The 144179-nt window shown below is 42.0% G+C and overlaps 3 protein-coding genes across 4 annotated transcripts; 1 reads left to right on the top strand and 2 right to left on the bottom strand.

Moving 5' to 3' along the window:
• Window positions 1-85293: 85293 nt before the first annotated feature.
• LOC132403317 (myc target protein 1 homolog) lies at window positions 85294-94832 on the bottom strand. The gene is made up of 2 exons (XM_059986769.1): window positions 94755-94832; window positions 85294-85686 (listed from the first exon to the last, which is right to left on the bottom strand). The coding sequence occupies exons 1-2, from the start codon at window positions 94830-94832 to the stop codon at window positions 85294-85296; spliced, it is 471 nt and encodes a 156-aa protein (XP_059842752.1).
• A 3398-nt stretch (window positions 94833-98230) lies between these two features.
• Window positions 98231-122524, top strand: mrpl4 (mitochondrial ribosomal protein L4). The gene is made up of 9 exons (XM_059985644.1): window positions 98231-98428; window positions 109594-109675; window positions 111779-111944; window positions 112876-112927; window positions 113352-113469; window positions 114477-114583; window positions 118412-118521; window positions 120414-120487; window positions 122311-122524. The coding sequence occupies exons 1-9, from the start codon at window positions 98366-98368 to the stop codon at window positions 122454-122456; spliced, it is 918 nt and encodes a 305-aa protein (XP_059841627.1). The 5' UTR covers window positions 98231-98365; the 3' UTR covers window positions 122457-122524.
• hyls1 (HYLS1 centriolar and ciliogenesis associated) lies at window positions 122473-142899 on the bottom strand. 2 transcript variants are annotated; one of them, XM_059985642.1, is made up of 12 exons: window positions 142775-142899; window positions 141293-141394; window positions 135222-135293; window positions 132100-132191; window positions 131411-131649; window positions 130460-130518; window positions 127071-127207; window positions 126674-126734; window positions 124609-124672; window positions 123515-123596; window positions 123399-123431; window positions 122473-122671 (listed from the first exon to the last, which is right to left on the bottom strand). In XM_059985642.1, the coding sequence occupies exons 1-12, from the start codon at window positions 142890-142892 to the stop codon at window positions 122540-122542; spliced, it is 1191 nt and encodes a 396-aa protein (XP_059841625.1). In that variant the 5' UTR covers window positions 142893-142899; the 3' UTR covers window positions 122473-122539. The 2 variants fall into 2 exon arrangements, with proteins under 2 accessions (XP_059841625.1, XP_059841626.1); XM_059985643.1 differs by having other exon boundaries at window positions 142683-142815.
• Between the last annotated feature and the right edge of the window lie 1280 nt (window positions 142900-144179).

Below are 144179 nucleotides of genomic sequence, written 5' to 3'. Positions count from 1 at the left end.
GGATGTTCAGCGTCTCTCAACTTAACCTCTTGGTGAACTCCTGGAACAGTGTGCTGTGTCACCAAGCTGCCTGCCAACCTCACTTGCTTCCAGCACGGTCTTTTTTCCTCCATTGGAACTAGAGTCTCTTTCTTAGTCACTCATGGTATTCATTTACGCTCTGTGTTCAGACTGCATGCTGACTTAGAAACATAGAACATAGAAACATAGAAAACCTACAGCACAATACAGGCCCTTCAGCCCACAAAGCTGTGCTGAACATATCCTTACCTGAGAAATTACCTCGGCTTACCCATAGCCCTCTATTTTTTTGAGCCCTATGTACTTGTCCAGGAGTCTCCTAAAAGACCCTATCGTATCTGTTGCTGGCAGACTTGTGACATCATGTTATTTTTCTTCTTGATAAAGGCAGACAGCATGGGTACAAATGCTAACACATATTTATTTACAAGACATGCTGGTAATGCTCCCCACTCCACATGAGCGCGTGTGACCTGCTCCTGGCTTCAGCTCGACATGAACATGCGCACCCAGTTCCCCAACATCACTTCTAGTTCTCGTTGGACTGCCTGCATTGCGCACTGGCAAATTAAGTTCACAATAACTACAACAGTAAACACAACATTGAGTGCAGGAACAACAGAATGATGCAAAGTATATTACTGCACACTTTGCACCATTCAGTTGTTTATGTACTTGTTATAAAGAAGTGATGAAATCATAGAATTCAGTAGGTACTTGGAACTTAGAAAGTACATGTTCGGCACAGCTTTGTGGGCTGAAGAGCCTGTATTGTACTGTAGATCTTCTATGTTTTTACATTGAGGGCTATGGAGATATGATATGGAAGAGAGATGAGATCATACTGAATGGCGGGCAAACCTGTGAGGGCAAGGGGCCTATCCCTACTCCCACCTCCTCGTGTACTTATGTTCTGACAAATAATACCCAGACGACAAAATGAAGTCTGACTTGGATAAAAGAACATGATTGACGAATGACTTTATCTTGTTATTTGTTTTACCCACAAATTCCTCTTTGTCTCAGTCACCTGATACAAACTCTCACTGCATCAATTAAATGCTTTCTTGAATTCTTACAGTCTAAAATGCCAGGCCATTTTTTTTTCCAATGAATACTTTCATGGACCTTGTTTAATCTTAATAATTAGCTCAATTCGGCTCCCAATGTGTAAACTTAATGTGCAGGAATATGTTAAGTGAAACCTTTTCTCTTCTAAGCATGGATGCTATGTTATCTCCCACAAGTCTGCTGTCAGTGACTAACCTGATGGAAGGTGAACCTTTTTTAAGAAAAATCAAGGAAGATATTGCATCTACTGTACTGTGAATACTGGTTGAGCTGTTATCCTGAAAGCACTTAGTTGCATACAAAAAGAAGTTAACCGATCATTCTTTTCTGGAGTTACAAGCTCAGTCGTCAATTCCATCATAGCTGTTAACATCCATTTGTATCTCCAGAGAACAAGTTAGGCAAACTTAGTCTAAAGTAGTGATTAAATGTGGTAAAAGATTTATGATTTATTTTTAATTTTTTACTTTTATAAATGAAATGAAGTCAGCTTAAATTAACACGAGGCAAGGGAAAAGATTGCTGAGCCTCTGGCTAGGATCTTTATGTCCTTGTCCGCAGGAATGGTACTGGAGGATTGGAGGGAGGCGAATGTTGCCCCTTGTTCAAAAAAGGTAGTAGGGATAGTCCAGGTAATGACAGACCAGTGAGCCTTACATCTGTGGTGGGAAAGCTGTTGGAAAAGATTCTTAGAGATAGGATCTATGGGCATTTAGAGAATCATGGTCTGATCAGGGACAGTCAGCATGGCTTTGTGAAGGGCAGATCATGCCTAACAAACCTGATAGAGTTCTTTGAGGAGGTGACCAGGCATATAGATGAGGGTAGTGCAGTGGATGTGATCTACATGGATTTTAGTAAGGCATTTGACAAGGTTCAGATTATTATCTGAACCGTGGCCGATTAGGAAAAGGGGAGGTGCAACCAGACCTGGGTGTCATTGTACACCAGTCATTGAAGGTGGGCATGCAGGTACAGCAGGCAGTGAAAAAGGCAAATGGTATGTTGATATTCATAGCAAGAGGATTTGAGTACAGGAGCAGGGATGTTCTACTGCAGTTGTACAAGGCCTTGGTGAGACCGCACCTAGAATATTGTGTGCAGTTTTGGTCCCCTAATCTGAGGAAAGACATTCTTGCCCTAGAGGGAGTACAAAGAAGGTTCACCAGATTGATTCCTGGGATGGCAGGACTTTCATATGAAGAAAGACTGGATTGACTAGGCTTATACTCACTGGAATTTAGAAGATTGAGGGGGGATCTTATTGAAACGTATAAAATTCTAAAGGGATTGAACAGGCTAGATGCAGGAAGATTGTTTCCGATGTTGGGGAAGTCCAGAACGAGGGGTCACAGTTTAAGGATAAAGCAGAAGCCTTTTAGGACCGAGATGGGGAAAAACTTCTTCACACAGAGAGTGGTGAATCTGTGGAATTCTCTGCCACAGGAAACAGTTCAGGCCGGTTCATTGGCTATATTTAAGAGGAAGTTAGATATTACCCTTGTGGCTAAAGGGATCAGGGGGTATGGAGAGAAAGCAGGTACAGGGTTCTGAGTTGGATGATCAGCCATGATCATACTGAATGGCGGTGCAGGCTTGAAGGGCCGAAAGGCCTACTCCTGCACTTATTTTCTATGTTTCTATGTTCCACATGGTAGGCTTATTCAGAAAGTCAGAAGGCATGGGATCCAGGGAAGTTTGGCCAGGTGGATTCAGAATTGGCTTACCTGCAGAAGGCAGAGGGTTGTGGTGGAGGGAGTACATTCAGATTGGAGGGTTGTGACTAGTGGTGTCCCACAAGGATCTATTTTGGGACCTCTACTTTTTGTGATTTTTATTAATGACCTGGATGTGGGGGTAGAAGGGTGGGTTGGCAAGTTTGCAGACGACACAAAGGTTGATGGTGTTTTAGATTATGTAGAGGATTGTCAAAGATTGCAGACAGACATTGATAGGATGCAGAAGTGGGCTGAGAAGTGGCAGATGGAGTTCAGCCCAGAGAAGTGTGAGGTGGTACACTTTGGAAGGACAAACTCCAAGGCAGAGTACAAAGTAAATGGCAGGAGACTTGGTAGTGTGGAGGAGCAGAGGGATCTGCGGGTACATGTCCACAGATCCCTGAAAGTTGCCTCACAGGTAGATAGGGTAGTTAAGAAAGCTTATGGGGTGTTAGCTTTCATAAGTCGAGGGATAGAGTTTAAGAGTCGCAATGTAATGATGCAGCTCTATAAAACTCTAGTTAGGCCACACTTGAAGTATAGTGTCCAGTTCTGGTTGCCTCACTATAGGAAGGATGTGGAAGCATTGGAAAGGGTACAGAGGATTATGATCAGAGATTAAGGGAGCTAGGTCTTTACTCTTTGGAGAGAAGGAGGATGAGAGGAGACATGATAGAGGTGTACAAGATGTTAAGAGGAATAGACAGAGTGGACAGCCAGCACCTCTTCCCCAGGGCTCCACTGCTCAGTACAAGAGGACATGGCTTGAAGGTAAGGGGAGGGAAGTTCAAGGGGGATATTAGAGGAAGGTTTTTCACTCAGAGAGTGGTTGGTGCGTGGAATGTACTGCCTGAGTCAGTGGTGGAGGCAGATACACTAGTGAAGTTTAAGAGACCACTAGACATGTATATGGAGGAATTTAAGGTGGGGGGTTATATGGGAGGCAGGGTTTGAGGGTCAGCACAACATTGTGGGCCGAAGGGCCTGTAATGTGCTGTACTATTCTATATTTTATGTTCTATGTTAAATTCCAATGCATTTCTCCATAATTATTGATTTCAAAGAGCTGTTTGCACTCTGAAGCACTGAGATATGTGTAATTTGTGTGAATAATGTAAATGTTGTGGGCACAATTGATAAGTTTGCAGAAGACACAAATTCAGGTGGAGTTGTTGATAGTATGATAGATAATCTTAGGCTGCAGAGAGATATTAATGTCTTATTGAGATGGGCTGAAAAATGGCAGGTGAAGATTAATCTGTAAGATAATACATTTTGAAGCACGAATAAGGCTAGAAGATGCACCATGGCTGGTGGGGTCTTAGGGAATATTGAGGAACAGTGGGGAACTTGGATTATAAAACCTTGAGTCCGGTGATTTAACTGAATTTTTCTCTAACTTATTGTGGGAAATTTTCGGTGATGAAGGTTTGCATGCTAAACCTGTTATCGACCGTGCTCACAGAGTTGCGAGATTTTCAGTTGCGAGAGGCAAACCACGAGCTGTGATTGTTCACCTTCATTATCCTCGGGAGAAAGAGCTTTTAATTCGATTAGCTCGTCAAAAAGGTATGATTTCTCACAAAAGCAACACATTTCGAATTGTTGAAGATTATTCATTTGAAGTAATGAGAGTGAGAATCGCTCTTAAACCAGTGATGGCAGAGATTCATTCGATTGGACTTAAACAAGCTTGAAGATACCCAGCGAATCTTAGAATTACATTGAACGACAGCAGTCAGCAATTTTTTAACACTCCGGAAGAAGCGAAGAAATTCGTTGAAGAATATCGATCTTCTAGTGCAAGTTGAACTATGTGTTATGCTGAAGATTTCTTGGAGAGAAGATGCCATTTCATTTTGAGTTTTAACCTATGAAGCTGGGTTATAACTTCTTACCCTGATCTACGGATCTGGTCTCTTTTTTTTATTATCATCATCGTTTATAGATGCTCTTTTAATTTTTTATAATGTCTTTTTTTTTAATTCTTTTTTCTGTTTTGGATATACACGTTTATATTTTGTAATAAGGATTTACTTTTTTTAAGATGTCGTTTCTTCTTCCCATAAGACTTTGCTTTTTGTAAGCATTTATTTGTTTGCCTGTACTTGGAAATGGGACAAATGTTTTGGATTTTTTGGACTTTTTTTTATATATTGTAGTGTCTATTAAATCTTTTTTTAAATCCTATTTTGATAACTTTTTTATTAAATTTTTTAATAGATTGCTGAACTTACATTTATATTTTGTAATATGGCTTTTTCAAAATGTCGTTTCTTCTTCCCATAAGTCTTTGCTTTTGAAACGTCATTTTTCTTGTATTTGAACATGGAATTTTTTTTAAAGGTATATTACACTTTCAAATTTTAATGTTTATACTTTTTTTATTAATGATCGTTTGTTTTATTATATATTTTTTTCTCATTCTGACTGATGTATATTCTCTTTTTGCAACCCTATATTTAAATCTGGGTGTTATATAGTTTTTTAAAATCTTTTTATGGAGCTGCCATCTTGAAATGGGGGTAATATTAGTATTAGTTTATGCGCCTGCCGCTTGGCTTTCTTTTGAGGGGTTGGGGGAGGGGGTAGGGATCTTTTTTCACGCTTTTGCTTTTTATTTTTTTGCTTTTAGTTCATGGGCCGACTTCAAATTATTAATATTGGTGAGGTGTCATGTTCTCCGGTTGCTCCTGTATCATTTTTCCTTCTTCCTGAATTATGGGTTATGTGTTTTTTAACCTTTTATGATATATACAATTAATATTGGCATGATGGATAAGTCTATTAATTTTATTTCTTGGAATACTAATGGTTTAAATCATCCGATTAAACGTAAAAAAATATTTAAAGTATTCCATAGACTAAATGCTAATATTATCTTTGTACAGGAGACCCATATTAGGAGGGAGGATAATCAACGCTTTTTTAGGTTCTGGCAGGGTCAACAATTTCATTCGAATTGTACTGCTAAAATTAGGGGTGTGTCTATTTTTATAGACCCCTCAATTTCGTTTATACATCATGAAATTATATCTGATCCACAGGGCAGATTTTTGTTGATTACCGGTTCACTTTTTAACCGAAAAGTGGCTCTAGTTAATATTTATGCTCCAAATTTTGACTGCCCTGAATTTTTTAAACGTTTATTTACTGCCCTTCCTAATCTAAATGAATATATGTTGATAATGGGTGGAGATTTCAATTGTTGTTTGAATCCTTTGATGGATAGATCTAAACCTATTCAAACTCTTCCGAATAGATCAGCTTTACTTATTAACTCTTTTATGGTTGATTCGGGAATTACTGAAATATGGCGGTTTTTGAACCCTAAAGATAAAGAATTTTTGTTTTTTTTCACATGTATATCATAGTTATTCTAGAATTGATTATTTCCTTATTGATCATCATTTATTAGCAGATGTTACTGATTGTAAATATGATTCTATTGCTTTTTCGGATCATGCACCTTTGAAGTTATCTATCAAGATTTCAGACTCTTTCACTAATACTAGGTCTTGGAGACTCAACGCTACTTTGCTTCAAGATCCAGAATTTATTACCTTCATAAAACAGCAAATTGACTTATTTTTTTCAACAAACTATACCGAAGAGATTGACAGAGGAATACTTTGGGACTCTTTTAAGGCTTTTATTTGTGGACAAATTATCTCATATTCTGCTGGTAAAAGAAAACAAAGATATTTAGGTATAGCTTTATTGGTGGATAAAATTAAAGAAATTGATAAGATTTATTCCGTTACTCCTACCAAGGAACTTTATAAGAAGAGAGTTGAGCTGCAAATGGAACATAGCTTACTGTTATCTTCTTCAATTGAGAATCAATTAATTAAGACCAGGGCTCAATTTTATATTCATAGTGATCGAACTGGTAAATTGTTAGCTAATCAATTAAAGGCTATTTCGACTAAGCGACAAATTATTAAAATTCGTAAACAAGACGGTAATCTGTCTACTGATCATAAAGAAATTAATAATACTTTCCAAGATTTTTATAAATCTTTATATCAATCAGAATTTGATGGTGATCTGTCTATGATGGATAATTTTTTTAACAATTTGAATATTCCCAAACTGACAGATGAAGATCGAAGTTTATTTGATGCTCCTATTTCTATGGCTGAAATAGGAGAGGCTATTTCATCGATGAATTCAGGGAAAGCTCCTGGCCCCGATGGTTATATTATAGAATTTTTAAAAACTTTTTCTTCTTTGCTTTCCCCTTGGCTATGTGAAATCTTTAATGATGCATTTATTAAGAAGAGACTACCCCAGTCTTTTTATGAAGCTACTATTTCTTTAATTCTTAAAAAAGATAAAGATCCTACTTTATGTGCATCTTATCGCCTTATATCGTTACTAAATGTAGACTCTAAGATTCTTACAAAAATTTTAGCTATTAGGTTAGAAAAGGTACTATCACAGATTATTTCAGGAGATCAAACTGGTTTCATTAGGAACCGATACTCCTTTTTTAATGTTAGAAAATTGATTAATATAATTTACACTTCCTCACCCACAACCCCAGAATCTGTTATTTCATTAGATGCTGAAAAAGCTTTTGATAGAGTCGAATGGACATACTTATTTAATGCCTTGAAAAATTTTAATTTTAGTTCTAATTTTATATCATGGATTAAATTAATATATTATAAACCTGTTGCTTCTGTTCTTACGAATAATTATAGATCCTCTTTTTTCAAATTATCTCGTGGTATGAGACAAGGTTGTCCCTTAAGTCCTTTATTATTTAATATTGCATTAGAACCTTTAGCCATTGCTATTCGTGAATCTCCTAATATTTTTGGTATTACCCGTAATGAGAAATTATACAAGTTATCGCTCTATGCTGATGACTTGTTGTTATATATTTCTGATCCTGATAATTCTATTCCCGCTATTCTATCCTTGTTGGTTCAATTTGGTAGTTTTTCTGGTTACAAATTAAATTTGGATAAGAGTGAACTCTTCCCTTTAAATGCACAAACTTTACTGAATGACAGGATACCATTTAAAATTGTTACTGACAATTTTATTTATTTAGGTATAAAAATTACCAAGAAATATAAAGATTTATTCAGATTGAATTTTTTACCTATGCTTCATCAAATTCAACAACTTACTACTAGATGGTCTCCTTTATCCTTATCATTGGTTGGTCGGATCAATGCTGTTAAAATGATGATTTTACCAAAATTTTTATATTTATTTCAAGCCTTACCAATTTTTATTCCTAAGTCTTTGTTTGATAGCATTGATTCAAAAATTTCCTCATTTGTGTGGCAAAATAAAAACCCCAGATTAAGTAAAAGACAGTTACAGAAATCTAAAAAAGATGGTGGTTTAGCTTTACCTAATTTTAGATTTTACTATTGGGCGAATAATATTCGAAATTTAATATACTGGAAACTAGATTTAGATTTACCATTGTGCCCACAGTGGGTAAATTTAGACTGTAATGATGCACAAGGATATTCTTTATTTTCTGTTCTTGGTTCCTCTCTCCCTGTTGATTTAGTTAAACTTAATAAACAGATATCTAACCCTATTGTCAAACATACATTACGAATTTGGTTTCAATTTCGTAAATTTTTTACTCTAAAAAACTTCGTTCTTGATAGCCCTATCTTACTTAATTTTTTCTTTAAACCTTCTTTAACAGATCAAGCCTTTAGCATATGGAAAAGGAAAGGTATAATATGTTTTCGTGATCTTTTTTCTGAAGGTAGTTTGATGTCTTTTGATCAACTTTCTAACAAATTTAAGTTACCTAAATCTAATTTTTTTAGATATTTACAAATTAGAAGTTTTTTGTATAAAGTTTTACCATCCTTTCCTAATTCAACTTTGATAGATTTTTCAGATATGATTTTTACTTTAAATCCCTGTCAGAAGAGATTAGTGGCTCTTATTTATAATATGATTATGAAGATACAACCAGAGATATCAGGTAGAATTAAACAGGAATGGGAAAAAGAACTTCAATACAATATTTCAACGGGAAAATGGGAAAAAATTTTACAAATGGTTAATTCTTCTTCTATATGTGCTAAACATGCTCTAATACAATTTAAGGTTGTACATAGAGCTCATATGTCTAAAGATAAGCTTGCTTGGTTTTATTCTCATGTTAATCCTCAATGTGACAGATGTCATTTAGATGTGGCTTCATTGACCCACATGTTTTGGTCATGTCCTACTTTACATAATTATTGGAAGGACATATTTGCTATTATTTCCTCAATTTGGAATATTGATTTACATCCTCATTTTATCATTGCAATTTTTGGTATACCAAATGAAGATGATAGTCGATTCTCCCCTTCAATTAGACGAATGATTGCCTTTGTAACATTAATGGCCAGGAGATCTATATTACAAAATTGGAAAGAAGTAAATCCTCCTACCACATTTCAGTGGTTCTCTCAAACTATTTCTTGTTTGAGTTTAGAAAAAATTAGAAGTACTATTTTTGATTCATCAATTAAATTTGAAGAAACTTTGGGACCGTTCATTCGACACTTTCATATGAATTAATTTGGCTTCTTCCAGACCTTTACTCTTTTTATTCTTGTTCTGGTACGGAGTTCTGGAGTTTTTGACACTATCATATACATATAAACTATTATTACTGCCCATGTTAGTTTAGGTTTATTTTTTATTTCTTTAAATATACATTTTTTCTTGTATTTTATACTTTTTTTTTCTTTTGATGATTATTTTTAATCTTTTTCATGTATAATCAATATAGATTAGATTGATCTTTTTCTTGCTTATAGTTTAATAAGATATTGTTATCTTGTTACTAATTTAATTCCAAATCTAATGTATTCATAACCTATTTAATGTAATATTATGTTGTTTTTTTTATAAAAATTAATAAAAAGATTGAAAAAAGAAAGGATTATAAAAACAGTTACAACCTATATACGTGGTTTACCACACTCTGCCTCTGCCTGGAGCCTCTGTCTCTGCCTCTGCCTGGAGCCACTGTCTCTGTCTCTGTCTCTGCCTGGAGCCTCTGTCTCTGCCTCTGCCTGGAGCCTCTGCCTCTGTCTCTGTCTCTGCCTGGAGCCTCTGTCTGTCTCTGCCTCTGCCTGGAGTCACTGTCTCTGTCTCTGTCTCTGCCTGGAGCCTCTGTCTCTGTCTCTGCCTGGAGCCTCTGTCTCTGCCTCTGCCTGGAGCCTCTGTCTCTGTCTGTCTCCGCCTGGAGCCTCTGCCTCTGCCTCTGCCTGGAGCCTCTGTCTCTGCCTGGAACCTCTGCCTCTGCCTCTGCCTGGAGCCTCTGTCTCTGTCTCTGTCTCTGCCTGGAGCCTCTGTCTCTGTCTCTGTCCCTGCATCTGCCTGGAGCCTCTGTCTCTGCCTCTGCCTGGAGCCTCTGTCTCTGTCTCTGTCTCTGCCTGGAGCCTCTGTCTCTGTCTCTGCCTGGAGCCTCTGTCTCTGTCTCTGTCTCTGCCTGGAGCCTCTGTCTCTGTCTCTGTCTCTGCCTGGAGCCTCTGTCTCTGTCTCTGCCTCTGCCTGGAGCCTCTGTCTCTGCCTCTGCCTGGAGCCTCTGTCTCTGTCTCTGTCTCTGCCTGGAGCCTCTGTCTCTGCCTCTGCCTGGAGCCTCTGTCTCTGTCTCTGTCTCTGCCTGGAGCCTCTGTCTCTGTCTCTGCCTGGAGCCTCTGTCTCTGTCTCTGCCTGGAGCCTCTGTCTCTGTCTCTGCCTCTGCCTGGAGCCTCTGTCTCTGTCTGTCTCCGCCTGGAGCCTCTGCCTCTGCCTCTGCCTGGAGCCTCTGTCTCTGCCTGGAACCTCTGCCTCTGCCTCTGCCTGGAGCCTCTGTCTCTGTCTCTGTCTCTGCCTGGAGCCTCTGTCTCTGTCTCTGTCCCTGCATCTGCCTGGAGCCTCTGTCTCTGCCTCTGCCTGGAGCCTCTGTCTCTGTCTCTGTCTCTGCCTGGAGCCTCTGTCTCTGTCTCTGCCTGGAGCCTCTGTCTCTGTCTCTGTCTCTGCCTGGAGCCTCTGTCTCTGTCTCTGCCTCTGCCTGGAGCCTCTGTCTCTGTCTCTGCCTGGAGCCTCTGTCTCTGCCTCTGCCTGGAGCCTCTGTCTCTGTCTCTGCCTCTGCCTGGAGCCTCTGTCTCTGCCTCTGTCTCTGCCTGGAGCCTCTGTCTCTGTCTCTGTCTCTGCCTGGAGCCTCTGTCTCTGCCTCTGTCTCTGCCTGGAGCCTCTGCCTCTGCCTCTGCCTGGAGCCTCTGTCTCTGTCTCAGTCTCTGCCTGGAGCCTCTGTCTGTCTCTGCCTCTGCCTGGAGCCTCTGTCTCTGTCTCTGCCTGGAGCCTCTGTCTCTGTCTCTGTCCCTGCCTCTGCCTGGAGCCTCTGTCTCTGCCTCTGCCTGGAGCCTCTGTCTCTGTCTCTGTCTCTGCCTGGAGCCTCTGTCTCTGTCTCTGCCTCTGCCTGAACCCTCTGTCTCTGTCTCTGTCTCTGCCTGGAGCCTCTGTCTCTGTCTCTGCCTCTGCCTGGAGCCTCTGTCTCTGTCTCTGCCTGGAGCCTCTGTCTCTGCCTCTGCCTGGAGCCTCTGTCTCTGTCTCTGCCTCTGCCTGGAGCCTCTGTCTCTGTCTGTCTCCGCCTGGAGCCTCTGCCTCTGCCTCTGCCTGGAGCCTCTGTCTCTGCCTGGAACCTCTGCCTCTGCCTCTGCCTGGAGCCTCTGTCTCTGTCTCTGTCTCTGCCTGGAGCCTCTGTCTCTGTCTCTGTCCCTGCATCTGCCTGGAGCCTCTGTCTCTGCCTCTGCCTGGAGCCTCTGTCTCTGTCTCTGTCTCTGCCTGGAGCCTCTGTCTCTGTCTCTGCCTGGAGCCTCTGTCTCTGTCTCTGTCTCTGCCTGGAGCCTCTGTCTCTGTCTCTGCCTCTGCCTGGAGCCTCTGTCTCTGTCTCTGCCTGGAGCCTCTGTCTCTGCCTCTGCCTGGAGCCTCTGTCTCTGTCTCTGCCTCTGCCTGGAGCCTCTGTCTCTGCCTCTGTCTCTGCCTGGAGCCTCTGTCTCTGTCTCTGTCTCTGCCTGGAGCCTCTGTCTCTGCCTCTGTCTCTGCCTGGAGCCTCTGCCTCTGCCTCTGCCTGGAGCCTCTGTCTCTGCCTCTGCCTGGAGCCTCTGTCTCTGTCTCTGTCTCTGCCTGGAGCCTCTGTCTCTGTCTCTGCCTCTGCCTGAACCCTCTGTCTCTGTCTCTGCCTGGAGCCTCTGTCTCTGTCTCTGTCTCTGCCTGGAGCCTCTGTCTCTGTCTCTGCCTGGAGCCTCTGTCTCTGTCTCTGTCTCTGCCTGGAGCCTCTGTCTCTGTCTCTGCCTCTGCCTGGAGCCTCTGTCTCTGTCTCTGCCTGGAGCCTCTGTCTCTGCCTCTGCCTGGAGCCTCTGTCTCTGTCTCTGCCTCTGCCTGGAGCCTCTGTCTCTGCCTCTGTCTCTGCCTGGAGCCTCTGTCTCTGTCTCTGTCTCTGCCTGGAGCCTCTGTCTCTGCCTCTGTCTCTGCCTGGAGCCTCTGCCTCTGCCTCTGCCTGGAGCCTCTGTCTCTGCCTCTGCCTGGAGCCTCTGTCTCTGTCTCTGTCTCTGCCTGGAGCCTCTGTCTCTGTCTCTGCCTCTGCCTGAACCCTCTGTCTCTGTCTCTGTCTCTGCCTGGAGCCTCTGTCTCTGTCTCTGCCTCTGCCTGGAGCCTCTGTCTCTGCCTCTGCCTCTGCCTGGAGCCTCTGTCTCTACCTCTGCCTGGAGTCTCTGTCTCTGCCTGGAGCCTCTGACTCTGCCTCTGCCTGGAGCCTCTGCCTCTGTCTCTGTCTCTGTCTCTGCCTGGAGCCTCTGTCTCTGCCTCTTCCTGGAGCCTCTGTCTCTGTCTCTGTCTCTGCCTGGAGCCTCGCCCTATTTGGAACTGTCTGCCTGTGTCCATGCCTTCGCTAGGTAGGTCTGGCCGTTTGCCGCTACCTAGCTTTGGGAACTGTTTCATTGTGTTCAGCGTTTGGAGTAATGAGTCCCGGCCATACGTCCTGTACCCAAGGAAGAGTCCCCGCTCGATGTTCCATGTTCCTGTTTCTCCCTCAACCAAAGCTCTGGGTTCTCATCATGTCCATGTGCCGCGCCCAGCGCAGGAGTACCTTGCCCAGCCCGGGGCTGGGATTCCCTTGTCCTGTGCTGGGGTTCCCTTGTCCAGGAGTCTCACATCCAGTCCTGTTTTCTCTCCCTTAACTAAAGCTCTGGGTTCTCATCATGTCCATGTGCCACGCCAGCACAGAAATACCTTGCCCAGCCTGGTGCTGGGATTCCCTTGTCCTGTGCTGAGGTTTCCCTTGTCCAGGAGTCTGACGTCCAGCCTTGTGCCTCTCCTCGTCCTGTAGCCATGTCTTGTCCTTGCTGGGTTCTGGAGTCCGTGCCCGAGTCAAGACCCAGGTTGCGGGTCCTTGTCCAGTCTCTGACTTGGATTCTAAGCCCAGCTCCCAGTTCCACGTCCTGGTTCCCTTTCCTAGTCAGGTCCTAGCCCAGGCTCGGAGTCCTTGTCTCATCCGGGGCCGGTGTCATGTCCAGCATCTTTCCTTCCTCTCTTCCCCGGCTTCTTTCTCATGCCTAGTCCTGTTCTTGGTAGTTCAGTGTCTGTGTCTTGCATTTGGGTCTACTCCCAATGCCCCCCATTATGACAGACATAGCTGCAAAATTGGGCTATTCAGCCAATCAAATCTGTTCCACTATCCCATTATGGCTGATTTACTAACCCTTTCAACCCGATTTCCCTGCTCTCTCTATAAACTTTCACGCCCTGTCTATTTAAGAACTTATCAACATCTGTTTAAGTATACCCAATAACTTGGCACCAAAGCTATTTCTGCCAATTAACTCCACAGATTCATCACCCCGTGACTAAAGATACTCTTCCTCATCTGTTCTCAAGGGACGTCCTTCTTTTCTGGTTCTAGGCTCCCCTGCTACAAGGAAAAATCCTCACCACATCCATTCTACTTATACCTTTCAATATTCAACAGGTTTCAGTGAGATTCCATCTCATTCTTCTGAACTCCAGTCTTAAAAAGCCATAGAAATGCTCCTCATATGTTAATCCTTTCCGACTAAGGATCATTCTCATGAACTTCCTCTGGACCATCTCCAATTGACAGCATAGTGGTAGCACAACACTTTACAGTACCAGCAGCCAAAGGCAGGAGCAGATAAACGTGCAGAAACGTCTGCCTTCACTGCCAAAAGCCAGCGCTTTCAGGCTTGAAGCGACTAAGGAGGTCTCTGCCATGGGTGGTCCAAAGCCCGGCTGTGAAAGGACGAGGGTTGGTCTGGGGCTAGCAACCCTATCCCATCAAAACCCAGAGCTACAGAAACACCAACAGAAGCTCCAAAGACCTCATTCCTGGGAGGGGAAGGATTTTCGACTGATAGACATAGGAAGTCATTTGGTGAAAGCAGAAGTCAGAGGGCCAAGCAACCTTTGGCCCAGGACAGAGGACTCTGGTGAGCTTCTGTCGGTGAACTATGCCCCATTAGAGGTGATGGGCTTAGGAAGAAGATGAAGAGACTAGGGACCTTTTTCCACTCATTTATTACACATTCCACCTTGTTTCTTTCGTAAACATCTTTATGTCTCATTGATGAAAAATATTTCATCTGAGCTGAACACTCTATTCCCGGAACACTACTGAAATTGCCATCAGAGAAAAGGATCTTGACACACAATGTTGACTATCAATTTCCCTCCAACCAACCTCCAGTAAGATGGCGATGTGCTTGGATGCAGCAGCCCCTTGGGGGCCTACCAAAGGTGTTATTTTTCTTTGTTAAATGTCCATATTACAATAGCAAGATAATTCTAGAATCCAGGAAATTCAGGGTACTGTAGATCGGCTCCATTAGTGAGCAGCTCGTTGGTGAAGGTGCTGGACTGGATGCCGAAGGTGTTGCTACCTTCTGCAGAAAGGCATCGAAGGCATTGGAGTTGATGTGCAAAAGTGGCGTTCAGAGTAGCTGTGGGTAATTTTCTTGGATGTTTCTCTAGCGATCGCAAGGCCCTGTTAAACATTGGTATTGTAAGATGTCACAGTCCTGTTTCCCTTATTTGGTGGTGCAACGGATAGTGGGGGCACTGCATGGCCTCGGTTGTAGCGAGTACTAGGCCTAAGCTGTGGACCTAACTACTGCTGCAGTCCAGGAGAGGAGACACCAGCGGTGGTGTAGCATGGTATCCTTGCTCTGTTAGGGACTGCCTCTCCCACCAGGTCCAAATGTGGCAGATATAGGAGACTGCAGATTCTGGAATATGGACGGAATGGAAAAATGCCCATGGAGCTCAACAGGTCAAGCAGCATCTGTGAGAAGTGTTAGGAATCATCCACATTTCAATCGCTTTAGCAGTTCAATTTTTTCTTGCGATGGCAGAAATTTCGGAAAGAACCACTTGAGGTTTCTGTATGGGAAAAAGTCACTTTTGTGTCTATGATCCAGTGGACTAATTTTGTGTCAGTCTTCATGGTGGGTTTATGTCTAAAATGCCAAAGAGAGATATTAAAGATGCAATGGGAGTGATCCAAATACTGTCACTATAGACGAAGTGATGAGGAATCTCGTGGGCCTACAAGTAGACAAGTGCCCTGGTCATGATGGGATGCATCTCAGAGTACTGAAAGAAATGGCAGAATTTACTTTAGATGTATTTGTGACAAATTATCAAAATTCTCTGGACTCCGGGCAGGCCACAGAGGATTGTCTGACGTTCAATCAAATCAGAATCAGGTTTTACAAGGGGTGATTGATAAGTTTGTGGCCTAAGGTAGAAGGAGTCAATTTTAGAAAACCAAGCACATTTATTTTTCAACATAGTCCCCTCCTGCATGTACACACTTAGTCCAGTGGTTGTGGAGCATATGGATCCCTTCTTTGTAGAAGTCGACTTCTTGGAACTCCAGAAGTGGTCCACAGCAGGGGTGATTGATAAGTTCATGGCCTACAGTGGACAGAGACGAGTTATTATTCTGCATAATCATAAGGAGTTGAACTGCACGTGCATGTAACAAGAGCTGTATAACTCATCTCCTTCTACCTTAGGCCACTCAGTGCATTTAGAGCTGAATGACAAAGGGTGTGTGTGTGTGTGTGTGTGTGTGTGTGTGTATGTACAGGAAACCTGTCAGGAGAGTTTTTCAAAGCCATTGCACTGGGACAGTTATCAAAGTCCAGGTCCAGTGATATGAGTAGTCATTAGAACTGGGGAATCCTTGGTTGCATTCAATGATCATAACTTCTTTTGTGCCATGTCATGCTCTTCACTCTCCATGGAGCATTATCGAATGAAACAACTTCCTGGCCATGGAATTTCACCGTAGATGTGATCCACCCAGTCCACCAAAGCTGACTTCACATGCTAGGTCAGGCATGCCCCTATCTCATCTGGGTATGAGGCTCTGCCTACCCTTGCCTGGTGTAGCCTGCATGTGGAAGCGGTGAACTGGGGTGTGGATGCTGTTGCATGCAATCAGTTACTTGGAAACACAGGTGAGAGCTGAGTGTCTAGTGGAGACCAAAGGTGAGTCAAGTGTCTGAATGGAAACCAGAAGCCCCTTTCACATTGTTGGTAGCCAGACCAGTAGCCAAAGACGCTCCAGTCAGTGTCATGCATCAAAGGTAGAGAAGCAGCACACATAAAATGCTGAAGGAACTCAACAGGCCAGACAGCATCTGTGGAAAAGAGACCATCTTGAATTGAAATGTTGACTGTTTACTCTTTTCCATAGATGCTGTCAGGCCTGGTGAGTTCCTTCAGCATTTTGTGTGTGTTGCTTGGATTTCCAGCATCTGCAGTTTCTCTTGTGTTAAAGATAAAGAAATATTTTGCGACCTCTGACCATTGCAGGTTGGTGTCGCATTGAAAGTGAGGGTATTTGTTGAATGCCTACGAGATGGCTTTTTAGAGCAACTTGTGCTTGAGCCTACTTGGGAAAGACTATCTTAGGTTGGGTGTTGTGTAATAACCCAGAGCTTGTTAGGGAGCTTAATGTAAAGGAACCCTTAGGAGACAGTGATCATGATATGATTGAATTTTACTGAAATCTGAGGGAGAGAAGGATACGTGATATGTATCAGTATCATAATGGAATAAAGAGAATTACAGGGGCATGGGAGAGGAGCTTATCCAGGTGGATTGAAGGGGGATTCTGGCAGGAATGAGGGCAGAACAGAGGTGGCTCTGGTTTCTGGGAAGAGTTTACAAGGCGCAGGATAGATAAGTCCCACAGAAGATGATGTTCTCAAATGGCAGGGCTAGGCAACAAGGGAAGTTAAGGACTGCATAAAAGCAAAGGAAAAGGCACATAAGGTAACAAAAGTGAGTGGGAAGTTGGCTGATTGGGAAAAATTTGAAATCCAACAAAGAGCAACTACAAAAGCTATAAGAAGGGAAAAGATGAAATATGAAGGCAAACTAGCCAATCATATAAAGTGAGAAACTAAGTTTTTTTTCCAATTATATAAAGAATAAAAGGGAGGTGAGAGTTGATATTGGACCACTAGAAAATGATGCTGGGGAGGTAGTAATGGGGGGGGGGGGCAAAGAAATGCCACAAAAACTTAATAAGTACTTTGCATCAGTCTTCACTGGATGACACTAGTAATATGCCAGAGGTCTGTGAGTGTCAGGAAGCAGGAGTGAGTGCCATTGCTATTACAGAGGTAAAAGTACAAGCCAAACTCAAAGGTCTTAGGGTGGATAAGTCACCTGGGCCAGATGGATTACATCCCAGAGTCCTGAGAGAGGTTGCTGAAGAGACACCAGATACATTGCTCATAATCTTTCAAGCCAGTTAGCCTAAGTGTTTGGGGAAAGTGTTGGAGTCCATTATTAAGGACAAGGTCTTGAGGTACTTGAAGGCTAATACTAAAGTAAGTCAAAGTCAGCACGGTTTCTGTAAAGGGAAATCTTGCCCGACAAATCTGTTAAGAGTTCTTTGAGGTAGTAACAAGCAGGGTGGACAAAGGAGAGGCAGTGGATGTCATTTACTTGGATTTTCAGAAGGCATTTGATAAGGTGCCCCACACGAGGCTACTTAACAAGATAAAATCCTATGGCATTACAGGAAAGATACTGACATGGATAGAGAAATGGCTGACAGGTGGGGGCAGCAAGTGGGAATAAAAGGGGCCTTTTCTGGTTGGCTGCCAGTGACTTGTGATGTTCGTCAGGGGTCAGCATTGGGACTGCTGCTTTTCACATTGTTTGTTAATGATTTAAGTTGTGGAATTGATGGCTTTCTGGCAAAGTTTGTGGATGAAATGAAGATAGGTGGAGGGGTAGATAGTGCTGAGGAAGCAATGTGATTGCAGCGGGATTTAGACAAATTGGAAGAATGAACAAAAAAATGGTAGGTGGAAGACATTGTTGGGAAATGTATAATAATGCATTTTGGTAAAAGGAAAAATAATGTGGACTATTATCTAAATGGGGAGAAGGTTCAAATATTAGAGGTGCAGAGGGACTTAGGAGTCCTCGTGGAAGACTCCCAGATTTACAGGTTGAGTCTGTGGTGAAAAAGGCAAATGCAATATTGGCACTTATTTCAATGGGAATAGAATATAAAAGCAAGGGGATAATGCTGAAGCTTTATAAGACACTAGTCAAGCTGCACCTGGAGGATTGTCAACAGTTTTGGGCCCCATATCTCAGTAAGAATGTGTTGTCATTGGAGAGAGTCCAGAGAAGGTTCACAGAAATGATTCTGGGAGGAAAGGGGTTAACATATGAGGAGCAATTGGTAGTTTTGGGCCTGTACTCACTGTAGTTTAGAAGAATCAGAATCAGAATCAGGTTTATTATCACCGGCAAGTGTCATGAAATCTGCCTTTAGGCTCCTCTATCTCCTTCCTGATAGTAACAGTGAGAAAAGGACACGCCCTGGGTGCTGGGGGTCCTTAATAATAGACACTGCCTTTCTGAGACACTGCTCCTTGAAGATGTCCTGGGTACTTTTTAGGATAGTACCCAAGATGGAGCTGACTAAATTTGTGACCCCTTGCAGCTTCTTTCGGTCCTGTGCAGTAGCTCCCCCTCCCCCACCATACCAGCAGTGATGCTCTCCATGGTACATCTATAGAAATTTTAAAGTATTTTTGTTGACATACCAAATCTCTTTAAACTCCAAATAAAGTATAGCCACTGTCTTGCCTTCTTTATAACTACATTGATATATTGAGACCAGGTTAGATCCTCAGAGATCTTGACACCCAGGAACTTGAAGCTGCTCATTCTCTCCACTTCTGATCTCTCTATGAGGATTGGTATGTGTTCCTTTGTCTTACCCTTCTTGAAATCAATGATCATCTCTTTCATCTTACTGACATTCAGTGCAAGGTTGTTGCTGTGACTTCACTAGTTAGCAAATCTCATTCCTGTACGCCCTCTCGTCACCACCTGAGATTCTACAAATAGTTGTATCATCAGCAAATTTATAGATGGTATTTGAGCTAGGCCTAGCCACACAGTTATGTGCATAGAGAGAGTAGAGCAGTGGGCTAAGCACACACCCCTGAGATGCACCAGCATTGATCATCAGCGAGGAGGAGATGTTATCACCAATCCGCAAAGACTTTGGTCTTCTTGGTTAGGAAGTCAAGGACCCAATCGCAGAGGGAGGTACAGAGGCCTAGGTTCTGTAACTTCTCAATCAGGATTGTGGGAATGATGGTATTAAATGCTGAGCTATAGTTGATGAACAGCATCCTGACATAAGTGTTTGTGTTGTCTAGGTGGTCTAAGGACAAGTCAAGAGCCATTGAGATTGAATCTGCCGTAGACCCATTGTTGCGATAGGTAAATTGCAATGGGTCCAGGTCCTTGCTGAGGTGGAGTTCAGTCTAGTCATGACCAACCTCTCAAAGCATTTCATCACTGTCTCAGTGAAACCTACCGAATGTTGAAAGGGCTGGATAAGGTGGATGTGGAAAGGATGTTTTCTCTGGTGAAAATATCCAGAACTGGAGGGCACAGCTTCAAAATTGAGGTGTGACCTTTCAGAACAGAAGTAAGGGAGAGTTTTTTTTAGCTAAGAGTGGTGAATCTGTAGAATGCTCTGCATCAGACAGTGGCGGAGGCTAAGTTCAAAGCGGAAGTTGATAGATACCTGATTGGCATCATATCAGGGCATATAGTGAAATGGCAGGTGCATGAGGTTGAATGGGATGCAGGATCAGTCATGATGGAGTGGACCTGATGGGCTGAATGGCCTAATTCTGCTCCTGTGTCATATAGTTTTATAGAGATGCTCACTTCTTATTGCTGCCATCAGGAAGGAGGTATAGAAGTCTCAAGGTACACACACAGTACCTACATATCTTCTTCCCCTCTGCCATCCGATTTCTGAACGGACATTGAACTCGTGAACACTGCCTCACTACTTTTTGTTTTTTTCACTATTTGATTAATTTAACTATTTAATAAACATATATGTGCATATAATTACTGTAATTCACAGTTTTGTTTTCTATATTATCATGTATTGCATTGCACTATTGCTGCTAAGTTAACAAATTTCAAGGTACATGCCCAGTGATGTGAAACCTGATTCTGATTCTGTACTTAGATTTTCAGAAAGGTTTTGACAAGGTGCCCCAGATGAGGCTGCTCTACAAGCTAGGGGCCCATGGTATGATCAGAAAGGTAGTAGCAGTTGCTAATTGGTAGGAGACAAAGAGTGGGAATCTGCCACTTCTTTACCCATTCTCTTAATCGAAGTCCTTCTGCAGTCTCTCTACTCCCTCAAAGCTACCTGCCCCTCCACTTATCTTCATGTTGTCCACAAACTAGGCAACAAAGCCATCAATTCCATCATCCAAGTCATTGACATATCACATAAAAAGAAGCAGTTCCAACACAGATCCCTGTGGAACACAACTAGTCACCAGCAACCAACCAGAAAAGGCTCCTTTTTGTTGGGAAGTGTATGGTCATGCACATCGGTAGAAGAAATAAAAGGGTACACTCTTTTCTAAATGGAGAAAAAAAATCAAAAATCTGAGGCACAGAAGGATTTGGGAGTCCTTGTGCAGGGTTCCCTGAAAGATTAATTTTCAGGTTGAGCCAGTGGTGAGGAAGGCAAATTTAATGTTAGTATTTTTTTCAAGAGGACTAGAATGTAACACTTACCCAACAGGCTGGCATATGTCTAGGGGAAAAAAGAGATCCAGCCACTCACCAACCCACCTCCCGTACACGCAGGTGCTGTGAGAATCGAGTTTATGCCTCGCGCCCGCCAACAGTATCAAATCCACAACAAATACCGTTACGAAATACACTTTAAAGAGTTTACTAAAATTAAAAGAGTAGTAGGCAATACAATATATATATATATACACAAGGAAAAAAAACAAAAGGCGCCAACTTATCAAAGTTCAGTCTGTTTAGTGCACTCGTTGGAGCTCAATCAACGAACCAATCGACCCATCCGGCCGTCACACCTGGGACCACCCCGGTGGTCTTACAAGCAGTCCAGCACACGTCCACCTTCCTCGGCGTCTTCCTCGGCCTCCTCCTCACACCCAAAAACCTGCGAAAACCCCTCCCCCGAGTTCCCAGCATCACAAGACACAATAACATTCCCCATTGATTAACAAATGAATACAATTACCATATCGGCCATTCTAAAGCGAAACAACGGCGAGAGAAACACTTTCCGACAAAGAAGCATTCCTACTTGTAACAAACCAAAGAGGCCATTTTGAGTAACATACACAGGACATTGTACATTCTCTCCCCACCAGCAAATGTCATGCCCTCATGGCATTACTAGAGTTCCCCAAAGCATCTTGCAACACACAAAACCCAACCCAGGTGCAGAAAGCAGTGACATAACTACCCAGAGCAGTAGAAATCACACTCGGTTCTCCCGGTACCACATATGTCAACCGCTCCGGGGGGGCGCCTAATCCTCTGAGATCTCCATACCCCTTCTGCCCCACTGGGCTCCCTCGTCACCTGCGAACCCACTGTCTCGGACACCCCAGGTCTACCTGACGGACCCGCACCCCCTTCCTCACAGGGGTCCTCCCTCACCTGAGGTCTCTCCGGCTCACGCTCGGGTTCCACCCTCTCTCCCACCAATGTAGGCTGCCTCTCCATCTGACCCTCAAGACCTTCCCTCCTCTCACCCAATTCAGTATGGGAAGGGCCAGAAGCCTCCTCTCCTGGTACTGGAGCACCAGCAAATGGGAACAGGGCTCACTCATCTGAGTCATCCTCTTCCGAATCAGTAGCCATTCCCGGGTGAGGGACCCGTCCCCGCTCTTCAGCGGCAGGCTCTTCCCGTTCCCCGCGCCCTCGCAGAGTCCTTGTACTAGGCATAACCTCCCACTCGGGCTCCTTATCCACCTGCACCGCTTGACCCAGTGGCAGCAGGTGATTCCTATGGAGTACCTTGATAGGCCCTTTTCCATCCTCAGGTTTCACCCGGTAAACTGGCAGGTTCAGCATCTGGCTCTCTATTACATAGGGGCTGGCCGCCCATCGATCTGCCAACTTGTGCTTACCAGGGAGTCCCAAATTCCGTAAAAGGACCTGGTCTCCCGGTAATAATTGTACAAACTTCACCTTTCGATCATACCACATCTTATTCCTCTGATTTTGTTTGGTAGCCGCCGCCTCGGCCAACTCGTATGCCTGCTGTAACTCCCTCTTCATGTCGGACACGTACTTTAGATGGGACTTCCACTCCACCTCCAAAACACACGTCAATGGGCAACCTCGCTTCCCGCCTGAACATCAGATAATAGGGCGAATACCCTGTAGCATCATTGCGAGTACAATTGTAACAGTGAACCAATTGTCCAATATGACGACTCCACCTGCTTTTCTGCCCAATCTCCAGCGTCCAGAGCATATCCAACAGGGTCCTGTTGAATCTCTCTGGCTGAGGATCTCCCTGTGGGTGGTAAGGGGTAGTCCTGGATTTCTCAACCCCTAGCATAGTTAGTAATTCCTGGATAAGGCGGCTCTCAAAGTCCCGCGCCTGATCACTATGGATTCGCCTGGGAAGGCCGTATTGCACAAAATACTTCTCCCATAACACCTTTGCCACTGTCGTCGCCTTCTGATCCTTGGTGGGAAATGCCTGAGCATAGCGAGTGTAATGATCGGTGATGACTAAGACATTCGCGGTGTTGCTGGTGTCAGGCTCAGTCGACAGGAAATCCATACATACCAGGTCCAGAGGTCCCGCACTCTGCAAGTGCGACAGTGGAGCCGCCAACACTGGCAGGGTCTTCCTCCGGATGCAACGACGGCATCCCCTACAGTATTCTTCGACGTCCCCCCTCATCCGGGGCCAGTAGAACCGGTCTTTGAGTAATCCGGTCTTTTCCACCCCCAAGTGTCCAGAATCATCATGTAAGGCCTGGAGTACAACCTGGCGATACTCCTCCGGCAGGACCAGTTGCCAACAGCGGGGTTGGTCCGGAGGCGTCGTTACCTGGTACAAGATTTTGTTCTTTAACTTCAACCGAGACCACTCCTACAATAACAGAGGCACGCATGGGTGTTTCGCCTTCTCAGCCAATGCCCCATCCCCCTTCTCGACCACTCTCCACACTGTGCCAATGCCCGGGTCATTTTGCTGAGCAGCTGCCACTTCCCCCGGACTCAGTTCCGGCAACTGTTTAGTCCCCAGAGCGGTCAGGTCACAGTAAACTAGGGGTATGGCGTCGTCAAAAACCCCCAAATGGTCCACGGCTCGTTCCAGCCTCCCTCTTCCCTTGGCCTTCACGGTGATAGCAAACTGACACATCGCCTTCACTCCAGGGGCAGGGACACTCTCCCACTCCTCGTCCCTCTCCTGTTGCCCCGGCTCCCGATGAAACAACGCATCCGCATCGACATTCTTGCTTCCGGGGCGGGACCTCAGGCTGAAATCATATACCGACAAGTCCACCAGCCACCGATGTCCTGTTGCATCCAGCTTCGCCGAAGTCAAAATATAAGTGAGAGGATTGTTATCCGTTCTCACCTCAAACTTGGCTCCGTACAGGTAATCACCCAGCTTGTCCACCACAGCCCACTTCAGCGCCAGGAACTCCAACTTGTGAGTGGGATAGTTTCTCTCCGATGGCGACAAGCTTCGGCTGACAAAGGCTACCGGCCTCAATGCTTTGCCATGCTCCTGGTACAGAACAGCCCCGAGACCCTCTCGGCTGGCATCCGTGTGCAGCACATATGGCTTCTGGGGATCGGCAAAAGCCAACACCAGGGCCTGGGTCAGTGCCCTTTTCAAAGATTGGAACGCCTCTTCACATTGATCATCCCATCTCAAGCCAAAAGGTTCCGCCAGGTTCCAGTATCCTCCAGCGTCCTGCCTCTGGTTCCCCATCCTCTTCCCCACCGGGGGATAGCCAACAACAGCTGAGTCAATGGGTGACACACTTTGGCGTATCCTTTCACAAATCGCCAGTAATACCCACAGAACCCCAAAAATGAGCGCAGAGCACCCACTTTCTGGTGTCTCAGCCAGGTGGTCACGGCCTCTATCTTGGTTGGATAAGTAGCCACTCCCTCTCGCGAAATGATATGGCCAATGTAGTTAACCGACGACTTGCAGAACTGGCATTTGTCCAGGGAAAGCTTCAACCCTTCTTCATTAAGCCGGCCCAACACCTTCAACAGCCTCTCCTCATGTTCCTCTAAAGTCAATCCAAACACTATCAAATCGTCCAGGTACACCAGCACCTCCAACAGATTCATATCCCCCACAGTTCTCTCCATGAGCCTCTGGAAGGTGGCTGGGGCTCCCGATATGCCTTGGGGCATTCGTCCGAACTGAAAGAACCCCAGAGGGCAGATAAAAGCGGTCTTCTCTTTATTGCCCGCACTCATCGGGATCTGGTAATACCCACTTCTTAAGTCCAGCGCACTGAACCACTTTGCACCGCTCAGGCAGGCCAACACATCCTCGACTCTTGGGACAGTATATTGATCAGGGACAGTTCGCCGATTCAACGTCCTGTAGTCAACACACATGCGCACTCGCCCATTCTTCTTCCGTGCCACCACTAATGGGGACGCATAAGGACTTCGGGACTCATTCCGGCCTCCTTCAACTTGCACAAGTGCTGCTGCACATCCTCAACATCTGCCGGAGCCAGCCGCCGGGATCTCTCTCGGAACGGGGTGTCCTCCGTCACCCGGATGGTGTGGCAAGTGCTTTTGGAGCAGCCAACATCAAACTCGCCCCGAGAAAAAACAGTTCCCATCTTCAGCATCTTCTCCACTAGCTGGTGTTTCCACTCTGGCGACACAGGGGAATCCCCGAAGTTAAAGGCTTCAGCGGTCATCTCCCTTCGATGCTCCGATCCCTCCCCGTTAGGGGTCCTCACTGGTGCGCTAGACATTACAGTCACCGGGAACAGATGTGCCAGCGGCATTCCCCTCTTAAAGGTGATTTCTCTTGCCGTGGTGTTCCTGACACTTATAGCTATACGCCTCGCATGTACCACCCCTGGTCTCTGCACTTCGGGCCTCACCAGCGCCCCCGCCGGAAATCGTGTCTCCCCTTCAAGATCGTCTGGGGCGTCTACTAACAGGGCTTCTCCCGTCGGCACTCCTGGGAATCTGGGGGTCCCCATCACTAGGGCTACCTCCCCAGGACGGATCACCTTGGGCCTCGCCTGCGTACACCACACCGTCCCTCGTTTACACTCCGGGTCCAGCCCTTGGGAGGCAGCCCCTTCTGCGAACACTGCTCGAAACACTGGATGCACCGAGAGGGTCTCCAGAAAGTCTTCCCCCCACCCCCCCCCCTTTCTCCTTACAAGCTCCCAGGAGCCGTTGCACAGCTGGGGAGTTAGTCCCCACCAGGAGGGCAGCACCACCAGTCTCCACCGGGTCAGGACACACCAACACCAACGTCTCAATAGCTTCCGACACTCCCACATCGCCCTCTGAGAACTCCAATCTCACCGATAGGTACACATCGTACGGGTAGTCACCCTTGCTCACACCCCAAATCTGCAGGGCGTCAAATGGAGTTATGGGCAAATGCTTTAGATATTGATTGTAGAAAGACCGTTACAATAAGGTCACCTGCGATCCCGTATCAAGAACGGCTTTTGTGTAAATTCCCTCTATCCGTAGACCCACACTGGCACGGGGTCCTACCAGCCCATCCGGAATAGAGGCGTGGGCACCCGGTGGTCTTCCGGCTGATCTCTGGGAACGTGTTCCTCCAGAGGCTCCAGTCCGTTCCCTCACTGAGCCTCTCCTAAGTTTCCCGACACCTCTCCCTTTTTAGTCATAGGGGGGCTTGTCCTCCGCGGGACTCCTTGTCTCTCACAATCCCACCTAAAGTGTCCCTCCTCTCCACAGCTATAGCACACCCTCGGCCTTCCACAGTCCTGCCTGAAATGCCCCTCTTTCCCACAGTTAAAACACACGCTGCCTGCCGCCCCTCCTCTCCCAGGAAGGCTCCTGCTCCCAATCCACTGCACTGATCGCCCCTGAGAGTAGGTACCTCCCCTGTCCCTCCCCTCCAAAGGGGGTTCCCTACTCCCCAGGGGATTGTCATTCTTCCACCCAGCCACCACTTTCTGTATCGCTGAGGATCGCTCCCGTAGGCCCGCGCCCCTTTTCCGCCCCAACGCTCTCTCTTCCTCTCGCACCTCTCTAATCAGTTGCCCGAAGGATGGAGGGGGACCTTTCCTATAAGCCTGCCGGATAGTCCACGCCACCTTGTCCTCCTCCAGAGAGCCACTGAATAGCTGACTCATCCTCACGCTAGCCATATCAGTCGCCTCCACTACCCCCCGGCGCCGCAGCTCCGAGAGCATCCCCTCCATCCTAAATATGTACTCGGAGAGCTTTTCCCCTCTCCATTGTTCCAGGCGTTGGAACTCTGCTAAAAGCAGCCAGGGTTCCCCTGACAACCCAAACGCTCCCTCCAAAACTTCTAGGCATTCCTCCACTGAGGCCCCAGGCTTCTCAGCTTTCAACTCCCGGACGGTTTTGGCTGCTAAACCCCTCAAACTTCCCACCAATTGCTGCCTCTTCTCCTCCTCCGAGCCTGGCCACTCCTCTAACATCAAGGACGTATGCTCGATCCAGGTCTCATAGTCCAGCTCCCCGTCCGGAGTAGGCTTGGCTCCGGAGAACACCCCCAGCTTCAGCCGTGGCCTCTCGGCCACTCCCACCAGGGAGTTAAGTCTGGCTGCCAGCTCCGAGGCTTCCACCCTACCTGGGGAGCGGGGCTTAGCCACGACCCTCCTCCCACCTCCCTTTACTAGTGCCGGGCACCTCTCTGGGGTCCACCTCTAGCTCTAGCTCCTCCTCCGATGTCTCCTCAGCCTCATCCTTGTAGAAGTGGAGCCCCCACAGCCCCTCCTCCCCCGGTACACTGACCGTCGCCGGCAGTTCCACCGTCCTGACTTCAGCACTCGTATGAACCAACACCCAGCTAGACTTTACCTCTTTACCACCGTCTAGCTACCAATTCTACCTGCCCAATACCCTTCACCGAACTTAACCCCCGCACTATCACGTCTCCCAAAACTCGAAAATCCACTCCGCTCACTACGCATGCGTACTGTACTGGTACCTCTTCAAACTGGCACCAACAAAAAATCTTATCTCTGTCCATCTCCGCTCTGCTGCCTGCGCGATTCCACAGCCCCCGGCAATCCAATCTGGGACGAGCACCCCACAAATGTAACACTTACCCAACAGGCTGGCATATGTCTAGGGGAAAAAAGAGTTCCAGCCACTCACCAACCCACCTCCCGTACACGCAGGTGCTGTGAGAATTGAGTTTTATGCCTCACGTCCGCCAACAGTATCAAATCCACAACAAATACCGTTACGAAATACACTTTAAAGAGTTTACTAAAATTAAAAGAGTAGTAGGCAATACACTATATATATATATATATATATATATACACACACAAGGAAAAAAAAACAAAAGGCGCCAACTTATCAAAGTTCAGTCTGTTTAGTGCACTCGTTGGAGCTCAATCAACGAACCAATCGACCCATCCGGCCGTCGCACCTGGGACCACCCCGGTGGTCTTACGAGCAGTCCAGCACACGTCCACCTTCCTCGGCGTCTTCCTTGGCCTCCCCCTCACACCAAAAACCCGCGAAAACCCCTCCCCCAAGTTCCCAGCATCACAAGACACAATAACATTCCCCATTGATTAACAAATGAATACAATTACCATATCAGCCATTCTAAAGTGAAACAACAGCGAGAGAAACACTTATCCGACAAAGAAGCATTCCTACTTGTAACAAACCAAAGAGGCCATTTTGAGTAACATACACAGGACATTGTACTAGAATATAAAAGCAAGGATGTGATGCTAAGGATTTATAAAGCACTAGTGAGGCCTCACTTAGAGTGTTGTGAGTAGTTTTTGGCCCCGTACCACCTGAGAAAGGACATTCTGAAAGTGAAGGTTTAAAGGAGATTTATAGAATGGTTCCAGAATTGAATGGCTTGTCATTTGAAGCGAGTCTGATGGCTCTGGGCTTTTATTCACTAGAGTTCAGAAGAATGAGGGTTGACCTAATTCAAATCTATCGAATGTTGAAAGGACTTAATAGAGCGGATGTGGAGAGGATCTTTCCTTTGGTGGTAAAATTTAAAACATGACCTGCAAATCGAGGGGTATCCTTTTAGAACAGAGATGAAGAGGAATTTAGTTAGCTAGAGAGCGGTGAATCTATGTCAGGGGTGGGCAAACTTTTTGTCTTGTGGGCCACAAAGGTTCTAAAATTGACAGGGGGGGCCGGACCAGGAGCAGATGGACGGAGTGTTTTGGTAATACACCTCATAAGAGAAAATAAAATATCATGGGATATGTAGAAAACATGTGCTTTAATTTCAATTGAAAATGAACAAATGCATTACAACAAAATATCTGTCTTTGAAGTCCCATGGTATTTAGCTATTTATTGAAATGACTTTAAAACACTGAAAATTAAATGAATAAAATACAGCTTTTTTTAATAGTAACAGTTATTATTTTAAAGCACTGAAAATTCTGCTATCCTTCAAGATATTATCATCATCACTCTCCTCCTGACTGTCTTTATTTCAAAAACGGTAGGAGATGCAGGTCTACTTGTCCTGCTCCTTCTTATTCAATTGTCCCCTGTGCCAAAACTCAACAACGACCAGCACAAAGGACAGAAACAATGACAGCGCGCCAGTATGCGGAGTGTGCTATTTGATCTGGAGCGCATTTTTTATTTTGAGAACGTACGTGCACCTGCACACTACTCATGTCCATCACTTAACAGAAATGACATGTAACATGTAAGGCTTATTGAAAAAACATATTTTCAAATGCATTTTTTACATTACACAACGAAGAACTTATTTTTAATTTCAGTGGGAACAGTGTTGTTGAGGTCTCCCTTTTTAGCCAGCGCATCAAAGTCTGGATTTAGTTTTGTTGTGGGCGATTCTCAGGATGATCTGAGGTTGTTGGTCAGTTAACTTGGATCTGTGGCTGGCTTTGTTGACGTTCATGACGCTGAACGCCTGTTCACACAAATAGGTCGAGCCCGAACAAAGAGTAAAGCGCAAATGTGGAGTAATACGCTGCACCTCAACAAAAGGTCAATGTATATAGAGTGCGTCATCTATTGGGAAAATGCCAGAATTGCGGGGAAAAAACGTTAACAAGGTTTATTAATATAATTTCATCAAGTTCTGCGGGCCGGATTAAAAAGGTTAACGGGCCGCATATGGCCCGTGGGCCATAGTTTGCCCATGCCTGATCTATGTAATGCAGTTTAAAAGAAAGAGGTTATTTCTTTAAGATTGTTAAACACAATAAGAACATTTTACAAGAATAAAATGCAGTCTTCACATGTTGCTTTCAATTCATTTATTAGCAGAAGGATAACAGGGATGCAACACACACAAAATGCTGGTGGAACACAGCAGGCCGGCAGCATCTACAGGGAGAAACACTGTCAACTTTTCGGGCAGAGACCCTTTGTCAGGGATGTGTAGCAGTACAGAGGATATCTCAGTCAAAAGCTTATATATATATATATAGAGAGAGAGAGAGAGAGAGAGAGAGAGCGAGAGAGAGAGAGAGAGAGAGTGAGAGAGAGAGAGAGAGAGAGAGAGAGAGAGAGAGAGAGAGAGAGAGAGAGAGAGAGAGAGAGTGAGAGAGAGAGAGAGTGAGAGAGAGAGAGAGAGAGAGAGAGAGAGAGAGAGAGAGAGAGAGAGAAGCAAAAGGATGTTATTTACATTGTGTAAACAGTGACTCTCATTTATGACAAACTACTATGTCAGGACGAAGGGTCTCAGCCTGAAACGTCGACAGCGCTTCTGCCTATAGATGCTGCCTGGCCTGCTGCGTTCCACCAGCATTTTGTGTGTGTCACTGTACAGCATGTTGGTTTGGAGTTTTAAACAGATTGGCTTAAACAGGAGATCAGTTGTTGAAAAGGCTGCGTATGGTTTTTCAGTTCAGGAGGTAACTAAGACAGTCTTCAGCGGTTCTGCTTAAGGCAAAAATATAAGGCAATAGTCCATATAGTTCTTTTATTAACTGAAGCTATTTACTGTCAGAAATGTTCCAGCCTCTTTTAACAGGAAGCGTGTAACAGAAAAATTGTTCCCCTCAAACCCTCATCACAAACCGTCTGTAGCTGTTTTCATCCAGGACAACTCAAACAGATATGGTGAAACTATTATAAGTACGGGATACATTGAAACCTCCCCAGCATTTCTCTTTTGGGGTATTATTCGGGATGGCAGACTTTAATTAGTGGAATGTGTAACTATAAGATACTTGGTCCTGGCTATTAGCAACTTTTCAGTAATTGGTTGAAGGTGATTGTAAAGTTAAGGAAGGGGATTCTAGGGTACGCACTTAGTAAGGTGTCAGTCCTGGGAAAGGTTCCTGGGTGTCAACAGCTCAGATCTATCCAGGGTCGAACAGACTGATGCAATGATGAAAAGGGCATGACAGCAGCTATATTTCATTATAAGTTTGAGGAGATTTGCTGCGTCAGTAAAGACTCGAGCACATTTTTACAAAGTATTGTGGAGAGCATTCTAACACACTGCATCACTGTCTGGTATGGAGGGGCCACTGCACAGGATTGGAAAAAGCTACAGGAAGTTGCAACCACAGCCTGCTCCACCATGGGCACTTCAGCCTCCCAGCATCAAGGACATCTTCAAAAGACTATGCCTCAAAAAGGCAGCATCCATCATTAAGGAGCCCCATCACCCAGGACATGCCCTTTTCTCATTGTTTCATCAAGGAGAAGGTACAGGAGTCTGAAGACACACACTCAACATTTTAGGAACAGCTTCTTCCCCTCCACATCATGTTTCCTCATGGGCAATGAGCTCATGAACATTTAATCCAAAGTATTTCTGTTCTCATTTGCACTATATATTTAATTTTATATGTATAAATATATCTTATGGTAATTTATGGCATATTTCACAAGTTGCATTGTCCTGCTGCTGAAAAACAAGAAATTTCACGACATATGTGGGTGATGATAAACCTGATTCAGAGTCAATAACTCGGGCAAACTCTAGTTTGAAAGTATCGCCACAACCATATTTCTGCCTTACATTATGAAGAAACTTGATCTCCACCATAGTCTGTGGCAGAGCAGTCCATAGATTTACTTCTCGTTATCTAAAGAAAATTCCTCCTTTGAGGCTATGCCCTCTAGTTCTGGATACATCCAGTCTTGGAAACATCCTTAGCACGTCCACCCTATCTAGTCCTTTCAACATTTGGAAGGCTTAAATGAGATCCCCTGCATTCTTCTAAATTTTGATGAGTACAGGCCCAAAGCTGCCAAATACTCCTCATATGTTAGCCCTTTCATTCCCAGAATTATCCTCTGGATTCCCTCCATTGACAACACATCCTTTCTAAGATATGGGGCCCAAAACCATTGACAATACTCTAAGCGTGGCCTGACTAGAGTCTTACAAAGGCTCAGCATTATCTGCTTCCTTTTATATTCTATTCCCTGTAAAGTGAATGCCAACATTGCGTTTGCCTTTTTTTTTATCATAGACTCAACCTGTAAATTAACCTTCTGGGAGCCTTGCATGAGAACTCCTAAGTCCCCCTGCACTTCTGATGTTTGAACTTCTCCCCAGTTAGATAATAGTCTGCACTGTTGTTCCTTTTACCAAAATGTATTATCATATACTTCCCAATACTGTGTTCCATCTGCCACTTTTTTGCTAATTCTTCCAACTTGTTGAAGTTCTGTTGTAATCACATTGCTTCCTCAGCACTACCTATCCCTTCGCAAAAAGCCCAAGAGAGGGTATACAATACAGCAAACATTTCTGGGAATTTATAGCACTGGGAGGCATTTAAAAACCAACAGAAGGGGCAACTATGCAGTCATTAAGAAGGTTAAGATAGAATATGAAGGTAAGCCAATCAATAACATTAGATGCTAAAAGGTTTCTTCAGATACATAGAGTGAAAAAGAAGATGAGTGAGGATATTGAACAATGCTGAAGAGACAGTAACAAGGGGCAATGAAATGGCTGATGATAATTACTTGGCATCAGTCTTCAATGTAGTATGGCAGAATTTTCAGGTGTGAGGGGTTATGAAGTGTGTGAATTTACTATAACTAGGGAGCAGGTTCCAGGGAAGTTGAAAGATCCGAAGGTAGATAACTAGATGGTGTACACCCCAGGGTTCTGAAAGGGGTAAATGAAGAGATTGTGGAGGCATTAGTAATGATCTTTCAAGAATCACTAGATTCCAACATATTTTCAGAAGAGTGAAAATTGCGAATGTGATTCCACAATTCAAGAAGGGAGAGAGGCAGAAGAAAGGAAATTATAGGCCAGCTAGTCTGACTTCAGTGGTTGGGAAGATGTTGGAGTGGATTGTTTAAGGATGTGGAACTTGGAGGCAGATGTTAAAATGGGCCATAATCAGCATGGTTTCCTCAAGGAAAACCTTGCCTGACAAATTGGTTGGAATTCTTTGAAGAAATTGCAAGCAGGATAGAGAAAGGAGAATTGGTTGATGTTGTGTACTTGGATTTTCAGAAGCCCTTTGACAAGCTGCCATATATGAGGCTGCTTAACAAGCTATGAGCCCATGGTATTACAGGAAAGATTCTAGTATGGATACAACAGTGTCTAATTGGCAGGAGTCAAGGTGTGGGAATGAAGGAAAGCTTTTCTGGTTGGCTGCTGGTGACTAGCTGTTTTCCACAGGGATCTGTGTTGGGACTTATTCTTTTTACATTATATGTCAATGATTTAGACAATGGGATTGCTGGCTTTGTTGCAAAGTTTTCAGATGATACAAAGATAGGTTGAGGGACAGGTAGTTTTGAAGAAGTAGACAGGCTACAGAAGGACTTAAACAGATTAGGTCAATAGGCAATGAAGTGGCAGATGGAATAGAGTGTCAGGAAGAATATGGTCATGCGTATACAGTTTGGTAGAAGTAATCAAAGGGTTAACAATTTTCTAAGTGGAGAGAAAATACAAAGATATGAGGTGCAAAGGGACTTGAGTGTCCTTGTTCAGGATTCCCTACAGGCAGGTTGAGTCTGTGGTGAGGAAAACAAATGTAATGTTTGCATTCATTTCAAGAGGACCAGTATATAAAAAGCAAGGATGTAATGTTGAGACTTTACAGAGCACTGATGTGGCCTCACTTGGAGTATTGTGAGCAATTTTGGGCCCCTTCTTTTCGAAAGGATGTGCTGACACAGGAGACTGTTCAAAACAGGTTCACAAATATGATCATAAACAGGAGAAAATCTGCAGATGCTGGAAATCCAAGCAACACACACAATATGCTGCAGGAACTCAGCAGGCCAGGCAGCATCTGTGGAAAAAAGGGCAGTTGACGTTTCAGGCTGAGACCCTTCGGCAGGACTGCAGAAAAAAAACTGAGGTGTAGGTTTGAAAGGTGGGGGGAAGGGAGAGAGAAACGCCAGGCAATAGGTGAAAATGGACGGGGAGGGTTGAAACAAAGAGCTAGGAAGTTGATTGATGAAAGAGACAGTAGGCCATGGAAGAAAGAAGAAGAAGGGGGAGGAGCTCCAGAGGCAGGCTATGTGTGGACAAGGAGATCGGAAATGGTGAAGGGGGGTGGAGGCATTATTGCCCCTCAACCTATCTTCGTGTCATCGGGCTGGAGGCCACCCAAATGGAATATAAGGTTTTGTTCCTCCAACCTAAGTGCTTCTATGTCTTATCGTGTTATTCTCTTCTGTGTTGAGTGGTAGAGTAACTCAGCCATGGTGGTATGGTCGAACAGACTCATGGGGCAATTAGCCTTTCTTCTCCTATGTCTTATAGTCTTTTGCTCTATTGTTTCCAAAGTGTTTCCATTAGAAACTCTTCAACTGAACACTGGGAACATTAATATATTGTGAAGGCCAGTGAAATCAAGATGAACTTAAGCACTGTATATTTAATAAGGTAAACTTTACTGCTAAAAGTCCTGAGAAGAAAGATGAGGAAAATTTTCTTTAGCTTGAGGGTGATGAATCTGTGGAATTAATTGCCAGAGATGGTTGTGGAGGTGAAGTCATTGGGCAAATTTAAAGTGGAGGTTGATAGGGTTTTCTTTATAAGGGCATCAAAGATTACAGGGAGAAGACAGGAGAATTGAGTTGAGAGGGATAATAATTCAGTCATGATAGAATGTCAAAATAAACTTGATGGGCTAAATCTCCCAGATGTGCTCCAATGTCTATGGTCTTATGGTCTTGTACACGACTCCACATACTAGAACATGGATCAGCAAGTAACTGTGGAAAGAAGTCGGTGGATCAACCAGCAACTGAGGTTAACCATTCCATTACATGATACCTGACAAAATAGTGAGTATGTCATGAAACTCAATAGGCATTGCATTAGAATCTCTTCAACTGCTCACTTCCCATGTTAATATATTGCGATGGCCACTGAAATCTAGATGAATTTAAGCACTGTATACTTAATAAGGTAACCTGTACTGCTACACTGGGCAGAGAACTCCATTGACTCACTTCTCTCTGGTAGAAGCCATTTCTCCTCAGCTTTGTCCTAAATCTATTATGCTGAAATATGAGGCAATGTTCCCTTATGGTGTTCTCATTCCCAGTCCTGCCTCCATCTTATCTACCCATTTCATCATTTTCAAAGTTTCATTAAGAACCCTCTCATTCTTCTACATTCTAGTGAGTATTGCCCTTGCCCAAAAAGTTCAACATACGAGGGATGTTTGATGACTCTGGGCCTGTGTTTGCTGGAGTTTAGGTGAATGAGGTGATGGATATATCTGAAGCGTGTTGAATATTATAAGGCTTGCGTTGAGTGGGTGTAGGGGAATCTAGGACCAGAAGGCACAAACTCAGAATGGAAAGATTTCTTTTCAGAAGATGGGTGAGGAGGAATTTCTTTAGCCACAAGCTGGTGAACTATTTGTTACAGAGGCTGTGGAAGTAAAGTCATTGGCTGTATTTAAAGTGGAGTTTGATAGATTGTGATTAGTAAGGGCTTGAAAGGTTACAGAGAGAATGGGGTAGGTTAACTTAGCCATGGTGGTATAGTGGAGCAGATTTGATGGGGTGAATAGCTTCATTCTTCTCCAATGTCTTAACGTCTTTTGCTCTGTTGTACATGTAACCAGCGATATCATCTCGCTCCCCAAGCCCTGCCCTGCCACCTCTTACTCGGTTCTTTTGTTCTCTAGATTTTTCAGATAATCCATTGCAGCTCCCACACTGAGCATGCTGCTGAGCTGACTGGCGAAGAGGGCACCAGAGGTTCGCTTTGCTATACTGCAACGAACAAAAAAGGAATTCAATGGCCTGGCTGCCGTTGGTAGAAGAAAGGACGTTCTGGCATTAGGGAGACTCCAGAGGAGTTTCAGGAGAGTGATTCTGTGACTGGGAGGTTGAATTATGAGAAGTGTTTGATGGCTCTGGGTCTGCACTAATTGGAATAATGAGAGAGTGGAAGGGAGTAATATATTCTTACTGAAGAAGATCTTATATTGTAGATGGAATGGACATGAACAGGACGTTTCCTACAGCAGGGGGTCTTGGGGCCAAAGGGCACAGCCGCAGAATACAGAGAGATGAGAAAGAACTTCTTTATCTCGAGGGTGATGAATCAAGTTAAATGGTTGTGAAGGCCAAGTCAATGGGTACATTTAAAGTGGAGGTGGATATAGGATTACTAGAAAATGAGGCAGGAGAAATAATGATGGGGGACAAAGACATGGCAGATGAACTAAATGAGCATTTTGCGTCATTTTTCACTGTGGAAGACACAAGCACTGCGCCAGATGTTGTAGTGTGTGAAGGAAGAGAAATGGGTGCACTTACAATTACAAGGGAGAAGGTGCTTAAAAAGTTGAAAGACCTAAAAGTACATAAATCATTGGACCAGATGAACTATAGCCTAGGGTTCTGAAAGAGGTAGCATTAGAGATTGTGGCAGCATCGGAAATGATCTTTCAAAAATCATTGGACTCTGGCATGGTGCCAGAGGACCAGAAAAATGCAAATATCTCCTTTCCTCTTTAAGAAAGGAGGAAGGCAGCAGAAAGGAAATTATAGACCAGTTAGCCTGACCTCCGTGGTTGGGAAGATGTTAGAATCAGTTGTTGAGGACAAGGTGATGACGTATTTGGTGACACAAACAAGATAGGACAAAGTCAACATGGTTTCCTTCAGCAAAAATCCTGCCTGCCAAACCTATTGCAATTTTTTGAGGAGATTACAACTAGAATAGATAAAGGGGATGCAGTGGATGTTGTATATTTGGACCTTCAGAAGTCCTTTGACAAGGTGTCACACATGAGGCTGCTTACTAAATTAAGAGCCCATGGTTTTCTAAGAAAGTTACCAACATGGTTAGAGCATTGGCTGATTGGAAGGAGGCAGCAAGTAGGAATAAAAGGATCCTTTCTGGTTGTCTTCAATTGACTAGTGATGTTCCGCAGGGGTCATTATTGGGACCACTACTTTTTATGCTATATATAAGTGACTTAGATGATGAAACAGATGGATTTGTTGCCAAGTTTGCAGATGATACGGTGATTGGTGGAGGAGCAAGTAGTATTGAGGAAAATGGGCAAGAATGTGGCAAATGAAATATAATGTTGGAAAATGCATGGTCATGCACTTTCGTAGTAGAAATAATTGTGCTGACTATTTTCTAAACGGGGAGAATATCCAAAGCTCTGAGATGCAAAGGAATTTGGGAGTCCTTGAGAAGAACACCCGGAAAGTTAACTTGCAGGTTGAGGTGGTGGTGAGGAAGGCAAATGCAATGTTAGCATTCATTTCAAGAGGTCGAGCATACAAGAGCAGGGATGTGATGCTGAGGTTTGGAAGGCATTGTTGAGGCCTCACCTTGAGTATTTTGTATAGTGTTGGGCTCCTCATCTTAGAAGAGATGTGCTGGCTTTGGAAATGGTCCAGAGGAGGTTCTCAAGGATGATTCCTGGTATGAAAGGGTTATCACATGAAGAATGTTTGATGACTGTGGGTCTGTTCTCACTGGAATTTAGGAGGATGAGGGAGGATCTCATTAAAAGCTTTCAGATGTTGAAAGGACTAGGCAGAGTAGATGTGGAAAGGATATTTCCCGTGGTGGGAGAATCTAGGACAGAAGGGCACAGTCTCAGGATAGAGGATAGTCCATTCAAAACAGAGATACAGAGAAACTGCCTTAGCCAGAGCGTGGTGAATTGGTGGAGTGTGTTGCCACATGCAGCTGCGGAGCTCAGGTCATTGGGTGTGTTTAAGGCAGAGATTGATATGCTCTTGATTGCACATGGCATCAAAGCTTACGGGGAGAAGGCTAGAAAACAGGTTTGAGTCGGTGAAAAAAAGGATCAGCCATGATTGAATGGCAGAGTAGACTCGATCGGCCAAATGACCTAATACTGCTGCTATATCTTATAGTGTTATCCTATATCTTATATATATATATATATATAAGAGATATATCTTATATTTTATAGCCTTCCCACTGGGAAGGCCTCAAATCTTTCCGTTTCTTTCTGGACACCAGACACAACCAGTTCTCCTCCACCACCACCCCTCTCCTCCAGCTAATAAAACTTGTCCTCACTCGAAATGATTTATCCTCTGGGTCCTCACACTTTCTTCAAAGAAAAGGGGTAGCCATGGGCACTCGCATGGGTCCTAGGTATGCCTGCCTATCTGTTGGCTAGGTGGAACAATCTATGTTACAAACCTACCCTGGTGACCGTCCCACACTTTTCCTACGCTACATCAATGACTGCATTGGAGCTGCTTCCTGCACCTGTGCTGAACTCGTTGATTTCATCCAGTTTCCCTCCAACTTCCACCTGGCCCTCAAATTCACCTGGTCTATTTCCAACACTTCCCTTCGCTTTCTCAATCTCACTGTCTCTATCTCTGGAGACAGCTTATCCACCAATGTCTATTATAAACCAATGGACTTTCACAGCTACCTAGACTACACCTCGTCCCATCCTGCTACTGGTAAGAATGCCATCCCCTTCTCTCAATTCCTCCATCTCCACCTTTTCTGCACTCAGGATGAGGCCTTTCATTCTAAAATGCGAATGTCCCCCTTTTTCCCTTCCTCTACCATCAATGCTGCCCTCAACTGCATCTCTTCCATTTTACTCACAACTGCTCTTGCCCGATCCTCCCGTCACGCTACCAGGGATAGGGTTCCTCTTGTCCTCACCTACAACCCCACCAGCCTCTGCATCCGGCACATAATTGTCCGAAAAGCCCACCACCTTCAACTGGATTCCACCACCAAAAACATCTTGCACTCCCCGCCCCTCCACTTTCTGCTTTCCACAGGGATCTCTCCCTACTCAACTCCCTTGTCCATTCGTCCCTCCCCATTGATTGCCCTCCTGTCACTTATCCTTGCAAATGGAACAATTACTACACCTGCCCCTACACCACCTCCCTCTCTACCAGCCAGAGCTCTGAACTGTCCTTCCAGGTGAGGTGACACTTCACCTGTGAGTCTGCTGGGGTCATTTACTGTGTTTGGTGCTCCCAGTGTGGCCTCCTGTACATCGGTGAGACCCAATGCAAATTGGGAGACCATTTCACTGACCATCTCAGCTCCATCTGCCAAAAGAAGTGGGACCTCCCAGTGTTCACCCATTCCCATTCCGATATGTCCATCCATGCCTTCCTCCACTGTCGGGTTAAGGCCACACTTAGGTTAGAGGAACAACACCTTATATTCCGTTGGGGTAGCCTCCAACCAGATGGCTTCAACATCGATTCTCCAAGCTTCCAGTAATGCCTCTACACCCCCCACCCTTCACCATTTCCCATCCCCTTGTCCCCCTCTCATGTTATCTCCTTGCCCACCCATCGCCTCCCTCTGGTGCTCCTCCCCACCTATCTTTTTTCTTCCATGGTCTTCTGTCTCTTTCCCAATCGGCTTCCTAGCTCTTTGATTCATCCCTTCCCCCTCCAAGTTTCATCTATCACCAAGTGGTTCTCTCTCCCCTCCTCCACCTTTCAAATCTACTCCTCAGCTTTTATTCTCCAGTCCCGCTGAAGGTTTTCGGCTTGAAACGTCGACTGTACTTTTTTCCATTCATGCTGCCTGGCCTGCTGAGTTCCTCCAGCATTTTATGTGTGTTTCTCAGAAATATGGTTCCAGGATTTTCATATGAAGAGCATTTGATGACTCTGGGTCTGTATTCAATAGGAGCAGACGATGGGCCAAATGGCCTTTTTCTGCTCCTTTATCTCTGGGCCTGTACTTGCTGAAGTTTAGGAGAATGAGGAGACAGATATCATTGAAACATTTTGAATATTGAAAGGCCTAGTTAGAGTGGAAGTGGGGGAGTCTAGGACCAGAGGCACAACCTCAGAATAGAAGGATTTCCTTTTAGAACAAAGGTGAGGTGGAATTTCTTTAGCCATGGGCTGCTGAATTAATTGCCACAGATGGCTATAGATGTCATGTCACTGGGTATATTTAAAGCGTAGGTTGATAGGTTCTTGATTAGGAAGAGATTCAAAAGTTACAGGAATAGGGAAGGAAAATGGGGTTGAGAGTTATAAAAAATCAGCCATGGTAATATGGCAGAGCAAACTCGATGAGGTGAATAGCCTAATTCTTCTCCGATACAGTATCTTATAGTCTTTTGCTCTACTGTATATATAACCAGCAATACCACCACACCCCCTGAACCCTGACCTGCAACCTCTTAGTTGATTGTTGCGCTCTTAGCCGGTTGAGGTATCTTCTGGCAGCTTCCCTGCTGAGAATTTTGCTGAACTCGCTGGTGAAAAGGCCATCAGACTGTCACGTTGCCCTGTTGGAAGGAACAAAGATATAAATTAATAGAACTTGGTGATTCTGGATTAGGTGTTATGTAATGAATCAAGTTTGATCAGGGGGTTTAAGGGAAAGGAACATTTAGGAGGTAATGATCATAACATGATAGAATTCACCCTGCAATTAGAGGGAGAAGATAAATTCATATGTATCAGTATTACAATAAAATAAAGGGAATTCCAGATGTACTAGAGAGGATCTGGCCAAAGTTGGTTGAAAGGGGATACTAGCAGGGATGATGGCAGAATAACAATGGCTGGAGTTTCTGGAGACAATTTGGAATGTGCAGGATAGAAAGTTCAAATGAGGTTCACAAATGTGATTGCAGAATTGAATGGCTTGTCATATGAAGAGTATTTGATGGCTCTGGGCCTGTGTTCAATAAGAGCAGACTCAATGGGACAAATGGGACACCTATTCTGCTCCTACACCTTATGGTCTTATCTTGCTGACTGCACTAGACTCGGCCGACACTTATTGGATGGGTTTCATAGACAAAACGTGAAATCGAACATCTGGCTGTACAGAGCATAATAGAGAACAAAGGGACGAGGAGAAGGAGTCGATCATCTGCCCATCACAGCTGCTTCAACATTTAATAAGATTATGGCTGAGCTGACCATGGTTTCAGTACACCTACCTGTCTTTTTCCAAAACCCTCAATTTCCCTGCTATAAGAAAATCTATCAAAGCATGTCTTAAGCACTGTATATTTAATAAGGTAACCTTTACTGCTACACTGGGCAGAAAACTCCATTGACTCACTTCTCTCTGATAGAAGCCATTTCTCCTCAGCTCTGTCCTAAATTTATTATTTTGAAATATGAGGAAATGTTCCCTTCTTGTGTTCTCATTACCAGTCCTTCCTCCATCTTATCTATCCCTTTCATAATTTTAAATGTTTCGATAAGATCCCTCTCATTCTTCAACGTTCCAGTGAGTATTGCCCCGTCAGAAAACGGTCATCATACGAGGGATGTTTGATGACTCTGGGCCTGTGCTTGCTGCAGTTTAGGTGAATGAGGAGGCAGATATATCTGAAGCCTAATGAATATTAAAAGGCCTGGATAGAGCGGGTGTAGGGGAATCTAAGACCAGAGGGCACAACATCGGAAGTGAAAATTTCTTTTTAGAAGAAAGGTGAGGAGGAATTTCTTTAGCCGCAAGCTGGTGAATTAATTGTCATAGATGGCTGTGGAGGTAAAGTCATTGGGTGTATTTAAAGTGGGGTTTGATAGATTGTGACTAGTAAAGGCAGGAAAGGCTACAGGGAGAAAGGTTACAACTTGAAATTTGATTGGGAGAAAGTCTTACGTGGCGGTACTTCAATGGAGTGAGGGAAATTACAGTGGTATGACAGAGGAGTTGGAGAAAGTAAATTGGAAGGAGCTGCTGGTAGGGATGTCAGCAGAGTAGCAATAGTGTGTGGGAAAAATGAGGAAGTTGCAGTACATGTGTGTTCCAACAATGAAGAAATACTCAAATGGCAAAATAGGACAACCGGGGCTGACAAGGGAAGTCAAAGATAGTGTTAAGACAAAAGAGAGGGCATGCAGAAAGCAAAAATTAGTGGGAAGACAGAGGATTGGAAAGTTTTTAAACACCTACAGAGAGCAACTAAAAGAATCATTAGAAGGGAAAAGATGAAATATGAAAGCAAGCTCGCAAACAATATCAAAGCATTTTCAAGTATGTAAAAAATAAAAGAAAGATTATTGGTGTTCCAATAATGGTGTGACTAGTGGTGTTCCGCGGCAGTCGTTGTTGGGACCGCTTCTTTTTATGTATATACAGTATTAATGATTTAGATGATGAAATCGATGGTTTCTGGCCAAGTTTGTAGATGACACAAAGATTGTTGGAGGGGCAGGTAGTTTTGAGGAAACAAGTAGGATGCAGAAGGTCTTAGATTGGGAGAATGGGTAAGAAAGTGGCAAATGAAATACAATGTTGGAAAATGCACGGTCATGCACTTTGGTAGTAGAAATAATTGTGCGGACTATTTTCTAAATGGGGAGAAAATCCAACAATCCGAGATGCAAACGGACTTGGGAGTCCTTGTGCAGAACCCCCTAAATGTTAACTTGCAGGTTGAGTCGGTGGTGAGGAAGGCAAATGCAATATAAGCATTCATGTCAAGAGGTCTAGCGTACAAGAGCAGGGATGTGATGCTGAGGTTTATAAGGCATTGGTGAGGCACAAGCAGTGTGGCAGATGTTGTATTGTATTGTGTACAGTTTTGGGCCCCTCATCTTAGAAGAGATGTGCTGGCTTTGGAAGGGGTCCAGAGGAGGTTCACACACGATTCCAGGAATGAAAGAGTTATCATACGAGGAATGTTTGATGGCTTTGGGTCTGTACCCATGGAAAAACATCTCCCAGTGTTCACCCATTCCCATTCCGATATGTCCATCCATGCCTTCCTCCACTGTCGGGTTAAGGCCACACTTAGGTTAGAGGAACAACACCTTATATTCCGTTGGGGTAGCCTCCAAACAGATGGCTTCAACATCGATTCTCCAAGCTTCCAGTAATGCCTCTACACCCCCCACCCTTCACCATTTCCCATCCCCTTGTCCCTCTCTCATGTTATCTCCTTGCCCACCCATCGCCTCCCTCTGGTGCTCCTCCCCACCTATCTTTTTTCTTCCATGGTCTTCTGTCTCTTTCCCAATCGGCTTCCCAGCTCTTTGATTCATCCCTTCCCCCTCCAAGTTTCATCTATCACCAAGTGGTTCTCTCTCCCCTTCTCCACCTTTCAAATCTACTCCTCAGCTTTTATTCTCCAGTCCTGCTGAAGGTTTTCGGCTTAAAACGTCGACTGTACTTTTTTCCATTCATGCTGCCTGGCCTGCTGAGTTCCTCCAGCATTTTATGTGTGTTTCTCAGAAATATGGTTCCAGGATTTTCATATGAAGAGCATTTGATGACTCTGGGTCTGTATTCAATAGGAGCAGACGATGGGCCAAATGGCCTTTTTCTGCTCCTTTATCTCTGGGCCTGTACTTGCTGAAGTTTAGGAGAATGAGGAGACAGATATCATTGAAACATTTTGAATATTGAAAGGCCTAGTTAGAGTGGAAGTGGGGGAGTCTAGGACCAGAGGCACAACCTCAGAATAGAAGGATTTCCTTTTAGAACAAAGGTGAGGTGGAATTTCTTTAGCCATGGGCTGCTGAATTAATTGCCACAGATGGCTATAGATGTCATGTCACTGGGTATATTTAAAGTGTAGGTTGATAGGTTCTTGATTAGGAAGAGATTCAAAAGTTACAGGAATAGGGAAGGAAAATGGGGTTGAGAGTTATAAAAAATCAGCCATGGTAATATGGCAGAGCAAACTCGATGAGGTGAATAGCCTAATTCTTCTCCGATTCAGTATCTTATAGTCTTTTGCTCTACTGTATATATAACCAGCAATACCACCACACCCCCTGAACCCTGACCTGCAACCTCTTACTTAATTTTTGCGCTCTTAGCCGGTTGAGGTATCTTCTGGCAGCTTCCCTGCTGAGAACTTTGCTGAACTCGCCGGTGTAAAAGCCATCAGTATGTGCCATTCCTCTATTGGAAGGAACAAAGATATAAATTAATAGAACTTGGTGATTCTGGATTAGGTGTTATGTAATGAATCAAGTTTGATCAGGGGGTTTAAGGGAAAGGAACACTTAGGAGGTAATGATCATAACATAATAGAATTCACCCTGCAATTAGAGGGAGAAGATAAATTCATATGTATCAGTATTACAATAAAATAAAGGGAATTCCAGATGTACAAGAGAGGATCTGGCCAAAGTTGGTTGAAAGGGGATACTAGCAGGGATGATGGCAGAATAACAATGGCTGGAGTTTCTGGAGACAATTTGGAATGTGCAGGATAGAAAGTTCAAATGAGGTTCACAAATGTGATTGCAGAATTGAATGGCTTGTCATATGAAGAGTATTTGATGGCTCTGGGCCTGTGTTCAATAAGAGCAGACTCAATGGGACAAATGGGACACCTATTCTGCTCCTACACCTTATGGTCTTATCTTGCTGACTGCACTAGACTCGGCCGACACTTATTGGATGGGTTTCATAGACAAAACGTGAAATCGAACATCTGGCTGTACAGAGCATAATAGAGAACAAAGGGACGAGGAGAAGGAGTCGATCATCTGCCCATCACAGCTGCTTCAACATTTAATAAGATTATGGCTGAGCTGACCATGGTTTCAGTACACCTACCTGTCTTTTTCCAAAACCCTCAATTTCCCTGCTATAAGAAAATCTATCAAAGCATGTCTTAAGCACTGTATATTTAATAAGGTAACCTTTACTGCTACACTGGGCAGAAAACTCCATTGACTCACTTCTCTCTGATAGAAGCCATTTCTCCTCAGCTCTGTCCTAAATTTATTATTTTGAAATATGAGGAAATGTTCCCTTCTTGTGTTCTCATTACCAGTCCTTCTTCCATCTTATCTATCCCTTTCATAATTTTAAATGTTTTGACAAGATCCCTCTCATTCTTCTACGTTCCAGTGCGTATTGCCCCGTCAGAAAAGGGTCATCATACGAGGGATGTTTGATGACTCTGGGCCTGTGCTTGCTGCAGTTTAGGTGAATGAGGAGGCAGATATATCTGAAGCCTAATGAATATTAAAAGGCCTGGATAGAGCGGGTGTAGGGGAATCTAAGACCAGAGGGCACAACATCGGAAGAGAAAATTTCTTTTTAGAAGAAAGGTGAGGAGGAATTTCTTTAGCCGCAAGCTGGTGAATTAATTGTCATAGATGGCTGTGGAGGTAAAGTCATTGGGTGTATTTAAAGTGGGGTTTGATAGATTGTGACTAGTAAAGGCAGGAAAGGCTACAGGGAGAAAGGTTACAACTTGAAATTTGATTGGGAGAAAGTCTTACGTGGCGGTACTTCAATGGAGTGAGGGAAATTACAGTGGTATGACAGAGGAGTTGGAGAAAGTAAATTGGAAGGAGCTGCTGGTAGGGATGTCAGCAGAGTAGCAATAGTGTGTGGGAAAAATGAGGAAGTTGCAGTACATGTGTGTTCCAACAATGAAGAAATACTCAAATGGCAAAATAGGACAACCGGGGCTGACAAGGGAAGTCAAAGATAGTGTTAAGACAAAAGAGAGGGCATGCAGAAAGCAAAAATTAGTGGGAAGACAGAGGATTGGAAAGTTTTTAAACACCTACAGAGAGCAAGTGAAAGAATCATTAGAAGGGAAAAGATGAAATATGAAAGCAAGCAAGCAAATAATATCAAAGCATTTTCAAGTATGTAAAAAATAAAAGAAAGATTATTGGTGTTCCAATAATGGTGTGACTAGTGGTGTTCCGCGGCAGTCGTTGTTGGGACCGCTTCTTTTTATGTATATACAGTATTAATGATTTAGATGATGAAATCGATGGTTTCTGGCCAAGTTTGTAGATGATACAAAGATTGTTGGAGGGGCAGGTAGTTTTGAGGAAACAAGTAGGATGCAGAAGGTCTTAGATTGGGAGAATGGGTAAGAAAGTGGCAAATGAAATACAATGTTGGAAAATGCACGGTCATGCACTTTGGTAGTAGAAATAATTGTGCGGACTATTTTCTAAATGGGGAGAAAATCCAACAATCTGAGATGCAAACGGACTTGGGAGTCCTTGTGCAGAACCCCCTAAATGTTAACTTGCAGGTTGAGTCGGTGGTGAGGAAGGCAAATGCAATATAAGCATTCATGTCAAGAGGTCTAGCGTACAAGAGCAGGGATGTGATGCTGAGGTTTATAAGGCATTGGTGAGGCACAAGCAGTGTGGCAGATGTTGTATTGTATTGTGTACAGTTTTGGGCCCCTCATCTTAGAAGAGATGTGCTGGCTTTGGAAGGGGTCCAGATATATCTGAAGCGTGTTGAATATTATAAGGCTTGCGTCGAGTTGGTGTAGGGGAATCTAGGACCAAAAGGCACAAACTCAGAATAGAAAGATTTCTTTTCAGAAGATGGGTGAGGAGGAATTTCTTTAGCCACAAGCTGGTGAATTATTTGTCACAGATGGCTGTGGAAGTAAATTTATTGGCTGTATTTAAAGTGGCCTTTGATAGATTGTGATTAGTAAGGGCTTCTATGTTCCATGAGTATTGCCCTTGCCTGAAAATTTCAACACACGAGGGATGTTTGGTGACTCTGGGCCTGTGCTTGCTGGAGTTTAGGTGAATGAGAAGATGGATATATCTGAAGCCTATTGCATATTAAAAAGCATGGACAGACTGAGTGTAGAGAAATCTTGGACAAAAGGGAACAAACTCAGAATAGAAAGATTTCTTTTCAGAAGAAAGTTGAGGAGGAACTTCTTCAGCCACAGGCTATTGAGTTAATGGCTATGGAGGTAAAGTAATCGGGTGTAATTAAAGTGGAGTTTGATCTGTTGTGATTAGTAAGGGCATGAAAGGTTACAGGGAGAATGGGGTTGAGAGGAAGATTAACTTAGCCATGGTGGTATGGTGGAGCATATTTGATGGGGCAAATTGCCTCATTCGTCTCCTATATCATAAAGTCTTTGCTCTATTGTACGTAATCCGCAATATCACCATGCTCCCCAAATCCTGCCCTGCAACCTCTTACCTGGATCTTAGGTCCTGTAGATTTTCCAGAGATTTTGTGACAGGATCCTGGAATACTTCCAAAAGGTGGGTGGCTTCTCGCTTTGCTGACCTGGAATACATGGGGTACATTTAAAATGGAGACATTGGGTTTAGATTAGTAAGTGCATCAACGATTACAGGGAGAAGGTAGGAGAGTTGAGTTGAGAATGATAATAATTCAGTCATTATAGAATGGCAGAGTGAACTTAATCGGCCCAATATCTCAGTTGTGCTCCAACGTGTTATGGTCTTGTACATGACTCCAAATGCTAGAACATGGATCAGCAAGCAACTGTAGAAAGAAGCTAGTGGGTCAACCAGCAGTGGTGGTTAACCATTCCATTACACAATACCTCACAAAATACTCAGTCTGTCATGAAACACATTAGGCATTCCATTAGAAACTCTTCCATATTTACAGCAAAACAGCATTCCTCTAAATGCTGTTCAAAGCAAAAAAGAGGTTTAAATTGTTTATAGTGGAGTGCAGTGACAAATAGAGTAGTGTGATAAGGGGAATGATTTGCCTTCTATCCAAAGGCAAACATCTGAAGGCAGGATAGTGGGATTGGGAAGGGTGATCAATCAGTCATGCTGGAATGCCAGAGCAGACTTAATTGGCTCATTGGCATAAATCCGTTCCTATGTCTTATGGTGTTATGGCCTTCTGGTCAATAGGTGTTCATTACCAGGCATCCTTAATGTGAGGAATTAACAAATTGCATTCAGCTACTGGAATCTATAGCATTCAGGCTACTTTAGAAAGGCATAAACACTTGGGTAACAGATCAAAATGTTCAAGGAACTCAGCAGTTTAGACAACATCAGTTGAAATGAATGAAGAGTCAATGTTTCAGGCAAGACCCTCCTTCAGGACTCAGCAGGATTTCTTCATTGCTTTGCACAGGTACTGCCTGATGTGCTGAGTTCCTCTGCATTTTGTCTGTGATACTTTGGATTTCAAGCACCTGCAGATTCCATTGTGTTTTGGACCAAGTCATATTTTGAAATACAGTCAGAATAATGTTACCACGGCCAAACTCACCGGGCGCATTGCCTACCTTCGGTCTAAGCTGTTATCCTGTGCCGGAAAGGCCGATCCCTGGAAGCAGAAGAAGTTGAGGAGTGCAAGAAGCGTCAGCAAGCAGGAGCTGAATTTGATCCCCATTTCAAAGAGTTCTGTGATACAAAACAACACTTAACTCAATATTCCCCGTTCGCCCTTGCCTTCTCCTCCTCTTCCCTCTCTCCTTCAGATCCCACTCCAATGACCTTTTGGGCTCTGGACGTTTTACTGAGCACAGTTAAATCATAAGAGTCACAGAGCGCATCTAGTCCGTGCCTGTCTACTAAGCCGCTTCGTCCCACCGACATGAGCCCGAACCGTAGCCCTTCATAGCTCTCCCGTCAATGTATCTATCCCGGGGGTCGGCAACCCACGGCTCCAGAGCCACATGTGGCTCTTTTACGTCTGTGCTGCGGCTCCCTGTTGCTTTGAGAAATAATTGGTTGTGGCGACCCTTTTCCTGGCACATCCGAACCGACTCACAATTAGATAGCCTACGGGGGTTTGCGAGCACAGAGCTTTGGAGCCTCTGCGCCATGGGGGCAGGTTGAGGGAGGCTTAAAAGTGAGGCTGAAGATTTCGAATAAAGTTTTTTCCTTCGACTGCAGTTACCGACTCCGTGTCGTAATTTTAGCGCTGCGTGTAGCACACCGCTACATGGTCAGTATTTAATTAAAATGTATTTTATGTTGGTTTGTTAGTTTTTGAAATGTAAATCTAAATTTGAAGATTATGGTGATCTTGTACAATCTAAATAAGACGTTGTGGCGACCCATTTCCTGACACATCCGAACCGGCTCACAATTAGCCAGCGTTCAGGCTAAGGGAGATAGCCTACGGGGGTTTGTGAGTACGTGTCTTTTGCAGCATCCGCGCCCATGGGGGGCGGGTTGAGGGAGGCTTAAAAGCAAGGCTGTTTAGTTCGAATAAAGCTATCTTTGACTGCAGTTTACTGACTGCCTGTAGCACACCGCTACAACGTGTTTTTATCGCTGGCTGTCCAGAGGGGAGGTGCTGAAACGCTTTGTCGCGTGTCTGGAAGAAGTGAAAACTTCCCTGGGCAGCAAAGGGCTCACCTTTCCTGAGCTGGAACAGCTAGAGTGGCTGGAAAAGCTACACTTCATGGTAGACATGACAGCGCACCTGAACACGCTGAACACAGCTCTTCAGGGGTAAGGACGTACAGCCCTGCACATGTTGGAGGATGTTTTGGCATTCGAGCGCAAGTTGACGTTGCTTGCCAGAGATTTACAGAAAGGCACATTGTCTCACTTCCCCAATTTGAGAGAGTTCAAACAAGGTCACGACTTGATAAATTCGGAGTATTTACATTCTGCAATCATCGCAATGCAAACATCGTTTGGGAAACGCTTCTGTGAGTTCAGAGAGGAAAAAAACACATTATCCTTCCTGGTCACTCCCCTAAGCATCGATCCATCCCTACTGAATACGACTGCATTGTCAGGTGTGAGTCAACCTGAACAAGGATGATAAATATTTTAATTGCCTATTATTTTGCGTATATTCATATGTTTTCATTGTTCAGTGAAATAGTCCTTTTATTTTTCAGGTTGACAGCTGGCTGACGTTATTTTTGGTTTGCTGCTGGCAGCAAATTTAAGTTTGGCGTTTTTCATAAATACAAGAAGGACTCAAATAGACATTGAGTATTTTACTTAAAAGTAACCTTCAACCCAACGTCTTTTTTTCGGAGGTCAAAATGTTTTTGTTGCATGCAGAAATGTAATTTCGTTTTCTCTGCTGGAGTTCATCAATTTCATAAATGCAACACATTATAGTTTGTTTATACATAGCATAAAGGCAAAACAAAACGTTGTATGCAGTGTTATTTCATTTTAAATGTCAAATGGGTTTTGCGGCTCCCAGTGTTTTCTTTTCTGTGGGAAACGGGTCCAAGTGGCTCTTTCAGTGGTAAAGGTTGCTGACCCCTGATCTATCCGAACTTCTCTTAAATGTTGAAAACAAACCACTCTTTGGCAGCTATTTCTACAGTCGCACAACCCTCTGGTGAAGAAATTCCCCCTCATGTTCACCTTCAGCATTTCACCTTTAATCATTAACCATGACCTCTAGTTTTAGTCTCATCGAACCTCAGTGAAAAGAGACCCGTTTCCATTTACCCTATCTACGCCCTTCATACATTTCTATGTCTTTGTCAAATCTCCGTCATTCTCTTACACGTCAATCCATTTTTCCCAGGCACGGGCGTGGGGGACGGCGGTGGTCGGGACGGACAAGCTGAGTTCAAGTTAATGGAGTTCAAGCAGAAAGAAGAAAGGGGTGGCGACAGGCTCGCCTCGTGCTTAATAACGGCCGTTTTGCATTCGAGATCCATAATGGAAAAAGTTCGTTCGCAAAACTTACGGAAAGGAAGGCGTGTTGCTGTCCTTTCTGCCGAAAGAGTCGAGAAAGATTTCAGTATTCTCCGATGCGAAACTCCTGACCAAGCCTCTTTGTCTAGAAGTCTGACTAACAACAGCCCGATAAACGCTGGTTTTAAACCGAAGACTCGCCTCCGCCCACAAAGGGCGGTCACATTTTCGTTCCAAGGAGAGGTAACTGATGCCCGGCCGGAGAGATCACCCGCATTCCACCTGGAGCGGCAGCATCAAAGCAGAACGGACTGACACTTGACATCAAAACCAGAACGGACTGACACTTGACATCAAAACCAGACACAGTCGCCGTGAAGTCTAATCGTTTCTCTCGCCGAATTACAACCGCCGCCAGTTAGATCTTCCATTCGCATGACCGTTCCAAGTTCTAAGTTTATTGTCACCTGTCTGTACATATATGAAACCAAATGAAACAATGTTCCACCGGACCTCGCAGACGTACAGCTCAGAAAGAAGCAGTTTCGCCCACTATGTATTCGTTAACTCAGTTAGCCTGTTGTAAAATAACTCTCCCTCCTTCCACACCACCTTCACTGCACCACTTCTGATTTCTACCTACGCCCCCAAGCAGTTTATCCAACTTTTTTGTAACTTTTAATCTACATCCGCTTCCCTCCCCGTGCCCTAACATCAGAATTGGAACTACATCATGGGCCAAACTGCCTGTCTTGAACTCGACTGTTCTATCTTAGACAATAGACAATAGGTGCAGAAGTAGACCATTCGTCCCTTTGAGTCTGCACCGCCATTTTGAAATCATGGCTGATCATCTACTATCAATACCCGGTTCCTGCCTTGTCCCCATATCCCTTGATTTCCCCTATCCATAAGCTATCTATCTAGCTCCTTCTTGAAGGCATCCAGAGAATTGGCCTCCACTGTCTTCCGAGGCAGTGCATTCCAGACCCCCACAACTCTCTGGGAGAAGGTTTTTCCTTAACTCTGTCCTAAATGACCTACCCCTTATTCTCAAACCATGCCCTCTGGTACTGGACTCTCCCAGCATCTGGAACATATTTCCTGCCTCTATCTTGTCCAATCCCTTCATAATCTTATATGTTTCAATCAGATCCCCTCTCAATCTCCTTAATTCCAACGTGTACAAGCCCAGTCTCTCTAACCTCTCTGCGTAAGACAGTCCTGACATCCCAGGAATTAACCTTGTGAATCTACGCTGCACTTCCCCTACAGCCAGGACGTCCTTTCTTAACCCTGGAGACCAAAACTGTACACAGTACTCCAGGTGTGGTCTCACCAGGGCCCTGTACAAATGCAAGAGGATTTCCTTGCTCTTGTACTCAATTCCCTTTGTAATAAAGGCCAACATTCCATTAACCTTCTTCACTGCCTGCTGCACTTGCTCATTCACCTTCAGTGACTGATGAACAAGTACTCCTAGATCTCTTTGTATTTCTCCCTTACCTAACTCTACACTGTTCAGATTCTGTTCTACACTGTTCTGCCTTCCTGGTCTTACTCCCAAAGTGGATAACCTCACACTTATTCACATTAAACTTCATCTGCCAAGTATCTGCCCACTCACCCAGCCTATCCAAGTCACCCTGAATTCTCCTAACATCTTCATCACATGTCACACTGCCACCCAGCTTAGTATTATCAGTAAATTTGCTGATGTTATTTTCAAAGCCTTCATCCAAATCGTTGACGTAAGTTGTAAACAGCTGTGGTCCCAATACCGAGCCCTGTGGCACCCCACTAGTCACCACCTGCCATTCCGAGAAACACCCATTCACTGCTACCCTTTGCTTTCTATCTGCCAACCAGTTTTCTATCCATGTCAATGTCTTCCCCCCCCCCCATGCCATGAGCTTTGATTTTACCCACCAATCTCCTATGTGGGACCTTATCAAATGCCATCTGAAAATCGAGGTACACTACATCCACTGGATCTCCCTTGTCTAACTTCCTGGTTACATCCTCGAAAAACTCCAATAGATTAGTCAAGCATGATTTACCCTTGGTAAATCCATGCTGGCTTGGCCCCATCCTATCACTGCTATCCAGATATGCCACTATTTCATCTTTAATAATGTCAGAAGTAATTTCTCTCTGAGAAACTAGCTGCTTGGGGAAAAAAGTAACATTCTGCCCTGGGATTAGTACCCGTCATTTTGAAAGCAAGTGTAACGCTTCAAAGTCGAAGTATAGAAAGTAGAAAAATACAATATAATACAAAATAATTCATGAAACATATATAACATGAGAAACATCATGAAGGATCCCACGCACCCTGTTGATTGACTGTCCCACTCCCATCAGGGAAGAAGCTACGCAGACTCCAAGCCGGGCTCACTCGACTCAAAACCAGTTTCTTCCCCGATGCCGACATGTCCACCCACTAACTGGCACCACAACCTCCCACCACTATTTCCATTTTATCATTTTTTGTTAGTCATCTTATGTTCAGATAATAATGCAACTACTGTCATTTTATGTACATACAACCAGTCTATGTCGGTAAACTGAAGTTATGCATTTACAGCTATACTCAACAGTCACTTGTAGGTTGTGTTAGATAGAATCAATATTATTATGTTTTTAAAAACATCCAATCCAGAGTAGCAATCACGTTGTTCTCCTTTATACTTGTGTACTAAGAATAACAATAAACAATCCCAAACCCTGTATCTCAAATAAACAACTCAGACACATTTCCAAATTTCCACATGTATTCTATTCTCTAGTGTTTGAATGCCACAATTTGCTTTTCAAGTAAACCTTATTATTATACACACCATATGATTTAGAGTAGTCTGCAACCAATTTTATGAGTGTGCTAACTAAGCAGCAAAATTTACTTTCAGTAACATAACGTTTTCTACTCACTGGAACATTAGCGTTTGCAGAACAAAACCAATTCAATGGCTGTTCCACTGTAAATGGTACAAGGTAGGTTCCTGAATTCAGGTTGCATTGGTGAATTCCATGGCATTGAGCACTCTACATGCAATATCTATACAGTTCCAGATCACCTTCAGTAGTTATATACACTAGCTTATCACAAAATGTATTGAATAGAAAGTAAAGCATTCAACTCAATGGAGTGTATAGTTGAAATTTGCAGAAAACCAGTATGTGCTAACATGATATAAACCTTATTATTATGCACAGCATATGATTTAGAGTAGTCTGCAACCAATTTTATGAGTGTGCTAACTAAGCACAAGAATTTACTTTCCGTAACATAACGTTTTCTACTCACTGGAACATTAGCGTTTCCTAGGTGAAAGGTCCCTGTTATTGAACCAAACTAAAATTGCTGGGGCTGGGAACCGAACTGAAGAGACTGGGGAAGAGATGGTTGGCTCACAAATAGAGAAAGCTTGGAGACAGTGTGTGAGGGAGGATAGGCAGGTGATAGAGAAGGGACACACTCGGACTGATAGTTTGAGGTGTGTCTATTTTAACGCAAGGATAATCTTAAGAGCTTCTGTAGGTATATTAAGAGCAAAAGAATAGTAAGGGATAAAACTGGTCCTCTTGGAGATCAGAGTGGTCGGCTATGTATTTATTCGGCTATGCATGTATAAAGTGGTTGGCCATTTCTCCCCCAAAAAAATGGGGGAGATCTTAAATGGGTTTTTTGCATCTGTATTTACTAAGAAAATTGGCAAGGAGCCTATGGAAATAAAGCAAACAAGTAGTGAGGTCATGGAACCTCTATAGATTAAAATGGAGGAGGTGCTTGCTGGCTTGAGGCAAATCAGAGTAGATAAATCCCCAGGACCTGACGGATTGTCTACGGAGTCTCTGTGGGTGGAGATTAGGAACAGGGAGGGGTCAATAACTTTATGGGGTGTTTTTTATAGGCCGCCCAATAGTAACAGGGATATCGAGGAGCAGATAGGGAAACAGATCCTGGAAGGTTGTAATAATAACAGAGTTGTCGTGATGAGAGATTTTAATTTCCTAAATATCGACAGGCATCTCCCTGGAGCAAGGGGTTTAGATGGGGTGGAATTTGTTAGGTGTGTTCAGGAAGGTTGCTTGACACAATATGTAGATAAGCCTACAAGAGGAGAGACTATACTTGATCTGGTATTGGGAAATGAACCTGGTCAAGTGTCAGATTTCTCAGTGGGAGAGCATTTTGGAGATAGTGATCATAATTCTATCTCTTTTACAATAGCTTTGGAGAGAGATAGGAACAGACGTGTTAGAAAAGCATTTAATTGGAGCAAGGGGAATTATGAGGCCATCGGGCAGGAAATTGGAAGCTTAAATTGGGAACAGATGCTCTTAGGTAAAAGCACAGAAGAAATGTGGCAAATGTTCAGGGGATATATGTGTGGTAATGAATAATTTACTTCAGTATTCACTATGGAAAAGGATCTTAGTGATTGCAGTGCAGACTTGCAGCAGACTGAAAAGCTTGAGCATGTAGATATTAAGAAAGAGGATGTGCTGGAGCCTTTGGAAAGCATCAAGTTGGATAAGTAGCTGGGACTAGATGTAATGTACCTCAGGCTACTGAGGGAGGCAAGGGAGGAGATTGCTGAGCCTCTGGCGATGATCTTTGCATCATCGATGGGGACGAGAGAGGTTCCAGAGGATTGGAGGGTTAATGGTGTTTAGGACTTTCAATTCTAAGTCTATCCTTGTTCCTGAATTATCTACCAAGTCTCTGGGTACAACCCCCTTTGGAACCCTTCCCACACTCGCTAAGACGGCAGTGTCTCCCTCCTTGGCCTCTGCGCCCGTGTTGAGCACCTGGGTTTGTTCCACCGCCACGTCCTTGCAACACCCTGGTCAGACCCCACTTGGAGAACTGTGCTCGGTTCTGGTCGCCTCACTACAGGAAGAATGTGGAAACCATAGAAAGGGTGCAGAGGAGATTTACAAGGATGTTGCCTGGATTGGAGAGCATGCCTTATGAGAATAGGTTGAGTAAACTTGGCCTTTTCTCCTTGGAGCGATGGAGGATGAGAGGTGGCCTGATAGACGTGCATAAGAGGGAGAGGCATTGATCGTGTGGATAGTCAGAGGCTTTTTCCCAGGGCTGAAATGGTTGACACAAGAGGACACAGGTTTAAGGCGCTGAGGAGTAGGTACAGAGGAGATTTCAGGGATAAGTTTTTTTTACTCAGAGTGCTGAGTGCATGGAATGGGCTGCCAGCAACGGTGGTGGAGGTGGAAACGATAGGGTCTTTTAAGAGACTTCTGGATAGGTACATGGAGCTTAAGAAAATAGAGGGTTATGGGTAAGCCTAGTAATTTCTAAGGTAGGGACATGTTCGGCACAACTTTGTGGGCTGAAGGGCCTGTATTGTGCTGTAGGTTTTCTGTTTCAAATAAACAGTCACTGCTCTCAGGCAAGAGTTTGGTGAGTAATGCAGCTGATTAATTCCAGAAACAACTTGGACAAACTTTAGGCAACTTAAACCCAGTCTGTGGTATTTGGGAAAATGCATTTTTGATTCTAAATGTTTTCCTTCTCCCCTTTACCCACACCATCAATGAAGGATCAACTTTATTCACATCAGCCTGGATTTAGTCTCTGGGCTGAGATTGCTAGCTGTAATCCAAGAGATTAAGAGGCAAAATAAAAGTGCTGGGTCTGCTTTTGTTTGACATCTATATCAACGATTTGGATGATAATGTGGTTAAATGGATCATCAAATTTGCAGATGACACCAAGACTGGGGGTGCAGTGGACAGTGAGGCTATCGTAGCATAAAGAGTAACTTGGATTAGCTGAAAAATGGTAGATGGAATTTGTTGCAGGCAAATGTGAGGTGTTGTTCTTTGGTAGGACCAACCAGGATAGGTCTCTTACAGTGACCAGTAGAGCACAGGGATTTGTGTAGTAGAACAAATGGATCTGGGAATACAGTCCCATAATTTATTGAAACTGGCATCATAGGTGAAAAGCTTTTGGCATTGTTGGCCAGAAAGAACACCAGTTTACAAATCAATGAATCTTGAATGAATTGGGGACAGTGGAGACAGTCAGACTATTTGCATTTGTTCTTGCTGTGCGTTTGGGGATGGAGGCTGCCTTTTTGTGAAGACACTCTGTTCTTCTTTTTGTGAATTTGAATTGCTTGGTTTAATCAGTGTTTTAAAGAAGATACAAAGTTGCTCTAGGTAATCTGCAGAACTAGGGATCATTTCCAAATAAGAAGTTATTTGTGAGGAGTTCTTTGCTTGGGATACAACATGCAGGTTTGTGAATGTTGGTGTCTGTGACTGGTCTGGAGTGACTCAAGCTGGTCGCTGATTGAAAACAAAAAGCCATAAATTGTCAATTGTCACTTGCTGAGAAGAGGGCAATAAATGAATACTGAGCTGGATCAGAGCCAATAACAAGGTGTTAAAGGTCAGACACATGACCTGTTGCCAATGACACTGGGAACACTATTTGAATTGATATGGAATGGATATAAAATTGGATGCTTCATGTGTGTTTGCCCTGGTAATTTGAAGAATAACCATCCCAGATACAAGTATGAGCAACCTTGTGTGGTCCACATGATGAGTGAATTGGGACTACAAGGAACACCTGGCCTGGGTAAAATACCTAGACTCCCTTGCCTGGGTAATACCTTTGCAATTCTTTGACTATTCAGGAGAGTCAGGGAAACTTAGCAGATGTACACCCAAGGTATTTAGTGTTGGAATTCACATGCATGTTAGTTTAAACAATAAAAGTACTTGTCATTAATACAGATTTCTCTCTGCTTCTCTGATCATTAAGGGGTGATTCTTATAACAGCATATTAGCCTTCATAATTCAAAGTATTGAGTTAGATGAGGATGTTATGTTGAAGTTGTATAAGATGTTGGTGAGGTCTAATTTGGAGTATTGTGTGCAGTTTTGTTCACCTACCTACAGGAAAAATGTAAATAAGGTTGAAAGACTATAGAGAAAATTTACAAGGTTATTGCTGGGTTTAGAGGACCTGAGGAAAGATTGAATAGGTTCGTACTTTATTCCTTAGAAAGTAGAAGATTGAGAGGATATTTAATAGAAGTACGTATACAAAATTATAAGGAGTAAAGATAGGGGAAATGCAAGCGGACTTTTTCAACTGAGGTTGGTTGGGATTACAGCCAGAGGTCATGGTTAAGGGTGACAGGTGAGAAGTTTAAGAGGAACATGAGTGGAAATGTCTTCACTCAGAGGGTGGTTAGAGTGTGGAATGAGCTGCCAGCATAAGTGGGTCATGTGGACTTGATTTCAGCATTTAAGTGGTTTGGAAAGGTATGGAGGACTTTGGTGGTCGTCGAGGTCAATGGGAGTAGGCAGACTTAATGGTTACAGCCAAAGGGTCGGTGGCTGTGCTGTACTTTTCTGTGACTATATGACTATTTTAAAAGCAAAGATGAAATAGTGAGGCATTATAAAGCATTCTTCAGACCACCCTTGGGATTCTGAGCAGTTTTGGGCCCTTTGGGAAGATTGCAGAGAGACATTGATAAGATGCAGAAGTGGGCTGAGAAGTGGCAGATGGAGTTCAACCCGGAGAAGTGAGGTGGTACACTTTGGAAGGACAAACTCCAAGGCAGAGTACAAATTAAATGGCAGGATATTTGGTAGTGTGGAGGAGCAGAGAGTTCTGGGGGTACATGTCCACAGATCCCTGAAAGTTGCCTCACAGGTAGATAGGGTAGTTAAGAAAGCTTATGGGTTGTTAGCTTTCATAAGTCGAGGGATAGAGTTTAAGAGTTGCAATGTAATGATGCAGCTCTATAAAACTCTAGTTAGGCCACACATGGAGTACTGTGTCCAGTTCTGGTCGGCTCACTATAGGAAGGATGTGGAAGCATTAGAAAGGGTACAGAGGAGATTTACTAGGATGCTGCCTGGTTTAGAGAGTATGGATTATGATCAGAGATTAAGGGAGCTAGGGCTTTACTCTTTGGAGAGAAGGAGGATGAGAAGAGACATGATAGAGGTGTACAAATATTAAGAGGAATAGACAGAGTGGACAGCCAGTGCCTCTTCCCCAGGGCACCACTGCTCAGTACAAGAGGACATGGCTTTAAGGTAAGGGGAGGGAAGTTCAAGGGGGATATTAGAGGAAAGTTTTTCACTCGGAGTGGTTGGTGCATGGATTGCACTGCCTGAGTCAGTGGTGGAGGCAGATACACTAGTGAAATTTAAGAGACTACTAGACAGATATATGGAGGAATTTAAGGTGGGGGGTTATATGGGAGGCAGGGTTTAAGGATCAGCACAACATTATGGTCCGAAGGGCCTGTAATGTACTGTTCTATGTTCTATGACATTGGAAATGGTCCAGAGGAGGTTCACAAGAATGATACTGGGATTGAAAGAGTTACCTTATAAATAACATTTGAAGACACTTGACCGGCACTCACTGTGGTTTGGAAGATTGAAGGAGGATCTCAACGAAAGTCCTTGATCAGTGAGGTTCTTGTTTATGAGGGGAAGACAGGAGAGTTGGGTTGAGAGGGATAATAAATCAGCCATGATGGAATGGAGGGGCTGAGTGGAAGGTCTGAATGATCTAATTCTGCTCCTATGTCTTATGGTCTCAAGGTAATATGTTGTTTTTGTTTGCAACCATCACAACCAGTGTTGTGCTGTGTGCAGCCCGTAAGTGTTGCCATGCATTTTGGCGGTCAGCATACCACGTTCACCGTGATCAGCAGAACACTTTCACCCGAAAAGCCTGATCCTGCAACAGTCGCACATAGAAACTGGTAAATGTAAAATTGAGTAAGTTGGTAAATATAGTCCACACTGTTGTGCCAAACCGATTAAATGCCCAACTGAACTAATCCATTCAGTCTCCACCACTGCATACCCATGAACCGAACTAAAAGCTTGCTAAACCCTTTATCACCTCCCCCTCAGGCAGCCCATTCCAGCCACCCACCACTCTCAGTGTAAAAAAAACGTGCCAGCACATCTTCTTTGAAGTTATTTCTCTCGCCATAAATGTATGTTCTCTTGTATTATACATTTTGTCTCTAGAAAAAAATATTTTGCATCTGTCTATATTAAAAATGTCTAACTTTCTGCCTATACCACATCCGTAGTCCTCCATTTTCTGCACATCCATGTGCCCAGATAAGAGACTCTTAAATGCCTCTATCATATTTACCTCCACTACCAACCCCAGCAGCTCATTCTAAGATTCGACTCATTCTCTGTGCAAAGAAAAAATCTCTTGGACATAGAGGTTGTAACAAAATCATATCTGACATTGAGAGAGGATTCTATGCGCAACTGTTGCAGGATCAGGCACTTCGGGTGACAGTGTTCTGCTGATCATGGCAAATGTCCTATGCTGGCTGCCAAAAAGTGTTAACGCCGATCCTGTTAAAAGTTACGATGGTCGATAAGGTTTATGTTTTCGTTAGTTAAAGAGTTGCGGATAGTTTGTGTTGAAGTGCATTTAAAGCAGTCAATGGCATAGGTAGATTCTGACTGTATGCTGCACTTTAATGTAATGTAGTAGTTGTAGTTTTACTTTTGCAAGTATTTACGATGTAAATGTAATATCAAGAAGGAAACAAATGCTGTACAAATCTTGTATTGTTTTGTCAACAGTTTTCACCATACGTTAATGTGGAAGAGTGAATAGTAAATGGTTAATCTTACTGCAACCTTGTTTTCATTGACTACGGTTTACATCGGTGTTTAGTTCGGTGTTCTGTTACACCCGAGCGCGAACACTACAGTGAAAAGGCGGCATTATCAGGTGTTTCAATTACTACAATGGCAACTCGATCCAACATCAAGTCGTTGCCATCCAGCGACAGGGGCAGTAGGGCATCATCAAGTAAGGCCGCCCACGCAAGAGCTAAAGCAGAATCCTCCAAGGTGCGACTGCACTACGCCAAACGAGAAGCAAAATTGAAAATGGAAGCGGCTGCCAGAGAAGCCAAAAACCAGAAGGAAGCGGCTGCCAGAGAAATGGAAAGGGCTGCCAGAGAAGCCCAAAACCAGTTGGAAAGGGCAAGGATAGCGGCAGAGTTAGAAGTCCTGACGCTGGAACGAGAAGAAGAAGCTGCCAGGGTGGAAGCAGAGTTCATAGAAGATGCTGAAGAAATGCACGATCTGGTTGACATAAAATCTACTTCAGAAAATACCAGATTGGAATGCACAAGCGACTAAGTCCAATCTCTTTTCTTTCTTTCTTTTTCAATCTTTTTATTATCATTAATAATATGAAAAAAATACAATTGATATATTAATAAAGGGATTACAAACATACAAATTCCCATTGCACATTAAAGAATACATAAGCAATGATTACAATATAAATGAGATTTCCCAAAACATGAACCATAAGGTATATGTATGAACAAGGTAAATCTAGTTATTTCATAATATATAATATAAAAATGTCCAATCTCAAATAGACCTGAAGATTCGTTCTTCCTCTCCATACTTATTCGATAACGCCCCACTTCATGAGGAGTCTCAGAGAGGCCCAACTGCATCACATCCTTCTGAGGAAGAAAATTTACCCTTGCAACTCCGCGATGAATTCAAGAACGAAAGGGCTGATGACAAATACTTCTCGACACCAAACTTACCAGATCTGGTGAGAAGAGAGGCAAAGACCTAATTCAGAACAGCAAATTCCATAACAGAGGTACGCCCTCGGTCATGTACCCGCCGACATATTTCCCCAGGCCGCATGCCACTTGCAATTGAACCCCTGGCACAGTATTTAGCACGACGAGATCTCGTCACTTCAGGACTATACCAGTTTGATGACAGACCTGAACATTACCGTGCATGGTACTCCACATTCACCAACGCTATCGACGGAGTCCAGCTCAGAGCAACCCAAGAGTTGGATCTTATGGCGAAATGGCTGGGGAAAGAATCATGCGAACAGGTGAGACGCATACGTTCCGTGTACATCAACAACCCCAAGCTAGCCTTAAGCAAAGCATGGGAGAGACTTCGGGAGAGCTATGTGGCCCCCGAAGTTATTGAAGCGGCGCTATACCGACGTCTGGAAAACTTTCCTAAGGTGTCAGCCAAGGACCACATTAAGTTAAAGGAGCTCGGAGATTTACTCATGGAGATTCAAGGCACCAAAGAAGATGGCTACTCAACTGGGCTAGTATACCTAGATACTCCATTCGGGATTAGACAAATCGTGGACAAACTTCCATTTGGGCTGCAGGACAGGTGGGTGTCTGTTGCCTCAGAGTACAAGGAAGACCACAATGGTCGATTTCCTCCCTTTGAGTATTTCACTGGGTTTGTGTGCAGGGAGGCGAAGAAGCGAAACGACCCTAACCTCGTGGGTCAAGGAAGCAGTACAGTTTACACCAAGTCAGATAAATCCTCTTCGAATAATTTCAACATTAATAAACCTGTCTCAGTGCTTAAGACTGAAGCCTTTACAACTAACAATGACCCTCGCAAGAATTGTCCATTGCATAACAAACCCCACCCCCTCAGAAAATGCAGAATGTTTAGGGAAAAACCCCTTGAAGAGAGGATGGCCCTTCTCAAGGAGAAAAGAATATGTTTTAAATGCTGTTCCTCGACCTCTCACTTTGCTAGAGAGTGTACGATCGCCGTGGAGTGTCTGGAATGTAATAGCACTAATCACGATGGGGCCATGCATCCCGGCCCGTTACCCCAAACCGACAATGATCCTTCACCCCCACAACAGGACGGTGGGGAGGGAGAGGCTCACTCCAGGACAACTGTTGTCAGCTCGAGCTGCACAGAAGTTTGTGGTCAAGCTCAGTCAAGCCGTTCTTGTTCAAAGATCTGCCTCACTAAGGTGTACCCTAAGGGAGCCAAAGACAAGGCCATCAAAGCCTATGTAATTCTGGACGATCAGAGCAATCGCTCACTAGTCAGTCCAGAGTTCTTTAAATTGTTCAACATTGAGAGTGAGCAGTTCCCATACTACCTTAGAACTTGCTCAGGCAACGTGGAAACTTATGGAAGGAAGGCAGAAGGCTTCCAGCTCGAGTCCCTGGATGGTAAAGTTATTATCTGTCTCCCTCCACTCTTAGAGTACAATGAGATTTTGAAGAACCGCACTGAGATCCCGACGCCAAGTGCGGTGCTACACCAGCCACATCTCCACCACATCGCCAAACACATCCCAGAACTGGATCCAAAAGCAGAAATACTCCTGCTATTAGGAAGAGATGTTCTTCGGGTGCACAAGGTTAGGCAGCAGGTCAATGGACCACACGACGCCCCCTTTGCGCAACGCCTGGATCTGGGCTGGGTGGTGATAGGAGAGGTGTGCCCTGGCAATGTATACAAACCGACAGTTAGCACGCTCAAGACAAATGTGCTAGAGAGTGGCCGCCATTCAATTTTTCAACCCCGCACAAGTGTCACGTGTATTGAGGAAGCACGACAAGGTTTTAACAAATGTAAAGTAACTGACGAGACGCTGGGTCAGTCAGTCTTCGCTCAAACTGAGCATGATAATAAACTTGCTCCATCAGATCAAGATGCCATTTTCTTAAAAACAAAGGACACCAAGGTCTTCAGAGATGAAGCAAATAATGGGGTCGCCCCACTGCCTTTCAGAGAACCACGCCAGTGCTTGCCAAACAACAAAGAGCAGGGTCAAGCGGTTCACGCCCTTGCAAAAAACCCTGAAAAGGAAACCTGAGATGCAGCAATGCACCCAATTGACCCACGAGGTACTGTGCACACTAATGGCAGAGATCACAGCCATTATAAACGCACGACCAATTCTACCCATGTCTTCCGACCCAGAAAACCCCTTCATACTCTCGCCATCAATGCTCCTTACGCAGAAGGCAGGAGCTCCCCCTCCACCAGGGGACTTCTCTGATAAGGATTTGTACTTAAAGCAGTGGAGACAGGTCCAGGCTCTGGCAAATCGGTTCTGGTCTCGTTGGAGACAGGAATATCTACCTTTGTTGCAACACAGACAAAAGTGGACAGAACCCTGCAGGAATCTTCAAGTTGGAGATTTAGTCCTGCTCAGGGACAAGCAAATCGCCCGCAACTGCTGGCCAATGGCCAGAATCACTGCTACATTCCCTAGTAGGGATGGACATGTCAGGAAGGTTGAGTTGAAAACTACCGACCAAAGTGATGTGAAAATATACCAAAGGCCAGTTACAGAAGTCATTCTACTTCTACCTAAGGACTGATTTAGAGACTGAAGTTTGTATTATGTTCATTGTGACCTTACGAAGTTCAAGCGGGGAGTGTGTTGCCTTTATGGCAGTTATTTAGTTTATAATATTTTCACTTTAGTAAGTCGTTTGTTAGCATTGTAGTTAAAGTTAGGATTGTTTAAAGTAAATTTGTTGTCTGTGATATATTGCAGCATGCGATGATGTCACATCCGGTTTCACCGCGTCTTGTGGGAAAATACCAGTTTGGAGAAATGGGAAGGTGGAGGCTGACATGTGCAAGTCAAGCGCAAGAAAAGTTGTCTTTCTACACACTAGAAACATAGTGGAAGCAACGTTGTAAGTCATGAGATAATCGATATGTTGAATTAAAATGTTAACGCCGATCCTGTTAAAAGTAACGATGGTCGATAAGGTTTATGTTTTCATTAGTTAAAGAGTTGCGGATAGTTTGTGTTGAAGTGTATTTAAAGCAGTCAATGGCGTAGGTAGATTCTGACTGTATGCTGCACTTTAATGTAATGTAGTTATAGTTTTACTTTTGCAAGTATTTACGATGTAAATGTAATATCAAGAAGGAAACAAATGCTGTACAAATCTTGTATTGTTTTATCAACAGTTTTCACCACACGTTAATGTGGAAGAGTGAACAGTAAATGGTTAATCTTACTGCAACCTTGTTTTCATTGACTACGGTTTACCTCGGTGTTTAGTTTGGCGTTCTGTTACACCCGAGCGAGAACACTACACTATCTAATACAAGAATTAGATGGTGTGGGTGTGGAATAATGAGTATATAAAAATTTGGAATTAATTCAAGAGGTGAATGGTATTTATATGGAGCAGCATGAATATTTAAGTGTCTTTGTCCTGAATATTGACTATTTATTCCTTATAGATGCTGCCTGGCCTCCTGAGTTCCTCCAATATTCTGTCTGTGTTGCTCTGTATTTCCAGCTTCTGCAGAAACCCCTGTGTTTAGAATATTTCATTATTCTATCGGTCGGTAGCTGAGAGCCAGTGACTGCCATCAGAATTCTTTGGAGTTGGTTCATTTGTTGAAGCAGGAAACATGAATGTGCAGGGAAAGAAGGGATATGGACCATGTGGAGATGGAAGAGAAAATGTTTAATTTGGCATCTTGTTTGGCACAGACATACTTGTCTGAAGGATCAGTTCCAGTACTATAGTAGAACATATTGTTCTTTTCATGTGCTATTACAGTACAGGAATAGGAACTGGCTCTACTCTGTATTGTCCTATTATTCTGAACCAAGATGAAAGTTGGAACATCTCTCCCTTGTGTGTAAGTCCAGTCTGTGCCTCCAGCTGGCCAGTTGGACAGTCAATGTCCACAACCAGAATCTTGGCTTAGACATTAGCTGCACATGGTGTGCTCATTAATTTCACAGTGCTGGGCATAGGTTGTCTCCTTGTCTTTCTACCTTACAATAATTAATCCCTAAGACCATAAGACAAAAGAACAGAATGAGGCCATTTGGCCCACTGAGTCTGTTCCACCATTCCATACTGGCTGATTTATTTTCCCTCTCAATCCCATTCTCCTGTTTTCTTCCGAGAACGTTTGTCACCCTGACAAATCAGGAAGCTACCAACCTCCACTTTGAATATCCTCAACAATTCGTCCTCCACAGCTCCCTGTGACAAAGAATTCCACAAGTTCATCATCCCCTGGCTAAGAAATTCCTCCTCATCTCTGTTCTAGAATATTTTGGATTCATTATTTATGGTTGAATTTCTAACCATGAACCTACATCTATGGTAAAACTTCAAATATGATTGTAACTTAAAGTTTCTTCCCAGCTGATATTAAGAATGATTGCATATGGGGGCATCCTTCATTGTATCCACTCATGAAAGTTAAGTCTAAACATAGATTTATACCGTCAGAATGATACTATTAGCATCTTTCCTTTATATTGGTTAACAGATTAATTTCAAACATCAAAAGACTATGCTAATAAATCATCAGCTTATGAGCATTGTCTTATGATTTAGGTGAACATGGCCCTCCATCTGTCTTTAACATCCCCTGAACACCATTGTTCTCATTCTTTTCTCTATGCATAACCGTAATTGTTCTTTTCTACAGAAGTGGCTTGCCATTTCCCTTTTCTGGGCAATGCCTTCACAATATGGGCGACTCCAGCCATTAACAAAACTCTTCAGAGATTGGTTGCCTGGTGTCAGTGGTCCCATAAGCAGAACTTGAGATATCCACTGGTTACTCATACAACCATACTACCTGCTCCCATAGCTTCATATGACCCTGATCAGTGATCGGGGGTGGGGGTGGGGAGGATTCTAAGCAGGTGCTCATTCAATAATGAGGAAATGGCCGAGGCTTTGAATGACTATTTTGTGTCAGTCTTCGTGGTGGAGGTCATATCTAAAATGCCAAAGAGTTATGATATAGATGGGATGGGAGGTGAGGACCTCGTTACAATAGTTATCATTAAAGAAGTAGTGCTGAGCAAATTTGTGGGTCTGAATTTAGATAGAAAAGCAAATTGTGCAGGAGATGTAGAGAGTCTGCAGAGTGATATAGATAAGTTAAGTGAGTGGACAAGGATCTGGCAGATGGAGAACAACTTTGGTAATTGCAAGGTAATTCACTATGGAAGGAAATATGGAAGATCAGATTATTTAAATGGTAAAAGATTGCAGCATGCTGCTGTGCAGAGAGACTTGGGAGTGCTTGTGCATGAATTGCAAAAGGTTGGTTTGCAAGTGCAGCAAGCTATCAAGGAGGCAAATGGGATGTTGGCTTTCATTGCCAGAGGGATTGAATTTAAGAGCATGGAGGTTATACTGCAATTGTACAGGGTACTGGTGAGGCTGCATCTGGAGTAATGCGGTCTCCTTAGTTGAGGAACTGGCTTTGGAGGTGGTGCAGAGGAGGTTAACTAAGTTGATTTTAGAGATGAGAATTAGACTACGAGGAGAGATTGAGTCACCTGAGACTGTACTAGCTGGAATTCAGAAGGATGAGAGGAAATTTTATAGTGTCACGTACCCCGTGACTGGATGGTACCCAGTGACCATCAAGCTGGCCGCTCCCTGCTGTCTCAGCAGGAATGTTAACGAGCAAAGAAGTGTCCTTGTAGCAAAAGGTAAATAATCAGTGAAGAAGCCATAATACTAAATCATATCTCTCTCTCTTATCTGTATCAGATGCCTCTCCCTCTGTTCTTCATCTCTCTCTCTCTCGTTAGCAGCATAGTTCATGGGGGTGGGGGTCAATTCTGGATCCCATCTCCATCTGGTTTTCTCATCACACATAACACCCCCATCCTTAAAAGAATTTTTACTGGAGGGGGAAAAATTCAATAATAAGGCACATTACAGAGTCTAATATAATATAGTAGTCATTAACTAACAGAGTAACACAGATATACTTTCAAATCTAACACCTAGGTAAACAATCAGCAATTACATTGTCAGTCCCCTTTACATGTTGTATTTTAATATCAAATTTCTGTAGCAACAGACTCCAACTTAATAACCGTCTATTTTCATTTTTCATGTTAGTCAAAAACACCAATGGGTTGTGATCAGTATAAACTATCAATGGCTTCTGTGCCTGACAAATGTAAACCTCAAAATGCTGTAATGCCGTAATAAGTGACAATAATTCTTTTTCTAGAGTGGAATAATTTCTCTGGTGCACATTGAACTTCCTAGAGAAATAAGCCACTGGGTGTTCAATTTCATCCTCAGCTCTCTGCAGTAGGACTGCCCCTGCAGCCTCGTTACTTGCGTTGGTTGCCAGGGAGAAGGGTTTTGAAAAGTCAGGTGCTTTTAACACAGGGTGGTAACATAGTATAGTTTTCAGCCTCTCAAAGGCTTCTTGGCAAAGATTGCTCCACACAAACTTTTCATTCTTTTGCAAGAGCTTTGTAAGAGGAAGGGCAATATCCGCAAAGTTCTTACAAATCTTCCAATAGTAACCTACCATTCCCAGAAACCTTCTCAGTGCCCTCTTATCAGTTGGGACGGGAACTTCAGAAATAGCCTGTACTTTCGCCTGCACAGGGGCCAGCTGCCCCTGTCCTACCACATACCCCAGGTACGTGACCGTGGCATGGCCGAACGCACTTTTGGTGAGGTTCACTGTGAGATTGGCTGCAGACATCTGTTTAAACAGTTTTTCTACCAGCTTGCTTTCCTCCAAGGTCACTCTGTAGGGATGATGCTTAATAGCCTGGCCTGAATTTACAATCACATCATGCATTGTACACGTGCACAGTCTTAGAATATCAGGGAATAAACCTTTATACTTGTCAATTAAGGTCTTCAGTTGTTTTTGCTGCTTTGTCTGCAGATGTTGAATTTTTCCATCGATAATTTCCAAAACATCAGACTTTCTGAGTCTTGTGAAAACTCCAGGGTGTTCAGTAAGATGAATTGGTACTCCAGTACTAGACACGACAATCTCCTCCGTTGTCATAACAGTACTCACTGGTGCAGGGTAGGATTCATAATAGCCCTTAATCACATTTTCATTCTGGTCTGACCATTGCTGTCTAAGTGAGGTCAAAGGTGGTACAATATGCTTAGCTCTCAACTCTTCAACTATCCCCTGGAATGTTCTCCATGTAAAGATACTACCCTGGACAGATTGGATTCCTTCAGGTAGACCTACCAGTGTAGAAAATTTTATAAGTTCTTTTACCACAGTCTTGGCCTTGATGTTCCAGCGGGGCACCATTCCATGGAACCTAGACACAGCACACATGATGGTTACCAAATACTCGTAGCCAGCTGCAGTCTTTGGCAATGGGCCCACACAATCCACTGTGACCCTGGAAGACAGTTCACCAAGAACAGGTATCGACCTAAATGGTACTGCTAGGATCACTGGATTAGGTTTTCCTGCACCTTGACAGGTATGACAAGCCCTGCGCATGCTCACAACATCCTTCCTTAAACTAGGCCAGTAGAATTCCTTCTCACTTCCATTTACTGTCTTTTCCACTTCAAAGTGTCCACCTAAAGACATATTATAAGCCACGATTAAAATTTTGGCCCTGTAAACTTTCGGGACCATCACTTGATGTTCAATCGCCCAATCCTCATTTCCAAACCCAGTAGGTGGTCTCCACCTCCTCATCAATACCCCATCTTTCAAGTAATATCCTGCTGACCCTCTCCGAACCTCCTCTTTTGTGAGAGCTGTCTCCTTTAACGCAATAATTTCAGAATCTCTACTTTGCTCTGCTATAAATTCATCCTTTGACAAAGACAAGCCTTTCTCATCCTCCTTACTCTCCAAATCCTGAAAGGTAGAAAAGTCTCTGACAAACTTCCATAAATTAAACTCCTGTCTCTGCTAACTGCGCCAGTATCTGTGCGCGGGTTGCCAGCCGCGAGCATGCTCGCTAGCCGTTCCGCTGACTTAATTTCACCCTGGATAGAAGCCCATTTAATGTTTACCAAGCTCAACACCATCTTATGAAAACCATGTTTACATTCTGGAAATTCCCAAATAAACCATCTAATCTGTTTCTTTGATTTTTACTTTGATTTGTCTCCATTGTAACGCAGTCAGGTGGTCTCTCAACCCCAAAACAATCCTTTTTCTCTACATTGTCATCTTGAACAACCATTCTCCGACCTTGGAGTGGTTTACTTTCAACTTTTAAAGCAGAGTTTAACAAGCTGACACATTCTTCAACAGACCATTGTTCTGCAAGTAGGGTCAAAGGTCATGAAACCAGTCTAGACTTCTCTAGTTTTTTATTGAAAAATCCAGACACAGCTCCTTCCTCACTATTGTCCATTAAATTCACTTCACCAGCTTTCATCTCATCACTAACTTTTAGAACACCATCTAACACAAGTGACTGAGAATCCTCACTTTCCACTGGTGCCAGGGTTAACCCCTTACTCACTGAACCAAGTCCACCTGACTCAAAAGCATTCCTTTTTAACCAAGTCAGACACCTCAGACCTTAACTGAGTTTCACCACAAGGTTCAGTACCCTGTGAATTCACAGGTACTTCAACAACCTGCACACAGGCAAATGGGACATCTGCCTCTTCTAGGCTTTCAATACCAGTCCCAGTTTCAAATCCCAGTCCCAGTCCCAGTTACTCTCTGGGAAACTCCTATCCAGAGTAAACTTAACCTTGCGGGTTAAAACAACCTCGTCTGCTAACCCAGCAGACTCCCTCAAGGTAGCAGCATCCTTTTCAACTTGGAATGCCTTTTCATCATCGGGAACACACTTCTTAAATTCATCAATTACAACCAACTCTTTCAAGCTATATACATCATCAATGTTAAACACTGGAGCTCCCAGCTGCAATATTCTTATCTTTTCTAGCTCAAACTGCCTTTTTTCTCTTTCCTTCTCTGCCTCCAGCTTCCTTATTCAGAGCTCATGCTCCCTCTTCCTTTCCTCCTCCTCCATCCTTAATCTTTCCATCTGAAGCTGGAGCTCAACCCCGTTAGGTTTACTTTCAGGAAACAGCTCCAACACCTCTACCTGGAACACCTCCTGGTATACATAATACGCGGCAATTGCTTTCTGTATCTCCGCCTTTCTCATTGCCGGTTTCACCGTCGAGAGTTTCAACTGTCTCGCAATATTCAACAATTCCAACTTTCTGGCATCCTCTAATGCCCCCGAAGTTGGTTCCCTTAGAAATTTGTCAATCTCCATCACTGCTGGTTTCCTTTCTGGTTTTCCACACAACCAGATCAGATAAGGGAATTCACCCCAATCAATTCACCGGCTCCCAATTGGGCAATCAAATCCCAGATGAGCCCCCAATCTGTTACATACCCTGTGACCGGGTTACCAAACCAGCAGAAATGGAATGATATGTTGGAGTCTGGTGGTACTGTAACTACAGGTGGTTATTAGTAAACTAAGTAATACGGAGTCAAAAATGCAAATACACATATAAAACAGGTTAGGATGATAAATACAGAAGTGTAGGAATAAGAATCAAAACCAAGCTCTATCAAAGTCTAGGGGTAGATGAAAAGTCTTAAGATAGTGCAGAGCTCAGTTCAGTTCAGTTTGGGTTGAGGTAGTTGCTGTTGTGACGTTGGAGAGAGAGAGAGAGAGAAAGAGATGTGAGCAGCTGCAGCAGGGAAACCTTCCGTTGTCTTCTTGTTCTGTTGTACTGATGTGGTCATTCAGTTATGACCCCTCCGTTCTCGGCTAGACTGTTCTTCCATGGTAGACTCGTCACTCTGGCATGAGTAGACACACACACACACAAGCCCCCACCGGCCCTGCCGTCACACTGTGAGTCTTGTGACCAATCTCCCGATTTGGTCCTCCAAGCTCCCACCTTCCTGTGGGTGCACAACACTCTTGCAGAGTCTTGTGGCATGTCTCTCAGTGTCTCAGCAGACCCATCTTTTATCTCCCCTGATGGGGTATCAGCCATCCATCAACTCTGTGTCCATCAAACTGGCCGCTCCCTGCTGTCTCAGCATGAATGTTAACGAGCAAAGAAGCGTCCTTGTAGCAAAAGGTAAATGATCAGTGAAGAAGCCATAATACTAAATCATATCTCTCTCTCTTATCTGTATCAGATGCCTCTCCCTCTGTTCTTCATCTCTCTCTCTCTCGTTAGCAGCATAGTTCATGGGGGTGGGGTCAGCTCTGGACCCCATCTCCATCTGGTTTTCTCATCACATAACAATAGAAACATATAAAATTATGAAGGAGGTAAATAAGATAGAGGCAGGAAAGTTGTTTCCACAAGTAGGTGAGACTAGAACTAGGGGACATAGCCTCAAGATTATAGGGAGTAAATTTAGGATGGAGATGAGGAGGAACTGCTTTTCCCAAGGAATGGTGGATCTGTGGAATTCTCTGACCAATGAAGCAATGGAGGCTGCCTCAGTAAATATACTCAGGACAAGGTTGGACAGATTTTTGGATTGAAGGGGAATTAGGAGTTCTGGAGAAAAGGCAGGTAGGTAGAAATGAGTCCATGGCCAGATCAGCCATGATCTTATTGAATGGCGAAGCAGGCTTGACAGGCCAGATGTTCTAATCCTGCTCCTATCTCTTATGCTCTTAAAACAGCCCATTATTTTGAATGGGGTGCATGGGATGTCCAGGGAGGTTTATCACTTTGACTCAAAGAAAGCTGTAGCACAAAAACAAGCCCTTTCTCCCATTGCTCTACATCCAGACCATAGCTCTCCATATCCCTCCCATCCATATATCCATCCAAAGTTAAGCATTGAAATCGATGCCACATTGACAGCTTGAGCTGGAAGCTCACTCCACAATCTCACCATGCTAAGAGAAGGAGCTTCCCCTCATGTTCCTCTTGAACATTTCACCTTTCACCCTTGACCCACGATTGCTAGTTGCAGTCTCACCCAACCTCAGTGGAGAAGGCCTGCTTGCATTTACCCTATCCATACCCTTCATAATTTAGTGTACTCTTATCAAATCTCCCCTCAGTATTCTACATTCTATGGAATAAAATTCAAAGCAGTTCAATCTTTCTTAATAATTCAGGTCCTCCGGTCCATGCAATAGCCCTGTAAATTTTCTCTGTATTCTTTCAATCTTATTTACATCATCCCTCTAGAAAGGTGATCAAGACTGCACACAATACTCCAAATTAGGCCTCACTAATGTCTTATACAATTTCCAATTATCATCCCATCTTCTGTACTCCATACTTTGACTTATGAAGGTCAATGTGCCAAAAGCTTTTTTATGACCCTCTCTACCCATGACACCACTTTCAAATATTTATGGACCGGTATTCACAGATCCCTTTGCTCTACTGCCCTCCTCCGTGCCCACCACTCATTATGTAATGGTCCTCCCATATTGCAACATTTTGCACTTGTCTGCATCAAATTCCATCTGACATTTTTCAGCCCTTTTTTCCAGATGGTCCAGAACCCACTGCAAGTTCTTTTAGTCTTTCATACTCTCCACTACACTCCCAACCTTGGTGTTATCTGTAAATTTGCTTTTCCAGTTAATTACATTATCATCCAGATCATTAATATAGGTGACAGGCAAAAATGGACCCAGCATCGATCCCTGTAGCACTCCACTAGTCACAGGCCTCCAGTCAAATGGGCAACCATCTACTACCACTTCTCCCACAAAGTAAATGTCACGTTCCATGGAAGAGAACCCAATGATACAAAACTCCGAAGCTCTCTCTCTTATACAAGCTCCTTAGCCACATGTTAAACTGTATAATCATCCTTCTGGCCTCACTGGCTCATGGCACTGTCCCCACAACCCTGGAAGTATTGTCCTTTAATTTAGCACCTAATCTCCTGACCTCTCTTTGCAGAACCTCAGTAGTCTTTCTCACTAGTCTTCCTGTACTTATATGGTCGAAATAATTACTTGTGCCATTAGTACTTACACAGACCACGACCTCTGGCTGCTCATCCTCCCACTTATGAAAGCTGGACACTCGATTTGAGATGTCCCAGACCTTGGCACCCAGGAAACAAGATCCCATCAGGGAATCCTATTCTCATCCTCCCTTCTGTTCTCCTAAGTGATGAATTCCCTATCTTCACTACTCAGCTGTTTCCTCCTTTCTCTTCTGAGCCTCTGAACAAGACTCAGTGCCGGACACCTGACCACTGTGACTTTCCGCTTATAGGTCATAACCTCAACAGTATCCAAAGCGGTATTCCTGATGTTGAGAGAGGTGACACACAGGGATACGCTGAACAGGTTGTTTATCCCCCTTCAACTTCTCGACTGTCACCCAGTTTCCTGTGACCTACACTTTGGGCATTAACTACCTCTCAATATATCCTGTCTTGTCTATCACCCCTCATCCTCCTGAATGTTCCAGAGCTCATCCAGTTCCTGTCTCCAGCTCCTTACCATAGTCTATTTGAAGCTGCAGCTAAACATGCTAGAGGTCTCCCTGCCACCACATCCTACAAGAGGAACATTTAACTAACCTGCCTGGCATCCCTACTGCTCTAACAGTGCAATTATAAAGAAGGAAACAATAAATAAACTGAAGAAAATCTACCTACAGCTTTTCACTTTCTCTTACTCAAGTTTTTCCAAAGATAAACGAACAAATGATACTCGAAGACAGAGATTATGTTGCATAACTAGTATATTGACATCTAACATTCCCAAGTGTTTGTCAGATGGCCTGGACCTCCAATCCCAGAGAATGTGGGTGGAGGATGTGATCTATCGATCTGATGGGTAGAGTATGTGATCTGGCTTGAGGGATCAAGTTACTTGTTTCCTGCTTCAACAAATGAACCAACTCCAAAGAATTCTGATGGCAGTCACTGGCTCTCAGCTACCGACCGATAGCCATTAATGAAATACTCTAAACACGGGGTTTCTGCAGAAGCTGGAAATATCAGCGTTTGTGTATGACTCCACCAGCACCGCCGGCAGCCCATTCCAGGAGCCCACCACCCAGTGTGTACAGAAAGCATTATCTGTACATCTTTTTTACACTGTAAACACAAGAGATTGTACAGACATTGGAAATCCACAGTTATGCAAGCATGGCTCATGTGAAGGGTCTCAGCCTTAAGCATCAACTGTTTATCCCTCTCTGTAGGTGCTGCCTGACTTGTTGAGTTTCTCTAGCAGTTTGTGTGTCCTTTAAACTTTCCCCTCTCATTGCACGACACACAGTCCTGCCTGCCCTAGCACGTGAAATCTGCTCAGGCAAACTGGGCGATGAGATGGACAGTGAAAGCCAACGGCCAGGAAGGTGGTTCTGCAACACTTCATGGAGAGTGAAAAGCATGACAAAGCGCAGGTGATCCACTGCAATTGATGAAGACCCCAGTTATGATGACTATTTCTAACACTGTATTCAAACTTCTGAGGTTGAGGGAATGGAACTTCCCCAGTGGAGCAACTTTTCCACTTTAAAAACTCTCCCATACAGGTGTCATCATCAGATACAATGGACAACCAATCGCTCAGAGTGCAAGGACAATAAATTACTATTAAATCAATAAACTGTGGAGAAAATAGTAAAAATGAGCTACCACCAAGGAGACATTCAGTCAACTGTCCAGTTACCGCCTTTCCTCTTCCACCATCTGGTTTCTGAATAGACAATGAACACACGCACACTACTTCACTAATTTTGTTCTAACTTTTTCACTACTTATTTAATTTTTTTTTATAGATGCAGTACATATTTCTTATTGTAACCTTTATTTTCTTTATTTTATGTACCGTACTGCTGCTGACGTGAATGAGTGATATTAAACCTGATTCTGGTCTTCAACTTTAATCATCAGGCCCAAAGCATTGACTGCATATTCCTTCCCATAAATGCATTGTGATATCCTGAGTTCCTCCGATGTTTTGTGTGTCTTGTTCTGGAACTCCTGTAACTGAAGAATCTCTTGTGTTTAAAGTAACTTGATTTAAAAGATGATATTCATTTTTATCTTGGCCTTAGTGGGCAAAAGGTTGGTGGTGAAATGTAGCTTTCTAATTAATGCATGGACCCTTGACGTTTGAGATACATGACTTGGATGTGAATGGGTGCTCCATGATTAATAAGACTGAAGATTACGCAAACATGGTGTTACAGGCAGTGAGGAAGGATGTCCAAAGATAGATTAGCTGGAAGAATCAGAAATTCTCGGCCCAAAAGATAGAGTTCAACCCAGATAAGTGTGAAGTGGTTCATTTTGGTAGGTCAAATATGATGGCATAATATAGTATTAATGGTAAGACTCAGCAGTGTGGAGGATCAGAGGGATCTTGGGGTTCGAGTCCATAGGATGCTCAAAGCAGCTGCACTGGTTGACTCTGTAGCTAAAAAGGCATACTGTGTATTAGCCTTCATTAATCATGGAATTCAATTTAGGAGCTGAGAGGTAATGTTGCAGCTATATAGGACCCTGGTCAGACCCCACTTGGAGTACTGTGCTCAGTTCTGGTCACCTCACTACAAGCAGAATATGGAAGCCAGAGAAAGGGTGCAGAGGAGATTTACAAGGATGTTCCCTGGATTGGGGCACAATCCTTATGAAAACAGGTTGAGTGAACTCGGCCTTTTCTCATGCAGGTATAGCAGGCAGTGAAGAAATCTAATGGCATGTTGGCCTTCATAACAAGGGGAGTTGAGTATAGGAGCAAAGAGGTCCTTCTGCAGTTGTACAGGGCCCTGGTGAGACTATACCTGGAGTATTGTGTTCAGTTTTGGTCTCCAAATTTGAAGAAGGACTTTCTTGCTATTGAGGGAGTGCAGCGTAGGTTCACAAGGTTGATTCCCAGGATGGCGGGACTGTCATATGTTGACAGATTGAAGCGACTGGGCTTGTATACACTGGAATTTAGAAGGATGAGAGGAGATCTGTTTGAAACATATAAGATAATTAGAGATTGGACACGCTAGAGTCAGGAAACATGTTCCTGATATTAGGGGAGTCCAGAACCAGAGGCCACAGTTTAAGAATAAGGGGTAGGCCATTTAGAATGGAGTTCAGGAAAAACATTTTCACCCAGAGAGTTGTGGATCTGTGGAGTGCTCTGCCTGAGAAGGCAGTGGAGGCCAATTCTCTGGATGATTTCAAGAAAGAGTTAGATAGAGCTCTTAAAAATAGCGGAGTCAAGGGATATGGGGAGAGGGCAGGAACGGGGTGCTGATTGTGGATGATCAGCCATGATCACATCAGATGGTGGTACTGACTCGAAGTGCCGAATGGCCTACTCCTGCACCTATTGTCTATTCTCTTTGGAGCAGCGGAGGATGAGAGGTGACCTAATAGAGGTGATTGAGATGATGAGAGGCATTGATGGTGTGGATAGTCAGAGGCTTTTTCCCAGGGCTGAAATGGTTGCCACAAAAGGATTAACGTGCTGGGGAGTAGGTACAGAGAAGATGCTGGGAAGCAGCTGAGGAGCTAAGGTGTGTGTGCTTTAAAAGGAGAATGGAGGGCAACTGAAGGGTTAAGCAGAGTGTTGATTAGTCGATTAGGAGGAGTGAGTACTTGAAATAATTGGCAGGGACAAATAAAAGGAAGGGGAGTGGCTAGTGTGTGAGTAGCTCAGGGTAGGAGTGGAGATTTGAGGCTTTGGCTTGAGAGGCTTCAGCAAGCAGATGCTGAGGATGAGCTTGCTTCCAGTGAGGTAAGGCCAGGCAAGTTCCTCTAATTAATTTAGGAGTAGGTAATGGAGGCAGCAGTTAGGGCAGTGGAGTGCTCATTTTGCAGTATGTGAGAAGTCAGGGACAGCACAATTGTCCCTGATGACTACTCCTGTAAAAGGTGCATCCAGCTGCAGCTCCTGACAAACTAAGTTAGGGAACTGGAGCTGGAGCTAGATGAAATTTGGATCATATTTGTGAGGCAGAGGCAGAAATAGGCAGGAGTTACAGGGAGATTAGGAGACAGGTAGCTGGGTGACTGTCAGGAGAGGGAAGGGGAATAGACAGAATGAGCAGAGCACCCCTGTGGCCGTTCCCATCAATAATAAGTATACCGTTTTGGATACTGTTGGTGGGGATGACCTACCAGGGACAAGTTGCAGTGGTCATGTTGGTGGCACCGAGACTGGACCCTCACCTCAGAAAGGAAGGAGGGAAAAGAGGAGAGCAGTAGTGATAGGGGATTCGATAGTTAGGGGGACAGATAAGAGGGTCTGTGGGAGAGATCAGACAGACATACTTTATTGATCGTGAGGGAAATTGGGTTTTGTTACAGTCGCACCAACCAAGAATAGTGTAGAGATACAGCAATATAAAACCATAAATAATTAAATAATAATAAGTAAATTATGACAAGTGGAAATAAGTCCAGGACCAGCCTATTGGCTCAGGGTGCCTGACCCTCTGAGGGAGGAGATTGAGAATCCCGAATGGTCTGTTGCCTCCCTGGTGCCGGGGTCTGCGATATGTCAGATCGAATTCTTGGCATTCTCAGGAGGGAATGTGAGAAGCTAGATGTCGTGGTCCATGTAGGGACCAATGACATGGATAGGAAGGAGGAGGAGGTCCTGCAAAGAGAGTTTAGAGAGTTAGGTGCAAAGTTGAAGGATGGGACCCCCAGGGTTGCAATCTCAGGATTGTTCCCCGTGCCAAGTGCTATTAAGGCTAGAAATAGGAAGATAATGCAGCTAAATACGTGTCTAAGGAGATGGTGTAGGAGGGAGGGCTTCATGTTTCTGGACAATTGGGCTTTGTTCCAGGGAAGGTGGGACCTGTTCCGATGGGACGGTTTGCACCTGAACTGGGGGGGGGGGGGGGGAACTAACATCCTTGCGGGTAGGTTTGCTCGTGCTGCTCCGGGGGGGGGGGGGGTTTAAACTAGATTTGCAGGGGGAGGGGAACCAGAGTGTTAGAGCAGATAGTGAGGTAGAGGAATAGAAAGGCCATGCAAGGATTGCATGTTTAGACAGAAATCAAAGGTTTGTACATGATAGAAATGTTCTCACGTTCATCTATTTCAATGCAATGAGTATTGTAGATAAGGCAGATGAACTTAGTGTGTGGATTGGCATGTGGGATCACAACATTATTGCTATTATGAGACTTGGTTGCAGGAGGGGCAGGACTGGCAGCTTACTGCTCCGGGGTTCCGTAATTTCAGACGTGATAGAGGGGGAGGGATGAAAGGGGAGGAATGACATTACTAGTCGGGAAAATATCACAGCTGTGCGTAGACACGACAGCCTGGAGGGCTTGTCTACAGAGGCCAAATGGGTGGAGATGAGGAATGGGAAAGGTGTGACCACACTAATAGGGCTGTATTATAGACCGCCCAATAGTCAGAGAGAATTGGAGGAGCAAATCTGTAGAGAGATAGCAGATAGATGTAAGAAACAGGAAGTTGTAATAGTAGGGGATTTTAACTTTCCACTTATTGACTGGGACTGTGAAAGGGCTGGATGGCTTGGAGTTTGTCAAAGTGTTCAGGAAAGTTTTCTAGATCAACATAGGAACATAAGAAGATAAAACATAAGAAGATAAAATACTTGATCTCCCATTAGGGAACCAGACAGGTCTGGTGACAGAAGTATGTGTAGGCAAACATTTTGGGTCCAGTGACCATAACGTCATTAGTTTTGAGCTAATTATAGATAAGGATAGGTCTGGTCCTCGAGTTGAGGGTCTAAATTGGAGAAAGGATCTAGGAAGAGTGGATTGGGGTAAGTTGTTTTCTGGCAAGGATGTGTTCAGTAAGTGGAAGGCTGTCAAAGTTGACACTTTGAGAGTGCAGTGTTTGCATGTTCCTGCCAGAGTTAAAGCCAATAGGGAACCTTGATTTTCAAGGGGCGTTGGCGATCTGGTTCAGAAGAGGTGTATAGCAGGTATAGGCAACAAGGAACAAATCGGGTACTTTAAGAGTATACAAAATGTAAGAAAGTACTAAATAACGAAATCAACAAGGCAAAGACAAGACATGAGGTTGCTTTGGCAGATAATGTGAAAGTAAACCCAAAGGGTTTCTACAAGTATATTAAGAGTAAAAGGACACTCTTAATATTGGTTCCCTAGAAGATCAGAGTGGTCGTCTATGTGTGGAGCCTCAGGAGATGGCGGAGATCCTAATCAGTTTTTTTGCATCAGTATTTACTCAGGAAATTGGCATAGTGTATATGGAATGAAGGGAGCAGTAGTGTCATGGAACATATAGAGATTAAAGAGGGGAGGTGCTTGCTACCTTACAGTGAATAAACGTACATAAATCCCCCAGGCCTGACATGATATTTCCTTGGACCTTGAGAGAGACTAGTGTGGAAATTGCAGGGGTTCTGGCAGAAGTATTTAAAATGTCCTTAGCCACGGGTGCGGTGCCGGAGGACTGGAGAGTAGCTCATATTGTTCCGTTGTTTAAAAAAGTCTCCAAAAGTAAACCAGGTAATTAACAGGCCAATGAGCCTGACATCAGTAGTAGGTAACTTAATGGAACGTGTTCTGAGAAATCAGATATACAAGTATCTGGACAGCCAAGGGCTGATTAAGGATAGTCAGTGTGGCTTTGTGCATGGTAGGTCGTGTTTAACAAATCTTGTAGAGTTTTTCGAGGAGGTTACTAAGAAAGTAGATGAAGGAAAGGCTGTGGATGTTGTCTACATGGACTTTTGTAAGGCCCTTTACAAGGTCCCACATGGTTCAGAACGTTCAGACCCTTGGTATCCTTGGAGAGGTTGTAAACTGGTTTCGAAATTGGCTGTGTGGGAGAAGACACAGAGTGGTAGTGCATGATTGCTTCTCAGACTGGAGGCCCGTGACTAGTGGTGTGCCTTAGGGATTTGTGCTGGGACCATTGTTGTTTGTTGTCTATATCAGTGATCTAGATGATAATATGGTAAATTGGATCAGCAATTTTGCTGATGACACTAAGATTGGAGGAATTGTGGACAGTGAGGACAGCTTTCAAAGCTTGCAGAGGGACTTGGACCAAATGGAAAAATGGGCCAGAAAATGGGAGATGGCATTTAATGCAGACAAGTGTGAAGTGTTGCATTTTGGAATGACAAATCAATGTAGGACATACACAGTAAATAGTAGGGCAGTGAGGAGTGCGGAGAAACAAAGGGATCTTGGAGTTTGGATACATAATTCCCTGAAAGTGGTGTCACAGGTAGACAGGGTTGTAAAGAAGGCTTTTGGCATCCAGGCATTCATAAATCAAAGTATTGAGTATAGGAGTTGAGATGTTACAGTGAGGTTGTATAAGACATTGGTGAGGCCAAATTTGGAGTACTGTGTACAGTTCTGGTCACCTAATTATAGGAAGGATGTCAGTAATATTGAAAGAGTGCCGAGAAGATTTACTAGAATGTTGCTGGGTCTTCATGAGTTGAGTTACAAGGAAAGATTGAACAGGTTAGGACTTTATTCCTTGTAGCATAGAAGAGTGAGAGGGGATGTGATAGAGGTTTACAAAATTATTAGGGGTATAGACAGAGTAAATGAGAGTAGGCTCTTTCCACTTAGATTAGGAGAGATAAATACGAGAGGACATGGCTTTAGGGTGAAAGGGAAAATTCTTCACCCAGAGAGGGGTGGGAGTGTAGAACGAGCTGCCATCTGATGTGGCAAATGTGGGCTCACTCTTCAGTTTTAAGAATAAATTGGATAGATACATGGATGGGAGAGGTCTGGAGGGTTATGGACTGGATGCAGGTCAATGGGACTAACAGAATAATGTTTTGGCACAGACTAGAAGGGCCAAATGGCTTGTTTTTTTTGCTGTAGTGTTCTATGGTTCTATGATAAGTTTTTTACTCAGAGAGTGGTGAGTGCGTGGAAGGGGCAACAATGGTGGAGGCAGATAAAATACGGTCTTTTAAGAGACTTTTGGATAGGTACATGGAGCTTAGAAAAATAGAGGGCTAAGGGTAAGCCTAGTAATTTCTAAGGTAGGGACATGTTCGGCACAACTTTGTGGGCCAAAGGGCCTGTGTTGTGCTGTAGGTTTTCTATGATTTAAAACTTCGACAGCTTATTCTGCTGCCTGCCCAGCTGAGTTTCTCCAGCATTTCTCCAGTATGTGATGCTTTGCGTTGCCAGCATCTGCGGAGTTTGTGAAATTATTTCCTGATTGTTTTCTCATCACTGGACATTACAAACCATTTAAATTATCTTCCTGCCCCTTTGGACAACAATTCAACATCCACATTAAGGTTGCTGCACTGAATCACCCCCTGGACCCAGTGATTATCTGTCAATGTGTAATGTGTGTGCAGGAAAGATATCTGCTTGTGATGAGTAAACACCATATATTCTACAGATGCTGGAAACCCAGAGTGGTACTCACAAAATAATGGATAATCTCAGCAGGTTAGGCAGCATCTATGGAGAGGAATAAAGAATTGACACTTTGGGCCAAGTCTCTTCATCAAGTTTATCAAAGTGCAGTACAGTTAACCCTTGCATTCCTGCTCATTTACCTCCCATCTGCTGTATCCACCTCTATCTTCCCCTTCCCCCAAATGGCCTCACCCTCCCCTTCATTTTTTGTCTATTCACATCCATCATCCACCTGCCTCTGTATCCCAGCTCCATCCCTTTCCCTCTCCTACCTAGCTCAATCTACCTATCAAACTCCTCATTCCACCAGCACCCACTGGCTCCTTGTCTCACCACTCCATTTCTTCCCTTAGTACCAGCCATCTCCCCTCTCCTCTCTGTCCTGATACAGGGTTCCAACCCTGGTTGACAATCCATTTCCCCCACAGAAGCAGCTCAACCCGTTGAGTTCATCCAATAGATTGTCTGTTGCTCCAGATTCCAGTGTTTGTACTCTCTTGTATCTAAATATAATTTTAATAACACTTATTAAATACTTATTAAACACTTATTATAACACTATTGCATGTGCCTCAATTAGCCTGAGGCAACTAAGCCCAGCTCCTGACCTTTCTGTGTGGTTTAGGTACAAAGCTCAGGAGAACCATTCCTACTGACAGCGGAAGGGGGAAAAGCAGGTTACTGGCACCAGTCACGTCGGGCAGATGGTGCTTGTGGTTGGTAGCTCATCTAGGAGAAGGAAAACTTTGATCTCAAACCTCCACTGCCTTGCAGCTGTAACAGTTGTGTATTTAATATTTGAGTAATATGTGAAAATATTGTTTGATTAAATATATCTTGTTGTTTACATATTTCATTTTGGGTTATATGTCAAAATACAATAATGACCTATGTCATCACAGCACCATATTCTGTTTTCCTTTCAGTTAAGTTTTGGAGTCACATAACACAAGAGTGACAGTAAGGGAAGTTTTAAAACAAACCCAAGACAGCTATCTATTTGTTGAAGTGTAGTGAGATGTCCGAATTTTTAAAAATGCATCACATGGTTTCTTTGGAAAAGGAGAGAAATGGTCAAGTTTTTAAAAAAGGCAGAAAACGGGGTTCGTAAACAATGAGTACCAGGTGATTTTGATCATATATTTAAAGAAGCAGAAATGACTGGCTTCATCAGAAAGATAGGTGTGTTCAAAAACATAAAGAGATAACTGACTGCTGTATAGTGAACAGACTGAGCTGTATTTTGAAGCAAATGAAATAGCCAATGAGAAAAGAAGTCCAGTTTTGCTGAGAGCGGTAGGTGAAAAGGCATAACATTTGCTTAGAAGCTCGACTGCTCCAACCAAATCAGTCAGAAAGAGCTTTTCTGATTTCATAAACGTAATGCAAGAACATTCAGAACTGTTGTTGATTTTCACCTGGACCAGCATCCAGAATGGGTACAGGTTGAACCACAGCGAAAGTCAAGAATTATTTCCCTGCATAACATCACTTCCTTGGTGAATGACTCAACCGTCAGCTGTTGATTGCAAACAATACAGTTCAGGGTGAGAGGTTCTGTTTTAGATCTGAGACCAACAAATGAGACCCCACTGGCATTACAACAATAAGGCCATAACATATAGGAGCAGAATCAGGCCATTTGGCCTATTGAGCCTGCTCTGCCATTTCTGCATGGCTGATCCAATTTTCCTCACAGCCCCAATCTCCTGCTTTCTCCCCATAACTCTTCATGCCCTGACTAATTAAGAATCTATCAACCTCCGCCTTAAATATACATAAAGGGTCTCCACAGATAGAAGTTGTATCCTCTGGTCTTAGACTCTCCTACCAGAGGAAACATCCTCTTCACATCCAGTCTATCAAGGTCTTTCACCATTCAATAGATTATGTGAATTAGGTCACATCTCATCCTTACGAATTCTAGTGAATACAGGCCCAGGGCCATCAAACTCTCTTCATATTCTTTATTTATTCATTTATGGGTTGTAGGCATCACATATATTGCCCCTCCCTAGTTGCCCTTGAGAAGGTGGTGATGAGCTGACTCCTTGAACCGCTGTAGTCCATGAGGTGTAGGTACACCCACAGTGCTGTTAGGGAGGGAATTCCGTGATTTTGACCAGGCGACAATGAAGGAATGGCGATATGTTTCCAAGTCAGGATGGTGAGAGACTTGGAGAGGATTTCCCAGTGGAGGTGTTCCCAGGTACCTGCTGTCCTCGTCGATCGAGATGATAGTGGTCGTGGGTCTGGAAGGTGTTGCCTTAGGAACTTTGAGGTGTTGTTGCAGTGCATCTTGTAGATACTGCAAATGTTTGTCAGTGGTGGAGGGGATTGGATGCTTGTGGAAAGGGTATCAATCAAATGGGCTGCCTTGTACTGGATGGTGTCAAGCTTCTTGAGTGTTGATGGAGCTGCACTCATTCAGAATTCTATTACACTCCTGACCTGAGCTTGTAGTTGGTGGACAGGCTTTTGGGAGTCAGGTAATGAGTTACTTGCCACAGGATTCCTAGCCTTTGACCTGCTCTAGTAGCCACAGTGTTAATATGGCTAGACCAGTTCAGTTTCCTGTCAATGGTAGCACCTAGGATGTTGATAGTAGGGGGCTGAGAGATAGTGATGCTACTGAATGTCAAGGGACTATGGTTAGAGCCTCTCTTGTAGGAGATGGTCATTGCCTGGCACTTGAGTGGCTCGAATGTTACTTGCCACTTGTCAGCCCAAGCCTGGATATTGTAAGGTCCTATTGCGCTTGGGTATAAGCTGCTTCACTATCTGAGGAGTCATGAAGGGTGCAAAGCATCGTGCACTCATTTTTGAACATCACCACTTCTGACCTTATGACGGAAGAAAGGTCATTGATGAAGCAGTTGAAGATGGTTAATCCTAGGCCAAGCTATTCAATCCTGGAATCATTTTCTTTGAACTTCCTTTGAACTTTCTCCAGTTTCTGCACATCTTTTCTAAGATAAGGGACCAAAAACTTCTCACAGTACTCCAAGAAACAGAGCTGAGTCAGCTCTCGGAAGACCCTAGAGGTCTTGCCATTTTACATCAGAGATGGAAAATGAAGGTCCCACTGTTAAGCAGAGCTTACTTGGCTTGGGGATGAAGGGAAAGGAAGCTATCATGGAGTCCTGGCAAAATCTCACACATCAGGATCCTGTAATGTGTTGGATTGTTCCTGTTTTTTCTCGGCATTTTCTGCATTTATTGTCTTGAATTTGTTGATCTTTTATTATTTATTTTTGACAATTTTTGTGTTAACCATCTGGTCCTGTTTTGCCACAAGGAACCACCTGATCTGAGGATAATAAATATTATTTTTATTATTATTACTTTTTTCTCTTTCATTGGTACTTGCACAGGTTTTTTTGTGTATTGGTTGTTGTTGGTCTTTCAATGATTCAATTGTCTCTCTCATATTTACTGTAAATGCCCACAAGAAAATTAGTCTCAGGGTTGTACCTGGTGACATACATGTAGTTTGAAAATAAATTTACTTTGAACTTTGAACATACTGGTGATGCTTTATTCACAATCCCTCTGTGGTACATTCTGACCAGACCAATTGAGTAGAATGTCTACAATCTAATGAGAAATACTGTGGCTATATTTTATTAAGCATTTAAGGAAACTGGGTATATCACCAAAGACTTGCAAACTTGTACCATGGAGAGCATTCTAACTGGTTGCATCACCATCTGATGTGGAGAGGCCACTGCAAAGAACTGGGAAAAAACTGCAGTAGGTTGCAAACTCAGCCTGCTGTAGACTCCCCAGCATCCAGGACAGCTTCAAAAGGCGATGCCTTAAAAAGATGACATCCATCGCCCAGGACGTGTCCTCTCTTTAATGAGGTGGTCCAGGAGCCTGAAGACACACATTCAACATCTTATGAACAGCTTCTTCCCCTCTGCCATCAGATTTCAGAATGGACAATGAACAGATGTATGCTACCTCTCTATGTTTTTCTTTATTTGCTCTATCCTTTTAGCACTACTTACTGAATTTAATTATATATATTTTTCTTATTACAATTTATAGTTTATGTATTGAAATGCACTGCTGCCAAAAAGTAACAAGTTTCACAGCATTAGCCTGTCGTATTAAACCTGATTCTGATTCAGATTCCTGATGTTCAAAATCAGGGCACTGGGGGGTAACTGTGGTTGCTCATTCCTTGCTAGCTGAGAAGGTGGTACGCTAGGGTCCTATTGGATAGCTCCACGACAAACTTGTAGGCAAGTGGCAGGGTCTGTGAGGGATGGCAACCATAACGGCAGCCTTCCGAACAGTGGTGTTCCTGTGGGCTGAGGCTGCAGTTCAGGCTGGAAGAGGTGTCGGCGCAGAGCAGGGCGGACGAGGGTGGAATCCCGTCCAGCGGATCCTGGGCGAATGGGTGGAAAGTGGAGGCTCGGAAGTTCTGCTTCCTGTCATAGCTGTCGGCGTGGTCCTGGGACCACCGACGTCGGAAGGTCAGAGTGCTCGCCAAGGGCAGGTTGCTGTCTCCGTGCCTGTCGTAGCTGTTGGTGCGGTAGAAGCTGCTCTGTGTCAGCACTCTGAGTGTTCCTTTTCCCTCCCACAATCCAAAGACGCACACGTTACTAGGTTAAGTGGTCACATCTGTTACGAACCCCGTAACTGGGTTACTTACCAGCAAAGATAGAGATGTCTGTTGGAGTCTGGTGATACTATTTTTAACAGTATTTATTAGTAAAAATACACAAAAATAATATCAATGCAAATATACAGATAATATACGTCGTCTAAACCTAAAAGTGCGGGTATAATAATAATCAATAAGAAACAAGCTCTATCGTTGTCTAGGGGATAATGAATCGTCCAATGGAAATCTGAAGTTCGCTTTAGTTCACACAGGCTGCAGCCGTTTGTTCGTCGCTGTGTTGTAATGTGTTGTAATTGTTGGAGAGAGAGAGAGAAAGAGAAAAACTTGCCGACTTTCCTTGGTATGATCTTGATCCGTATCCATCCTTTAGCTAGACCGTTCCGTGATGAGCTCGTCATCCAGGCAAAGGAGGACGCACGTGGACCTTCCACCGGCTTTCGCTATAAAAACGCTGTCACGGGATTTCTAGCGTTTCTCCTGATGCGTCTAAAGGGGTGTTCCCCAGACCCCTCTTTTATCCTCACTCACGGGGTCTCAGATGTCAGTCAGGTTGGGATGATGCAATCCCTCAACCAGCCCACTCTGGTTGTCTCCTGAGGGGTTTCAATGAATAGTACAGTACTCAATACACAATTCCTTCTCCAAGAGACAATGGCAGTAATCAGTGGTTCCGTTCCGCTTATGTCAGGACACATTCCAAATCTTGTGTATTCTGCGTCTCTCTCTCTCTCCTTTCCTGACATGCTGTGTATCTCTCTCTCATTTCCTGGGTCTCAGACCCGAAATAATAGGGATCTTGAGATTCTGAAAAAGGAGGGGGCGACTTTGTACCCTTCGGCCCCTCAGAGTTGCTCCACCTTCGTAACACATCGCTGTAATTGAGTAGTGTGGGCTCATTGTGCCAAAGGGCTCGGCACAACGTCGTATCTCTAAATAAACAACTAAAGTCAATAAGTAGAATTCCATCTTTTGTGGTGATCTCCACTCTTCCCTCCCTCCACATGGTCCTTTCTTCCCTCTCCCTACAGGGCAGTAGTGCAGTGTCGCTTTACAGTGCCAGCCACAGAGCTTCAATTCCCACAGCTGTTTGTATGTTCTCGCCATTACCCCCCATGTTTTCTCCAGTTGCTACGGTTTCCTCCCACATTCCGAAGATGCAGAGGTTAATTGGTTAGTGAGTTGTGGGCACTCCATATTGGCACTATAAGAGTGGGGATGATTGCAGGCTTTCCGCAGCACAACCCTTTATTGTGTTGGTTGCTGATATTTCAATGTACAGTGGGGACTGTAGATTTTTATTTCTGGTTTCAGATACTATAGTGGACACAGATCCCTACTCTGAACATCTTCAAGGCTCTCTGGGATCAGTTGGAGAGACAGAAGCAAGCGAGACAGCCAAGGTCGGCAGAAGTTCTGTGGCAAATTCTCCGAGATGTTTGAAACAACCTACCAGCTGATTTTCTTATAAAGCTGCATGACCGTGTACCTAAGAGAACTATGCAGTTCTGAAGGCAAAGAGGGTGGTCACACCAAATTTTGATATGATTCAGTTTTTTTTTACTGTTCACTGCTCTTTATAATATTTTATTTTGATATTTAGGTAAATTTCAATCCATTATTTTTGACTGCATCTTCACTTTCCAAATTTTTTTTACACGTGCCTAAGACTTTTGCATGGCACTGTACGTGGGGTAAATAAAGGCAATCTTTAATCTTTCATCTTTCTTCATCATTTACTCTTCATTCCAGAGTTGGTTTGGTACTGACATTCCCAATAATTTAGTACCTAGCAGTTACTGGTTTTCACCCGGGTGGCCTCAGTCCAACTCCTGGTATGGGAAAGGGGTGGGTTGGTAGCATGGTGGTCAGAATAATGCGATTACAGCACCAGTGACCCAGATTCCATTCCACTGCAGTCCGTAAGGAGCTTGTAAAGATGCAGAGGTCCATAGGTTAATTGGCCCACATGGGTGTAATTGGACGCGTCTGGGAAGCATGGTGACACTGGCGAGCTGCCCCCAGCACATTCTCGGACAGTGGTATTCATTTACGTAAACGCAAAATTTCACTGCATGTTGTAATGTTATGATGTGCATGTGACAAACAAGGCTAATCTTGAATCTTGAATCCTGACGAAGGGTCTCGGCCTGAAACGTCGACAGTGCTTCTCCTTGTAGAAGCTGCCCGGCCTGCTGTGTTCCACCAGCATTTTGTGTGTGTTGCTTGAATCCTTAAGCTTTCTTTATTACTTAGTCTCCATGTAAAGTTTGGATTGGTGCCTGACTTTACCAGTAATGCCAGGAATTCTAAAAATCCCAATAATTTACCATTGAACATCATGGGTATCTTTACTGTATTACAGTACAAGTGATCTGGATTCAATCCCTGCCCCAGTTTGGAAGGAGATTGTACATTCTCCCCATAACTGCATGGGTTACCTCTGGGTGCATTGAAAATTGAAAAGTGTGAATATAAGACTAAAGGTGTTCTATTTGAATATGCTCGGTATACGGAATAAGGTAGAGAAATTGTAGCACAGTTACAGTTTGGCATTTATGATGTTGTGGACATCACTGAATTGTGGCTTAAAGAAGACTAAAGCTGGGAGCTTAACGTCCAAAGGCACACATTGTATCAAAAAGACGCAGGTAGACGAAGGGGGTGACATGGCTTTGTTGGTAAAAAATGAAATCAAATCATTAGAGAGAAGTGACACAGGGTTGGTCGGTGTTGCATCATTGTGGGCAGAGCTAAGGAACTCCAGGGACAAAATGGCCCTGATAGGAATATATACAGACCCCAAAACAGTACAAGGGACATGGTCTACAAGTTACGAAAGGAGATGGGAGATGCATGTCAAAAAGGTAATGCTACGATGGTCATGGGAATCTCAGTGTGTGGGTAGATTATGAAAATCAGAGTGGTGCTGGAGCCCAAGAGGTGGGAGTTTCTAGGATGCCTACAAGATGGCTTTTTAGGACTGCTCATGGTTGATCCCACTAGGGAATCAGCTATTCTAGATTGCGTGCTGTGCAATGAATTACAGTTGATTAGAGAGATTAAGGAAAAGAAACACTTAGGGTAAAGTGATCAAATTCACCCTGAACTTTGAGAAGGAGAAGCTAAAGTCAGATGTACCAATATTACAACGGAGTAAAGGGAATTACAGAAGCATGAGAGAGAAATTGGCCAGAATTGATTGGAAAAGAACATAAGCAGGGGAGACAGAAGAGCAGCAACAGCTGGAGTTTCAGGAAGCAATTCAGAAGACACAGGATATATACATCCTAAAGAGGAAGAAGTATTCTTTTTTTTAAATTAGTTTTTCAAAACATTTTACAAATTAAAAACCCCAAATCCCAATTAGGAACATTAAAACAGTGCAAAATTAAGCATACAATAACAATATGCTACAAAGGAAGAGAATTTAGCAAAAAAAAAGCACCTAAATTAAAGACAAGTAAGCTTAGTGTCCCCCCCAAGCACCACAACACAAGAAAAAACAACAGCAACTCCAGACCAACCACAACACAATATAGAGAGTATAAGTCAGGACAGCCAAGCTCCCAGACTGTGAATACACTCAGCAACAGAGGATAGTAATTCCTTCTACCAGAAAAAAAAGGAGCTGAAAGCAAGGGACCGAAAAGAAAAAAAAACCTAGTCAAGAGGAAGGTTATGAAAGTACTCGATAAAAGGTCCCCAGACCTTATGGAACTTTAGATCCGAATTGAGAACTGAATAATGAATTTTTTCGAGGTCCAAACAGGCCATGATGTCGTTAAGCCATTGAGCATGAGTGGGCGGGGCAGCATCTCTCCATCTGAGGAGGATCAAGCGTCTAGCCAGAAGAGAGGCAAAGGATAATATTCGGCATTTGGTCGGACCCAGACATAAATCTGTCTCACCCCAAAAACCGAACAGAGCAATTAAGGGGTTTGGTTCTAGGTGCTGATTCAGAATACACGATAACATAGTGAAGACATCTTTCCAGAATTTCTCCAAGCTAGGACAGAACCAGTACATATGGATGAGAGAGGCCACGCCCCTCTTGCATTTATCACAGAACGGACTAACGCTAGGGTAGAATCGAGATAGTTTAGATTTAGACATATGGGCTCTATGAACAATCTTAAACTGTAAAAGGCAGTGGCGAGCACAAAGAGAGGTTGAATTAACCGATTTGAGAGCTGAATCCCAGCTCTCCTCAGATAAGGAGATATTTAAATCCTGCTCCCAGGCCATTTTGATTTTATCCATGGGGGCCCGTCGTAAGGCCGCTAGTTTATCTCGGATGATTGATATTAAGCCTTTACCTAGTGGATTCATGGAAAGAAATAGGTCCATAGCATTTTTCGCAGGCATTTCAGGGAAGTTAGGAATTAAAGGAGCAATAAAGTGTCGGATTTGGAGATATCTGAAAAAATGAGCATTGGGCAGATTGAACTTAACAGAGAGCTGCTGAAAAGAAGCGAAGCGATTATCAATGAAAAGATCTTCAAAATGTCTAATGCCCTTCCTATACCAAACCTGGAATGCTGAATCGTATGTAGTAGGTAAAAAAAGGTGATTATGAGCAATAGGGCTGGAAACGGAAAACCCCTGGAAACCATAGCATTTCCTGATCTGAGCCCATATACGCAAAGTGTGTCTAACAAGAGGATTAGCTATTGATCTGGGCAGACTACTAGGGAGTGCAGAGCCAAGAAGTGCAGAGACAGATAATTCTTTGGTGGAGCTCAGCTCCATCGCCACCCAGTTAGGGCACTCGGGTTGGCCATGGAAGAAAGACCAGAAGGTAGCACAACGTATATTAGCTGCCCAATAATATAAACGAAAGTTAGGTAAAGCCATGCCACCCTCTTTTTTAGATTTTTGGAGATGGATTTTATTAATTCTAGAGCGCTTATTCTGCCACAGATATGACAAAATAATAGAGTCTAAGGAATCAAAAAAAGATTTAGGAATAAAAATTGGGATAGATTGAAATAGGTATAAAAATTTGGGGAGAACATACATTTTAACAACATTAATACGACCTACCAAAGACATAGATAGAGGTGACCATTGTACCAGACTCTGTTTTATAGCATATGAAAGGTTGGCAAAGTTTTCACGAAGGAGATCTTTAAACTTCCTTGTGTAAACTTATCTTGTAATTCCAAGATAAGTAAATTGATTATGGACTACTTTAAAAGGGAGATCATGAAATGTTAGTTCTTGTGCTTCTTTAGGAAGAAGTATTCTAAAAGCTAACAAGAGAAGTCGAAGCCAACATAAAAGCCAAGGAGAGGGCATATAATAGAGCAAAGATTAGTGGGAAGCTTTTAAGGACCAACACAAGGAAACTAAAAAAGTAACTAAGCAGGAAAAGATGGGATACGAAGGTAAGCTGGCCAATAATATTAAAGAGGATACCAAAATTTTCATCAGATTCATAAAGCGTAAAAGAGATGTGGAAGTGGATATTAGGCTGCTGGAAAATGATGCTAGAGAGGTAGTGATGGGGGTCAAGGAAATGGTGGCCTAACTGTAAAAATATTTTGCATCAGTCTTTGCTGTGGAAGGTATTAACAGTATACCAGAAGTTTGAGAGTGCCAGGGGGCAAAAGTATGTGAAGTTTCCATTACGAAGGAGAAGGTTCTTTGGAAACGGAAAGGCCTAAAGGAAGCCAGGTCAACTGGACCAGATGGTGTATACCCTAGGGTTCAGAAAAAGGTGGCTGAAGAGACTGTAGGGGCATTGGAAATTATCTTTAAAGAATCAATTAAATCTGGCATGGTTACGGAGGAATGGAAAATTGCATATGTTACTCCACTCTTTAAGAAGGGAGAGAGGCAGAAGAAAGGAGATTATAGGCCCATTAGTCTGAACTCAGTGGTTGAGAAGATGTTGGAGTCAACTGTTAAGGATGTGGTTTCTGTGTACTTGGAGGCACATAGTCATAGTCAGCATGGTTTCCTCAAGAGAGAATCCTACTTGACAAATCTGTTGGAATTCTTTGAGGAAATAACAAGCGAGATAGACACAGAAGAGGCAGTGGATGTTGTGTACTTGGATTTTCAGAAGGCCCTTGACAAGGTGCTTAACATGTTAGAGCTCATGATATTGCAGGAGAGATTCTAGCATGGATAATGCATTAGATGATTGGCAGGAGGCAAAGAGTGAGAATAAAGGGAGCCTTTTCTGACTGGCTGCCAGTGAGTACCGATTCATTTTACGTTATATGTCAATGATTTGGATGTAGCTAAGTTGGCAGATGATACAAAGGTAGGTGCAGTTTTGAGGAAGTAGAGAGGTGACAGAAGGATTTAGACGGATTAGGAAAATTGGCAAACAAGTAGAAGAAATAAAAGGAATGACTATTTTCTAAACAGAGAGAAAATACAAAACTCTGAGGTGCAAGGAGACCTTGTGCAGGATTCACTAAAGGTTAATTTACAAGGTGAGTCAGTGGTGAGAAAGGCAAATGCAATTTTAACATTTATTTTAAGTGACCATAAGACATTGAGCAGAATTAGGCTTTTTGGCCCATTGTCACTGCTCTGCCATTCAAATATGGCTGATCCATCTTTTACTCTCCTCAATCCCACTCCCCAGCCTTCTCCTCATAACTTCTGATGCCATGGTCAATCAACAGCCTATTAATATCTGCCTTAAATATACCCAATGACCTGGCCTCCACAGCTGATTGTGGTAAAAAAATTCCACCAATACCCTCTGGCTAAAGAAATTTCTCTGCCTCCCACATTTAAATGGATGTTCCTCTATCCTGAGGTTGTGCCCTCTTGTCCTAGACTCCCCCACCATGGGAAACATCCTTTCCACATCTACTCTGTCTAGGCCTTTCTAAATTTGAGTGGTTTCAATGAGATCCCCACTTCTAAATTCCAGCGAGTACAGGCCCAGAGCCATTAAATGTTCCTCAGGTAATAACCCTTTCATTCCTAGAATCAGCCTTTTAAACTCCTGTTTTGCCTTCTTCACCACCAACTCAAACTGCAAGTTAACCTTGAGGGTGTTCTGCACAAGGACTCCCAACTCCCTTTGTATCTCAGTTAATTTGGATTTTCTTCCCATTTAGAAAATAGTCTGCTCATTTATTTCTTCTACCAAAGTGCATGACCATGCATTTTCCAACATTGTATTTCATTTGCCACTTTCTTACCCATCCTCCTAATCTGACAGTCCTTCTGCAGCCTTCCTATTTCCTCAACAATACCTGCCCCTCCACCAATCTTCATATCATCTGCAAACTTGGTAACAAAGCCATCTATTCCATCATCTAAATCATTTATATACAGCATAAAAAGAAGTGGTCCCAACACCGACCCCCGCGGAACACCAGTAGTCACTGGCAACCAACCAGAAAAGGATCCTTCTATTCCCACTCAATGCCACCTACCTATCAGCCAATGCTCTTAACCATGCTATTAACTTTCCTGAGATACCATAGGCTCTTAACTTGGTAAGCAGCCTCATGTGTGGCACCTTGTCAAAGGCTTTCTGAAAGCCCATATATACAGCATCCACTGCAACCCTTTTATCTATCCTACTTGTATTCTCCTCAAAGAATTCCAATAGGTTTGTCAGGCAAGATTTTCCCTTAAGGAAATCATGCTGACTTTATCCTATCTTGTCCTGTGTCACCAAGTATTCCATAACCTCATCCTGAACAATTGACTCCAATATCTTTCCAGCCACTGAGGTCAGGTTAATTGGTCTATAATTTCCTTTCTTAACGAGTGGAGTGACATTTGCAATTTTCCAGTCCACCAGAACCATGCTAGGGTCCAATAATTCTTTAAAAAGCATTACTAATGCCTCCACAATCTCTACCACTACATCTTACAGAACCCTAGGGTGCAATTCAACTGGTCCAGATGAGTAATGTTCCTTTAGGTCTTTCAGCTTTTTGAACATCTTCTCCCTTGTAATAGTAACTGCACTCACTTCTCTTCCCTCACACCCTTCAATGCCTGGCACACTGCTAGTGTCTTCCACTGTAAAGACTGATGTAAAATACTCATTTAGTTCATCTGCCATCTCCTTATCCCTTGGTATTATTTCTCCGGGTTCATTTTCTAGCAGTCCTATATCCATTCACAAACAAGAGAAAATCTGCAGATACTGGAAATCTGAGCAACACACACAAAATGCTGGAGGTACTCAGCAGGCCAGACAGCATCTAGGAAAAGAGACCAGTTGAAGGGTTTTGGCCCAAAACATCAACTATACTCCTTCCCTAGATGCTGCCTCCAGATGAGTAGCTCCAGCATTTTGTCTGTTACTTATATCCACTCTCATTTCCCTTTTATTTTTTATATACTTGAAAAAGATTTTTCTATCCACTTTGATTTTGTTAGTTAGCTTACGTTCACCTTTCATCTTTTCCTTCCTAATGATTCTTTTAGTTCCTTTCTGTAGGTTTTTAAAAGCTTTCCAATCCTCTATCTTCTCGCTAATTTTTGCTCTGTTGTATGCCCTCTCTTTTGCTTTTACATTAACCTTGATCTCCCTTGTCAGCCACAGTTGTACTATTTGGCCATTTGAGTATTTCTTTGTTTTTGGAATACACCTATCCTGTACCTTCCTCATTTTACCCAGAAACGTAAGCCATTGCTGATCTGCTGTCATCCCTGCCAGCATCTCCTTCCAATTTACTTTGGACAACTCCTCCTTATACCACTGTAATTTCCTTTACTGCACTGAAATTCTGCTATGCAAGACTTTTCTTTCTTTCTATCAAATTTCAAGATGAGCTCAATCATATTATGATCACTGTCTCCTAAGTATTCCTTTACCTTAAGCTCCCTAGTCACCACCAGTTCATTGCATAACACCCAATCCAGTATAGCTGATCCCCTAGTAGGTTTAACAACAAATTGCTCTAAAAAGCCATTCATAGGCTTTCTACAAATTTACTCCCTTAATATCCATGACCAACCTGATTTTCCCAATTTACCTGCATGTTAAAATCTCACATGACTATCATAACATTGCCCCTTTGACTCACCTTTTCTATTTCCAATTGTAATCTGTAGACTTTGTGTCCATCTTCAGATGCAAAAAATCTATCGAAAGTCTCCACCATCGTTTTCAAGTTAAGTCAAGTCAAGTCACTTTTATTGTAATTTCAATCATAACTGCTGGGACAGTACATAGTAAAAATCAGACATTTTTTCAGGACCATAGTATTACGTAACACAGTACCAAAACTAGACTGAACTACGTAAAAAACAACACAGAAAAGAAACTACACTAGATTACAGACCTACCCAGGACTGCATAAAGTGCACAAAACAGTGCAGGCATTACAATAAATAATAAACAAGACAATAGGCACAGTAGAGGGCAGTAAGTTGGTGTCAGTCCAGGCTCTGAGTATTGAGGAGTCTGATAGCTTGGGAGAAGAAACTGTTACATAGTCTGGTCGTGAGAGCCCGAATGCTTCGGTGCCTTTTCCCAGATGGCAGGTGGGAGAAGAGTTTGTATGAGGGGTGCGTGGGGTCCTTCATAATGCTGTTTTCTTTGCGGATGCAGTGTGTAGTGTAAATGTCAGTAATGGTGGGTAGAGAGACCCTGATGATCTTCTCAGCTGACCTTACTATCCGCTGCAGGGTCTTGCAGTCCAAGATGGTGCAATTTCCAAACCATGCAGTGATGCAGCTGCTCAGGATACTCTCAATACAATCCCTACAGAATGTGATGAGGATGGGTGGGAGGTGGACTTTCCTCAGCCTTTGCAGAAAGAAGAGACACTGCTGGGCTTTCTTTGCTATGAAGCTGGTGTTGTGTGACCAGGTGAGGTTCTCCGCCAGGTGAACATCAAGAAATTTGGTGCTCTTAACGATCTCTACTGAGGAGCCGTCGATGCTCGGCGGGGAGTGGTCGCTCCATACCCTCCTGAAGTCAACAACCATCTCTTTTGTTCACATTCAGAGACTGCAATATAAAAGCAATAATGTAATGAAGAGTCTTTATAAAGTACTGGTGAGCCCTGACCTGGAGTATTGAGAACAGCTGTTGGCACCTTAGCTGAGAAAGGATGTGTCATCATTGGAGATGTTTCAAAGGAGGTTCACAAAAATGATTCTGGTCTTGTCATATGAAGAGCATTTTTATGGGTCTGGGCTTGTACTCACTGGAATTCAGAAGAATGAGGGGTGACCTCATTGAAACCTATTGAATGCTGAAAGTCTTCAACAAAGTGGATTTGGATAGGATAATTCCTAAAGTGGGAATTTTAAGATAAGGGGACGCAGCCTTATAATATAATGCTATCCTTTTAGGACTGAAATGAGGATGTATTCCTTTAGCAAGAGAGTGGTGAATCCTGAGTTCAAAAATCCTCACCACAGGTGCCTGCAGAAGCCAAGACATTGGATGTACATAAGGCAGAGTTTGATACATTCTTGACTAGCTTGTGCGTGACAGGATATAGGAAGAGGCAGCAGATTGTGGCAGAGAGGGAAATTGGATCAGCCATGATGAAATGGTGGAGCAGACTTGGTGGGCCAAATGGCCTAATACTTCTCCTAAGTCTTATGGTCTTATATGTTATAGATCACACAACAGTCTGCAGGATTTACAGTTACAAATTTGTAGAGAGATTGCAGACAGAAATGTAAGTTTGTTACAGCAGGTGTTTTTAGCTTTCCATATATTGACTGGGACTCCTATACAGTAAAAGGGGTACATGGGATAGGCTTTAACAAATATATTTAGGAAAATTTCCTTCATCAGTACATATAATCCCAACTAAAGAGTGTGTCATACTTGACTTGCTATTAGGGAATGAGACAGGGCAGGTGACAAAATTTGTGTAGTGTTACAATTTAAATCTGGTGATCATAATGCCATTAGTTTCAAGTTAATATGGAAAATAATTAGTCTAGTCTTGTAGGTTGAGATTCTAAACTGAAGAAAGGCCAATTTTGATGATATCGGAAATGATCTGGCAAGTGTGAATTGGGGACGGGCTGTTTTCTGGGAAAGGTGTACCTGATAGGTGGGAGACCCTCAGCAGTGAAATTTTGAGAGTACAAAGCTTATGCATGCTTGTAAAAACAGCAGTTTTAGAGAACTTTGGTTTTCATGTGATACTGATGCACCGGTTAAATAAAAAGGGAGGTCCATAGCAGGTATAGGCAGCTAGGTCAAATGAAGTACTTATGGAGTATAAGAAATGCAAGAGAAGACTTCAGAAAGAAATCAGGAAGGATAAAGGATGCTTTCGCATGAAGTTGCTCGAGCAGACAAGCTGATGGAGAATCCTAAGGGATTCTACAGACAGCTTAAGAGCAAGGGACAAGATTGGTCATTTGGAAGATGAGAATGGTAATCCATGCATGGAGTCCGAAAAAATGGGGGAGACCTTAAATGGATTTTTTTGCATCAGAATTTACTCTGCAGCTTTATAAGTTCCTATGCATTCTGATTGCTGTACCAGACCATGATGCAACCAGTCAGGACTCTTCCAACAGTGCATCTTTAAAAACCTGGTTAGCCAACACTTGAAATAATGTCTTCAATTCCAGTGACTTCATTACAGGATGGGTGTGGACACTTTAGAGAGGGGCCAGAGGAGATGTACTAGGATGCTGCCTGGATTAGAGAGCATATCTTATGAGGATAAGACCTAATAGCACACCTGATAGAGTAAGATGACTTGATAGAGGCATAGACAGCCACTTATTTCCCAGGGTGGAAATAGCTAATATGAGTGGAGATATTTCTAAGGAGATTGAAGTAAAGAATGGGGAAGTATGTCAGAGGTAGGACTGGACCGGACCGGCTATTTGTCCCATCAGTGAAGAGGCTACATAGCATATATGCCAGGACCACCAGCCTCAAAAACAAGCAGTTTTCCACAAGCAGTAAGATGGATTAACACTTCCCTCCACTAACCCACCCCACCCCACCCCATCCCCATTAACCACTACTTTATCATTTCCTGTCAGTCACCTTATGTAGACACTCCTGTGTCTCGCATCACTTTATAGACACATAATCAATTGAAGCATGTAAATTATTTCAGCGATTTATATTTATTGTTTTTTAAAAATATCGTGTTCTTTGTGTGTGTTTTGTTTTGTGTTGCAGCAAATCTAGAGAGAGAATTATTTCGTTCTCCTTTACACTTGTGTACTGTAAATGACAAACAATCTTGAGATCAGTCATTATCTTCCCAAATGAAGGCGGAATCTTAGGGGCTGACTAGTTCACTGCAACTTCGTAAAAACTCAAATGGCATTATCAGGAATATTTATCAATCAAACGTCACTAGTTGGTTCCTTCTAAGTCAGATAGCATTTATAGAAGGAATAAACTGTCGACGTTCTTCATCTGTACTGGAAATCATCTGCGAAATCTCCTGAATTCTTTATTCCTTCCGCTTCTCTCAGCCCGTAGTGCTGGACCGGTCTGACGTCACTGTTTTGCCCACAGTAAAGATGGCGATAGCGTGGCTTCAGGGTTGGCGGTTAATCTCGCGAGGTTTCGTGCCTTTCGACCGGCGTGGACTTGAGCCGGCAGGAGCTTTGGGAGTAGGTTGGACGGTCGGTGAGGCTGTTCGGCGGCATGAATAGACACTAGTTGAGCGAAGTGGGGCACGGATTCGCCGGCATGTTGATCTCCGGGTTAATGCGCGTGTGTCGCCCGAGGTGTTGCACAGATTTCGGTTCAAGGGTAAGGCGGCTTTGCGGCCCAGGCGGGTACCGGGTTATAAAGGGGCGAACTGTGGCCTTGCAGTTAACGTGTTGTTGAGCTTTCTACCAAATCGAATACAGCCGTCTAAAACGTTTCCTTTTATCCCAGTCAGTTAAGAAGCGATCTCCAGTTCCAAGGTTGAACATCAGTCCTCAAACTCTTCCAACATAATCCCTCATTTGCTGTTCCCCCAGCAGGTTGTGTTTTGCTCCAGATTCCGGCATCTGCAGTTCCTTATACCCTAATCTTTCCTTTGTTGTGTGTCAGGCTAGTTCCTCTTGGTGTAGTCAAGTTTGGGGACCAGTCTTGATTTAGCGGACAGTGCAGGAAGACATACCCAAAGCAGTTCAAAGTAAATTTATTATTTAAGTACATACGTCACCATATACAATCCCATAATATAATCAATGAAAGACTGCACCCAACAGGACAGACAACAACCAGAGTGGAAAAAAATCCAACAAAATATACAAATGCAAAAATAAAGAGAAAAAAGTAGTAATAAATAAATAAGCAGTAACCAAAGTGTTCCCTTACACATAGTTCTGTCACCTGTTCTAACTCGTTTCCTAATAGGAGATCTAATATTGCCTCCTCTCTAGTCGGTACTTCTATATGTTGATTTAGAAAACTTTACTGAACAGATATTACAAACTCTAACCTGTCTAGACCTTTAACAGTATGGGTCCCAAACAATATGTGGAAAATTAAAATCCTCTACTATCACAACTTTGTTTCCTGCAGTTTTCTGCTATCTCTCTGCAGATTTGCTCCACCAATTCTCGCTGACTATTGGTGGTCTATAATACGACCCCATTAAGTAAGGCCTTTGACAAGGTCCCGCATGGGTGGTTAGTTAGGAAGATTCAGTCACTAGGTATACGTGGAGAGGTAATAAATTGGATTAGAACATGGCTCAATGGGAGAAGTCAGAGAGTGGTGGAGGCCTGTGACTAGTGGTGTGCCACAGGGATCTGTGCTGGGTCCATTGTTATTTATCATCTATATCAATGATCTGGATGACAATGTGGTAAATTGGATCAGCAAATTTGCTGATGATACAAAGATTGGAGGTGTAGTGGACAGTGAGGGAGGTTTTCAAAGCTTGCAGAGGGATCTGGACCAGCTGGAAAAATGGGCTGAAAAATGGCAGGTAGAGTGTAATACAGTTGAGTGTGAGGTATTGCACTTTGGAAGGAAAAACCAAGGTAGAACATACAAGCTAAATGGTAGGGCACTGAGGAGAGCAGTAGAACAGAGGGATCTGGGAATACAGATACAAAATTCCCTAAAAGTGGCATCTCAGGTAGACAGGGTAGTAAAGAGAGCTTTTGGTACATTGGCCTTTATAAATCAAAGTATTGAGTATAAGAGTTGGAATGTTATGGTGAGATTGTATAAGGCATTGGTGAGGCCAAATTTGGAGTATTGTGTGCAGTTTTGGTCACCGAATTACAGGAAGGATATTAATAGGCTGAAAGAGTGTTGCTGGCACTTGAGAAACTGAGTTACAGAGAAAGGTTGAATAGGTTAGGACTTTATTCCCTGGAGCGTAGAAGAATGAGGGGAGATTTGATGGAGGTATATAAAATTATGTTGGGTATAGATAAGAGTGAATGCAAGCAGGCTTTTTCCACTGAGGCTAGGGGAGAAAAATAACAGAGGACATGGGTTAAGGGTGAAGGGGGAACAGTTTAAAGGGAACATTGGGGGGGTTTCTTCACACAGAGCGGTGGGAGTGAGGAATGAGCTGCCAGATGAAATTGTAAATGCGGGCTCACTTTTAACATTTAAGAAAAACTCGGACAGGTACATGGATGAGAGGGGTATGGAGGGATATGGTCTAGGTGCAGGTCAGTGGAACTAGGCAGAAAAATGATTCAGCACAGCCAAGGAGGGCCAAAAGGCCTGTTTCTGTGCTGTAATGTTCTATGGTTCTAATAAATATTGAGATCATAAGATGAAAAGTCCTTGAAAGTAAGTCCATAGTTTGTGGGAACAGTTTAGTGATGGGGCTAGTGAAGTTATTCCCTCTGGTTCAAAAGCTTGATCGTTGAGGGGTCATAACTGTTCTTGAAACTTTTTCCTGATGGCAGCAGTGAAAAGAGAGCATGGCCTAGATGATAGGGGTCCTTGATGAAAGCTGCTTTTCTGTGACAGTGCTCCATGTAGACGTGCTCAATGTTGGGGGGGGGGAGGGGGCTTCCCTGTGATGGACTTGGCCACATCCACTACTTTTTGTAGGCTTTTCCGTACCAGGCTGTGATGCAACCAGTCAATATACTCTTCCCCCACATGTCTGTAGAAGTTTCTCATATTTTTAGATGATATCCCAAATCTTTGCAAACTTTTAAGAAAGTAGAGGCGCAGCCGTGCTTTCTTCGTAATGGCATTTACATGCTGGACCCAGGACAGTTCCTGCAAGATGATATTTATTTTACTGAAATAGAGAGCAGAATAGGCCCTTTCAGCCCTTCAAGCTTTGCCCAGTAATTCCCCCATTTAACCCTAGCCTAATCACGGGACAATTTACAATGACCAATTAACCTGCTAACTGGTACACCTTTGGACTGTGGGAGGAAACTGGAGCATCCGGAGGAAACCCACACAGTCTATAAACTCCTTACAGGCAGCAGTGGGAATTGAACCTAGGTCGTTAGTACTGTAAAGCGTTGTGCTAAGCACTGCGTTACCAGGCCACCCCATATCTAATGACGTTCTTAAAGAAACTCCAGCGAAAGAACTGCATGTGCTTAATCAGTATACAATACACAGCAATCTTAGAACCAGTGGGTCAGATGCAAACTCTACAGTACTTCCACATATAATTGTAAAAGTTGTTTAACAAATGTTGAGATAAGGAGACTGAAAGACTATCTTGAACTGTAATTGGACCCAACATCATCCTCTCAGCATTTCAGGATGAACGTTGCAGCAGTGTTTGTCCAGAAATGTTGAGAGGATGATGGATTTCAGCTTCTTCCTGACAGAATCAGAGTCAAGTTTATTATCACTGACGTGTTGTGAAATTTGTTGTTTTGTGGCAATAGTGTTGGGTAATACATAAAATACTATAAATTACAATAAGAAATATATATAAATGATTTTATTATATAAAATAAATATTAAAAAATTTAGTAGTACAAAAAGGGAGCAAAAATAGGTAGTGTTCGTGGATCATTATCCAGTCGGGAATCTGATGTCACAGGGGAAAAGATATTCCTGAATCATTGAGTATTTGTCTTCTGGCTCTTGTGCCTCTTCCCTCGTGGTAGCAATGAGAAGAGGACATGTCCTGAGTGGCCGGGGGGGGGGGGGGGGGAGTCCTTAATGATGGATGCCACCTTATTGAGGCATTGCCTCTTGGAGATGGCCTCAGTGGGGGAAAGTTAGTGTTCAGGATGGGCTGGCTGAGTTTACTGTCTTCAGCAGCTGCTTCCAATCCTGTGCAGTGGCCCACTCCATATCTGTCTGTTGTCACAGAAGGTGGACTTAAGGCAATTCAAATCACTCCATGTGATTGTCAGGAAGCCCATGAGGGTGATGGCTATGGAATCTGACATCAACACCGCTAAAGTATGGTACTGTCATCTATTCAACAATGGTAGAAATTGCTCAGTTATATCCTGTCCCATCCAAAATAAAAAAATCTGATTACTATTTACTTCCAATTATCAGCAAAGCAATTTAAGTTGTCAGTGGTGCAATGCTCACCCAGTTTAGGTTTTGTCAGTTCAGCTTGGTAGGTTATCACATTATAAGGTGGACCAAGGGGCAGAGTTCAAAAGATGAGGTAAGAATGGTTGTTCTTTACTTCAAGGCAGCTTTTGCATGATTGTGGCTCAAAGAGGCCTCTACTATTCAGTGGGCATGATTTTGCAAAACTCTCCATTAATTATGTAAGGTTGGCTCCTATGGTTCTAGTTTATTATTCCAGCTCTAGGATATTATTGCAATAGTTCCTTTGTCAATGTCCTAAGGATGCATGGAAATACTATGAACTTGGGATTCCCCTCCAAGTTATATACCATTCTCCCGTTAAAAACAATTCCATTTCACCACCATCAGTGGGACTATATCCAGGAATTCTGATAAGAGAACCTGCAGCAAATCTAGGAAATGACTTAACCACCAGCTTCTCAGGGCAAGTAAGAATTGAGCAATGAAGACTTGTATCCAAAGGGCTCACAGGCTTATTCTCTCCTGCCCATATACTAGTGTGGTGTCTTCTCTGGGTTCTGTCCTGCTGTTCGGACAAGACAATTTGGGATTGTAATGTGATCAGGTTGCCAGCTGTGATTCTGTGAGGATGATTATCTTTTCAGCTTATTTATAAATGGTTGTTCTCTTATTTTAATTTTTGTGTACCACAACTAAGGGAAACATCTACTTGATATTCAGATTCATGAGTCTTGTAAGGTTTTTGGTGTTAATGACTCCTCCAGAGTTCAAAGAACAAGAGATTAAAAGCCTAATCCATTGAATATATCATATATCAAACTAGTCATCCCTGAAATCGGTCGTCTTGCCAAGCTATAAACAATCGGATTAAGAGATCATTACTCCTGTATTCAAATCCAGTTGTCTTCCAACTCTCCTGCTAAAACCTGTGTGCTATTTATTTCAGTGCTTGTGTATCAAGACACCAATATCAGAATCCAAGCATCAACTTTTCCCAATTTTCTCTTACTAGAGAAAGGTGCTGCTTTTCTTATAGAAGTGGATAATCTTCAATTTTTCCACATTATATTCCACTGTAAATTGTATAATTTTTCTCGACTGCAAGCAAAGTGGTAATTTCTGAGATATCTGTAGAAATTTGTTTTTTATCTATAGCAGTTGCGCACTATATGGAATTCTTTTCAAGCACCTTTTTCTCCATGTTCTTACATAAAAACTGGTTGATTTTTTTGTTATTCCTTTTTATTGACTGAATTAGTAATTTACTCATTTTATATGCCATAATTTTGTTTCTCTTGTCATTCCTCTTATCCTACTATCAATCACTGCATTTTTTGTATTTGTTAATTATTTTTACAACTTCCCAATGATAATCGCAGTTTCTTTGTAAGTTATTAACAAAGAATGACTTTCTGTAAGAAACATGCATTTATAGAACATTTTTTGTATTTATTTTTTATTGAAGTTCGTCATCAAACAAACATTTCCATAAGATGTATTTCAGACATTGTACATATATATCATATAATCATATATATCACAAATCTCCACAAAGTATTTATCTGAGGTATACATGTATAGAAAAGAGTAGAAAGAAAAAAACAAGCAAAAGGAAAAAACTATGTACAAGTAGGGAGTGATCTTTTTTTTTACAACATATTCTTTGATTTGTGAGAATAAAATCAGGCCTATGAGGCATTTTGTAGTTAAACCATTTTTCCCAGGATGAATCAAATTGTTCCAGCTGATGATTAACAGATGCTGTTAACTTCTCCATTTTGTAAATGTCCATTGTGATTTCCATCCATGCATTTAAAGTTGGGCTCTCCTGTGATAACCACTTCCTAGTAAGAGTCTTTTTACGAGCCACCAACAGTATATTCATTAAATATTTATCTCTTTTCAACCATTCTTGAGGTATATATCCAAAAGATATGGTCTTACTCTCTAAGGGTATTTCACATTTAAAGATGTCTTGTAGGGCATTGTGTATCCCCCTCCAATAGTTTATGATAACAGGGCAGTCCCAAAAAATATGATTTGCATTTTGATTTCCACAATTTCTCCAGCAAACAGGGAGGTTACTATCATAATAGGATTTCTGAGAGGGTGTAATAAAATATCTTATCAAGTTTTTCCATCCAAACTCCCTCCATTTCTGTGAACTGGTACACTTCCATTGATACTCCATGTTATTATCCATTCTTCCTCGGATATAATTATCCCTCCTTCCTTCTCCCATTTTGTTTTAATGTATGAAGTCGAATGTGTTTTAAGATTTGACAACCCCTTATACATGCTTGAAATAATTCTACTATCATTATCTGAATTATATGCTTTTCTAAAGAGCTCTATCAAGCATTACTTGCCTTGGTTACATTTTTAAGCATCTTATTAACATATTGTCGCATCCGCAAATACTGATAAGAATCTTGTTTTTCTAATAAGGGTTTCTCTTTAAGCATTTCAAAACTGAACAGTGTTCCTTCTTTCATTATGTTGCAAAGAACTGTTATTCCTTTAGCTGTCCAGTCCTTAAATCTAGCATCCAATTTATTTGGTGTAAAATCCGAGTCATATGCACACCATTTAAGAATTGCAATATCTCCCTCTAGATTATATTCTTTTATAGTAGTTTTCCATATTTTAAGAGTCAATTTCACCCATGGGTTATCAATAGTATTTATGTACCTTTGCAGGTTGTTATCAGCCAAAATTGCTTTTATGGGGATGGGGAGTACCCGCTTCTCAATGTTTTTCCATTGAGTGTCATATAATGGGTTGCATCAACATATCACAGCTCTCAACTGTGCTGTAAAATAATAATATCTAAGAGAAGGTAGCCCCATACCCCCTTTTCCTTTGCTAATTGCAAAGTTTTGAGACGAAATCTGGGCCTTTTACCCTGCCAAATATACCTAGATAACATCTTGTTCCATTCATTGAATTGATTTTGGTTAACCTCTATTGGTAGGGTCTGAAAGAGATATAACAGTCTGGGCAGTATATTCATTTTAATAGACTCAATCCTTGAACTGAGACTGAAAAAAGGAATCCGGTTCCATCTTGCCATAGCTTCCTTAATTTTTTTTATATAAAGGCTGATAATTAAATTCTGATAATTTTGCCAAATCTTTTGGCATAATGATGCCCAAATATTTGAAAGACACTGTGTGCCATGCCCAGGGATATCTACTTTCAATTTCTCTTGGTAGGCTATAGTAATATGAAAGTAATTGGGTTTTATCTGTGTTGATTTTGTATCCTGATAATTGACCATATTGTTCAAAGGATTGCATCAATTTAGGTAAAGAGTATGTTGATTGCCCTAGATAGATCAAAATGTTGTCCAGTGTAACTAGCCAATTTATGCTCTGTTCCTTTAATAGTAATTCCCCTGATATCTTCATTTGGTCTGATGTATTGAGCTAATGGTTCCAGATATAATGCAAAGAGTAGCGATGACCACGCACAACCCTGTCTCATGCCCCTTTCTAGGGTAAGACTATTTGATAAATATCCATTGATTTTAATCCTAGCAGTAGGGTTGTCATATAGTGTCTGTATAGTTTTAATAATTGTGTCTTGGAAACCAAATCTAAGTAAAACTGTAAAGAAAATTCCAATTAACCAAATCAAATGCCTTTTCAGCGTCCACGCTTATCACTATTGCTTTGACTTTATTTTTTTTGTATATGATCCATAAATGTGAAGTGTCCATATATTGTCTTGTGTCTGGCATTGTCATATAAAACCTGTCTGATCATTACGTATCAGTATGGGTAGAAACTCCTCTAATCGTTTGGCCATGATGGAGGTAAATAATCTACAATCTACATTAAGAACGGATATTTGTATAAATGACCCGCATTCCATTTTATCCTTGCCTTCTTTCGGTATAGCTGAGATTATTGCTTCCTTCCAACTGGGTGGCACTTGTGCCTTTTTTAGAGCCCAGTTCAGTGTGGGGAGTAAAGCAGGAATTAACTCATTTTTAAATTCTTTGTACCACTCTGACGTATGCCCATCTGATCCTGGTGACTTGCTTAATTTAAGCCTAGTAATTGCAGCTTTTAATTCAACTTCAGTTATGTCAGCAGTCTTCGTTCTATTTTGTTCTTTGCTTCAAGTGGGTAACTAGAGAATTCAAGAAGGTGTTAATTTGGGTTATGCTTCCCCCGGAACTTGGAATATAGAGTTTTATAAATCACTTCAAAAGCTTCTTGAATTTCACTTAGCTTATTTTTTATCATTTTCATTCTTGGGTCCCTAATTCTATGAATTATATTTTCTGCGATCTTTTTTTCAGTTTCCACGCCAGTATTTTCATTGATTTTGATCCACGTTCATAATGTCTCTGTTTCAGAAACATTAAATTTTTCCTGATTTCTTGCATAGCCAAACTATTAATTTCATTCCTAATTCTTTTAATTTCCCCTAATGTATCCTGTGCCAAATTCAATTTGTGTTTTTCTCTAGTTCCTTCAGCCTATTTTGTAATTCCTCTAATGTTTTATTCCTTATTTTTTTCTTATATGAAGATATCACTATAATTTTCCCTCTAAAGACAGCCTTCAGAGTATCTCATAAAATGGGAGGTGAAACCTCTGCATTATCATTAAATTCTAAGTAGAGACCAATTTATTTTCAACTTTGTTCCTTAAAGTACAGATCATTGAGTAGACTTGAATTTAGTTTCCAAATAGTATTCTTTGGTTGTAGGTCAAAATCAATAGATAATCTTTCAAAGCTTCTCGATTAGCTGTAACAGTATGCTCCAAAAGTGGGCATAGCTGTGATGTGGGAAATTGCCAATTATTTTGCACAGAAGATCCCACAAATGACAATTAATATTGATCTGTTAATTTGCCTTATGATGCACAGAATGCAGATAAGAACTTCCTTACCTTTCATATCTCCAAAGAGCTTCTACATCCACCTGAGAGATTAGAAGGAAGCTTGGTTCAAGATGTCACATGAGAGATGCATCTCTGCTGGTACATTAATGTCTCAGCAATGCATTTTAGTGTCGGGCCAGATTTACTTGCATGAGTATCAACATTGAGACCTAACCCACAATATTATGATCCTGGAAAAATTGCTACCTTTGAGTTGTAGATGACATTTATCACTATATCTGGAGATATTATTGATAGTATTTCTAAGATTTTCTTCCTGGATAATTAACCCATCCATTACACTGCAGAGAAAATGTCTTGAGGCAGAGGATAAGATCTATGCTTACGCAAGCACAATTGGCTGTCTAGACCACTGAAATTTTGCTTTTTTATCACTATCAGGCATTTTGACTACACATTATGAACTGTACAACATAGTATTATATGTTCAAAGTAATTTTATTTTCAGAGTACATAAATGCTACCATATACAACCCTGTGGTTCATTTTCTTGTGGGCATGCTCAATAAATCCAATAACCATAACAGAATCAATGAAGACCAAATCAATTTGGGCATTCAGCCCATGTGCAAAAACCAACAAACTGTCCAAATACAAAAAGAAAGAAATAATAGAAATAAATAAATAATAAATATCGAGAGCATGAGATGAATGGTCCTGAAAAATTTCAGGATGTATATTGTATACATTCCTCTGATATTAAATGTACCTCTTGAAAGTGAGTCATAGGTTGTGGGAACATTTCAATGATGTGGCAAGTGAAGCTGGGTGAAGCCTTGGTTCAAAAGCCTGCTGATTGAGGGGTAATAATTGCTCTTGAACCTGGTGGTGTGAGTCCTGAGGCTTCTATACCACCTTCCTGATTGCAGCAGCAAGAAGCAAGCATGTCCTGTGTGGTGTGGGGAGTCCCTGATGATGAATGCTGCTTTCCTGCGACAGTGTTTTCTGTGGATGTGCTCAATGGTGGGGGAGGGCTTTACCAGTGATGGACTGGCCGTTCAAGCGCATTGGTATTTCCATGCCAGGCTGTGATGCAGCTAGTCAATATATACTCCACTACACATTTATAGAGGTTTCTCAGAAAGATGGAGTACCTCAATCAGGTACTCCAATATAATAACAGAGGAATTTAAAGTTGCAAACCTTCTCCACCTCTGATTCTTTGATCCTACAATAAGGACTAGTTTGTGGACTTCTGGTTTTCTTCTCCTGAAGTCAATAATCAGCCCCTTGATCTTGCTGACATTGAGTGAGAGATTGTTATGGCAATTCTTATAGTTTTAAGTTAAAATTCTATAAATTGACACATCTATTAACCAGTCTCTCTCCTTCCTTCTAGTGATTCTCATTTTTATGTTGGAGTAAACTCCCTCTGCTCCCCTTCCCCAACAACCATTCTACACTATTAAACAATTCTAAATTTTATTCAGGATACCCAACTCTATCCAATGATATTCCTTCTGAGTGAAACCTAACCTCAGTTTGAAAACCAATGATCAATTTAAACTCCTGTATCACATTAGTATCATATCCAACATCATCAAAATCAATGTATATGATTGCAATTGTTATAATCAAAGATGGGCTTTAGACAACTAAAATATTTTCTGTCATATACAGTGGATTCTGCTTATTTGGGGCACTATGCTGCTTAATTGGGACAGAAGACTGTTGCCAAACAGTTTCTAAGTACTGTACCATCAGTTGTATGCACCTGTGTGGTTGTTAGACACAACAACATGCTCAGAGCGAACAGTTTTTAAATGGTGTCAGTTGCACATGTTTGTGTTCAAAAAGCAGTGATCTTTGTCACTGATAGCTGGTGAGAAATAAGCAGTAAGACAATTCACATCTGTTTTGCTCACTGTGGTCTTAAGCATTCACGCTTGAAGATGCTAGAAATGGTGGAAGTGAAAATGAAATAATTTCTCTTCTTCGACAAGTTAGGAACTATGAAGATTTGGAGACCCCAGTCATCGATAGCATTGTATGAGGCAGTATCTGCATTAGGTGTCTGTGCTGATTTTGTTCATTTACAGTCAATCAAAAGAACATGGCAGCATACAGTGGATGAATTCCTCCATCAATAACTATTAGCAACTAATACACTTTTATACTACTGTCATAGTGTTCCAACTTGTTCTGTATTTCATTTAAATACTTGATTTGTTACTCAGTTAAATAGTAGTTTGTCATTTTTATATCTTTTTAACTATTTCCATGAGACTTTGGCTAATTGAGTGGCTGCTTAATTGGGCCAAAATGTACTAGTCTCAATTAATTGGAATTCACTGTATTTTTTCAAATATCTGTGTAATGTTTTCTGGATATTGACACTTTTTCTCTATATTTTAAAACGTATGATATTGAAAGCACTTTGGAATAAAATTACTTGATATTCTTTAACTTTTGCCTTTGGTCAAAAGCAACCTTATTTTTAGACAATTAGTTGAATAGAATTGTGTGTGTCTGATGACAGTGGGGTGATATTTGCACGTTTCTGTTGGTTTATTTGAAGATGTTCTTTTGTTCCTCTTGACATAGTTAATGTCCATTCTATCTGGAGGAAATGATTTGCCATCAAATCTCCGTCTCCAAGCAAACTTATTTCAGATTGAGAAGAAAGGTATGCTGTTTAATGTTACTTGAGCTAATTAAACTTAAGCACATGGTCAGATGAATATTGAAAGCAAAATACCACATGACAAATCTCAGTTTGCTGCTCCTTAATTTGTAAGAATCATTTGACTTCAGTTCTGTTCCTTCAGTTAGTGAGGAGAAAATTACAAGCATCATCATGGATAGACATTTGTCTGTCTTGTCAGATTCTCCTAGGTTTCCATGGTTGTTCCTTCACTAAGCTAGTACCACTTGGTACAGAAATTCTATCAAGGTGCTTGATGCATGCATCCTTTTTGTTTTTGGTTCTCAAGTATGGTTCACTTTCTCACAGAGGTGGAGTGCTGTTCAACGGTGTGCAATTTGTATCTGGATTGTGTTCCCTTGAATTTTGTCTGTTCATGCTGTGGAGCACACAAAACAGGGCTCTCAAATCTGCAGGCTGCTCCCAGAGATGCTTACCAAAACAAACATCAAGTGCTGCTGGTAGATCATTAGCTTGCTCCAAACTTGATGATCTTCCAATACAATGAGACGTTGCTGACTGGCACATTCCACACTACAGTGCTTGCTAAGGGATCCACTATATTGGTGCAGGCAATGCAGACAGAGGCTTAGTGGAGGATTGCAGTCTAAGGTCCTTCTGTCACTGGATATTGAGAGGCTAAGCCCCATGTAGAAGCCACTCAACCACTGGAAATTTGTAGCATCCCAGGAAGCCTCTTGAGAGCCGATAATGCTCTATGCAGTTTGTGTAGTACTGGTAACACTATAATGTATCGACTGAACAGCACTGAGTATAAAGAAAGCCACGTACTTTGGTACTTGTTGATGTATTTTTATGAATAAGGCTTAATTTTGAAATACAAAATTCTCTCTTAGATGTTCAAGATTCTGCTTTATTCCCATATTGATCCACTTCATCTTAACATTTTCAAGTTTCCAGAATTTCTAGGCCCATACTTACAAAAAAAATTAGGTCTGCGTGCAATAAGTGATTGCTAGGGAAAAAGTTATTCAAGATGGTAATGAAGTGACAAATAAAATTGGCTTCTTGAAGACAAGGGTTTCAAATTACAGTAACTTGGTTCTGTTACGTACCCTGTAACTGGGTCACTTACCAGCAAAGATGAAGAGGTCCGTTGAACTCTGATGGTACTATTTTTAACAGTATTTATTGATAAAAATACACAAAAATAATATCAATGCAAACATACAGATAATATACGTCATCAATACCAAATCTAAAAGCACGGGTATAACAATAATCACTAAGAAATAGGTCTGTCGTTGTCTAGGGGATAATGTATTGTCCGATGGAAATATAAAAGTCACTCAAGTTCATGCAGGCTGCAGCCTTTGGTTGGAGTCAAGAGAGAGAGTATAAAACTTGCTCATTCCTTTTATGATGTCAATCCTTCGAGAGTCGTTGGGGCTGATTTCTCCTTTGTTTTAGTTAAAGCCGTTCTTCCGTGGTAAGGCCCACTGATTCCGAGGCAAATGGAAAAGGACGCACGTGGGCTTTCCATCGGCTGTTGCTATTACGCTGTTACAGGATTCCTAGCGTCTCTTCTGGTGCGTCTAAAGTGGCTGTTCCCCAAACCCTCTTTTATCCTGACTCACAGGGTCTCAGATGTCAATCAGGGTGGAGGGATGCCTCCCCTTAACCAGCCCATTTTTGGTCATTCCCTGAGGGCTTCAAATAAATAGCACAATACTCAATACACAAGTCTGTCTCCAAGAGACAATGGCCATTTCCCGTCTTTGTATCGCTGAGGGGCCAGGACATTCCAAATGTCTCTCTCTCATTTCCTGGGTCTCCTGACCTGAATTAATAGCGATCTCGCGATTCTCAAAAAGGAGGACCCTTCGGCCCCTCAGAGTTGGGCACAGGCGTAACAGTTCATAGTCATTTATTGTGGATAAACTTACCAGCTAAAGCTTAATTACTAGGGTACACTGAGATCAGCCTGAGGCAACGTGTATTTTTTCAGGTTCTTTCTTTCAAGAATTATTACAAAGATCAATTATATTCAACAGATACTATGCATTCAAGAACAGGTGTGGGCAAGATTACTGTCATACTCATATTCCACCTAATGTATTTCAGAACCATCCCCAATTGATTCTGGGGCGCCAGTTTTGAGAAAGTGTGAAATTGCTATTCCTTCGCATCTAAAGCCCAGTCAAGCTTGGCTGGAGTCTCTGCGGGGCTATGATGCTGAAAACTTGGGTGTCGTTGAATTACATCCTGATGTTTTTGCAGTACATCCAAGGTATCATAATTAATACTTTTTAAGATTATAATTGAAATGTTAATTATTTACGATTATCTTCATGCTGATGTTTCATCTTCTAATTTTAATTTTATTGGTTTAGTGTTATTAAAATAAGACTTGAGACAAAGGAATGTGTTCTTTGAGGGTTGCAAATCTCTGGAATTCTCTGCGCTAGATAGCTGTGTCCTAAGCCATTAAGTATATTCAAGGCTGACAATGTTGTTGGAACATAAGCAAATTATGAGCAATAGAGATCAGAGAAAAATGTAGATGATGCTAATAATCAGCCATGATTCTTAACTGTACAGATGATGATATGAAATACAATAATTTTTAAAATTTAAAATATTTAGATTTTTTAAATATTTCAGACTGTTTCAGTTATAATTATTTTTCTGGAAGATGTTTATATTTGTTATTTATTTAATCATGAGGGGATGGGTGAAGAGAAGTGGAGGTTTTATTAAATGCAATATCATGGAAAGCCGAGGCTTCCTTTTACATTCTGTAGACAGTTTTCTTTATTATGCTTGTTGAATAAGGTTACACACTGGTATATGTTGCCTAAAATGGTTTAATGATTTATTGCAGTGGATCCTGGAACTTGAATCCACTGTATAAGCGTTTTTCCATTTAAATGTAATTTGCTGTTGTCCGAGGAAAGTATTTTCTTAGGCTAATTGAATATGTGCTGAACAAATCGCTTCCTAGTCTTTGACATTTGGAAGGGGAAGAGTATGATAGAAAAAATGGTCAAGGCAGTTCCATGAAAAGTAATACCTTTGGATGCAGCAAGTCTTGGAAAATGTCTTGAACACTTTACCTGAAGTAGCACCCTACCTTATGTGAAGCAATGATGGTCATTGTATATTTACTGTTGCTTTTTAAGAGAAACTGATACCAAGGATTTTTATGTGCTTTTAAACAGAATTGACATTCTACATGAAGTTGCAACTTGGCAGAAAAACTTTAAAAGAATAGTAAGTAGTCTGCTTTTAATTATTTTTGTAAAATGCTGACTGATCTGTTCAAAATCAGATTTGATCTCAAGTTTTAAGTGCTCTAGAAATAGAGGTAGGTTATGTAGCTCCTTGAACCCATTTCATTGTTTAATTAAATTATGATTGATCTGTACACTAATGTTACTTATTGCCTTTCTCCATACAAAATGTAGCAAACTCTGTCTTTAAATATTCACTTGACCCAAATCCACATCCTAGACTTCTGGGTATTCACAACCTTTTGAGGAAATATTGTATCTGCATCTAATCTACCCAAAATGTAACTTTAAATTCAAGTGGTTGTAAGCTGCTATCAAAATTTATCAATGATGTAAATGAGGACTAGACAAATGTTGAGTGGGGATAAATAAGGTGTATTTCTGGCTTGTTTTAACATTTGTAGAGTCATGCTAAAGTGAAGACACGAGCTGAAGTAAGAGGAGGAGGTAAAAAACCATGGAAACAAAAAGGAAGTGGTAGAGCACGCCATGGAAGTATCCGATCACCAATATGGAGAGGAGGTAATCATCTATTACTTTAAGCAATTATACAGGGGCTCGCCAGTTAACAACAGAGTTTTGCTCTCAAGAGGTGGTCATAATTTGAAGTTAGAAATGCAGCTGCCTGGCAATATATTTAATTAAAATCAAAACCCAACCAACACTACTGTGTCAAAATCGTGGAATCCCTTATTAGCAACAATCTAGAGTTCCTTCATTGGAAATCTCGGAATGGTCCAAGGAGACGGCTCCATCATCAATTTCTCAAAGGCAGTATTTGATGGGCAATAAATGCAACTTCACCAGCATTGCTAGCATCAGTTATATAAAATAAATAACTGATGACTTTTTTCACCATTGTTTTCAAGGGTGTCTATTTTTATGTAGACCATTTCTCACACCTCCTCCCTCTTTGGATATCTGTTTTCAACTCAGGAGGCAAACTATCCACTGACATTTATTATAAATTCTTTGACTCCCATATCTACCTGGACTACACTCTTCCCGCCCTGTTGCTTGTAAAGAATGTCATTCCTTTCTTCAATTTCTCTATGTCAGCTGCATGTACTCTCAAGAGGAGGCTTTCCATTCCAGGATATCTTAAATGTCCTTTTTCAGGAAATGTGTCCATTTTTCTACAATAGTTGGAGACGCCTCTCTCATTTTCTTCATTTCTCGGACTGCTGTTCTCACCCCATCTCACTATTCCTCACTTTTCTCCCTACTAGCCTCCTCAGTCAGTGCATCATTTTTAATCTTTTCCTTCAGCCGTAACAATATCCCACCACTAGCCACAACATCTCCTCCATCCCTTTCCACAGATAAGCAACTCTACAGTTCTCTGCTTTTTCGATTTTCATGTGTTCTTATGCCTTAAAATTTGTAACACTGTTTGTTATTTATATTAAAACAATTGATGCACAGCAGCTTTACAGAGGGTGGGTGGGTGGTCTGGGAAAGAATTGAGTAAGTGATAAGCTGGACAAAGATCTGCCCCAAGCACAATAAGCATTGTTTTTTTTCCATAGGTGGTGTTTCCCATGGTCCTCGAGGGCCAACTAGTTATTATTACATGTTGCCCATGAAAGTTCGCGTACTGGGCATGAAAATAGCTCTTACCATGAAGCTTGCACAGGTAAGTGCATTTTTCATATTCTGATTTACAAAATTTGCATCTGCTTCTTCACTTGACTGTATATCTGGTGTGATGTCTTTCTAGCTGTGACGCAGAGGTATATTTAACTAGAGTGATTATATTTATAATTACATGTAGAGCAGTTGTTCACCCACTTAATGTACTCTCATTCATGTAATGTGGATTAATTAAGAAAGCACCTGATTATTAACTTTTTAATAAAGATGTACTTTTTGAGAGAAATAATTTATTTTGCAAATGTTTTATAATAGTGAGATCTGGATGCATGGCATTTCTTCTATAAAAATTATTTCTAATAAAGTAAATGATTAGAATCTGCACAAAATTCCATTCATTGCAGTGGTTAGATTTCAGACTGAAAAAAATTAAGCTATTTAAAAATGTATTCTAATTTCATAGAAATTTATGTGGGGCACCTAGGGGCGACTTGAGTAGCAGCAGTACTATCAATAGATATGATTAAATATTCTTGTTTCAGCCTGATACAGCTAAAAAGCACAACTGCTTCCAAGGTCAGTATGGTCAACAGATGTCTTAATGCGTTTTAATGAACTTTTGCTGTTTAGAACTGATGGAAACAACACTGATTGTGGACGGAAGCACGTACGTATGATTCCATAGAGGAAGCATGGCTGTAGATCAGGGATACAAGTGCGTTTGAGGAAACAGGGTTTTGAAACTACCGATACCGAATATCTTGCTGGTCAACGTGCAGTCTCTGAATAAAATCGATGATCTCAGAGCAAGGGTGCTGAATCAGATGGACATTGAGACCACGTGTGTCCTTTGTTTCACAGAATCCTGGTTAACCCCTTCCATACCGGATGCAGCAATTCAGATCGACAGGTTTTCTATACACTGTCAGGATAGATTAGAGTCGCTCAAAAGCAGAAGTGGAGTATGCCTCATGATCAAACCTTCTTGGTGCACAAATGTATCAGTGCTGTCCCAATTCTGCTCACCAGACCTGCAATATCTAGCAGTTAAGTGCTATCCTTTTTACCTACCAGGAGAGTTCTCCGGGGTCATTTTGGTAGCAGTCTACATTCCACCTCAAGCCAATGTCAGTCAGGCTTTAAATGATCTGAGCAATGGGATCAAAACGCATGAAACAGTGCACCCTAATACCCTCACCATCATTTTAGGAGATTTTAATCACGCCATTCTGAAAAAATCACGAAGCAATTACCATCAACAGATCACTTGCAATACTAGGGAAAACAACACACATTGCTACACCACCATCAAGAATGCCTACTGTGCTATTCCACGCCCTCAGTTCAGGAAGTCTGATCATCTGGCTGTACTACTACTGTTTTGAGTATAAGCAGAGATTTAAGGCTGCAGCATCAGTAGTGAGGACCAAGAAAGTATGAACAAGGGAAGCACAGGAGTACCTACAGGACTGCTTTGAATCAGTGGACTGGACTGTATTCAGGGATTCATCTTTGAACCTGGTTAAGTATGCTACAGTTGTTACTGGTTTCATTAAAACCTGTGTGGATGAATGTGTGCCTACAAAGACTTGCTGTACATTCCCAAACCATAAACCGTGGTGAACCAAGAGGTAGGTCGTCCGCTGAAGGCCAGATCTATGACATTCAAATCTGGTGACCCAGACCTGTACCAGAAAACCAGGTATAATTTGTGGAGGGCTATCTCAAGAGCGAAGTGACAATTTTGAATGTGGTTGGAGGTGACATCGGATGTACGATGATCTGGTAGGGTTTGCAAGACATTACTTCCTACAAAGTGAAACTCAATAGTATGAATGGCAATGTTGCTATTCAACACCTTCTATGCCCGCTTTGAAAGGGAGAATATAACTACAGCTGCAAAGATGACTGCTGCACCTGATGACCCTTGATCTCCGTCTCTGAGGCCAATGTTAGACTATCTTTAAAGAGAGTGAACCCTCACAAGGAGGAAGGTCCCGGTGGAGTTCCTGGTAAAGCTCTGAAAACTTGTGCCAACCAACTGGTGGGAGTATTCAAGGACATTTTCAACCTCTCACTGCTATGGGTGGAAGTTCTCACTTGCTTCAAAAAGGCAACAATTATACCAGTTCCTAAGAAGAATCATGTGAGCTGCCTTAATGACCATCACCCAGTAGCACTCACATATACAGTGATGAAATGCTTTGAGAGGTTGACTAGACTGAACTCCTAGCTCAGCAAGGACCTGGGCCCATTGCAATTTGCCTATCACCACAATAGGTCAATGGCAGATGCAATCTTAATGGCTCTTCACGTGGCTTTAGACGACCTGGACAACACAAACACTTTTGTCAGGATGCTGTTCACCGACTATTGCTCAGCATTTAATACCATCATTCCCACAAACCTGATTGAGAAGTTTCAGTACTTGGGCTTCTGTATCTCCCCCTGCAAGTTGAGCATCAACTTCCTAACCAGAAGACCACAATCTGCGCAGATTGGTGATAACATCTCCTCGCTGATGATCAACACTGGTGGATCTCAGAGGTGTGTGCTTAGCCCTCTGCTCTACTCTCTATATAGCCGTGACAGTGTGGCTAGGAATGACTCGAGTTCCATCTATAAATTTGCTGATGCAACCATTGTTGGTATGTCAACATTGTTGCTGGTGATGAGAGGGCATACAGGAGCAAGATATGCCAACTGGTGGAGTGATGTCGCAACAACTTGGCACTCAACATCATTAAGACGAAAGAGCTGATTGTGGACTTACGTAAGGGTAAGACAAAGGAACACATACCAATCCTCATAGAGGGATCAGAAGTGGAGAGAGTGAGCAGTTTCAAGTTGCTGGGTGTCAAGATATCTGAGGATCTAACCTGGTCCCAACATATTGATGTAGTTATGAAGAAGGCAAGACAGTGGCTATACTTCATTAGGAGTTTGACGAGATTTGGTATGTCAACAAATACACTCAAAAACTTCTATAGATATACTGTGGAGAGCATTCTGACAGGCTGCACCCGTCTGGTATGGTGAGGATGGGGAGCTACTGCACAGGACCGAAAGAAGCTGCAGAGTGTTGTAAATGTTGGCTCCATCTTGGGTACTAGCCTCCAAAATATCCAGGATATCTTCAAGGAGCGATGTCTCAGAAAAGCAGTGTCCATTATTAAGGACCTCCAGCACCCAGGGCATGCCTTTCTCTCACTGTTATCATCAGGTGGGAGGTACAGAAGCCTGAAGCCACACACTCAGCGATTCAGGAACAGCTTCTTTTCCTATGCCATCCAATTCCTAAATGGACATTGAACCCCTGGACACTACCTCACTTTTTAAATCTATATTATTTCTGTTGTTTGCACAATTTACTTATTACTTTTTTTTTCTATTACTTTTTTTTCTCCTATATTATGTATTGCATTGAACTGCTGCTGCTATGTTAACAAATTTCATGTCACATGCCAGTGATAATAAACCTGATTCTGATTTATCTATTTAATGACCATATGCTAGCTACTAAGTGAGATGTCTTTTCAGTTTCTAAATCCTCCCACCATTGATGGGTTAGAACACAAAACATAGAAATCTATAGCACATTACAGGCTCTTTGGCCCACACAGAGACATCTCTCAATATTTCTAAGCTCTGCTATATTGTCCTGATTTAAGTTGGTCATTTTAAATAATTTTAAACTTTTTAACTACCTGCAAGGCTTTAAGGAATAACTTTAGAAAATAAAGATTTGCCAGCATAACTGGACTGGTGCATCATATTCTCAGTGTTTCACCAGTTCATTAGCCTTCTGTTTTTATTTTAAATAACATCCACCATCACAATTCCTGTTAACTACTTATTGTTTGGTTTTTAGGATTACCTTCATATTATTGATTCTTTGGAGATGCCAAGCCCAGATCCTCAGTATCTTCGTGACTTGGTATCACATAGGCACTGGGGAGATTCTGTTCTGATTGTTGATGTGTGAGTACTTTTTTTTTATGATGTGAAGGTTAAATCTTTTACAAGCTGGAAGTTAATTTAATTTTAAATCTTGAGAATTGGTTCAAGCATTTTAATTAAATGAAAATGTTTGAAGCTGACCCCTTCTATAGTGCCAGTATCTGGTTCTTTCACTTTGCCCTACTCTGACCCTATTTTGTCATTCACAGAACTACCTTGAATCAGACGTCTTCCCTGCCACAGCACCCAAGTGTTATCAAAATAGCTAATGGGAAACTGTAACTTGTCTCCCTCTTATCTCTGACTTGTTGATTGATATTCTTGCAATTATTATGGGTATACAAAAGTTACCTATTTGAGGTACACAGAAGATTGGACATGCTATTGCAGCAAAAATCAAACTGCCTACCATTATCCGAGGGGTCCATGGACACCCAGGTTGGGAACTCCTGGAATAGAGGGATGTCCATTTAGAATTGAGGTCAGAAGGAATTTCTTTAGCCAGAGAGTGGTGAATCTTTGGAATTCATTGCCATGGACAGCTGTAGAGGCCAAGATATTGAGTATATTTAAAGTTGAAAAGTTCTTGATTAGTCAAGGCATCAAATGCTAGAGTCAAGAGAATAGGATTGAGAGGGATAATAAATCAGCCATGATGGAATGGTGGGGAAACTAGACAGGCTGAGTGGCCAAATTCTGCTCCTTGCATGGATGTAAGGCATTTGACAATGTCATTTACTGTAGGGTTATTAAGAAGATTAAGATGCATGGGAACCATGGTGAATTGGTCATTTGGATTTAGAATTGGTTTGCCCATAGGAGACAAGAGTTGATGGGACTTATCCTGGCTGGAGATCTCTGACTACCTGTGTTTTACAGGGATCTGTACTGGGATCTCTGTTATTTGTATGTGATGTGGATGAAACTGTAGATGGGTTAGCAAGTTGGCAGATGATGCAAAAATTAGCAGTCTTCAATGCTATCCAAAATACAACTAAAGGATACAATGGGATATAGAACAGATGCAGATATGCACAGGAAATGACAGGTGGAGTTTAACTTGGCCAAAAATGTAAAGGGACATTACACTGTTAATGGCAAGTCCATTAAATGGTGTTGATGCTCTGAGCTCCAAAAAGTTGCTACACAGGTTGATAGGGTATAAAAGACAGCTTATGACATGCTTGCCTTTATTAGTTGAGAGAAACTGACTTCAAGAATTGGGAGGTTTTGCTAAAAGCTTTATAAGCTGTAGTTAGACTGTGGCTGAAGAATTGCATTCTTTTCTGGTTTCCCCATTATAAAAAATGTTGGAGTTTTGGAGAGGGTACATAAGAGGTTTACCAGGAAGCTGCATGGATTAGAAAATTTAGGTTGTTTTCTGTGGAGCAGCACATGCTCAGGAGAGAGTTGATAGAGGTTTATAATATTGAGCATAGATACAGTCGACAACCAGTAACTTTTCTCCCAGAATTGAAATGTCTAATACCAAAAGAGATGCATTTAAGGTGAGCTTGGGTAAGTTCAAAGATGTACAAGTCAAGTTTTTTTAAAAACAAAGAAGCAAGTACAAATGGGTCTTAAAGAGGCTCTTACATCAATGTGTAGGAAATGGAGTGATAAGGACATTGTGTAGGCAAGAGTGATTGAGTTCAGTCAGGCATTTGACTGCTAATTTAATTAGTTCAGAACAACAATGTGGGTCACGGGCCTCTTCCTGCGCTCTGTAAATAATGGCCTGAAAATGTCATACTTAGTTCTTGATCTGAAGAAAAATGTTTTCCACCCCATTAATACAAGGAGAAAATCTATATGTTTACCCAACCTATTATAAGAAGATATTTTAAATTTAGATGAATCAATTAAATTTTCTATATATTGTGAAATGTATTAACACTTGTTTATTCATTTAGTAATGAAAAAATGCCAGAAAATATTTTGGAAGCAACAAAACATTCCAAAACTATAACGGTGATGCCTGTCTTGGGTAAGATTGTTACTTTAGTATTAACATTGTTTGGTAAAAGTAATTTTGTTTCAAAAAAGGTGCAGAGGGAAGAATAACATAACCCAACAACTACCATATTCAGAACTCTCTTGAAGCTGAATTAAATGATTGTTTCCCAAATTGCACTTCATCAAAAACAATTCACAGAACACTTTATTCTAATTTTTCAATACCAATTCTAATTCAAAAGTGAATGGCGTTTTTAATATGTTGCCATTCATGAAATTTCTTTTCCTAATTCATTTTGCATTAGGTTTTCATCAAATGATAGGCCAAAGATATTACGATATCAGATTGTTTCACACAAAACCACAGGCTATAAATTTCATAGAAAACCTACAGCACAATTCAGGCCCTTTAGCCCACAAAGCTGTACCTTAGAAATTACCTAGGCTTACCCATAGCCCTCTATTTTTCTAAGCTTCACATATCTATCCAGGGAGTCTCTTAAAAGATCCTATCATTTCCGCCTCCACCACTGCTGCCGGCAGCTCATTCTACGCACTCGCCACTCTCTGCGTTTTTAAAAAAAACACAACTTACCCCTAACATCTCCTCTGTACCTACTTCTTAGCACCTTAAAACTATGCCCTCTCTTGCTAGCCAATTCAGCCCTAGGAAAAAGCCTCCTGACTATCCACAAGATCAATGATTATTTCAGATACTAATTTCTGTAAAGACCTAATATCTGAAACTGCTATCCATTTCCAATCTCAATTTTGAAAAGGGAGTGAGGGGAAATCTCACCTTCCAACTATTGTTCCAAGAAAGATAATTTCATGCCATTTTAGATTGCAATTATTTCTGGAACAGGCTCTATTAATTAAAGAAAATGTACAGAATTCATGGCAAGATCTTGTTCATTAACAATAGCTATAGGCTACCCCTGTATGACAGCTATTCAGATTATACAAATTGTCCTTACACACTTCCTAAATCACAAGCTAAACAGTTGAGATAATGGAAAAAAAATCTTGTAAGGAATCTTTCGTGGGGATGTAAAACATAAACATTAAATAGATTATTTCTTTCAACTTAGATTTTTGACACACCTGCAGATGACATATTTGCTTTACATAAAGTCATAACAATACAACCTAATCCCTTCCCTCCACATCACCAAGTAACAAAATGGTCACATAATTTGTTTCTCAATTAAAAAGAAAAAAATTCTGGTTGGATTAACTAATCAATCATAAGTTTTGTTGGCCCTAATTCAAAAAGCTGCATTGGCCAAAATGGTCAGAGCTCAGTTGCCAGACTATTATTCAAAACAAAATTGTTGCACATTGCTGTGAGCCCCAGGAAGTGTAATCTTGTGTGAATTTGGTACGTCAAGGAGTATTATGTCTTGTATTAAAACTTTTGCACGTCTTTAATCAAGTCTGCAGGTAAGTTGTATATTACTACAAATTATGGCTTTTAGCAGTGTTATGCAAATTATATTTGAATTTGAGTTAGTTCAGAAATACTCAGAATCACCTATTTTTCATTAATATTTAATAATAACCATCATTCCTTACTGTGTCTTGTGACACAGCAGGCAGCAACCTTGCCATTTCTTTAGTATTTTGTCTGTTTTTTTACAAGTCTGAGTTGCTAGCATGATGCAGCTGATTTAGTAAAAACAGATGAGAAAGCAAATTATTAAATGCCTTCTAGGAATTGAGATGAAAAACTGGTCAATGTGAACAACCTCTTGTGTGCACTACTATATAAGCTTAGGTCAACCTGTAATTTAAAAATAATATTATTGTAACATTGATCATAGCTTTCTGAAATTCTGCTGCATTCTCTTACAGCACTGAATGTTTACAGCATGCTGAAACATGAGACCTTGGTTCTAACATTGGATGCAGTTGGTTTTCTAGAGAAGAAGCTTTTGTGGCATGATACCAGATTCTCCCCCATCTATCCATTCAAACTACCTTACAGTGACTTTTCTTGAGAATAAAGTGTAAAAATGGGTTTTAAAAATAAGCTTTTATTTTATTTCAATAAAATAATTGAATTGATTGTCTGCCTGTGTAGCTACAAGGAGCAGAAAACCTTCTGTGGAATAGTTCCATTTGCCAATTCATGTCTAATCTGCCATCGTAACGCAGATCTTTTCTTGTCCGTTGGTACAATGTAGTTATTGGGAACATAAACATGTTGAGGTTTCTGAAAAGCAAAAATCAATAAATGTTATGCTTTTGATAGTGCTAGTTATCTAGAAGCTTGTATAAAAGCCAAATTAGCAATAAAAAGGAAATCTATTTTCAATAATTTCAATTAAATAACATGCCAAATATAACTATTTGCCAAGTGATATTCAAACATCTTAGAAACATTAAAATGATTTAGTGATTAGAGTTCTATTACTTAACAGATTTTTAAATGATGTAAATCAAATTATAATGACAATCATGATTCAAGATTGAGAGGGGATCTGATTGAAACGTTTAAGATAATTAAAGGATTTGATAAGATTGAGGCAGGAAATATGTTCCAGATGTTGGGAGAGTCCAGTACCAGAGGGCATGGATTGAGAATAAGAGGTCAGTTATTTAAAACAGAGTTGAGGAAGAGCTTCTTCTCCCAGAGAGTTGTGGAGGTGTGGAATGCACTGCCTCGGAAGATGGTGGAGGCCAATTCTCTGGATGCTTTCAAGAAGGAACTAGATAGATATCTGATGGATAGGGGAATCAAGGGATATGGGGACAAGGCAGGGACTGGGTATTGATAGTGAATGATCAGCCATGATCTCAGAATGGCGGTGCAGACTCAAGGAGCCGAATGGTCTACTTCTGCACCTATTGTCTATTGTCTATAAGTCAATTTGTCCTCTAGCAGTGATTGTGGAAAACTGATGCGGGAAGGCAGTAAGAAAATTTAAAGTATTACATACCCGAGGTAGTTGACTTTTATAAAGCATTTGTTCCTGAAAAAGAAAATTCATAATTGAGGTTTATCCAATAGTGCTAATGTTTTAGACAATGCTATTTCCTTAAGTAGGTTACATACCCTTATACCCCATCGTAATTCTTTCCTATCCTTTTCTCCAGGTGTTTTGAAAGTTTCCCAGTTTCGCTTGTATTCAAAATATCTGACAATAAAAAGTGAAATCTGCCAGTAAAATCCATGTTCATAAGACTGGATATGAACATTAGCTCTTAAATTTGTCCCCAGTTTATTTAAGAACTCAACTGCAGCATCATAGATACAGAAAAAAATTGGGTCTGAAGTTTGTATTAGTGAAAATGATTTGGATGAAAATGTTCCAACTCTGAAATTTTTCCTGGAATTCTTTAGTAACATCATACTTGTAGTCATGGTAGTCAGAATCACACATGGAATTAAGGTGATAAGTACCAGAAACAAACTATGAATTAATTTTACTGCAAAGTATGTAGCATTCATATTTTTCACAACAATGGTTGTATAGTTAACAAATTTAATTCTCTCACCTCTACATTCATTTCTTTTCCTTTTCCCTCAGAGCCCCCTAACAATTATCTTTTCTCTTTACCCAAGAAAATAGTGAAAAGGCTAACCCCAATTTTGAAACTGTCAAATATAGCAATTAAACTTGATCTTTCAACTGAGACAAGTCAGGGTCAACATTATTTAAAAGAAATAGAATGTCATTGTGCACGAGATTGTGCTTTGCCTTACAGCTGTAGTAGCCCATGTTCACTGCTGATCCTAAGTGCCATTTATGAAGTTTAAACATTGCCTTTATGACTATATATGCTCCTGGAGCTTTGCTTTCCTCTAACACCCCAAAAGCATACTGGTTGATAGATTAACTTTTATTATAAAATTATTTTTATGGCTGTTAAGAGAATCAGTCTAATGGGTGTGTGGAAAAATAGGTCGATAAAGTAGCCTCCAGTGATACAAGGAAATATAATGAGAGTATGGATTGAGTTCTTTGGTAAAGTAGCTGTATTTGGTCTTGGACACTGAATGCATCTGAACTACTTCATGAAAGTGTAATTGACAGATTAGAGTGATGTGAAGGAAACAGTAGGTACATATAACAATTGTCAAACAGAAAAATAATCCTGAATTGAATTATACATGGAATAGAAATAATTAAAGAAGCCAACACTCACTTTGCAACAGGATCAGTTTTCTTTAAGTTTCTTGTGTGAGGATGATCCATTATTGGTCTTATAACTGCCATATATTGATTTTGAAAAAGGTAAATAACAATGAGAATTTCCATCACATACTAATATCTCAAAGCATAGGTAACAAATTACCAACCATTTCAAGGTTTATTCTAAGCAATTTCCAGATCTCAGTTCTACAAACCAAGTTAAGAAATGTCTGAAGTTTAATGGGATCTTATGCCCAAATAGTTAGGGACTTTTCCCAAACTTCAAAGCCTCACAAAAAAATAGGACCACTGGCAATACTGACCTCAGTGTGCCCAGGCTTAGAGAGAAGTTAAAGCTGGAATTTATTTTTATAGGAATGTTACCAAACACTATTACATCTTCTGTCAATGAATACACTACACAATTGAGAGCCAGCTTCAGGGTGCAAGTAAAGGCAATATCCTTAATGCAGTGAAAACTAAAGCAAAAATAGAGAACTAGTTCAAAGTTTCTGATGACCTTTAAATTTCAATAATACCTTTAGAAAACATCTTTTGACAATTTTTCACACAAACAAGAAGATCTGCAGCAATCCAAAGCAAAACACACAAAATAGTGGAGGAACTCAGCAGGTCAAAAGCATCTGTGGTAAAAAGTAAACAGCTGACATTTTGGGCTGTACCCTTCTGCAGGAAAGGAAGGAATAAGAAGGTGATAGATGAAAATGGGGTGAGTAGGGACAGAAAGAAGTACAAGGCGGTAGGTGATAGATGAAAATGGGGGAGTTGGTTACAGGTGTCCCTCCCCCTTTACAAAGGTAGAACATTCCAATGGCATAAAGCGAAGAACCATTAATTTTCATGAGAAAAATTTTCCTAAAAGCAAAAATCCTCTTTGTAATGCAAAAACAGGTTAGTAATGTAGGTCTTTTGTAAAAGCAAAGTGGGATCAAGTGAACATTTGTAAAGCGGGAAATACCAGAGCTAAACGGCTAGAGAAGGGGGAAGTCTGACAGAAGACCATGGAAGGAAGTGAAAGGGGAGGAACACGAGAGGGAGGTGATGGCCAGGTGAGTAGATAGTGACAATGGGGAATCATGAGTGGAGGCAATTACTGAAGTTTGAGAAATCGACGTTCATGTTTTTGATTGTCATCTTTGTTTACATATTACAGACTATATGCAAAAGTATGTGACTGGCACGCATCATCATACCACATCATATTTACACACCTCCCTGAAAAGTAAAATGAAACTAATGTTATCCCAGCGCAATGTTTTTCTTTCAATTAGTTTTATGTTCTGAAGTTACAATACATAAAACTAATTCCAGCAGTTACCGGAGGTTCAAGAAATCAACATTCATGCTATCAGGTTGGAAGCTACCCAGCCAGAATACAAGGTGTTGCTATTCCATCCTGAGTGTAGCCTCATCATGGCAGTAGAGGTGGCCATAGACTGACATGTCAGAATGGGAATGAGATGTAGAATTTAAATGGGTGGTTATCCAGAAATTAAACTTTTTGTGGTGGACGAAGCAAAGGTGCTCAACGACACGGTCTCTCAATCTACGTCGGGTCTCACCGATATACAGCAGGCCACACTGGGAGCACCGTACACAGTGAATAACTCCCAACAGATTTGCAGGTGTGGCACTTGTCCTGCTTGCAAGGATAAGTACCAGGAGTGAGATCAGTGGGGAGGCACAAGTGGACAAGGGAGACATCTTTTCTAACAACTTCTCGCTTTCTGCAGGGATGTCTTCCTAACATGACTAACCCTTTCTCTTTCACCAAATTCCCAGCTCCTTACTTCACCCCCTTCCCCTCTCCCAGTTTCATCTATCACCTGCCACCATGCACTTTTTCCTCCCCTCCCCCACCTTCTTAGTCTGACTCCTTTCTGGACCAGAAGGCGGCTGGAAACACCAACTCTAATTTTTTTCATAGATGTTGCCTGACCTGCTGAGTTCCTCCAGCATTTTGTGTGTGTTTCCTTGAGAATTTGTACTTTGTATGAGATTGAAATGTGCTCTTAAATTAGAAGCTAATATAGAAAACATAAAATGTAATCACTCACATGACTTTGGTGCATTTGAGAGACAATTGTAGCCTTCGCCTCCTATAAGATTTTGGTTCCACTACAGCAGAAAGAAAATTATTATTTTTTTAAAGTGACAAGGCTTGTTAGTATGGTCTCAGCAAGCCTTGGAAAAGTAAGTTTTATCAGCACAAAATCCCTTTACCATGCAAGTTTAGTACTAAATGTACATCAAGTTAATGGGGTTTGTCAATACACTCCATAATGTCTCACATCTCAAAAGTTATTTTCCATTACTCTTATTTCTATATTGAAAATATTACTGATTAAATGGACATGTATAAACTACACAAAGAATTTTATATTGCTCAGCTATTAAATGTACTAGACAAATAACGTCCTTTCCCAAAAAAGCAAGACACTTCAAATTATTTACCAGATCTTTTGTGAAGAAAGGCTGGGCAGAATTTGGTCGCCTTCTGAACACGCTGCTGAATTCTTCACTTTCTGTGTCAGACTCTGCTATATTGCCAAGGGGCTGAAATCTGATCTGTCCAAATTCACTGCCTGCATCTTTTAAAGAAAGTTCGTGAAACAAAAGTTACTTTTGAATTGAATTGACTTTATTACTTACATGAGGAGTAAAAATCTTTCCGTTACACCTCCATCTAAATGTGCAATTTATAATAAATAATATGTACAACAGGACAATTGTATCTGTGTGAATTAATCAGTATGACGGCCTGGTGGAAGAAGCTGTCCTGGAGTCTGTTGGTCATTTATTTTAGCTGCGCTACCGTTTCCCGGATGGCAGCAGCTGGAACAGTTTGTGGTTGGCATGACTCGGGTCCCAATGATCCTTCAGGCCCCCCCCCCTTTTTTTTTTAAAAACACACCCGTCTTTGTAAATGTCCTGAATAGTGGGAAGTTCACAGCTACAGATGCGCTGGGCTATCTGCACCACTCTCTGCAGAGTCCTATGATTGAGGGAAAAACAGTTCCCATACCAGGCAGTGATGCAGCCAGTCAGCATCACTGCCTGGTACGGGAACCCTGTATGGGAATTGTATCCCTGTAGAAAGTTCTTAGGATTTGGGGGCCCATACCAAACTTCTTCAACCATCTGTTGTGCTTTTTTCACCACACAGCATGCAAACACAGACCACTCAACCACAGATCCATTTACGTCAATAGGGGTTAGCCTGTCTCCATTTCTGCTGTAGTCCACAACCAGCTCCTTTGTTTTTTGAAATTGAGGGAGAGGTTGTTTTCTTGACACCACCATGTCAGGGTGATGACTTCTTCTCTGAAGACTGCCTTGTTACTATTTGAGACTAGGCCAATCGATGTAGTATCATCAGCAAATTTAATTAGCAGATTGGAGCTGTGGGTAGCGACACAGTCGTTGGTATACAGAGAATAAAGGAGGGGAGTTAATATAGCCCTGAGAGGGGCACCTGTGTCGAGTGTCAGAAGGGCAGAGTCGAGGGAGCCCACTCTTACCACCTGCTGGCATCTGAAGTCCAGGATCCAGTTGCACAAGGCTGGGTGAAGACTGAGGACTCTGAGCTTCTTGTCGAGCCTTGAGGGAATTATAGTGTTAAATGCTGAACTGTTTGTCCAAGAACAGCATTCTCATGTAAGCATCCTTCTCTAGATGTATAAAGACAGTGTGTAGGGTTGTGGCTATTGCATCATCTGTCAATAGATTGTGTTGGTATGTCATGTTTATATTAAAAACAATGCAAAAGTTCTCCAGTATTTTTATAACAGGATTATAACTGACTGAGCAATAGTGAGGAACTCAAATTCCTCTATGTACATGAAAAATCAACTGATGAAGACCATCTTTCTGCCCAAAGAACCACCAAATTTTGCCTTTTCACTGAAGTGCTTAAATCCAGGCTGTTAAATTTTATACAAATGTTTGTATTATAACAGTTCTCAACAGAACTGTTTCATGAATTAAATGTTTTGCCTTACATATGTATCTACTGCAAATTATTTGATATGAGACTAAATACAGATGATCATGTTCTGTGACAACTAGAATAGTAGATAATAAGGCAGATTCTTTTTAACCTTCACATGTCTACAATTTCTCATTCTCCTAAAGGCTGCACATTTCACCACTTATGGCTATCTATCTGGAGACTGGAGCAGAGGCATAAGGAGTGGATTAAATGCAGAGATGTTTTGTCTAAATGTATGCATGACCAAACAATTCTTTCTGCAATTAATAGACAAGCAAAATGGACACCTAGCACAAGTCACCCCTCATCTTGGACACAAAACTGATGACTATGAGGTTTGAATGGTTCTGAGTGTAGTATCCAAATGACTCAACTTTAACTAGGCACCAGGGTTTCAAACCTGTGACTGATTGCAATGCAATCATCTTGTCTTACGCTTTTAAACACAAGGCATTTATTATTATAAAGATTACCAAGGAGCTTGTAACTCATTTCAAAGTTATTCCCAAATTAAGGATATGTACAACAAAACATCAAATCCCCTCTAACTAAACAATGATTGTTTCCAAAAGGAAGTTTGAAAAATGATTCACGTTTATTGGGAATAAAATCCTGACCGAAACTATAGTAATGGACATATTTTTAAATGCTATTCAGGACAAGCATAAGCATCTGGTTAAAAGAACTGATTGAAGAATACCTGGTCTGATCCTGTGAATTTATACTGTTTTGACTCAAAATATCTACCTCATGTCAAAAGAAGCCCATTCCTTTTAACATCTAACATACATTTATCATTTCAGAACATAGACCAGTACAGCATATGAAAAAGTTATTAAATTAGTAATCAAATGGACAACTAAACTATCTCTTCTGCCTACACAATGTCGATATCCTTCCATTTTCCTCACATTTATGTGCCTATGTAAAAGTCACTTATATAGCAGCCTCTACCACCAGCACATTCCAGTAACCCACCACACTCCGTAAAAAAACTTGTCCCTCACAGCTCCTTTGAAATACCCTTTCTCACCTTAATGCATGCCCTCTGGTATTACACTCCAACCCCTGGAAAAAGATACTGTTTACTCTATACCTCTCTTAATCATACAAACCTCATCAGATATCCCCTCAGCCTCCACTTCTCTAGACAATGCCACCAAAATTTGTCCAACTTCTCGTTTAAGCACATGCCCTCTAATCCAGGCAGCATCTTTGCAACCCTCTTTTGCACCCTCTCCATGCCTTGACATCATTCCTAATAATAAAGCAACCAGAACTGTTTGCAATACTCCAGATGTAGTGTAACTACAGTTCCATAAAACTGCAACATAATATCCTGACTTTTGAACTCAATGCCTTAACTAATAAAGGCGAGCATGCCATATGCCTTCTTAACCAGCCAATCAACCAGTCACTTTCAGGGAGCTGCGAACTTGGACTCCAAGATTCCTTTGCTCAACAACACTGTAAAAGTACTACAAATTGTTCTATCTTCTTGGCTCAGTTTCTAAGGTCCAAAACAAATATTATTTTTATTATCATTGCTATTGTATTGATTTATATACCATTATTTTTTTAAAACAATTAGACACTCAGCTTATTTTTTTAGTTGACACCAAGCAACACGTTCAGCAGATGGAGAGGCTTAGTAGCTCTTTCACAAGGAAAATAACAGTGTAAGAAGCTTACAAGATGATTTGAATGACTGAATTACTATAGATCCAAGACCTGAACAGACAAACATATCTTATTTTGGGCAATCTGCCTAATGGATTAATCTGCACTATAATAATGAGAAAAGATGTGTGTTCATCCAGGAGAGAGAACGCAACCAGCCCTTGGCACTTACCAGACTCTGTTTCAGTGACTGTCGACTCATCATAAACATGGAACTGTCCATTTTTCTTACTGTAATGAATTACAGAAATAGGTACATAATAAGTTTTCTAAGTACTCCACAGAAGTAATTGCATCTAATTCCTGCAAATGAAAACTGAAAATCATATACAAAAATGAGAAAATCAGTTACCATATTTTCATACCATTTCCTTTATGACCAAAATTCCTCACTCTATTCTTGACATTGTGCAGATTTTTGATTTTTTTTAAACATTTTTTTTGAGGACAGGGAGACAAAAATAAGGAGAGAAAAAAGCCAACACCATTTAAACCATCAAATGGTATTTATAAAGTGAAATTATGTATAATGTACAGTAAAAAATTGTTAACCCTCTTATCAAAAAGTGGTTGCCAAAATATGTATATTGATGTATGTTAATCATCATAAGGCTGGCATTAATCGAAACATGTACCCAATTGCAATGTTCAGTTACTTTAGTTGCAGTTGGAATTGTGTATATGAATAGCCAGAGAACTGCACAAATCTAGAATTGTGTTAGTATTTAAAACATCTTCAAGAGATTTCTTCAATGAAGAAATTAATTCATTCATTTAATTTACTGCTTACAGAAACAAAATCATGAAAATGTCTACGTTTGCAGAACAACAATGCAATTAGGAAGATTCCAAGAACATTTTTACCATGGAAATAATATATAGCAAATTTTAAATTTGTATTTTCACAAAGAATTTTGTGGCTACTTAAGTTTTATAAGTGTAACTTTGTAAATTATTAAAATTCTGATTATTTCAATGCTTCAATTTAGTTGGAAAATGTTATTGAAAATTATGAATCCAATGGTATGAAAATTTAAATGCCATTTAAATATAGATTAATAAATCTTTCTGCTTTCACAAAATCTTTAATCACTAACAAAACTTTAATTGTCAGCTTACATACCGCAATACTTTTCTCTTAATATTAGGTCTTTTGTTGCTTTCAGGGAGTGTTTCAGGGCTGCTTGTCCTGCTGTTCTCAGATTGCATCTGACTGCTGTTACTCTCTTGATCTGGACTTCTCTGAATAATTAACTTAGATGGTGCTGATGTGCTTCTGCACAGATTTGGGGCAACTGTATACCTGCTGCTCTGATGAAATTTTGAAGGGTAACCATGGAAAATATCCCTTTTATATGAAAACTGCAAGCATTAGAGAAGAAGATACAAATTTAAAAATATAATTTATGCTTAACCACATCATAAGCAAGTCACTGTACTCAGGTTCTATGGATTAATTCAGATCTCAAGACATAATCTCAACAAGCTGGTGCATTTAGACAGTGTTAATAAATATATTAGAAGTAGGCCATTTGGTCCCTTGACTGTACTCTGCCATTTAACAAGTTCACGGCTGACCTGACTGCAATTTCAAATCGTCTAATTTGAAAATATTCAAGGAATCTGTTTTCATTGCCCTTTGATGGAATTCAAAAGAAATTTTACCTTCATCTCTCTTAAATGGACAACTCTTTCTCCCCGAAAGACATCCCAAAGTATATTACAATTTTATAAACAGTTTGCAGATTTTAATAAAATTAAATCTATGTTCTCTCTCATGTTTTTCTTTCCAGAAGACAATATTCTACTTACCTGATTCTCTTTTTCAGAGCTGAAATCTTGTTGCGGTGTACACTGGGTGGCTAAAATGGGTTGTTCCGAAGATCTATTTCTCGTCTGTGAAACTTGATAGGAAGTAACCACATCAACTTTCCAAAATAAAAAAAGCAGCATCCTTTCTTCTGCAAACCTTTACCACTTAGTGAATTTAAATACATTACTACATATTCTGTCATTAAACACAAAATGGAACATTTTTTGTTAGGGATGAAATCCTGCAGCCATATAACAAAAACTTAAGATTAGATGCAAGGGACATCAAAATTTACAAGTAAATTGGTTTGAATAATTAAATTTTTGCTTCAAAATTTTCTCTTGGGCAACTTTATCATTGTATTTTAAAACGCTATCTGGAATGATTTAAACACTATTGTGTATTAATATAAAAACACTTTTTGAAATTGAAGTGAAATAGGCCAAGAAACACTAGATGTGCATGAACATTCCAGATTTTGAGGAAAGCATGATGAAACAACAGTTAGCAACTGTTCTCTTCACACATATGCACACAAATGTCACTCACATTATCCTGCTTCCATTCAGGTTTTCTCATGTGGAATCTTTAAATTGAAATGGGTGCAAACAACTTAATCCCATTCAGTTTGTGAAAAGTAATAACAATAATTAATGCCTTAGTAAATGTATTATTTTAATTAAGTATTTTCAATATAAACTACTGAATTAAAGTAAAATGTTTGAAATGCACAGCAAGTCAAGCAACATCCATTGAAAGTAAAGCAGAGTAATGTTACAGATCAAAGGCCCCTATTAAATCTAGCCATTTTCCTGTTAAGCAATTTATATTATAAAGAGGAGACACAAGGGATTGTAGATATTGGTTAAAAAAAGTGAGCTGCTGGAGGAATTCAGCATCTATAAAGGAAAATGGACAGTTGACTTATGGATAGACATGCTTAGGTGGACTGAAAGAAGGGTGATTCATAGTATAAAGATGGGGGGAGAGAACTGGCCAACAATAAATGGATCCAGGTGAGGAGGGATTGATTGATAGATGGACTTAGGTTGGGGAGATACAGACAGAAATTACAAGACGCTGAGAGGTGACTGGTGGAGGCAGCAAAGGGCTACAGATGATAAAATCTGACAGGAAAAGGTGATGAAGAGAAATTAAATACTGAGGTATGTGGACAGTTGGAAAGAAACCAAGAGATAGCAGTCTGGGTGATGGTGGCTTGGAAAGACTGGTGTGTATGATAGGGTCTGGGTTAAACATAGAAAAGTAAAGCACAGTATAGGCCCTTCAGCCCATGATGTTGTACCAACCTTCTAACCTATTCCAAGATCAATCTAACCCTTTCCTCTCTCATAGCCCTAATGCATGCACCCCAACCACCACCCCCAGCAACATATTCCATGCACAATACTATGTAAAAACCCTACTTCTGACATCTCCCCTATACTTTTCACCAATCACCTTAAAAGTTATGTCCTCTCATATTAGCTCATGCCACCCTGGGAAAAAGACATTGGTTGTCCACGATATCTCATCGTCCTTCAAAATTTCTCATTAGACATGTCTCTATCCAAACAGATTCCTAGTAAATTTCATCTATACCCTCTCTAAAGTTTTCACATTCTTCCTGAGGTGACTAGATCTGAACACAACACTCCGAAATGAGGTCTAACCTGAATTTTACAGAGCCGCAACACTACTTGCAGTCTTGAACTCAATTCCCTGACTAATGAAGGCCAACACACCATATGCTTTCTTATTCACCCTACAAAACTGCATGGTAACTATGAGGGAAACTAAGGAGTTGGAGCACAAGATCCCACTGTTCCTTCACACTGTTAAGGATCTTGCCATTAATTTTGTACTCTGCCTTCAAGTTCAACTTTCCTAAGTGCATCACTTTACTTTTCTAAATTCATCTCCATCTGCCACTACTTAGTACCGCTCTGCATCCATTCAATGCCCTGTTGCAACCTATCATCAACCTTCTACACTATCCATAACTCCACCAACTTCTGTGTCATCTGAAAACTTACTAAACCATGCTTCCACTTCCTCATCCAAGTCACTTATTAAAATCACAAAGAGCAGCATGGAACAATGTTAGTCAAGAATCTTTATGCAGAAATATTCCATATACTACCACACTCTGCCTTCTGTGGACAAGCCAATTCCAAATCCGCACAGCCACGTTTCTCTGGATCCCCTGCCTCCTGACTTTCTGAGTGAGCCTGCCATGTCGAATGCTCACCACATCCACTACTCCACCATCAATCTCTTTAGTCACTTCCTTGAAAAAGTCAATCAGGCCGGCGATGCACAATCTGCTCCTCACAAAGCCATGCTCACCATCTCCAACCAGACAATGCTTCTTCAAATGCCTTTAAATCCTGTCTTTAAAAATTCTCTCCAATAGTTTGCCCATTATTGAAGTGCTCAGGAGTGTGAAAACGACAAGTGAAATTGTTTCATATTCATGTAAAATGACAGCAGTGGTGCTATGGTGCAGCTAGTACAATGCTGTCACAATCTTTATCTTAGGTGCGTTTAAGCAGTTTGCACATTCCCCCTGTAACTGTACAGTATCCTTTGGCTCTTCAGTTTCCTCCCTCATCTCCACAATGTGTGGGGTTGGAAAGATAACCAGCACTACAAATTGCCCCTAGTATATAGCTGAGTAATAAAATGTGGATACAGTTGATGAGAATTAGGCCCAAATAAAAATAGGTTGCGCATAGCATAAATATGCAACTGATTTTATCAGTGTTGAAGAACAGGTTTCCACATTGTACATCTCCATGACTAAGTAGTGTTACAATCTACAGAATTCTAACTCCCAGTCCCTTCAAATTATGAAATAATATACTTACTAATATTTTAATAACCCCTATAATTGTAATATCTGTCCAAAGCAAGGAATATTGATGGCTCATAGAAGTCCTTCCAACTATTGATACTCTCAAACACAAAATTAAATCTATATTTAAATACAAGTTGAGAAGAATTTTTCACTATTTACATTTAACTTACTTTATCCCAATTTGACTGACAAATAACTTTTTAAAAATCAAAAACTGAGAAAAACTGATTTCAACAAAATTAATTGATGGCTTTACTTTACCACATGATTCTGAACTGGCATTACTGGAGCCTCGAGGCTTTGAATACTCATGTTTGATCAGTTCTTCCAGATCTGGGGAAAAGAAACAGCAATAGCACATTTAACTGTGGCAACAAATTTTGCTTGCAGCATGACACGAGATCATTATTAACCTGAACTGCAAGTTGACCACTGATTTTCTGGCACCCTCAGTTCCAGAGCCTTGCTGGATTAAGATTTTTGCCAGGTTAAAAGAGGTCACACAATAATAATGGCAAAAATGGGCTGAAGAAGCTTAAAAAAGGATTATTAAACAAAAATTAAATGTAAATTTACTAATTACTGTGTTTACAAAGAATGTTGCTTCTCAGTTATCTCTTTAAACATTTCATTCAGGTGAAGTTGTTGCATGTGATTGGATCTCTCCCTATCTGTTTCTCTAACTCTTTGATTATATCACCAAAAGAGAAAAAAAATACCATTCTATGTAAACAGTGTTTCGCTAAAGCAAATGAGTATTAGAAAAGCAATGAAAGTTGGTAAGAACACTGAGCAAGATCAGGTGATGATTGAATGGTTGACAAACCAATCCCATACAAGTTGCACAGCTTATGCACAGAAACACCTTGGTCCACATTATTCAATATTTCAACTTTCTCTTGGATTGATATGGACCGCTGTTTACATTTGACCCAACCACTGGTACTTGCACTTACCTTAAAAGCCATAGCTGGCTTTTAGTAGTAGTAGCCTCTACTACTTCTATAGGAAGCTCATTCCACACAGCTATCACTCTCTGAGTAAAGAAATACCCCCTCGTGTTTCCCTTAAACTTCTGCCCCCTAATTCTCAAATCACGTCCTCTCGTTTGAATCTCCCCTACTCTCAATGGAAACAGCCTATTCACGTCAACTCTATCTATCCCTCTCAAAATTTTAAATACCTCGATCAAATCCCCCCTCAACCTTCTACGCTCCAATGAATAGAGACCTAACTTGTTCAACCTTTCTCTGTAACTTGTGCTGAAACCCAGGTAACATCCTAGTAAATCGGCTCTGCACTCTCTCTAATTTATTGATACCTTTCCTATAATTCGGTGACCAGAACTGTACACAATATTCCAAATTTGGCCTTACCAATGCCTTGTACAATTTTAACATTACATCCCAACTTCTGAATTCAATGCTTTGATTTATAAAGGCCAGCGTTCCAAAAGCCTTCTTCACCACCCTATCTACATGAGACTCCACCTTCAGGGAACTATGCACTGTTATTCCTAGATCTCTCTGTTCCTCTGCATTCCTCAATGCCCTACCATTTACCCTGTATGTTCTATTTGGATTATTCCTGCCAAAATGTAGAACCTCACATTTCTCAGCATTAAACTCCATCTGCCAACGTTCAGCCCATTCTTCTAACCGGCATAAATCTCCCAGCAAGCTTTGAAAACCCACCTCATTATCCACAACACCTCCTACCTTAGTATCATCGGCATACTTACTAATCCAATTTACCACCCCATCATCCAGATCATTTATGTATATTACAAACAACATTGGGCCCAAAACAGATCCCTGAGGCACCCCGCTAGTCACCGGCCTCCATCCCGATAAACAATTATCCACCACTACTCTCTGGCATCTCCCACCTAGCCACTGTTGAATCCATTTTATTACTCCAGCATTAATACCTAATGACTGAACCTTCTTAACTAACCTTCCATGTGGAACTTTGTCAAAGGCTTTGCTGAAGTCCATATAGACTATATCCACTGCCTTACCCTCGTCAACATTCCTCGTAACTTCTTCAAAAAATTCAATAAGGTTTGTCAAACATGACCTTCCACGCACAAATCCATGCCGGCTACTCCTAATCATATCCTGTCTATCCAGATAATTATTAATACTATCTCTAAGAATACTTTCCATTAATTTACCCACCACTGATGTCAAACTGACAGGTCTATAATTGCTAGGCTTACTTCTAGAACCCTTTTTAAACAATGGAACCATATGAGCAATACGCCAATCCTCCGGCACAATCCCCGTTTCTAATGACATCTTAAAGATCTCCGTCAGAGCTCCTGCTATTTCTACACAAACTTCCCTCAAGGTCCTGGGGAATATCCTGTCAGGACCCGGAGATTTATCCACTTTTAAATTTCTTAAAAGCGCCAGTACTTCCACCTCTTTAATTGTCATAGGTTCCATAACTTCCTTACTTGTTTCCCACACCTTACACAATTCAATATCCTTCTCCTTAGTGAATACCGAAGAGAAGAAATCGTTCAAAATCTCTCCCATCTCCCTCGGCTCCACACATAGCTGACCACTCTGATTCTCTAAGGGGCCAATTTTATCCCTCACTATCCTCTTGCTTTTAATATAACTGTAGAAACCTATCAGATTTACTTTCACCTTATTTTCCAAACCAACCTCGTATCTTCTTTTAGCTTTTCTAATCTCTTTAAGATTCCTTTTACATTCTTTATATTCCTCAAGCAATTCCTTTACTCCATGCTGCCTATATCTATTGTAGACATCCCTCTTTTTCCGAACCAAATTTCTAATATCCCTTGAAAACCATGGTGCTTTCAAACCTTTAACCTTTCCTTTCAACCTAACAGGAACATAAAGATTCTGTACCCTCATAATTTCACCCTTAAATGACCTCCATTTCTCTATTACATCCTTCCCATAAAACAACTTGACCCAATCCACTCTCTCTAAATCCCTTTGCATCTCCTCAAAGTTAGCCTTTCTCCAATCAAAAATCTCAACTCTAGGTCCTGTCCTGTCCTTCTCCATAATTATATTGAAGCTAATGCTATTGTGATCACTGGACCCGAAGTTCTCCCCAACACATACGTCTGTCAGCTGACCTATCGCATTCCCTAACAGGAGATCCAACACTGCCCCATCTCTAGTCAGTACTTCTATGTATTGTTGCAAAAAACTACCCTGCACACATTTCACAAACTCTAAACCATCCAGCCCTTTTACAGAATGAGCTTCCCAGTCTACGTGTGGAAAATTAAAATCTCCCACAATCACCACCTTGTGTTTACTACAAATATCTGCTATCTCCTTACACATTTGCTCTTCCAACTCACGCTCCCCATTAGGTGGCCTATAATATACTCCTATCAGTGTTACTACACCCTTCCCATTCCTCAATTCCACCCAAATAGCCTCCCTAGAGGAGCCCTCTAATCTATCCATCCAAAGCACTGCCATAAGATTTTCTCGGACAAGCAATGCAACACCTCCTGCTCTGGCCCCTCCTACTCTATCACACCTGAAGCAACTAAATCCAGGAATATTTAGTTGCCAATCACACCCTTCCTGCAACCATGTTTCACTAATAGCTACAACATCATAATTCCAGGTAACAATCCACGCTTTAAGCTCATCCACCTTTCTTACAATGCTCCTAGCATTAAAATAGATACATTTAAGACACTCTCCACCTCTTCCTCTCTTTTCATCCCTAACAATGCATTCAAATTTATTATCCTTTTCTTTCTTCTCCCCTACATCTTCGGGCTGAGTGCATCCCTTCTCCATCACCTGCCTTTCCTCCCTCACACACTGTCTACTTACTTGCTCTACTGGTGAATTAACCTCCTCTCCCATAGTTTCCTCAAATTGATTCCAGCCTCCCCATCTCAATAGTTTAAAGTCTGCCCTGTAGCCCTAGCAAACCTCCCCGCTAGGATATTGGTCCCCCCAGGATTCAAGTGTAACCCGTCCTTCTTGAACAGGTTACGCCTGCCCCAGAAGAGGTCCCAATGATCCAGAAACTTGAATCCCTGCCCCCTGCTCCAATTCCACAGCCACGCATTCATCCTCCACCTAATTCCATTCCTACTCTCACTGTCACGTGGCACAGGCAGTAATCCCGAGATTACTACCTTTGCGGTCCTTCTTCTTAACTGCCTTCCTAACTCCCTATACTCTCGTTTCAGGAACTCTTTCCCTTTCCTACCTATGTCATTGGTACCTACATGTACCACGACCTCTGGCTCCTCACCCTCCCACTTCAGGATATCTTGGACGCGATCAGAAACGTCCTGAACCCTGGCACCAGGGAGGCAAATTACCATCCGGGACTCCCGATCACCTCCACAGAACCACCTGTCTGAACCCCTGACTATCGAGTCCCCTATTACTATGGTCCTCTTTCTTCTATCCCTACCCTTCTGAGCTACAGGGCCGTCCTCTGTGCTGGAGGCCCGGCCACTGTCACTTCCACCAGGTAGGCTGTCCCCCCCAACAGTACTCAAACATGAGTACTTATTGTCAAGGGGTACAGCCACTGGGGTACTCTCTAGTACCTGCCTCTTCCCCTTCCTGACCGTGACCCACCTATCTGCCCACCTGCCTGTAACCCCTCTCAATCACCTCCTCACTCTCCCTGACCAGGCGAAGGTCATCGAGCTGCAGCTCCAGTTCCCTAACTTGGTCCCTCAGGAGCTGCAGTTCGGCGCACCTGGCGCAGATGTGGACGTCCGGGAGGCTCGGAGACTCCAGGACCTCCCACATCCGACACCGAGTACAACAAGCTGCCCTCACGCTCATACTTCCCAAATAACTGAAAATAACAAGAACTAAAAGATAAGCCTACTGTGCCCTCTTCCGCCTAAGCCCCCTGAGCCCAAGCCCTACACTCTGCTCCCGGCGCACTCCGCTGCCCGCTTCTTAAGGCTGTGTTCTTTTTATATCTTCCCTCCTTCCCAGGCCTCCTTCACGCGCCTGCGCAGTCCCGCCTCTCAGAACTCCGATCTGAGACGCAATTGGACAATTTGAAAATGACCGCCGCTGCACTTCCTCTCAAAGCCTCGCAGTCCTCTTCCAAAAGAGAAAAATTTCTTCATTTTTGGATACGCATGTCCTGCCTCTTCCTCATTTTTCCCAGAAACGCACGCATTACTGCTCTGCCGACATCCCTGCCAGCAGCTCCTTCCAATTTACTTTGGGCAATTTCTCTCTCATACCACTGTAATTTCCCATATTCCACTGAAATAGTGTTACATCAGACTTTACTTTTTCCCTATCAAATTTCAAGTTGAACACAATCATATTGTGATCACTGGTTCCTAAGGGTTCTTTTACCTTAAGCTCCCTAACTGCCTCTGGTTCATTACATAACATCCAATGCAGTATAGCTGATCCCCTAGAAAGGCTCAACGACAAACTGCTCTAAAAAGCTATCTCTTAGGCATTCAACAAACTCTTGAGATCCACTACCAACTTGATTTTCCCTACAGACCAGCATGTTACAATCTCCCACATGCCATCTGGTGGCCATCCAGAAAACTACATCTCGTAATTTCATCCAAATTAAAAAGAGGCACTGTACCATCAGTTTCTTGAAAATTGGTGGTCAACCTGTACTACCATATCTTATTAGCCTTTAGCTGGTTGGTGGCACACACACTTTGAGGCAAGTGGTCCCAAGGTCGAATTCAGCTAGCTTCATTCGTGCTTTCTGTTAGCATGGGCTGAACATTGAGCTAGCAACTTGGCCTTGTAAAAATGTCAAAAATGCTGAAGAAATGGCAAGGTTGCCACCCAATGTGACACAAGGCACAGGATGGAACAACAACCAACCTTAGTAGCCTAATTTTGCCTTAAAGAAAGGTATTCCAAAATTTGGTGGAGGAGAAAAGCTAGGAATATTAATCATGGCTGGCACTAAACTTAATGGAGTTCTTCAGTAAATTGGAAGTTCACGATAGCTGTTGTAGTATAACAAGCACATTCTCACAAGAGGTACTGCATGGTGCTTGATCTTAGAATCAGTCAACTGCACCTCATATTCCACTTACCTAACCTTCTGCAGTCAGGTTTTAAGCTGAATTTTAAACACCAGTAGTTTAAAATAATCCATGTAGACTTGGAATGGCAACTTCTACAAAACCATATGATCTGCAAATACTCCATTAATTATCTCCTTATTCAGGACAGAATTAAAATTAGAGAACCATCCCTAATTCACCTAATGGTGACTTTCTAAGGGTGTAAAGAGATTACTCATGGGAACAAAGTTATTGTGTACAACTACTGTTCGGTGTAATATAACTAAATTACCTTTTCTGAACTCTCGAAGTTGATGTTGTGGGACATTGTGGTAGCCCAACAAACTCAACTGCTCTTGAATATCTTGATCAGTGAAGTTAAGTGCAGCCATTACTGAAGAAGAAACAAATAAGTTTTGACTTAGTAGTTTTAGTACTTTCAGAATCAGAATTTATATCACTGCCACATGTCGTGAAATTTGTTTTGTGGCAGCAGTACTTTGCAACACCTAATAAAAATACTATAAACTACAGTAAGTATATATACTGTATATTAAAAAATAAAATTAAAATTAGAGACCCATCTCTAATTCACACAATGGTGAATTTCTAAGGGTATAAATAGCGTACTCACGGGAATAAACAACTACTGCTCAATGTTATGTGGCCTGGGGGAATCAGAGGATTGTGGCAAAGTCAACTACCTGAATAAATTTTAATTAAAACAAGAAACAGTGGCAACATCTGAAGAATGAAACAGGGGTAACAGATGACGATGAAGTAGCATTTACATTAGTAATCGTGCATAAATACTGCTGATTAAATTTACTGTAGCAGATCCATCCCTTTTAAATTGTTTAAATTATTTTAAGAGCGTTGACTGCGTCAAATACCCAATTCAATTCGTTTCCATAAAGTGATGGAATGTTGTACATTACGGCTTAAATATCCTTCAGATGTCCCAATACATCTGTTTAAAATACTCATAGTTTAAGTCTCAAACTTAGAGCAACAAAACCTTGACGTCTCGTGGGTCTACCGACTTTGTTTGTATAGCCACCAGTGCTGATTGTGGACATCAAGATTCTAAATTATACAAGAGTTTAGTTTCAGCATTCACTGATCATGTCCTGAAGCAGGGTTTCAGCCCGAAACGTCCACTGTTTATTCATTTCCATTGATACTTCCTGATCCGTTGAGTTCCTCCAGCATTTTGTTGTGTGCTGCTTCGGTTTCCAGCATCTGCAGACTTTCCCGTGTTTATATTTTAGATAGATAGATAGATACTTTATTCATCCCCAAGGGGAAATTCAACATTTTTCCACTGTCCCACACACTTATTGTAGCAAAACTAATTACATAGTATTTAACTCAGTATAAATATGATATGCATCTAAAATCACCCTCCTAAAAAGCATTAATAAATAGCTTTTAAAAAGTTCTTAAATAGTTTACTAAAGTGCAATGAGTGATAACTTAAGCTCAGTCCTAACCCCGGCACTTTAACATGTCTTGCCCCTGGTGGTTGAATTGTAGAGCCGAATGGCGTTGGGGAGTAATGATCTCTTCATCCTGTCTGATTTTGCTTTACTGCCCCCTGACTAAGTACATAACACCATCGCCAACCCACCTCGGCGTCCACCCTCAATTATAACCACCACCAGCACTCCTCTCTCACCCACCCCAATGACCGTTCCGGTTCTGCGATGTCACCCAGAGCCCCGGCGCGGTGACCGGGCCACGGTCCGCTCGCTCAGCGACTGCGGCAGCTCACCCTTTGCTCTCCCCGCTGTCCCAACACGACCCGCCGCCGGCGCGGGCCCACCCGCGGGAAGGCACCAACGGTTCAAAAACCGACCGTTGAAACCAGCCGACCGCCGGCGTGTGCGCATGCGCCGCTCCCGCAGCCGCGCCTGCGCGGATACGTTGCCACCGGCAACCGGACGGGAGCGACCCCGGCGGCGTTACCGGTCACATTAGTTCCAGGCAAGTCTCCGGTTAAAGACGTCCCGTTCTTAATGCGAGTAAAACAAAAATGTTTGTTCAGATGACATCTCAGATTGCAAATAACTTCTACGTAGCAGGGTCATGCAATCAGCTCGTCAATGCCTCAGAATACCACCACCAACGTTACCTCTTTTCATATCTTGCAAGTCAGCTCTCAATGAAGCAGACATCAAGGATGAAACCCCAATCGGTAGATGTATTGGTAAACCTCAATCGGTAGCCACGGTATTTGGGGAATAATTATTGGATCAAGCATCAGAAGTCTGCAACTTTTCAAAGAACGCTCTGGTACCTATTACCTTCATTTTATCTGTAAACTGGGAGTTTAAATACCTTTTCGAAAACGTGCAATCAATAAACAATCAGAGTAATACAGAATAGAAACATGTCCTGCAGCCCAACACGACCGTGGTGCGCACCAAACTAGCCCCATTTACCTTCATTTGGCATATAACCCTCCTATCCACGTACTTATCCAAATATCTAATTTCCTGTAAATGCTTGAAAATAAGCAAATCTCAAGGTGACATATATGTACTTTGATATTGTACCTGCCTCAACCACTGTCTCTGGCAGCTCATTTCACAAAGTTGTCCTTGGGTCCCTTTTAAACTTGACACTTCTCACTTTTTATTCTGCTTCTGGGGGGAATGGGGATTCACCCTATCTGTACTCATCATGATTTTATCACTCCTCAATTTCCTGTGTTCCAAGGAATAAATTGCCAGCCCAACCTCTCCAGATAACTCAAGCTCTTGAGTCCTGGCAGCAGCCTTGTAAATTTCTGCACTCTTTCCAGTGTGATGCCACCTTTCCTGTAACAAGGTGACCAAAACTGCACACAATAGTTCAAATGCGGCCTTGTAGAACAAAAAGTGTTTATACAAAAATTACATATTGCACTGGCCCAAATAATCTGTGCTGTTCTCCTCCTTTTCATTTATAAAGATTAGCTTTATTTGTTACATATGCATTAAAACATGCAGTGAAATTTCTTGTCATCATGGATAACACAGCCTGAAGATGTGGTGTGAGCAGTCCGTAAGTGTCATCATGTTTTGGGCACCAACATAACAGTCCCACACTTTACAAACCCTATATCTAGACACTAGATTACAACAGCATAGTACAGGCCCTTCGGCCCTTGATGTTGTGCCGACCCATATATTGCT

This window comes from Hypanus sabinus, chromosome 12 (assembly GCF_030144855.1).
Source record: "Hypanus sabinus isolate sHypSab1 chromosome 12, sHypSab1.hap1, whole genome shotgun sequence".
Taxonomy (NCBI): domain Eukaryota; kingdom Metazoa; phylum Chordata; class Chondrichthyes; order Myliobatiformes; family Dasyatidae; genus Hypanus; species Hypanus sabinus.
This window is presented reverse-complemented; position numbering and strand designations above follow the sequence as displayed.

Excerpts from the sequence above, each read along its gene's own strand:
- mrpl4 (XM_059985644.1), top strand. The coding sequence starts at position 98,366 with ATGTTGATCTCCGGGTTAATGCGCGTGTGTCGCCCGAGGTGTTGCACA. Across the intron at positions 112,928-113,351 it reads AGAAAAACTTTAAAAGAATA|AGTCATGCTAAAGTGAAGAC; the intron begins GTAAGTAGTCTG and ends TAACATTTGTAG. Across the intron at positions 120,488-122,310 it reads AACGGTGATGCCTGTCTTGG|CACTGAATGTTTACAGCATG; the intron begins GTAAGATTGTTA and ends ATTCTCTTACAG.
- LOC132403317 (XM_059986769.1), bottom strand. The coding sequence starts at position 94,832 with ATGGTGGAGACTTTCGATAGATTTTTTGCATCTGAAGATGGACACAAA. Across the intron at positions 85,687-94,754 it reads TACAATTGGAAATAGAAAAG|GGAAAAGGAACACTCAGAGT; the intron begins GTGAGTCAAAGG and ends GGATTGTGGGAG.
- hyls1 (XM_059985642.1), bottom strand. The coding sequence starts at position 142,892 with ATGCGCACACGCCGGCGGTCGGCTGGTTTCAACGGTCGGTTTTTGAAC. Across the intron at positions 141,395-142,774 it reads GACAGCGGGGAGAGCAAAGG|TAATGGCTGCACTTAACTTC; the intron begins GTGAGCTGCCGC and ends TTTCTTCTTCAG. Across the intron at positions 126,735-127,070 it reads CTTTCTTCACAAAAGATCTG|TGGAACCAAAATCTTATAGG; the intron begins GTAAATAATTTG and ends TTTCTGCTGTAG.